This window comes from Jatropha curcas, chromosome 3, assembly GCF_041381405.1.
Source record: "Jatropha curcas cultivar XTBG-Jc1 chromosome 3, XTBG_Jcur_1.0, whole genome shotgun sequence".
In the NCBI taxonomy this organism is placed as follows: domain Eukaryota; kingdom Viridiplantae; phylum Streptophyta; class Magnoliopsida; order Malpighiales; family Euphorbiaceae; genus Jatropha; species Jatropha curcas.
This window is the reverse complement of record NC_143153.1, coordinates 32715715-32852474: the sequence shown is the minus strand read 5'-3', so window position 1 is coordinate 32852474 and position 136760 is coordinate 32715715. Positions and strand designations below refer to the sequence as shown.

The 136760-nt window shown below is 37.2% G+C and overlaps 22 protein-coding genes across 32 annotated transcripts; 9 read left to right on the top strand and 13 right to left on the bottom strand.

Annotated features, from left to right (window-relative positions):
* Positions 1 to 22749: 22749 nt before the first annotated feature.
* On the bottom strand, positions 22750 to 34140 carry LOC105647034 (CCR4-NOT transcription complex subunit). The gene is made up of 13 exons (XM_089719598.1): positions 33984 to 34140; positions 33734 to 33896; positions 32275 to 32385; positions 30959 to 31045; positions 29959 to 30012; positions 29684 to 29829; positions 29396 to 29546; positions 29177 to 29314; positions 25672 to 25743; positions 25526 to 25599; positions 25287 to 25428; positions 23978 to 24056; positions 22750 to 23142 (listed from the first exon to the last, which is right to left on the bottom strand). Coding segments are annotated over exons 1-13 (1317 nt in total). The 5' UTR covers positions 33986 to 34140; the 3' UTR covers positions 22750 to 23044.
* Positions 34141 to 34550: 410 nt separating this feature from the next.
* On the top strand, positions 34551 to 35809 carry LOC105647057 (putative carboxylesterase 18; the record flags this gene model as incomplete). The annotated part of the gene is given in 3 exon segments (XM_012233037.4): positions 34551 to 35206; positions 35208 to 35470; positions 35473 to 35809. Coding segments are annotated over 3 exon segments (1074 nt in total), but the record flags the coding sequence as incomplete, so codon positions are not given.
* Positions 35810 to 38549: 2740 nt separating this feature from the next.
* LOC105647033 (DNA (cytosine-5)-methyltransferase 1) lies at positions 38550 to 46999 on the bottom strand. Its single transcript, XM_012233014.4, has 12 exons — positions 46588 to 46999; positions 44002 to 45511; positions 41961 to 43470; positions 41642 to 41806; positions 41250 to 41445; positions 41037 to 41148; positions 40810 to 40957; positions 40520 to 40717; positions 40140 to 40418; positions 39887 to 40048; positions 39558 to 39776; positions 38550 to 38885 (listed from the first exon to the last, which is right to left on the bottom strand). Exons 1-12 carry the CDS (start codon positions 46658 to 46660, stop codon positions 38751 to 38753), a joined length of 4707 nt encoding a protein of 1568 aa, XP_012088404.1. The 5' UTR covers positions 46661 to 46999; the 3' UTR covers positions 38550 to 38750.
* A 2133-nt stretch (positions 47000 to 49132) lies between these two features.
* On the bottom strand, positions 49133 to 52326 carry LOC105647032 (uncharacterized). Of its 4 annotated transcripts, none has more exons than XM_012233010.4 (5): positions 52167 to 52326; positions 51328 to 51654; positions 50340 to 50824; positions 50024 to 50255; positions 49133 to 49833 (listed from the first exon to the last, which is right to left on the bottom strand). In XM_012233010.4, exons 2-5 carry the CDS (start codon positions 51605 to 51607, stop codon positions 49361 to 49363), a joined length of 1470 nt encoding a protein of 489 aa, XP_012088400.1. In that variant the 5' UTR covers positions 51608 to 51654; positions 52167 to 52326; the 3' UTR covers positions 49133 to 49360. The 4 variants fall into 4 exon arrangements, with proteins under 4 accessions (XP_012088400.1, XP_012088403.1, XP_012088401.1 ...); XM_012233013.4 differs by having other exon boundaries at positions 50340 to 50815; XM_012233011.4 differs by having other exon boundaries at positions 51328 to 51650.
* Positions 52327 to 53737: 1411 nt separating this feature from the next.
* Positions 53738 to 63761, bottom strand: LOC105647031 (zinc finger CCCH domain protein). The gene is made up of 12 exons (XM_012233007.3): positions 63555 to 63761; positions 61525 to 63000; positions 60827 to 60834; positions 59835 to 60010; positions 59310 to 59370; positions 59106 to 59204; positions 57666 to 57760; positions 57267 to 57380; positions 56311 to 56378; positions 55236 to 55346; positions 54553 to 54781; positions 53738 to 53938 (listed from the first exon to the last, which is right to left on the bottom strand). The coding sequence occupies exons 2-12, from the start codon at positions 62877 to 62879 to the stop codon at positions 53828 to 53830; spliced, it is 2427 nt and encodes an 808-aa protein (XP_012088397.1). The 5' UTR covers positions 62880 to 63000; positions 63555 to 63761; the 3' UTR covers positions 53738 to 53827.
* A 151-nt stretch (positions 63762 to 63912) lies between these two features.
* Positions 63913 to 67598, top strand: LOC105647029 (SET domain-containing protein). Of its 3 annotated transcripts, none has more exons than XM_012233006.4 (6): positions 63913 to 64057; positions 64141 to 64516; positions 64663 to 64853; positions 65032 to 65239; positions 65971 to 66643; positions 67102 to 67598. In XM_012233006.4, exons 1-5 carry the CDS (start codon positions 63996 to 63998, stop codon positions 66640 to 66642), a joined length of 1509 nt encoding a protein of 502 aa, XP_012088396.1. In that variant the 5' UTR covers positions 63913 to 63995; the 3' UTR covers position 66643; positions 67102 to 67598. The 3 variants fall into 3 exon arrangements, with proteins under 3 accessions (XP_012088396.1, XP_012088394.1, XP_012088395.1); XM_012233004.4 differs by having other exon boundaries at positions 67062 to 67598; XM_012233005.4 differs by having other exon boundaries at positions 67050 to 67598.
* Positions 67599 to 68059: 461 nt separating this feature from the next.
* Positions 68060 to 69819, top strand: LIGB (catalytic LigB subunit of aromatic ring-opening dioxygenase family). Its single transcript, XM_012233003.3, has 3 exons — positions 68060 to 68459; positions 68665 to 69035; positions 69367 to 69819. Exons 1-3 carry the CDS (start codon positions 68226 to 68228, stop codon positions 69557 to 69559), a joined length of 798 nt encoding a protein of 265 aa, XP_012088393.1. The 5' UTR covers positions 68060 to 68225; the 3' UTR covers positions 69560 to 69819.
* An 830-nt stretch (positions 69820 to 70649) lies between these two features.
* Positions 70650 to 72135, bottom strand: LOC105647027 (UDP-glycosyltransferase 73C5). Its single transcript, XM_012233002.4, has one exon. It carries the CDS (start codon positions 72133 to 72135, stop codon positions 70774 to 70776), a length of 1362 nt encoding a protein of 453 aa, XP_012088392.1. The 3' UTR covers positions 70650 to 70773.
* Positions 72136 to 72416: 281 nt separating this feature from the next.
* Positions 72417 to 74157, top strand: LOC105647056 (zinc-finger homeodomain protein 4). Its single transcript, XM_012233036.4, has one exon. The coding sequence runs from the start codon at positions 73147 to 73149 to the stop codon at positions 73945 to 73947; it is 801 nt and encodes a 266-aa protein (XP_012088426.1). The 5' UTR covers positions 72417 to 73146; the 3' UTR covers positions 73948 to 74157.
* A 1895-nt stretch (positions 74158 to 76052) lies between these two features.
* LOC105647024 (Got1/Sft2-like vescicle transport protein family) lies at positions 76053 to 78849 on the bottom strand. Its single transcript, XM_012232999.4, has 6 exons — positions 78640 to 78849; positions 78356 to 78409; positions 77603 to 77676; positions 77286 to 77403; positions 77123 to 77181; positions 76053 to 76349 (listed from the first exon to the last, which is right to left on the bottom strand). The coding sequence occupies exons 1-6, from the start codon at positions 78784 to 78786 to the stop codon at positions 76271 to 76273; spliced, it is 531 nt and encodes a 176-aa protein (XP_012088389.1). The 5' UTR covers positions 78787 to 78849; the 3' UTR covers positions 76053 to 76270.
* Positions 78850 to 79404: 555 nt separating this feature from the next.
* Positions 79405 to 81102, bottom strand: LOC105647025 (Peroxidase superfamily protein). Its single transcript, XM_012233000.4, has 3 exons — positions 80459 to 81102; positions 80021 to 80372; positions 79405 to 79918 (listed from the first exon to the last, which is right to left on the bottom strand). The coding sequence occupies exons 1-3, from the start codon at positions 80711 to 80713 to the stop codon at positions 79539 to 79541; spliced, it is 987 nt and encodes a 328-aa protein (XP_012088390.1). The 5' UTR covers positions 80714 to 81102; the 3' UTR covers positions 79405 to 79538.
* Positions 81103 to 82000: 898 nt separating this feature from the next.
* On the bottom strand, positions 82001 to 87698 carry LOC105647026 (PHD finger protein At1g33420). The gene is made up of 5 exons (XM_012233001.4): positions 87077 to 87698; positions 85826 to 85952; positions 85083 to 85298; positions 83458 to 84072; positions 82001 to 83005 (listed from the first exon to the last, which is right to left on the bottom strand). The coding sequence occupies exons 1-5, from the start codon at positions 87393 to 87395 to the stop codon at positions 82249 to 82251; spliced, it is 2034 nt and encodes a 677-aa protein (XP_012088391.1). The 5' UTR covers positions 87396 to 87698; the 3' UTR covers positions 82001 to 82248.
* Positions 87699 to 89224: 1526 nt separating this feature from the next.
* LOC105647023 (GDSL-like Lipase/Acylhydrolase superfamily protein) lies at positions 89225 to 90999 on the top strand. Of its 2 annotated transcripts, none has more exons than XM_020684409.3 (5): positions 89225 to 89749; positions 89874 to 89962; positions 90043 to 90285; positions 90368 to 90635; positions 90709 to 90999. In XM_020684409.3, the coding sequence occupies exons 1-5, from the start codon at positions 89524 to 89526 to the stop codon at positions 90927 to 90929; spliced, it is 1047 nt and encodes a 348-aa protein (XP_020540068.1). In that variant the 5' UTR covers positions 89225 to 89523; the 3' UTR covers positions 90930 to 90999. The 2 variants fall into 2 exon arrangements, with proteins under 2 accessions (XP_020540068.1, XP_012088388.1); XM_012232998.4 differs by having other exon boundaries at positions 89227 to 89749; positions 89835 to 89962.
* Positions 91000 to 91951: 952 nt separating this feature from the next.
* LOC105647021 (uncharacterized) lies at positions 91952 to 95086 on the top strand. The gene is made up of 6 exons (XM_012232997.4): positions 91952 to 92393; positions 92610 to 92742; positions 93195 to 93333; positions 93665 to 93692; positions 93774 to 93981; positions 94060 to 95086. The coding sequence occupies exons 1-6, from the start codon at positions 92208 to 92210 to the stop codon at positions 94128 to 94130; spliced, it is 765 nt and encodes a 254-aa protein (XP_012088387.1). The 5' UTR covers positions 91952 to 92207; the 3' UTR covers positions 94131 to 95086.
* A 735-nt stretch (positions 95087 to 95821) lies between these two features.
* Positions 95822 to 98617, bottom strand: LOC105647020 (YCF20-like protein (DUF565); the record flags this gene model as incomplete). The annotated part of the gene is made up of 4 exons (XM_089719316.1): positions 95822 to 96295; positions 96854 to 96979; positions 97750 to 97808; positions 98537 to 98617. Coding segments are annotated over 4 exons (738 nt in total), but the record flags the coding sequence as incomplete, so codon positions are not given.
* Positions 98618 to 99869: 1252 nt separating this feature from the next.
* SGS3 (XS domain-containing protein / XS zinc finger domain-containing protein-like protein) lies at positions 99870 to 104752 on the top strand. Of its 2 annotated transcripts, XM_012232989.4 has the most exons (6): positions 99871 to 100028; positions 101367 to 102404; positions 102556 to 102850; positions 103094 to 103338; positions 103920 to 104077; positions 104210 to 104752. In XM_012232989.4, the coding sequence occupies exons 2-6, from the start codon at positions 101370 to 101372 to the stop codon at positions 104424 to 104426; spliced, it is 1950 nt and encodes a 649-aa protein (XP_012088379.1). In that variant the 5' UTR covers positions 99871 to 100028; positions 101367 to 101369; the 3' UTR covers positions 104427 to 104752. The 2 variants fall into 2 exon arrangements, with proteins under 2 accessions (XP_089575703.1, XP_012088379.1); XM_089719577.1 differs by lacking the exons at positions 103920 to 104077; positions 104210 to 104752 and having other exon boundaries at positions 99870 to 100028; positions 103094 to 103344.
* Positions 104753 to 105250: 498 nt separating this feature from the next.
* Positions 105251 to 112155, bottom strand: LOC105647017 (Transmembrane CLPTM1 family protein). Its single transcript, XM_089719578.1, has 12 exons — positions 111754 to 112155; positions 111269 to 111415; positions 110986 to 111100; positions 110574 to 110668; positions 109912 to 110015; positions 108754 to 108791; positions 108094 to 108329; positions 107590 to 107683; positions 107299 to 107489; positions 106726 to 106945; positions 106015 to 106182; positions 105251 to 105649 (listed from the first exon to the last, which is right to left on the bottom strand). Exons 1-12 carry the CDS (start codon positions 111964 to 111966, stop codon positions 105498 to 105500), a joined length of 1773 nt encoding a protein of 590 aa, XP_089575704.1. The 5' UTR covers positions 111967 to 112155; the 3' UTR covers positions 105251 to 105497.
* Positions 112156 to 112243: 88 nt separating this feature from the next.
* Positions 112244 to 116108, top strand: SLG1 (Tetratricopeptide repeat (TPR)-like superfamily protein). 2 transcript variants are annotated; one of them, XM_089719576.1, is made up of 2 exons: positions 112244 to 115405; positions 116024 to 116108. In XM_089719576.1, the coding sequence occupies exon 1, from the start codon at positions 112686 to 112688 to the stop codon at positions 115326 to 115328; it is 2643 nt and encodes an 880-aa protein (XP_089575702.1). In that variant the 5' UTR covers positions 112244 to 112685; the 3' UTR covers positions 115329 to 115405; positions 116024 to 116108. The 2 variants fall into 2 exon arrangements, with proteins under 2 accessions (XP_089575702.1, XP_089575701.1); XM_089719575.1 differs by having other exon boundaries at positions 112244 to 115451.
* On the bottom strand, positions 115869 to 118228 carry LOC149497967 (VQ motif-containing protein). Its single transcript, XM_089719579.1, has 2 exons — positions 117857 to 118228; positions 115869 to 116609 (listed from the first exon to the last, which is right to left on the bottom strand). The coding sequence occupies exon 2, from the start codon at positions 116567 to 116569 to the stop codon at positions 116066 to 116068; it is 504 nt and encodes a 167-aa protein (XP_089575705.1). The 5' UTR covers positions 116570 to 116609; positions 117857 to 118228; the 3' UTR covers positions 115869 to 116065.
* Positions 118229 to 120633: 2405 nt separating this feature from the next.
* LOC105647014 (Thioesterase superfamily protein) lies at positions 120634 to 123259 on the top strand. The gene is made up of 3 exons (XM_012232984.4): positions 120634 to 120894; positions 121006 to 121149; positions 122954 to 123259. Exons 1-3 carry the CDS (start codon positions 120718 to 120720, stop codon positions 123095 to 123097), a joined length of 465 nt encoding a protein of 154 aa, XP_012088374.1. The 5' UTR covers positions 120634 to 120717; the 3' UTR covers positions 123098 to 123259.
* Positions 123260 to 123505: 246 nt separating this feature from the next.
* On the bottom strand, positions 123506 to 127965 carry CDPK9 (calmodulin-like domain protein kinase 9). The gene is made up of 7 exons (XM_012232985.4): positions 127237 to 127965; positions 126476 to 126619; positions 126228 to 126380; positions 126035 to 126150; positions 124250 to 124417; positions 123921 to 124145; positions 123506 to 123753 (listed from the first exon to the last, which is right to left on the bottom strand). The coding sequence occupies exons 1-7, from the start codon at positions 127844 to 127846 to the stop codon at positions 123613 to 123615; spliced, it is 1557 nt and encodes a 518-aa protein (XP_012088375.1). The 5' UTR covers positions 127847 to 127965; the 3' UTR covers positions 123506 to 123612.
* A 1279-nt stretch (positions 127966 to 129244) lies between these two features.
* LOC105647013 (DYAD protein) lies at positions 129245 to 133237 on the bottom strand. 3 transcript variants are annotated; one of them, XM_089719574.1, is made up of 11 exons: positions 133032 to 133237; positions 132889 to 132943; positions 132541 to 132710; positions 132243 to 132318; positions 131383 to 131779; positions 130914 to 131297; positions 130785 to 130842; positions 130610 to 130693; positions 130152 to 130498; positions 129900 to 130017; positions 129245 to 129756 (listed from the first exon to the last, which is right to left on the bottom strand). In XM_089719574.1, the coding sequence occupies exons 4-11, from the start codon at positions 132259 to 132261 to the stop codon at positions 129649 to 129651; spliced, it is 1515 nt and encodes a 504-aa protein (XP_089575700.1). In that variant the 5' UTR covers positions 132262 to 132318; positions 132541 to 132710; positions 132889 to 132943; positions 133032 to 133237; the 3' UTR covers positions 129245 to 129648. The 3 variants fall into 3 exon arrangements, with proteins under 3 accessions (XP_089575700.1, XP_012088373.1, XP_020540114.1); XM_012232983.4 differs by having other exon boundaries at positions 132541 to 132601; XM_020684455.3 differs by lacking the exon at positions 132541 to 132710 and having other exon boundaries at positions 132889 to 132945; positions 133033 to 133237.
* Positions 133238 to 136760: the final 3523 nt, after the last annotated feature.

Genomic DNA, 136760 nt, shown 5'->3' with positions numbered 1-136760 from the left:
ATAATATTTCGTCTAAGACATGTAGGAAGCATTGTAATCATTTTCGGGTAATTCTGAGCCAGTGCTTCCGGGCTCCAAAATCATAGGTATACCCCTTTGGTCTTAGGAGCCCTGTGTGAAGCCCTGTTCCGGAGCCGATATCTTCTGTACGCCTGACGGGGAGCTCTTGTAGGCTCATCTAGGTGATAGTTTAGGGTTTTATGGTGCAATCAGTATGCCTATCTCGGCTGTTGATTGCTTCATTAAGGATTGCAAACTCAATATAAATTAATACGCAAAATCGGTGCCACTCCGGAAGCATTTGGCAATTTTAGCCCAATATCTCTCTGTCTGTCACTTATCACGCCATGTTGAAGACATAGTATTTCGTCTAAGACATGTAGGAAGCATTGTAATCATTTTCGGGCAATTCAGAGCCGGTGCTTCCGAGCCCCAAAATCGTATGTATACCGCTTTGGTCTTAGGAGCCCTGTGTGAAGCCCTGTTCCGGAGCCGATATCTTCTGTACGCCTGATGGGGAGCGCCGGTAGGCTCATCTAGGTGATAGCTTAGGGTCTTTTTGTCCAATCGGTATGCCTATCTGGGCTGTTAGATGCTTCATTAAGGATTGCAAGCTCAATATAAATTAATGCGCAAAATCGGTGCCACTCCAGAAGCATTTGGTAGTTTTAGCCCAATATCTCTCTGTCTGTCGCTTATCATGCCATTTCGAGGCCATAATATTTCGTCTAAGACATGTAGGAAGCATTGTAATCATTTTTGGGCAATTACGAGCCGGTGCTTCCGGGCCCCAAAATCGTAGGTATACCCCTTTGGTCTTAGGAGCCCTGTGTGAAGCCCTGTTCCGGAGCCGATATCTTCTGTACGCCTGATGGGGCGCTCCTATAGGCTCATCTAGGTGATAGTTTAGGGTCTTATGGTCCAATCGGTATGCCTATCTCGGCTGTTCATTGCTTCATTAAGGATTGCAAACTCAATATAAATTAATGCGCAAAATCGGTGCCACTCCGGAAACATTTGGCTGTTTTAGCCCAATATCTCTCTGTCTGTCGCTTATCTTGCCATTTTGAGGCCATAATATTTCCTCTAAGACATGTAGGAAGCGTTATAATCATTTTCGGGCCATTCCGAGCTGGTGCATCCGGGCCCCAAAATCGTAGGTATACCCCTTTGGTCTTAGGAGCCCTGTGTAAAGGCCTATTTCGGAGCAGATATCTTCTTTACGCCGGACGGGCAGCACGTATAGGCTATTCTAGGTGATATTTGAAGGTCTTATGGTCCAATCGATATGCCTATCTCGGCTACCCAAGGTGTCATTAAGGATTGCATACGCAATATAAGTTAATGCGCAAAATCGGTGCCATTTCGAAAGCATTTGGCAGTTTAGCCTAATATCTCTCCGTCTGTCGCTTACCAAGCCATTTTGAGGCCTTAATATTTCCTCTAAGACATTTAGGAAGCATTGTAATCATTTTCGGGCCATTTCAAGCCGGTGCTTCCGGGCCCCAAAATCGTAGGTATACCCCTTTGGTCTTAGGAGCCCTGTGTGAAGCCCTGTTCCGGAGCCGATATCTTCTGTACGCCTGACGGGCAGCTCTTATAGGCTCAACGAGGTAATATTTTAGGGTCTTATGGTCCAATCGGTATGCCTATCTCGGCAGTTAGATGCTTCATTGAGGATTGCAAACTCAATATAAATTAATGCGCAAAATCGGTGCCACTCCGGAAGCATTTTGCAGTTTTAGCCCAATATCTCTCTGTCTGTCGCTTATCACGCCATGTTGAAGACATAATATTTCGTCTAAGACATTTAGGAAGCATTATAATCATTTTCGGGCAATTCTGAGCCGGTGCTTCCGGGCCCCAAAATCGTAGGTATACCCCTTTGGTCTTAGGAGCCCTGTGTGAAGCCCTGTTCCGGAGCCGATATCTTCTGTACGCCTGATGGGGAGCGCCTGTAGGCTCATCTAGGTGATAGCTTAGGGTCTTTTTGTCCAATCGGTATGCCTATCTGGGCTGTTAGATGCTTCATTAAGGATTGCAAGCTCAATATAAATTAATGCGCAAAATCGGTGCCACTCCGGAAGCATTTGGCAGTTTTAGCCCAATATCTCTCTGTCTGTCGCTTATCACGCCATTTTGAGGCCATAATATTTCATCTAAGACATGTAGGAAGCATTGTAATCATTTTTGGGCAATTCTGAGCCTGTGCTTCCGGGACCCAAAATCGTAGGTATACCCCTTTGGTCTTAGGAGTCCTGTGTGAAGCCCTATTCCGGAGCCGATATCTTCTGTACGCCTGACGGGGAGCTCCTGTAGGCTCATCTAGGTGATAGTTTAGGGTTTTATGGTGCAATCAGTATGCCTATCTCGGCTGTTGATTGCTTCATTAAGGATTGCAAACTCAATATAAATTAATGCGCAAAATCGATGCCACTACGGAAGTATTTGGCAATTTTAGCCCAATATCTCTCTGTCTGTCGCTTATCACACCATGTTGAAGACATAATATTTCGTCTAAGACATGTAGGAAGCATTATAATCATTTTCGGGCAATTCTGAGCCGGTGCTTCCGGGCCCCAAAATCGTAGGTATACCCCTTTGGTCTTAGGAGCCCTGTGTGAAGCCCTGTTCCGGAGCCGATATCTTCTGTACGCCTGATGGGGAGCGCCTGTAGGCTCATCTAGGTGATAGCTTAGGGTCTTTTTGTCCAATCGGTATGCCTATCTGGGCTGTTAGATGCTTCATTAAGGATTGCAAGCTCAATATAAATTAATGCGCAAAATCGGTGCCACTCCGGAAGCATTTGGCAGTTTTAGCCCAATATCTCTCTGTCTGTCGCTTATCACGCCATTTCGAGGCCATAATATTTCGTCTAAGACATGTAGGAAGCATTGTAATCATTTTTGGGCAATTCTGAGCCTGTGCTTCCGGGACCCAAAATCGTAGGTATACCCCTTTGGTCTTAGGAGTCCTGTGTGAAGCCCTATTCCGGAGCCGATATCTTCTGTACGCCTGACGGGGAGCTCCTGTAGGCTCATCTAGGTGATAGTTTAGGGTTTTATGGTGCAATCAGTATGCCTATCTCGGCTGTTGATTGCTTCATTAAGGATTGCAAACTCAATATAAATTAATGCGCAAAATCGATGCCACTACGGAAGTATTTGGCAATTTTAGCCCAATATCTCTCTGTCTGTCGCTTATCACACCATGTTGAAGACATAATATTTCGTCTAAGACATGTAGGAAGCATTATAATCATTTTCGGGCAATTCTGAGCCGGTGCTTCCGGGCCCCAAAATCGTAGGTATACCCCTTTGGTCTTAGGAGCCCTGTGTGAAGCCCTGTTCCGGAGCCGATATCTTCTGTACGCCTGATGGGGAGCGCCTGTAGGCTCATCTAGGTGATAGCTTAGGGTCTTTTTGTCCAATCGGTATGCCTATCTGGGCTGTTAGATGCTTCATTAAGGATTGCAAGCTCAATATAAATTAATGCGCAAAATCGGTGCCACTCCGGAAGCATTTGGCAGTTTTAGCCCAATATCTCTCTGTCTGTCGCTTATCACGCCATTTCGAGGCCATAATATTTCGTCTAAGACATGTAGGAAGCATTGTAATCATTTTTGGGCAATTCTGAGCCTGTGCTTCCGGGACCCAAAATCGTAGGTATACCCCTTTGGTCTTAGGAGTCCTGTGTGAAGCCCTATTCCGGAGCCGATATCTTCTGTACGCCTGACGGGGAGCTCCTGTAGGCTCATCTAGGTGATAGTTTAGGGTTTTATGGTGCAATCAGTATGCCTATCTCGGCTGTTGATTGCTTCATTAAGGATTGCAAACTCAATATAAATTAATGCGCAAAATCGATGCCACTCCGGAAGTATTTGGCAATTTTAGCCCAATATCTCTCTGTCTGTCGCTTATCACGCCATGTTTAAGACATAATATTTCGTCTAAGACATGTAGGAAGCATTATAATCATTTTCGGGCAATTCTGAGCCGGTGCTTTCGGGCCCCAAAATCGTAGGTATACCCCTTTGGTCTTAGGAGCCCTGTGTGAAGCCCTGTTCCGGAGCCGATATCTTTTGTACGCCTGATGGGGAGCGCCTGTAGGCTCATCTAGGTGATAGCTTAGGGTCTTTTTGTCCAATCGGTATGCCTATCTGGGCTGTTAGATGCTTCATTAAGGATTGCAAGCTCAATATAAATTAATGCGCAAAATCGGTGCCACTCCGGAAGCATTTGGCAGTTTTAGCCCAATATCTCTCTGTCTGTCACTTATCACGCCATTTCGAGGCCATAATATTTCGTCTAAGACATGTAGGAAGCATTGTAATCATTTTTGGGCAATTCTGAGCCTGTGCTTCCGGGACCCAAAATCGTAGGTATACCCCTTTGGTCTTAGGAGTCCTGTGTGAAGCCCTATTCCGGAGCCGATATCTTCTGTACGCCTGACGGGGAGCTCCTGTAGGCTCATCTAGGTGATAGTTTAGGGTTTTATGGTGCAATCAGTATGCCTATCTCGGCTGTTGATTGCTTCATTAAGGATTGCAAACTCAATATAAATTAATGCGCAAAATTGATGCCACTCCGGAAGTATTTGGCAATTTTAGCCCAATATCTCTCTGTCTGTCGCTTATCACGCCATGTTGAAGACATAATATTTCGTCTAAGACATGTAGGAAGCATTATAATCATTTTCGGGCAATTCTGAGCCGGTGCTTCCGGGCCCCAAAATCGTAGGTATACCCCTTTGGTCTTAGGAGCCCTCTGTGAAGCCCTGTTCCGGAGCCGATATCTTCTGTACGCCTGACGGGCAGCTCTTATAGGCTCAACGAGGTAATATTTTAGGGTCTTATGGTCCAATCGGTATGCCTATCTCGGCAGTTAGATGCTTCATTGAGGATTGCAAACTCAATATAAATTAATGCGCAAAATCAGTGCCACTCCGGAAGCATTTGGCAGTTTTAGCCCAATATCTCTCTGTCTGTCGCTTATCATGCCATTTGGAGGCCATAATATTTCCTCTAAGACATGTAGGAAGCATTGTAATTATTTTCGGGCCATTCCTAGCCAGTGCTTCCAGGCCACAAAATCGTAGGTATACCCCTTTAGTCTTAGGAGCCCTGTGTGAAGCCCTGTTCCGGAGTCGATATCTTCTGTACACCTGATGGGCAGCTCCTATAGGCTCAACGAGGTAATATTTTAGGGTCTTATGGTCCAATCGGTATGCCTATCTCGGCTGTTAGATGCTTCATTAAGGATTGCAAACTCAATATAAATTAATGCGCAAAATCGGTGCCACTCGGAAGCATTTGGCAGTTTTAGCCCAATATCTCTCTGTCTGTCGCTTATCACGCCATTTCGAGGCCATAATATTTCGTCTAAGACATGTAGGAAGCATTGTAATCATTTTTGGGCAATTCTGAGCCTGTGCTTCCGGGACCCAAAATCGTAGGTATACCCCTTTGGTCTTAGGAGTCCTGTGTGAAGCCCTATTCCGGAGCCGATATCTTCTGTACGCCTGACGGGGAGCTCCTGTAGGCTCATCTAGGTGATAGTTTAGGGTTTTATGGTGCAATCAGTATGCCTATCTCGGCTGTTGATTGCTTCATTAAGGATTGCAAACTCAATATAAATTAATGCGCAAAATTGATGCCACTCCGGAAGTATTTGGCAATTTTAGCCCAATATCTCTCTGTCTGTCGCTTATCACGCCATGTTGAAGACATAATATTTCGTCTAAGACATGTAGGAAGCATTATAATCATTTTCGGGCAATTCTGAGCCGGTGCTTCCGGGCCCCAAAATCGTAGGTATACCCCTTTGGTCTTAGGAGCCCTGTGTGAAGCCCTGTTCCGGAGCCGATATCTTCTGTACGCCTGACGGGCAGCTCTTATAGGCTCAACGAGGTAATATTTTAGGGTCTTATGGTCCAATCGGTATGCCTATCTCGGCAGTTAGATGCTTCATTGAGGATTGCAAACTCAATATAAATTAATGCGCAAAATCAGTGCCACTCCGGAAGCATTTGGCAGTTTTAGCCCAATATCTCTCTGTCTGTCGCTTATCATGCCATTTGGAGGCCATAATATTTCCTCTAAGACATGTAGGAAGCATTGTAATTATTTTCGGGCCATTCCTAGCCAGTGCTTCCAGGCCACAAAATCGTAGGTATACCCCTTTAGTCTTAGGAGCCCTGTGTGAAGCCCTGTTCCGGAGTCGATATCTTCTGTACACCTGATGGGCAGCTCCTATAGGCTCAACGAGGTAATATTTTAGGGTCTTATGGTCCAATCGGTATGCCTATCTCGGCTGTTAGATGCTTCATTAAGGATTGCAAACTCAATATAAATTAATGCGCAAAATCGGTGCCACTCGGAAGCATTTGGCTGTTTTAGCCCAATATCTCTCTGTCTGTCGCTTATCTTTCCATTTTGAGGCCATAATATTTCCTCTAAGACATTTAGGAAGCATTGTAATCATTTTCGGGCCATTTCGAGCCGGTGCTTCCGAGCCCCAAAATCGTAGGTATACCCCTTTGGTCTTAGGAGCCCTGTGTAAAGGCCTATTTCGGAGCAGATATCTTCTTTACGCCGGACGGGCAGCTCTTATAGGCTCAACGAGGTAATATTTTAGGGTCTTATGGTCCAATCGGTATGCCTATCTCGGCTGTTAGATGCTTCATTGAGGATTGCAAACTCAATATAAATTAATGCGCAAAATCGGTGCCACTCCGGAAGCATTTTGCAGTTTTAGCCCAATATCTCTCTGTCTGTCGCTTATCATGCCATTTCGAGGCCATAATATTTCCTCTAAGACATGTAGGAAGCATTGTAATCATTTTCGGGCCATTCCGAGCCAGTGCTTCCTGACCCTAAAATCGTAGGTATAACCCTTTAGTCTTAGGAGCCCTATGTGAAGCCCTGTTCCGGAGCAGATATCTTCTGTACGCCTGATCAGCAGCTCCTATAGGCTCAACGACGTAATATTTTAGGGTCTTATGGTCCAATCGGTATGCCTATCTCGGCTGTTAGATGCTTCATTAAGGATTGCAAACTCAATATAAATTAATGCGCAAAATCGGTGCCACTCCGGAAGCATTTGGCTGTTTTAGCCCAATATCTCTCTGTCTGTCGCTTATCACGCCATTTCGAGGCCATAATATTTCCTCTAAGACATGTAGGAAGCATTGTAATCATTTTCGGGCAATTCCGAGCCGGTGCTTCCGGGCCCCAAAATCGTAGTTATACCCCTTTGGTCTTAGGAGCCCTGTGTGAAGCCCTGTTCCGGAGCCGATATCTTCTGTACGCCTGATGGGGAGCTCCTATAGGCTCATCTAGGTGATAGTTTAGGGTCTTATGGTCCAATCGGTATGCCTATCTCGGCTACCCAGGGTGTCATTAAGGATTGCATACGCAATATAAGTTAATGCGCAAAATCGGTGCCATTCCCAAAGCATTTGGCAGTTTTAGCCCAATATCTCTCCGTCTGTCGCTTACCAAGCCATTTTGAGGCCATAATATTTCCTCTAAGACATTTAGGAAGCATTGTAATCATTTTCGGGCCATTTCAAGCCGGTGCTTCCGGGCCCCAAAATTGTAGGTATACCCCTTTGGTATTTGGAGCCCTGTGTGAAGGCCTGTTCCGGAGCCGATATCTTCTCTACGCCAGACGGGTAACTCCTATAGGCTCCTCTTGGTAATATTTGAAGGTCTTACGGTCCAATCGGTATGCCTATCTCGGCTACCCAGGGTGTCATTAAGGACTGCATACGCAATATAAATTAATGCGCAAAATTGGTGCCATTCCGAAAGCATTTGGCAGTTTTAGCCCAATATCTCTCCGTTTGTCGCTTACCAAGCCATTTCGAGGCCATAATATTTCCTCTAAGACATTTAGGAAGCATTGTAATCATTTTCGGGCCATTTCAAGCCGGTGCTTCCGGGCCTTTGGTCTTAGGAGCCCTGTGTAAAAGCCTATTACGGAGCCGATATCTTCTTTACGCCTGACGAGCAGCTCGTATAGGCTATTCTAGGTGATATTTGAAGGTCTTATGGTCCAAACGGTATGCCTATCTCGGTTGCCCATGGTGTCATTAAGAATTGCATATGCCATATAAATTAATGCGCAAAATCGGTGTCACTACGGTAGCATTTGGCAGTTTTAGCCCAATATCTCTCTGTCTGTGGCTTACCATGCCATTTTGAGGCCATAATATTTCCTCTAAGACATGTACGAAGCATTGTAATCATTTTCGGGCCATTCCGAGCCGGTGCTTCCGGGCCCCAAAATCGTAGGTATACCCCTTTGGTCTAAGGAGCCCTGTGTGAAGGCCTGTTCCCAAGTCAATATCTTCTTTACGCCAGACGGGCAGCTCCTATAAGCTCTTCTAGGCGATATTTGAAGGTCTTATAGTCCAATCGGTATGCTTATCTCAGCTGCCTAGGGTGTCATTAAGAATTGCATATGCCATATAAATTAATACGCAAAATTGATGCCACTCCGGAAGCATTTTTGCAGTTTTGGCCCAATATCTCTCTGTTTGTCGCTTACCACGCCATTTCGAGGCCATAATATTTCCTCTAAGACATGTAAGAAGCATTGTAATCATTTTCGGGCCATTCTGAGCCGGTGGTTCCGGCCCCCAAAATCGTTGGTATACACCTTTGGTCTTAGGAGCCTTGTGTGAAGGCCTGTTCCGGAGCCGATATCTTCTCTACGCCAGACGGGCAGCTCCTATAGGCTCCTCTTGGCAATATTTGAAGGTCTTACGGTCCAATCGGTATGCCTATCTCGGCTGCCTAGGGTGTCATTAAGAATTGCATACGCCATATAAATTAATGCACAAAATCGGTGCCACTCCGGAAGCATTTAGCAGTTTTAGCCCAATATCTCTCTGTTTGTCTCTTCCCACGCCATTTCGAGGCCATAATATTTCCTCTAAGGCATGTAGGAAGCATTGCAATCATTTTCGGGCCATTCCGAGCCGGTGCTTCTGGGCCCTAAAATCGTAGGTATGCCCCTTTGGTCTAGGAGCCCTGTGTGAAGGCCTATTCCGGAGCCGATATCTTCTTTACGCCAGACGGGCAGCTCGTATAGGTTATTCTAGGTAATATTTGAAGGTCTTATGGTCCAATCGGTATGCGTATCTCGGCTGCCCAGGATGTCATTAAGAATTGCATGCGCCATATAAATTAATGCGCAAAATCGGTGCCACTCCGGAAGCATTTGGCAGTTTTAGCCCAATATATCTCTGTCTGTCAGTTACCACGCCATTTCGAGGCCATAATATTTCCTCTAAGACATGTAGGAAGCATTGTAATCATTTTCGGGCCATTCCAAGCCGGTGCTTCCAGGCCCCAAAATCTTAGGTATACCCCTTTGGTCTTAGGAGCCCTGTTTGAAGGCCTATTTCGGAGCCGATATCTTCTTTACGCCTGACGGGCAGCTCGTATAGGCCCTTCTAGACGATATTTGAAGGTCTTATGGTCCAATCGGCATGCCTATCTCGGCTGCCCAGGGTGTCATGAAGAATTTCATATGCCATATAAATTAATGCGTAAAATCGGTGCCACTCCGGAAGCATTTGGCAGTTTTAGCCCAATATCTCTCTGTATGTCGCTTACCACGCCATTTCAAGGCCATAATTTTCCTCTAAGACATGTAGGAAGTATTGTAATCATTTTCGGGCCATTCCGAGCCAGTGCTTCCGGGCCCCAAAATCGTAGGTATGCCCCTTTGGTCTAGGAGCCCTGTGTGAAGGCCTATTCCAGAGCCGATATCTTCTTTACGCCAGACGGGCAGCTCGTATATGCTCTTCTAGGCGATATTTGAAGGTCTGATGGTCCAATCTGTATGCCTATCTCGACTACCTAAGGTGTCATTAAGAATTGCATCCGCCATATAAATTAATGCGCAAAATCGGTGCCACTCCGGAAGCATATGGCAGTTTTTGCCCAATATCTCTCTGTCTGTCATTTACCATGCAATTTCAAGGCCATAATATTTCCTAGAAGACATGTAGGAAGCATTGTAATCATTTTTGGGCCATTCCGAGCCGTTGCTTTCGGGCCCCAAAATTGTAGGTATACCCTTTTGGTCTTAGGAGCTCTGTGTGAAGGCCTATTACAGAGCCGATATCTTCTTTACGCCTGACGGGCAGCTCATATAGGCTATTCTAGGCGATATTTGAAGGTCTTACGGTCCAATCGGTATGCCCCTTTGGTTTAGGAGACCTATGTGAAAGCCGGTTTCGGAGCCGATATCTTCTTTACGCCAGACGAGCAGCTCCTATAGGCTCCTCTAGGCGATATTTGAAGGTCTTAAGGTCCAATCGATATGCCTATCTCGGCTGCCTAGGGTGTCATTAAGAATTGCATACGCCATATAAATTAAGGCGCAAAATCGGTGCTAGTCCGGAAGCATTTGGCAGTTTTAGCCCAATATCTCTATATCTGTCTCTTCCCACGCCATTTCGAGGCCATAATACTTCCTCTAAGGCATGTAGGAAGCATTCTAATCATTTTTGGGCCATTTCGAGCCGTGCTTCCGGGCCCCAAAATCGTAGGTATGCCCCTTTGGTCTAGAAGCCCTGTGTGAAGGCCTATTCCGGAGCCGATATCATCTTTACGCCAGACGGGCAGCTCGTATAAGCTCTTCGAGGTGATATTTGAAGGTCTTATGGTCCAATCGGTATGCCTATCTCGACTGCCCAGGGAGTCATTAAAAATTGCATACGCCATATAAATTAATATGCAAAATCAGTTCCACTTCGGAAGCATTTGGCAGTTTTAGCCCAATATCTCTCTGTCTGTCGCTTACCATGCCATTTCGAGGCCATAATATTTCCTCAAGACATGTAGAAAGCATTGTAATCATTTTCGGGTCATTTCGAGCTGGTGCTCCCGGGCCCCAAAATCGTAGGTATACCCCTTTGGTATCAGGACCCCTGTGTGAAGGCTTGTTCCAGAGCCGATATCTTCTTTACGCCTAACGGGCAGCTCGTATAGGCTCTTCTAGGCGATATTTGAAGGTCTTATGGTCCAATCGATATGCGTATCTCGGCTGCCCAGGATGTCATTAAGAATTGCATGCGCCATATAAATTAATGCGCAAAATCGGTGCCACTCCGGAAGCATTTGGCAGTTTTAGCCCAATATATCTCTGTCTGTCAGTTACCACGCCATTTCGAGGCCATAATATTTCCTCAAGACATGTGGAAAGCATTGTAATCATTTTCGGGTCATTTCGAGCTGGTGCTCCCGAGCCCCAAAATCGTAGGTATACCCCTTTGGTATCAGGACCCCTGTGTGAAGGCTTGTTCCAGAGCCGATATCTTCTTTACGCCTAACGGGCAGCTCGTATAGGCTCTTCTAGGCGATATTTGAAGGTCTTATGGTCCAATCGATATGCGTATCTCGGCTGCCCAGGATGTCATTAAGAATTGCATGCGCCATATAAATTAATGCGCAAAATCGGTGCCACTCCGGAAGCATTTGGCAGTTTTAGCCCAATATATCTCTGTCTGTCAGTTACCACGCCATTTCGAGGCCATAATATTTCCTCAAGACATGTGGAAAGCATTGTAATCATTTTCGGGTCATTTCGAGCTGGTGCTCCCGAGCCCCAAAATCGTAGGTATACCCCTTTGGTATCAGGACCCCTGTGTGAAGGCTTGTTCCAGAGCCGATATCTTCTTTACGCCTAACGGGCAGCTCGTATAGGCTCTTCTAGGCGATATTTGAAGGTCTTATGGTCCAATCGATATGCGTATCTCGGCTGCCCAGGATGTCATTAAGAATTGCATGCGCCATATAAATTAATGCGCAAAATCGGTGCCACTCCGGAAGCATTTGGCAGTTTTAGCCCAATATATCTCTGTCTGTCAGTTACCACGCCATTTCGAGGCCATAATATTTCCTCTAAGACATGTAGGAAGCATTGTAATCATTTTCGGGCCATTCCAAGCCGGTGCTTCCAGGCCCCAAAATCTTAGGTATACCCCTTTGGTCTTAGGAGCCCTGTTTGAAGGCCTATTTCGGAGCCGATATCTTCTTTACGCCTGACGGGCAGCTCGTATAGGCCCTTCTAGACGATATTTGAAGGTCTTATGGTCCAATCGGCATGCCTATCTCGGCTGCCCAGGGTGTCATGAAGAATTTCATATGCCATATAAATTAATGCGTAAAATCGGTGCCACTCCGGAAGCATTTGGCAGTTTTAGCCCAATATCTCTCTGTCTGTCGCTTATCACGCCATTTCGAGGCCATAATGTCTCCTCTAAGACATGTGGGAAGCATTGTAATCATTTTTGGGTCATTCCGAGCCGGTGCTTCCGGGCCCCAAAATCGTAGGTATACCCCTTTGGTCTTAGGAGCCCTTTGTGAAGCCCTATTCCGGAGTCGATATCTTCTGTACGCCTGATGGGCAGCTCTTATAGGCTCAACGAGGTAATATTTTAGGGTCTTATGGTCCAATCGGTATGCCTATCTCGGCTGTTAGATGCTTCATTAAGGATTGCAAACTCAATATAAATTAATGCGCAAAATCGGTGCCACTCCGGAAACATTTGGCTGTTTTAGCCCAATATCTCTCTGTCTGTCGCTTATCTTGCCATTTTGAGGCCATAATATTTCCTCTAAGACATGTAGGAAGCGTTATAATCATTTTCGGGCCATTCCGAGCTGGTGCATCCGGGCCCCAAAATCGTAGGTATACCCCTTTGGTCTTAGGAGCCCTGTGTAAAGGCCTATTTCGGAGCAGATATCTTCTTTACGCCGGACGGGCAGCACGTATAGGCTATTCTAGGTGATATTTGAAGGTCTTATGGTCCAATCGATATGCCTATCTCAGCTACCCAAGGTGTCATTAAGGATTGCATACGCAATATAAGTTAATGCGCAAAATCGGTGCCATTTCGAAAGCATTTGGCAGTTTAGCCTAATATCTCTCCGTCTGTCGCTTACCAAGCCATTTTGAGGCCTTAATATTTCCTCTAAGACATTTAGGAAGCATTGTAATCATTTTCGGGCCATTTCAAGCCGGTGCTTCCGGGCCCCAAAATCGTAGGTATACCCCTTTGGTCTTAGGAGCCCTGTGTGAAGCCCTGTTCCGGAGCCGATATCTTCTGTACGCCTGACGGGCAGCTCTTATAGGCTCAACGAGGTAATATTTTAGGGTCTTATGGTCCAATCGGTATGCCTATCTCGGCAGTTAGATGCTTCATTGAGGATTGCAAACTCAATATAAATTAATGCGCAAAATCGGTGCCACTCCGGAAGCATTTTGCAGTTTTAGCCCAATATCTCTCTGTCTGTCGCTTATCACGCCATGTTGAAGACATAATATTTCGTCTAAGACATGTAGGAAGCATTATAATCATTTTCGGGCAATTCTGAGCCGGTGCTTCCGGGCCCCAAAATCGTAGGTATACCCCTTTGGTCTTAGGAGCCCTGTGTGAAGCCCTGTTCCGGAGCCGATATCTTCTGTACGCCTGATGGGGAGCGCCTGTAGGCTCATCTAGGTGATAGCTTAGGGTCTTTTTGTCCAATCGGTATGCCTATCTGGGCTGTTAGATGCTTCATTAAGGATTGCAAGCTCAATATAAATTAATGCGCAAAATCGGTGCCACTCCGGAAGCATTTGGCAGTTTTAGCCCAATATCTCTCTATCTGTCGCTTATCACGCCATTTTGAGGCCATAATATTTCGTCTAAGACATGTAGGAAGCATTGTAATCATTTTTGGGCAATTCTGAGCCTGTGCTTCCGGGACCCAAAATCGTAGGTATACCCCTTTGGTCTTAGGAGTCCTCTGTGAAGCCCTATTCCGGAGCCGATATCTTCTGTACGCCTGACGGGGAGCTCCTGTAGGCTCATCTAGGTGATAGTTTAGGGTTTTATGGTGCAATCAGTATGCCTATCTCGGCTGTTGATTGCTTCATTAAGGATTGCAAACTCAATATAAATTAATGCGCAAAATCGATGCCACTACGGAAGTATTTGGCAATTTTAGCCCAATATCTCTCTGTCTGTCGCTTATCACACCATGTTGAAGACATAATATTTCGTCTAAGACATGTAGGAAGCATTATAATCATTTTCGGGCAATTCTGAGCCGGTGCTTCCGGGCCCCAAAATCGTAGGTATACCCCTTTGGTCTTAGGAGCCCTGTGTGAAGCCCTGTTCCGGAGCCGATATCTTCTGTACGCCTGATGGGGAGCGCCTGTAGGCTCATCTAGGTGATAGCTTAGGGTCTTTTTGTCCAATCGGTATGCCTATCTGGGCTGTTAGATGCTTCATTAAGGATTGCAAGCTCAATATAAATTAATGCGCAAAATCGGTGCCACTCCGGAAGCATTTGGCAGTTTTAGCCCAATATCTCTCTGTCTGTCGCTTATCACGCCATTTCGAGGCCATAATATTTCGTCTAAGACATGTAGGAAGCATTGTAATCATTTTTGGGCAATTCTGAGCCTGTGCTTCCAGGACCCAAAATCGTAGGTATACCCCTTTGGTCTTAGGAGTCCTGTGTGAAGCCCTATTCCGGAGCCGATATCTTCTGTACGCCTGACGGGGAGCTCCTGTAGGCTCATCTAGGTGATAGTTTAGGGTTTTATGGTGCAATCAGTATGCCTATCTCGGCTGTTGATTGCTTCATTAAGGATTGCAAACTCAATATAAATTAATGCGCAAAATCGATGCCACTCCGGAAGTATTTGGCAATTTTAGCCCAATATCTCTCTGTCTGTCGCTTATCACGCCATGTTGAAGACATAATATTTCGTCTAAGACATGTAGGAAGCATTATAATCATTTTCGGGCAATTCTGAGCCGGTGCTTTCGGGCCCCAAAATCGTAGGTATACCCCTTTGGTCTTAGGAGCCCTGTGTGAAGCCCTGTTCCGGAGCCGATATCTTTTGTACGCCTGATGGGGAGCGCCTGTAGGCTCATCTAGGTGATAGCTTAGGGTCTTTTTGTCCAATCGGTATGCCTATCTGGGCTGTTAGATGCTTCATTAAGGATTGCAAGCTCAATATAAATTAATGCGCAAAATCGGTGCCACTCCGGAAGCATTTGGCAGTTTTAGCCCAATATCTCTCTGTCTGTCGCTTATCACGCCATTTCGAGGCCATAATATTTCGTCTAAGACATGTAGGAAGCATTGTAATCATTTTTGGGCAATTCTGAGCCTGTGCTTCCGGGACCCAAAATCGTAGGTATACCCCTTTGGTCTTAGGAGTCCTGTGTGAAGCCCTATTCCGGAGCCGATATCTTCTGTACGCCTGACGGGGAGCTCCTGTAGGCTCATCTAGGTGATAGTTTAGGGTTTTATGGTGCAATCAGTATGCCTATCTCGGCTGTTGATTGCTTCATTAAGGATTGCAAACTCAATATAAATTAATGCGCAAAATTGATGCCACTCCGGAAGTATTTGGCAATTTTAGCCCAATATCTCTCTGTCTGTCGCTTATCACGCCATGTTGAAGACATAATATTTCGTCTAAGACATGTAGGAAGCATTATAATCATTTTCGGGCAATTCTGAGCCGGTGCTTCCGGGCCCCAAAATCGTAGGTATACCCCTTTGGTCTTAGGAGCCCTGTGTGAAGCCCTGTTCCGGAGCCGATATCTTCTGTACGCCTGACGGGCAGCTCTTATAGGCTCAACGAGGTAATATTTTAGGGTCTTATGGTCCAATCGGTATGCCTATCTCGGCAGTTAGATGCTTCATTGAGGATTGCAAACTCAATATAAATTAATGCGCAAAATCAGTGCCACTCCGGAAGCATTTGGCAGTTTTAGCCCAATATCTCTCTGTCTGTCGCTTATCATGCCATTTGGAGGCCATAATATTTCCTCTAAGACATGTAGGAAGCATTGTAATTATTTTCGGGCCATTCCTAGCCAGTGCTTCCAGGCCACAAAATCGTAGGTATACCCCTTTAGTCTTAGGAGCCCTGTGTGAAGCCCTGTTCCGGAGTCGATATCTTCTGTACACCTGATGGGCAGCTCCTATAGGCTCAACGAGGTAATATTTTAGGGTCTTATGGTCCAATCGGTATGCCTATCTCGGCTGTTAGATGCTTCATTAAGGATTGCAAACTCAATATAAATTAATGCGCAAAATCGGTGCCACTCGGAAGCATTTGGCTGTTTTAGCCCAATATCTCTCTGTCTGTCGCTTATCTTTCCATTTTGAGGCCATAATATTTCCTCTAAGACATTTAGGAAGCATTGTAATCATTTTCGGGCCATTTCGAGCCGGTGCTTCCGAGCCCCAAAATCGTAGGTATACCCCTTTGGTCTTAGGAGCCCTGTGTAAAGGCCTATTTCGGAGCAGATATCTTCTTTACGCCGGACGGGCAGCTCTTATAGGCTCAACGAGGTAATATTTTAGGGTCTTATGGTCCAATCGGTATGCCTATCTCGGCTGTTAGATGCTTCATTGAGGATTGCAAACTCAATATAAATTAATGCGCAAAATTGGTGCCATTCCGAAAGCATTTGGCAGTTTTAGCCCAATATCTCTCCGTTTGTCGCTTACCAAGCCATTTCGAGGCCATAATATTTCCTCTAAGACATTTAGGAAGCATTGTAATCATTTTCGGGCCATTTCAAGCCGGTGCTTCCGGGCCTTTGGTCTTAGGAGCCCTGTGTAAAAGCCTATTACGGAGCCGATATCTTCTTTACGCCTGACGAGCAGCTCGTATAGGCTATTCTAGGTGATATTTGAAGGTCTTATGGTCCAAACGGTATGCCTATCTCGGTTGCCCATGGTGTCATTAAGAATTGCATATGCCATATAAATTAATGCGCAAAATCGGTGTCACTACGGTAGCATTTGGCAGTTTTAGCCCAATATCTCTCTGTCTGTGGCTTACCATGCCATTTTGAGGCCATAATATTTCCTCTAAGACATGTACGAAGCATTGTAATCATTTTCGGGCCATTCCGAGCCGGTGCTTCCGGGCCCCAAAATCGTAGGTATACCCCTTTGGTCTAAGGAGCCCTGTGTGAAGGCCTGTTCCCAAGTCAATATCTTCTTTACGCCAGACGGGCAGCTCCTATAAGCTCTTCTAGGCGATATTTGAAGGTCTTATAGTCCAATCGGTATGCTTATCTCAGCTGCCTAGGGTGTCATTAAGAATTGCATATGCCATATAAATTAATACGCAAAATTGATGCCACTCCGGAAGCATTTTTGCAGTTTTGGCCCAATATCTCTCTGTTTGTCGCTTACCACGCCATTTCGAGGCCATAATATTTCCTCTAAGACATGTAAGAAGCATTGTAATCATTTTCGGGCCATTCTGAGCCGGTGGTTCCGGCCCCCAAAATCGTTGGTATACACCTTTGGTCTTAGGAGCCTTGTGTGAAGGCCTGTTCCGGAGCCGATATCTTCTCTACGCCAGACGGGCAGCTCCTATAGGCTCCTCTTGGCAATATTTGAAGGTCTTACGGTCCAATCGGTATGCCTATCTCGGCTGCCTAGGGTGTCATTAAGAATTGCATACGCCATATAAATTAATGCACAAAATCGGTGCCACTCCGGAAGCATTTAGCAGTTTTAGCCCAATATCTCTCTGTTTGTCTCTTCCCACGCCATTTCGAGGCCATAATATTTCCTCTAAGGCATGTAGGAAGCATTGCAATCATTTTCGGGCCATTCCGAGCCGGTGCTTCTGGGCCCTAAAATCGTAGGTATGCCCCTTTGGTCTAGGAGCCCTGTGTGAAGGCCTATTCCGGAGCCGATATCTTCTTTACGCCAGACGGGCAGCTCGTATAGGTTATTCTAGGTAATATTTGAAGGTCTTATGGTCCAATCGGTATGCGTATCTCGGCTGCCCAGGATGTCATTAAGAATTGCATGCGCCATATAAATTAATGCGCAAAATCGGTGCCACTCCGGAAGCATTTGGCAGTTTTAGCCCAATATATCTCTGTCTGTCAGTTACCACGCCATTTCGAGGCCATAATATTTCCTCTAAGACATGTAGGAAGCATTGTAATCATTTTCGGGCCATTCCAAGCCGGTGCTTCCAGGCCCCAAAATCTTAGGTATACCCCTTTGGTCTTAGGAGCCCTGTTTGAAGGCCTATTTCGGAGCCGATATCTTCTTTACGCCTGACGGGCAGCTCGTATAGGCCCTTCTAGACGATATTTGAAGGTCTTATGGTCCAATCGGCATGCCTATCTCGGCTGCCCAGGGTGTCATGAAGAATTTCATATGCCATATAAATTAATGCGTAAAATCGGTGCCACTCCGGAAGCATTTGGCAGTTTTAGCCCAATATCTCTCTGTATGTCGCTTACCACGCCATTTCAAGGCCATAATTTTCCTCTAAGACATGTAGGAAGTATTGTAATCATTTTCGGGCCATTCCGAGCCAGTGCTTCCGGGCCCCAAAATCGTAGGTATGCCCCTTTGGTCTAGGAGCCCTGTGTGAAGGCCTATTCCAGAGCCGATATCTTCTTTACGCCAGACGGGCAGCTCGTATATGCTCTTCTAGGCGATATTTGAAGGTCTGATGGTCCAATCTGTATGCCTATCTCGACTACCTAAGGTGTCATTAAGAATTGCATCCGCCATATAAATTAATGCGCAAAATCGGTGCCACTCCGGAAGCATATGGCAGTTTTTGCCCAATATCTCTCTGTCTGTCATTTACCATGCAATTTCAAGGCCATAATATTTCCTAGAAGACATGTAGGAAGCATTGTAATCATTTTTGGGCCATTCCGAGCCGTTGCTTTCGGGCCCCAAAATTGTAGGTATACCCTTTTGGTCTTAGGAGCTCTGTGTGAAGGCCTATTACAGAGCCGATATCTTCTTTACGCCTGACGGGCAGCTCATATAGGCTATTCTAGGCGATATTTGAAGGTCTTACGGTCCAATCGGTATGCCCCTTTGGTTTAGGAGACCTATGTGAAAGCCGGTTTCGGAGCCGATATCTTCTTTACGCCAGACGAGCAGCTCCTATAGGCTCCTCTAGGCGATATTTGAAGGTCTTAAGGTCCAATCGATATGCCTATCTCGGCTGCCTAGGGTGTCATTAAGAATTGCATACGCCATATAAATTAAGGCGCAAAATCGGTGCTAGTCCGGAAGCATTTGGCAGTTTTAGCCCAATATCTCTATATCTGTCTCTTCCCACGCCATTTCGAGGCCATAATACTTCCTCTAAGGCATGTAGGAAGCATTCTAATCATTTTTGGGCCATTTCGAGCCGTGCTTCCGGGCCCCAAAATCGTAGGTATGCCCCTTTGGTCTAGAAGCCCTGTGTGAAGGCCTATTCCGGAGCCGATATCATCTTTACGCCAGACGGGCAGCTCGTATAAGCTCTTCGAGGTGATATTTGAAGGTCTTATGGTCCAATCGGTATGCCTATCTCGACTGCCCAGGGAGTCATTAAAAATTGCATACGCCATATAAATTAATATGCAAAATCAGTTCCACTTCGGAAGCATTTGGCAGTTTTAGCCCAATATCTCTCTGTCTGTCGCTTACCATGCCATTTCGAGGCCATAATATTTCCTCAAGACATGTAGAAAGCATTGTAATCATTTTCGGGTCATTTCGAGCTGGTGCTCCCGGGCCCCAAAATCGTAGGTATACCCCTTTGGTATCAGGACCCCTGTGTGAAGGCTTGTTCCAGAGCCGATATCTTCTTTACGCCTAACGGGCAGCTCGTATAGGCTCTTCTAGGCGATATTTGAAGGTCTTATGGTCCAATCGATATGCGTATCTCGGCTGCCCAGGATGTCATTAAGAATTGCATGCGCCATATAAATTAATGCGCAAAATCGGTGCCACTCCGGAAGCATTTGGCAGTTTTAGCCCAATATATCTCTGTCTGTCAGTTACCACGCCATTTCGAGGCCATAATATTTCCTCAAGACATGTGGAAAGCATTGTAATCATTTTCGGGTCATTTCGAGCTGGTGCTCCCGAGCCCCAAAATCGTAGGTATACCCCTTTGGTATCAGGACCCCTGTGTGAAGGCTTGTTCCAGAGCCGATATCTTCTTTACGCCTAACGGGCAGCTCGTATAGGCTCTTCTAGGCGATATTTGAAGGTCTTATGGTCCAATCGATATGCGTATCTCGGCTGCCCAGGATGTCATTAAGAATTGCATGCGCCATATAAATTAATGCGCAAAATCGGTGCCACTCCGGAAGCATTTGGCAGTTTTAGCCCAATATATCTCTGTCTGTCAGTTACCACGCCATTTCGAGGCCATAATATTTCCTCAAGACATGTGGAAAGCATTGTAATCATTTTCGGGTCATTTCGAGCTGGTGCTCCCGAGCCCCAAAATCGTAGGTATACCCCTTTGGTATCAGGACCCCTGTGTGAAGGCTTGTTCCAGAGCCGATATCTTCTTTACGCCTAACGGGCAGCTCGTATAGGCTCTTCTAGGCGATATTTGAAGGTCTTATGGTCCAATCGATATGCGTATCTCGGCTGCCCAGGATGTCATTAAGAATTGCATGCGCCATATAAATTAATGCGCAAAATCGGTGCCACTCCGGAAGCATTTGGCAGTTTTAGCCCAATATATCTCTGTCTGTCAGTTACCACGCCATTTCGAGGCCATAATATTTCCTCTAAGACATGTAGGAAGCATTGTAATCATTTTCGGGCCATTCCAAGCCGGTGCTTCCAGGCCCCAAAATCTTAGGTATACCCCTTTGGTCTTAGGAGCCCTGTTTGAAGGCCTATTTCGGAGCCGATATCTTCTTTACGCCTGACGGGCAGCTCGTATAGGCCCTTCTAGACGATATTTGAAGGTCTTATGGTCCAATCGGCATGCCTATCTCGGCTGCCCAGGGTGTCATGAAGAATTTCATATGCCATATAAATTAATGCGTAAAATCGGTGCCACTCCGGAAGCATTTGGCAGTTTTAGCCCAATATCTCTCTGTATGTCGCTTACCACGCCATTTCAAGGCCATAATTTTCCTCTAAGACATGTAGGAAGTATTGTAATCATTTTCGGGCCATTCCGAGCCAGTGCTTCCGGGCCCCAAAATCGTAGGTATACCCCTTTGGTCTTAGGAGCCCTGTGTGAAGGCTTATTCCGGAGCCGATAGCTTCTTTACGCCTGACGGGCAGCTCGTATAGGCTCTTCTAGGCGATATTTGAAGGTCTTATGGTCCAATCGGCATGCCTATCTCGGCTTCCCAGGGTGTCATTAAGAATTGCATATGCCATATAAATTAATGCGCAAAATCGGTGCCACTCCGAAAGCATTTGGCAGTTTTAGCCCAATATCTCTCTGTCTGTCGCTTAGCATGCCATTTCAAGGCCATAATATTTCCTCTAAGATATGTGGAAAGCATTGTAATCATTTTTGGGGCATTCCGAACCGGTGCTTCCGGGCCCCAAAATCGTAGGTATGCCCCTTTGGTCTTAGAAGCCCTGTGTGAAGGCCTGTTCCGGAGCTGATACCTTCTTTATGCCAGACCGGCAGCTCGTATAGGCTCTTCTAGGCGATATTTGAAGGTCTTATGGTCTAATCGGTATGCCTATCTCGGCTGCCCAGGGTGACATTAAGAATTACATACGCCATATAAATTAATGCGCAAAATCGATGCCACTCCGGAAGCATTTGGCAGTTTTAGCCCAATATCTTTCTGTCTGTCGCTTACCACGCCATTTCGAGACCATAATATTTCCTCTAAGACATGTAGGAAGCATTGTAATCATTTTCGGGCTCTTCCGAGACGGTGCTTCCGGGCCCCAAAATCGTAGGTATACCCCTTTGCTTTTAGGATCCCTGTGTGAAGGCCCGTTCCGGAGCCGATATCTTCTTTACGCCTGACGGGCCGCTCGTATAGGCTCTTCCAGGCGATATTTGAAGGTCTTATGGTCCAATCGGTATGCCTATCTCGGCTGCCCAGGGTGTCATTAAGAATTGCATACGCCATATAAACTAATGCGCAAAATCGGTGCCACTCTGGAAGCATTTGGCAGTTTTAGCCCGATTCCGACCGGTTTTTGGAACCGTCGATTTACGGTTCCCAAAATATTGGAACCAGAACCGAACAGTATACCTCCGATTTCGGTTCGAACCAATTTCGATTTCAGTTCAAACCAATTCCGAACCACCGGTTCCAATTCTGAGAACCGTAATATGGCCATGTCTAGTCTTATCAGACTTAACTAACTCACCTAGTGAGTGTATATTACATCCCAAATCAAACTTAACTAGCTCACCTAGTGAATGTACATCACATCCCAATTTCTCTCGTAACTGGACATGCATAAATTACGAAAAAACAAATCTAGAGAGCCAAAAGGTTGTTTTGAAAATTGAGATTGCCAAAAGATTTTTTTGTACAAATACAAGAGGCAATTGATATATTCAACCTTTTAGATTTGACGAGATTAACTCATGGATCTCACCATTTTATTCCGTCTTTTATTATACCCCAAATTTTAAATCGGGGCACAATTATAACTTCAATTTTAAATTGGGTTATTAAAGGGGGTTAAATTGAAAATAGTACGAAAATTCTTATTATTTTAAATGAATTATTATCCTGTTTTGGAATGCTAATATATTCCAAATTTGAAAATGAAAGTGAGCAAGGAAAAAAAGTTCTTTTGCTAGTTAAGCCTTTAACATCAGTGTCGCGCATATGAGAAGCAAAATTACCTATAAATAGTCGTTATTGCAATTAGATTTCACGAAAAATTGAAAAAGAGGACAAGGAAAAAAAAAAAAATCTGAGACCACATTCACATGTTAAAAAATAGTTAATTATAAGCAAGCATAATACACAAACCGTACAGCAAAATGCACCACAAGGGTTACGTGCTTGGAATTGAGGAACAATTCCAACAAAGAAATATTACATCTCAAAGTTACAGGTTTGCATTTATATGTTTTTCTCTTTCCATTTTCTTTCCAAATAGAAACCAGAAAATGACAGCCCGAGTAGACTCCAAACGACTCGTTATCTACAAAGTAAAAGTAAATCAAGTAATTGGAAATAAAAAGTAGGAAACACAATTGCCTGGTGCAAGAGAATGGAACATTCACTCCAAGGTTTTAAGAAGCCTAAACAAACCAGCTGCTTCCCTAATTCGCGAAAACTCAATGCAAAAGGCTTGAACTTCAATGAAAAGATCCTTGACTGCAAAAGCAATAATCATTGACCAAAATGAACAAACGAAGCTGCCACTGACATAGCATACAAAGATAATTGATAAACCAAATGCAAGCATAGGAAAAATTCAAATCAAGTTCTCAGAGTACATCTTTAAACACTAGAAAAACAAAAAAAAAAAAAAAAAAAAAGGATGTCATTAGACCACTAGCCTATTAATGAACTCAAATCTTCACTTGGTGCCCACCATTATTTGAGCCAAAACAGAGGAAGAGAGAGTTGAATAAAATTAAAAGATTAGTTGTCAATGAACAGAACTTATTGCCATATTACAGTGTGCTAAATATGCATATTTATCATATACTCAGGTGAATAATTGAATACTCAAGAAACATTCGATGTATAACAAAAGGCAATTCTTTGATCGCCAATTACTGAGTACTGACACTCTAAAAAGCACTTCAGTTTCCTAATTGAAAATTTATCATATCCAAAAAACGATATTTTAATATTTAGTGCACCTCTACTGTGATTGCTCCAAATCTGAGCAAAAGAAAACATATATATAAATCATTCAAAAGTCAGTAAGCATAATATCCATTCTAGCGACAATGAATGGTCTCTCCTTTTCTGTTTTTATTTTACCCAAAAAAAGAAAAGAAAAAAAAAAAAAAAAAAAAAAAAAAAAAAAAAAAGAAGTTGCTTTTCTGATTTCCTCATGACAATGAATCTTATGCACCACTAGTTATACTTATAGGTCAAGCAAAAGACAAAACATCTGCAAAAATTGATGCATATGGGCTTATATATGTCAAGTGACTTGTGCATAGGTTATAAAACACGAGTGTAAAGGCATACTGACCATCAATAATTCTATTCCGAATCAGACTCTGTAGAAAAACACAAACAAGTCTGACAAGCCGGTTCTGCATGTACTTATCCTGTAAAACAAGGTAGAGAAGGTGCATATGAATTGTTTATATCCTCCAGCTAATAAAATTATACAATATTCGGAACTATTAACAAATACTGATTATCCAATGATGTGTTCATATAACCAAGGTATCTTGTTTCACGAAATACTGGAGCATCTTCGGATGAGAATTTATCACCATTGACATATTGTGAAATAAATTGATTTTTCATCAATACTGTAAAGTTGCATTCAAATTACTAAATAAATCTAAAATATTTTTACGACAACTAGAAACAAATTTGACAGGCAAGTCCTTTTATTATAACAGGATAGCCAAATCTAGCTAGAAGGAATCCCTTTATTTGATGAGAATTAAGTCAATGAACAGTTGAACACTCTTGGTAACCATTCATATTGAAAAGAAAGTTCTCATAAGGGGGATATCTTAAATGACAAACAACTAGGTGGTTAACATGTAGGTTCCAAGGATTTGTAGAAGTGGTGTGGTAGCTTGAAGACAGAGAACTGGCTTTTCCAAAGAATTACTTTAGCTTTGCTGCTCCCTTTTTTTGTCATATACAAAAAAGTTTCTTCCATTCTCCTACCAAATCTCTTGTCATTGTATAAATCAGTGATCAAAGAGATTGTGGCAAATTAGCAAATCATGTTCAAAAAGAAATGACCTAGAAATGGATCTTGGTCTTCCTTGGAATGTTCCTTCTAACAACAATCAATTTCTAAACAAATTGAAGAACCTAGTAGATCGAATTTGAACTCTAGGACTAGATCACCTGGTAGAATTTCAACCCCTTCCCTATGTGGACATTTGTTGACATTATGTGAAAGATGTACAATCATAAACCAACAAGAGAAGATCCATCATAGACCAATGAGAGAATAGTGCGAAGCCATTGGCAACAGGAAGAACCATTGTTTCTAACCCCATAATGTAAATCCGGCACACCTTAGAAAAGAGTGAGCGGATTCCTGCAAGTCTCACCCTGAATTTGCTACCACCTTCCTCTTCCCTTCTTTCTAGTTATACTGCTATCCACAACAGTTTCCTCTCTCCCGTGACTGTTTCCCATCTCCTATCTAATCCTCTTCCTATTAACTCTCATCATACACCTATAAGATGAACAGTACTGCACCCTGAATTAACCTGTGCAGATTTTCATGGACTTGCTATCCTCAAGTGCTTCAATCATCAAAACTGAATGGACAAAATGAAGTATCAAAGTGTGCAGTGCCATACCTTGATATTTTCACAGGATGAAATACAATTTGTTATATACATGCGGACAAAATCCTTTGGAAGTTCAACTGCTGTTGTAAGCCTGTTAACAACTTCCATTGAGTGGAGACTCATGTCCATATTGACAAGTACCATAAAATAGCTGAATACACATTGGAAAAACAAGAAAAGTTAAAGATAGTATCACTTTCATCAGATATGAATGACAGAGAGAGATTATCTGTGCACAGAACTCATACTCAGCAATTTCAGGAGAATTTATCAACTTAGTAAGAACTTCAACAGCAATTAGGGGATTGTTCTCCACCAATTCCTGATAGCAACAGAAAAATCCTTTCAATTTTAAGCCAAGACAAACTCATTACCATCAATGAAATTCACGTACAGGTAACTTCCTTGGTGTCAGTCCACAGTGATATACAAGCTTTGGGTCATTTGTCAACTCCACCAGGACTTGCTAGACAATGGGATAAGATCAAAGTCATTTCTTTAATACGATTCTAGTATAATGCAGAATACATAGAGACATGCACAAATAAGCAAGCATGGATATTTTGTCTTGAATGAGACTTTCGAACTCCAACAAGCTATCATGAGAATCTATTCATTGTAGGCAATTGCTCAGTCGAATCAAAATATTATGCTCAAAGGTCCTAAACACATTTATGTAAGCTTAATCCATCTAGAGTTAATTATATATTTTGAAGCTTACTGATATGACAAGAACAATTTGTATTCTTAATTCTCGTAATCAATTTTTTTCCCTAGATTGCAAAAAGTGGTCAGGAGAGTAATAAATGCTTCTTATACAAAGGAATAGTAGAAGTAAGAAGAACATTAACTAGAGGTTAAAGCAAGAGAGGTAAAGTGGAGAAATGCAACAGAGTCCCATTGACGTGGACTAAAAGATAAAAAAAAAATAATCGAGTTCAATGACTTGAATTTTAGAATTATATTCCAGATTTTATCTAGGATTTATTTCGGATTAGTATGTTTCTAGTTCTTGTAGAGTTATATTTATGTGCATTTTAATAAATAAGTTGCTGTTGAAGAACTTTGTCCAAGAGGAAATTTTATAATTTAGCTTTGCCGGAGATTTGTCCCTATTTCTTTAGGAGTATTTACATTTACTTTAAGTCTTAGAACCATTGTTGATTTAGGATAATAGTATTCCTTTTATATTATTTTTGAGGTCCAAATCCTTAAGAGAATAACGACAAGTTTTTAAGTCCTATTAAGTAATGGCCATTTAGAAGAAATAGAATAGAAATGTAGAATTTATTTACAAACGAATTCCAAATAGAATTCATTTATAAATGAATTTTCATGTTTGGGATGGCATAACTTGAAACATAGAATTCAATTAAACTCCATATTTTTATGTTTAGAACAAATCTAGAATTGAATTTTTCTTTTCGTTATTTCCTAAACTATTATCCTTAACTTGTCGGAAAAAAAAAACTACTAAAAGAATCAAGTATATATATCGTGTTTATACTCAATATTCAATTTCCAAAATATATTAAAAATAAATTAGTAAAGAGAAGAAAGCTTAAGGGAAAGCTCTATTGATCTGCAATTCAACTAGTAGGAAAGGAGAGAAATAACCAAGATGACATGAGAAGAAGTGATTAAGAAACATCTAGACATGGCAGGTCCTTTTAAAGGACTAATGCAAAATTAGATTTATGTAGCTGACTCTATAACTAACTTCAACTTAAAGCTTAGTTGTTGTTGTAGTTGCGAGAGGAAAGACAAAAACATTGTTAAGAATCCCACATTAAATAAATACCACATCCATGAAAGGCATATAAGGGTGGAAAGCAAGCTTGCTCATTGGTTAGTACTAACCTTTTAGCATTGATTAACCCAAGCCCATGTAAGGCGTTATCAACTTTCACTTCATGAGTTCTAACCTCTTACCAATTCACCTCTACCCTTTCATTTGTAATATGGTATCAGAGCAAGTGCGGCCTGGTCCAATTATTCCTTAGTACACTAGTTTCGCCATTGCGTTTCAATTCAGACTCTCATCTGGATTCCCAATCCCCACAAGGCCCATCCAAATTCAAGGGGAAAAGCCAATTCAATTTCAGGGAGAGTATTTCAAGTTTCAAGTGTCAACTGAATATCCAGTCCCGACTGCACTTGAGGGAGAGTGTTAAGAATGCCACAAATAAATAGCACATCTATAAAGAGCAGATAAAGGTGGAAAGTTTACTAACTAATTGGTTAGTACTAACCTTTTTAGCATTGGTCTATCCAAGCCCAAGTAAACTCATATTATCAACTTTCACTTCATGAGTTCTAACCTCTTACTAATTCACCTTTACCCATTCATTTGAAATAAACAATAAAAGATAGAACAAAGAGAGAGAAAGAGAAAGGAAGAGAGAAAGGGGGAGGAAAAGAAGAGAAAAGAGAAGAGGACACAGAGGAGGGATAGAAAAAATTGAGATGATATTGGCATTTTTGTCTATAAATTTTCTTTAGTTAGTTTCGTGAAATTTATTTGAAAATTCTACCCATTTTTAAGTAAATTTTGATTTAATTATATTCAATTTCATAAAATTGAATTCATAAAATTAAAATATTCCAAATATGAAAATAAGGAATTCACAATGAATTCCACAAAACTTTGTGAAATTCATTTGTTCTGAACAAGGGATAAGGGCTTATCTTGTAATGCTTTATTATCATATTCCCCTTGTGCTCTTATTTCGAGTTGTATGATACAATTCTAATCCTCAAACTATGAGACTTTGTTGATAGGAGTAAGCCCTAGATGCTATTAGAGTGATGCTAGTAGTCCTAGATCTGGCAATCCTAGATTATTTTGAATGTGAAGTCCTAAATCGAGTAGATTATAGGAAAATGATATATATAACAAACCTCAACTATTTTGAGATGAAAGCTTGGTTGATTTGTTTACCTTGTATGGTAGTATAATAAGTATACTCAATACATGCTCCCTAAAACAAGCAATTTTATGTGAATGAGCGACAAGCATTGGTCATGCAAAGCATAATACCAATATATTTTTTAAAATATGATGTATGAACGAAAAAAAGACTTCCATTTTGCTTCCTTCTCCCCCACGCCCAAAACAGTGGAAGTCGGAGAAGAGGATTGAATCACTCCACAAATAGAGAAAATAGGAAATAAACACAACAAGAAAAGTGGACACAAAATCCAACACCGAAAGCAACCACTTCTCTACTATCTCATCCCAATCCTTAACACATAAACGACTAACTAGTAAATGTACAAGCCTCTGACCAGAATATCCTGAATTATAGCACAAAACACACAGGGCAGCATTTAGCCCGCAATTTGAATGCATTATGTTAATTTAGAAAGGTAGAGGGAAAAAAAAAAGAAAAAGTTAATTAGATATAGCTAGCTCACTTGCAAAAGAGGAGGAGCAATAAGTAAGATAGCCATATCTATATCTATAATATTATATAAATTTTCAGAATATGGGGAAACAAAATGATCAAAGAACCATTCTTTCCTTGCTAAGAGTTAAAAACAAAAATACTATGGGGGTCCTGTTGCTTTATTTCATCAATGATTTAGTAATTTCAAAGCTATTTTTTATTTTTATTTTTTAAGTATAACCTTTTTTGTACTCTTAAATTAAATAGTGTTAAGAGCCCAAAGTATGAAAACAAAAGGGAAGGGAGGATAAGATAGAGGAGAAACTTGAGTGACAACAATGACACGCAATTATTTAATTAAAATATTTATTAACGAGTTCCGATTTTCCCAAGGTTTAAAAACTCTCTTTGGACTCTTTGAGCAATATCTAGTCAGAAAATAATTAGAGGTTATCAAATCAATATCTTGTCCATATAAACTCAGTACATACAAAAAAATAGTTGTAGGACCTCTTGTTGTGCAGGAGCCAATGGGCCCTTCAAGGCTTTTGTGATTAAGTCCCTAACAGCTGCTCCTTTGCTAGTATCCGCACACATACCATGGTCCCACAAGAGCTCATGATTGTTGTCAGGGTTAAGCCACACTAGCTGGATGAAACTAGAGACATGTAAGTAAAGAGAAATAAACTCAACTAGTCAATCAAATATTCATCCACATAATGCCCTTACCTCACCATCTTGTATTGGTAACACAGGTGGATGAGGCCTGATCCACTGTGGACCTATTCCCTCCAGTGACAAGTGCACCAACAACCCAGTGAGATTCTCCTCTCTATCTCCAGATCCAAGTTTAGGTTTAGCTCCAGGTTGCAAATCAAACCTACAATGCAACCATTAATGAAATATCTATGAGAAGCATAAAAATGAAGTAATTTAAGCTCAACAGAAAGCCCAAAAACAAGTAGTGCAGAAATAAGATGTCTCTTGAAACAGTTCCCAGATTCTTAAGGAACATACTCTTGTGAATTTGCATCACAATTGCGGGGTACATCAGGGTCTGGCACTATATTTTTCACTGTAGCATTTTTAAATAAGCTATTATATGGTTCAAAATGGACTTTATCACAATATTGTTGCTGCAACTCTTCACGTTGTGGGAAAGCCTGACAATGAAGAGATAAATTTATCAACACAAAAAACAACAACTAAGCCTTGATCCCAAGCCTTAATCAACACAAAATGAAAAATATAGCTGTATGCGTAAAAGTGACAGTATTTGTCTATAAACTTACATGAGCTGAAGAATCAAAGATCTTGATGTAATTTGCAGCAGAATGCTTAAGAAACTGGAAAAAGAAAAGCAAAAAATGGAAGGCTCTTATTCAGAACAAATATGACAAAGAGTAGTCCAGTTGAAAGTCAAGACTAGATTGGCAACTCTTGCAAAGAATATCAGATATGTAATGACACAAACTCCAAAACATTTTGATCTATATTCTGTCACCTGCTATAAGCAATTTCTATACAGCTGAACTCGTAATAATGGGATTTCAAGCTATAATATAAAATCTTGAATCTTCTATTCTACTCTGCAACGATAACTTCAAAATGAATAATCCATCACACACTAGCTAGCTAATGGAGTGAGCATTTCAAGACTTTAGCCAATTGCCCATGTATTGCCATATTCATAAATTTACTAAAAATATCTAAGACAAACTAAAGTACATGGAACCTGGTTTTAAAACTTCACACACATCAACGGCTTCGTAAAATATGCCCAAGTGTAAGCAATGATTAAAAAGCATTACTTAAAAGAGACAAGCAATTATAATTATCAATTGTTAATTTGAATTTTAACAAAAACAAAAAGGGAAATGCTAATCAACAATTAATGTTTAATATTTTTTATTCTTATAAATAAAAATTTTCTGATGCAAGAGAACCTAGACCATGTGGAATGCTAACTAGATAAAAAGTGGGTCCCATTTTTGCCTAAATAAGCATTCCAGCAACCACATCAGCATTATGCACTCAATTGTACATTTTAATTAGTTTAGACACTTAATTATAAAACTTTCTGTTCAGACGCCAAAATAGAAAATTCCAAAAAAGTTCAAACACCAAATATATAATTATCCCTGTAATAAATTGTTAATCTGATATATTCATCAACCCCAACAAAGCATCAAAAGATTTTTCCAACCTTTGTAACATCATAGCCCAAACCAATTTGGAATTCAACAAAGCTACAAGATCATCTAATATAAAAAGGTATAAAGAAAGCTATACCTCCTTCCCACCAGTAGAGCTTCCAGAGCCTAACAATTGGAGAAGAAACGCCCTCTCACATTTTTCAGCCTCATCATCACATGCTGCCTGGACATTGCAAAGTTAAACAGCAAAATAACAAATAATATGGTCATTGCATCACCTTTATTAAAAAAGAAAAAGAATTGAAAGAGACAAATTTCATTGTGATACACAGAAAATAGAAACTACAAAAAAAAAATTAAAAAAAAAAAATGAAGAAAAGAAAATTCCAGAAAGAAGACTAGATGATATCCTTTCACATTCATGAAGTATAAAATTGAATCAAGAGGTAAATGATTTAAGACAGCAAGCTCATAATAATATAATACGCATGCATTTGCTCTTGGATGTAATCAAACGCTCATTTGATTTCTAACATACTTGGCCAGCTAAATGAAATTCATAGTCTTGGGGGTTAACCAAGAGGTCAAAGTGTCAAATACTTTCTGCACAAACAACAAGAACCCTGTATAGAGAAATTAACAATAGGGGAACTTTTAACAATAGGACAACAATACATAGAGAAGTTAACGATAGGGGAACTTTTAACAATAGGACAACAATACATAGAGAAGTTAACGATAGGGGAATTTTTAACAAATAGGACACAATACAAGGTCATTGCATGCAGATACCTGATATATCTCATGCCTGCACAAAGATCCCTATCTAGAATGCATGATCACCATAGAGGAAAGGTATTATAACAACTAATTAAGATAGAAATGTTGCTATACATGATAACATTGCATGTTAAAAAAATTAAACAAATACAAAACATAAATGAAACCAGAATTGAGAACATCCTTATGTAATATGTACACAAGAGAGAGAGACAATACATGGAAACATGCATAGTACAGTGATACACAGAAACATGTAAGGTTAATTATTAAACAAGAAACCCAAGATGTACTGCTAATGTTATTCCAGATTCTAAATATTGTAACAGAAGCTATTTTATTTCAACATGACAAAGTATTGTACAATATTGACGATATGCCCTAAATTTGATGTATAAGCCTCAATTGTCGGCCAAAAAAGAAAATGTCAATTCTTCAATATTGTGTCCTGAAAAACCATCGATTCTTGACAAAAGCATACATAGAAGTTAAATCTCTGCAAATAAACAGAACCAGTCATATGTGATACATATACAAAAACAGAAGGATAGTCTAACATGAACCTCCATATTAAAAATAATGATGGCAGACTCCTGATGCTTTTATGGCCTCCATATTAAAAATAATAATGGACACTCTTGATGCTTTGTTCATAACTATCATGGTGCTTACATTTACAATATAAGATATGAATGGGTTCATGGATGTTGGTTGAGAGGAATAAGCCTGGTGAAGAATAGCAAATGCAATTAAACGTTCAGTAGACTTGAGCATCTTGTTATCCTGCAGTCATGTAACATATGACTTATCATCAGCTATTCATACACTTACTATCAAATAAAGCTTGAATTGCAGACATATGGTTGAATTAATATAAGTAGAGTAATGACATAAAGAATAATGCCTATAACACTTACAAGGAACATAAGGCATGCAAACCAAGTAAATAGTCATACGAAATCCCAATACAATATTAAAATAAAGTACATGATGATACAGAACCAAGCTAAGGGAAAAGAAAAGCATAAAAGAAATTCCTATTGTTTACAAATCTACTTGAACCCTATGATAAAACCTTTGGAATGATTGTAATTTTTCCTCAACCTTAGGCACTTGTGCATGTTTGTTTGGTTAATGAATGAAATTTTGGAGTCTTCGATATTTGATTTGAAGGGAGTATTTTGGAGTACGTTTTAATGCCTTGTATTTGTGTTGGTTGTAAACATAATATGGAATTAGTGTGGTTGTATGGTTGTATATTAAGTTTAATGTTGCTTTGGTTTGTATATGATAGGTTTTTATCATCTTCTGGTTAACCTCAGACTTGTGCTTCAATATTAGGAAGTGGATGCAACTAAACATAATCTCTTGGTGAGTTTGCCTCGAAAACAGACTGTATTTACCTTGCGTAGATGAAAGGACGGATTGGAGATTGAAGGAAGATTGAAGGAACGTGCGTAAGATGAAAAATTATAATGAGAAGCAGACTCAGGCCTGGCTAGGCCGTGCTAAAGCACTAAACTCTTTTCTGCCTTGGCAGACCAAAAATTTTCAGCTTTGGTTCAGTAACTTTAAAAGGCTCCACAGAAATCATTTGTTAACCAAATTTGGCCTTGCATATATAGTTGAAAAGCTCTAGATCTCTACTTTCTAACCTTTTGTTTTCACATGAAAATTCTATCTGTAGCTCCTGATATTGTAAAAATAGTGGAGCAGGGTCAGGACAAGAACAATGGAAGGAGCTCTTATGAGTTTAACTTAACTATAAATGGTTTGATTACTTAGGTAGTAAATCATGGGTGTTGAGTTAACACCTAGTATTAATATATCAGTGCTACAAGTGTTATGTCTTGTATTTAGGTTATGTGATGTTACAAATGTTCTACTGGGGACTACGAATTATTAATTTTCAAGTTAGAATTAAGTGCTTTGTCTTTTTGCATATTTAATATATGATTGGATTTTGTGAAATACGTTGAAATCAAATGATAACTAAACCCCAAATCAAGAATATATTAGCATCAAACGCCAAATCCCTAACCCTAATCCATTCGGATACTTTCACTGTTAGAACAGAAGAAAACAACATCATAGTATACGGTATACACGCATACAGATGGGTTTTACTTGCCTCTAAGAGCAGTAAGAGAGAGTTGCAGACAGAGAAAAAGCGAGCGCGGCCAAATTTCGAGGTGAATTCCGACACAATTTCGTCCATTGGTCGTTGCTCCGATGTTAGCAACGAATGCACCACATTCGATTCTTCAAAGCTCAAAGCCATGGTCTTTTTTTTCCTTCAATTATTTACATGTATCTTAATTTCAATACTCATACCAGTAACAAAAAGACAAGCTTAGATAGACAAGCACTGGTGTACTTACATTGAGAGAACTATAGACGAAGGAGCAATTTGTTACTCGCGAATCCAGGAGGAAAACGATAGAAGGGGAAATGGGGATGATATCCTCTCCGCTGAGTCAGCTGAGAACTTCCGCTAGAACTGAATGTCAGGCCCAATATAACTATGCAATCCATGATCCAAATCTTTTGACTATTGCAATTAGTATAAATGGGCCCATCCAGCTTTTGGCAACCCTCCAATGGGCCCCTCCGGCTTTTGGCAACCCTCCAAAGTCCAAATCCTATCATAATAAAGTCAATAAGTTAAGCCTAACGACCGATCAACCCGAACATTAAAGAACCCAAATCATCGCTCTCTCTCTCTCTCTCTCTCTCTCAAAAAAATTAGCTTATCTATATTTCTATCTGCCCGGAGAGACAAATGGTGTTGCGTGGCCGTCTATAAACAGGCGTTACCCACGTGGGTCGTTGTGATTTCAGTTTTTTTCAACCACCACGTCACCACCCGTTGAGTACAGTTTAACATGGAAAGATATGCTTATAGTAGTTATGAACCTACAGTAACGGAAGCTCCCCTTCTTTTATAACCTTGGCCTTGGGTCCTTCGCATTTTACAAGTGATAACCAAAGAAAAAAAGAAAAAGGAAAAAACCAAAGCTGCAACGAGCAGCAGCAAAATTGCAAATCCTGAAGCAGAAGTGCCACCAGCAAAATCTGCTCTTCCATGGAGGACGCGTCTTGTCGTCTCACTAATCTCAACCTTATCCGACACATCTCGCCGTTCTGACGGAACCATAAACCGCCGCCTCCTCAGCTTCCTCGATCTCAAATCAGCTCCTTCCCCTACCAAACCTATCCGTTCTGTTATCTCCTCCGATATCCCTGTCGACGACGCACGCGACTTATTGTTCCGCCTCTACACTCTCATCGGAAGTAATACAGAGATTATATGCGGTTGTTGTGCGAGTGGGCTCCATCACGACTCTATACCTATCAATAATATTCTCCCCGTAATGGTTTTCTTTCACGGAGGAGGTTTTTCCTTTCTTAGCGCTTTAACCAGATCATACGACATTGTTTGCCGTAGATTCGCACTCAAACTGCCCGCCGTCGTGGTCTCAGTCAACTACTGTCTCACTCCTGAACACCGGTTCCCTTCTCAATACGATGATGGATTTGACGTCCTCAAATTCCTCGACGAGAACCAAGACACAATGCGAATTTATCCAAATGTTTCCTTGCAAAGATAGTGCTGGCGCAAACTTGGCGCATCAAGTTGCGGTTAGGGCCAGCAGGACCCAATTTCGTGTTGCTAAGGTTGTTGGTTTAATATCTATGCAGCCGTTCTTTGGAGGCGGGGATAGAAGTGAGCCTGAGATCCGACTAACTAGTTCCATGTTAGTGCCGGTTCCCCGAACCGATTGGTGTTGGAAGGTGTTTCTACCGGAAGGTTCGAATCGGGATCATTACGCTGTGAACGTTAGCGGACCTAACGCGGAGGATATTTCACGTACTATGAAGGGCTAAAGAGGTCCGGCAAAGAGGCTATCCTGCTCGAGTATCCAAACATGTTTCATGCCTTTTACATCTTCCCAGAATTGCCGGTGTCATCTCAGTTAATGTCGCAAGTCAAAGATTTTGTTGTGAATCTTTTGTCTAAATAAATAATAACAATAATAAAAAATAATAGCAGTAATTATAGATTTTTTTTTTTTTCCCAAAACGATATCAGATATATTAGAAATAAAAGAAGTCAGTAGTAGATACAACATTTAGAATTCTTGAACCAACCGAATTGGTAGCAAGGATTTAAAGAAAATTCATGATTAACCCCCATTCTAGCTAATCTGTGAGCATCTCCGTTACATTGTCTTCCGACAAAATGGAAAGATGCACGAGAAAGCTGCACAACCAAATTTAAAATATCTTTGATAATACCATCAATGGTAATGGCAGGGGATTGATTCTTGTTTACTGCATCAACAACAATTTTTGAATCCCCTTCGAATATTACTGGCAAATTTATGGTTAATAGCCGTCTGGACAGCCTGTCTCAATGCTAAAGCTTCAAGAATGAGCGGGTTTGTCTGGTAAGAAAAATGCTTAACATACCAGGCCAGCACCTTATGCTCATGATTGCAAGCTATAATTCCAATACTCCCACTTAGATTTTTCACACTTGTAGCTGCATCAAAATTTATCTTGATGATATATGTAGGCGGCGGAGTCCATAATAAAGCTATAGGATCCAAAGGGGCAGATGTTTGGTTAGGAAGAGAGTGATCTTTTCAATAGGCTTCATTAAACTCTTGAAAATTAAATTTGGCTCTTGCTAAGATCTCTTTCCAGTCCATTGGTTTATCTTGAAACACAAGATGATTCCTAACTTTTCATAGTTGCCATAAAATGAAGCTAGCTAGAACTATCAAGTCTGCATTATTCACAGATGATAGGCCATTCCAAATGCTCTGCCAACATTCCTTAAAATAGGTACCATGAAGAATGGAGGATCTAAGTTGGGGAGGGGAGTGAATCCACACAACTGCAGCTTGATGGCACTGAAAAAATAAGTGTTTTTCTAACTCCAGTTCACCACATAACTTGCAGATATTTGTCATTTGGAAAACGTTTGGCTAAAACTTCACCAACTGGAAGGCTGTTTTTTAAAGCTCGCCACAAGAAGATACAGACCTTTTGGAATCTGCATAGACCACAACTTTTTCCAAACCTACTTATCTCCACCATCAATATTTGAGGCAACTTCCAGAGAATTAAGAGAAGATCTTTTGGTTATAAGCTACCACATACCCGGACTTTCCAGAATACTTTCCATCTCTTGTAAAATGTCAGATCAATTTATCTCGGCAGGGGTTTCTGTTATTATGATTAAGAAGACGAGGTTTAAAAGGGAACTTAGTTGGCAACCATGGATCATTGCAAGCAACTGATTTTCCGTTTCGAACCTCCCATCGAAGACCTTGTAGAAGAATTTCCCTACCTTGTAAAATGCTTCGCCAATCCCAGGATGGGTTACAACCAAGCTGAGCCTCCATAAAGTTTGAATGAGGAAAATATTTTCCTTTTAGAACTCTGGATAAAAGAGATTGAGGATGAGAAACAAGTGGCCAACGTTGTTTGCCAAGGAGAGCAAGATTAAAACATTCAAGGTCTTTGAAGCCTAGGCCACCAATTACGTGGGGTCTATTTGCTCTGAATATGAAGGCACTGTTCGTAGGAATCTTTTGAACTAGTATTTAGTATTTTGATAGAGCTGAAATACTATCTTAATTAATTGTAGTATTCGGTAGTACAATATCTATCATAGTATTTAGAGTTTGAAAGTATTTTATAATACATATACACATCACTTTTTTTTAACTGATTCCTCACTTTGATACTATTTTTTGTCATTTTACATTAAACAGCTAATCAAGCAGTTATTTATATCGAACACTTTTATTCTAAACTGCCATATAATCGTTAACCATTAATAGCTAATATTTAATAACTAACCACTAATAAAATAGCTAACAACTATTAAAACAGCTACCAGCTACTAAAACAGCTAAATTAACTAACCGACCCAAAGATGCATACATTATAAATTGGGCGTAAAAATATTAAAATGTGAAGGTTAAAAGTGTAATTGCAACTCAACGAGTTGTGCAAGAAAATTCCAAACTCAGATGTCCTTTCTCTATCAGTCACCATTACTACCGTCATAATTCTCCTTCCTTCTCTGTAAAAATAAAAAAAAAATAAAAAAAATAAAAAAAAAATCCTGATCACCACATCGATCGCCATTTCTATCCCTCCTCGCAAAATAAATTTAGCCATGCCTTAATATCGGATCAATTCAAATAAAATTAATACTGTGAAATTATAAAAATGATAACAAAATTTATTTTTTAGGTCAGAATGCAAATCAACATAGATTTATATAGTAAATTCCAAAGTTTAAAGCCAAATCAAACGCTTGAATGGGTAAAATTCACGTGAAAAATCAAAAAATGAAAGTGATGAGAGGATGTAGTATCGGTGGCAGTGGAGAGGGTATATATGCAGTGTGATTTATAAAATTTATCTACTTAATTAACTTTTTGTTTTCATTTTCTTTTCTTTGTTGTTAAAGGACATGGGAATGAGTCTTAGCTCAGAATGAGAGTGGCAGCAGGTAGGTCAATGCATAAGAACAAGTAATATGCTTATGCTAGATTTATCCTTTCATTTAAATAACTAATTACAAATATATCCCTCTTTCAATACCTATGGTTGTATAGACAATTTTCTAAGATGGCCCACCTCAAGTTTTGAAATATTGCCCGTGCATTGTTAGGAAACCGACCATCTATCACTGCCCAATAAATAAATGGGTTCTTTTTCAAGGGAAATAAATAAATAGATATCAACCAGTTGCTGCTTGTAAATGACCGAATCCATAATTTTAGACGAAGCGAAAAATGAGTATGTGCAGGCTTTTTTGTTTTTTTTTTTGGGTTACGAGTTTGTGAATATTGAAATGTGGTCAGTGCTGCCGAATTTTTAAGATAAAAGAAATTTTTAGAGAAAAAAAAAAGGGGGAGAAATGTCAAAGCTCTTAGTGCAAAGCTTCATATATAACCTAGTCCTATTCTACCCCATTAATGAATTCAGAAATGCAGTCTCTTTTCATTTGTTTTACCAGGCAATAAACGGGACGGAGTCTATCCTGCTTAAGATAGATCATTCTACAAACTGGTAACTGGGTAAATGATATTGCGTCTCACTGAAGAAAAATTATATTGTATCTATTTATGCCTCTTTTCCATGGCCTCCTTGAGTTTTATCCCCAGTGCATACGCCAACGGGGGAGGAACAGCATTTCCAATTTGCCGGTGCTTGTGTTGAATGTTACCAGCAAACTTGTAGCTATCTGGAAATCCCTGGTAAAAAAAAAGGCATGAAAAAGAAAATTACTAAGAATAAGGAACTTAACTATAAATAGTAATGGGAAAAAAAATGTCCAATTTTTTAGCAAAGAGACAAAGGCCGCTTGCACTGTGTTTCGATTTGGGAGAGGGAAAAAAAGGAGGGAGGTCCGTTAAAGTAAAACAAAGGGAGAGAAAGGAAATGAAAAATTAGAACTTAGGGAGAGGAAAATTCATTCCTGTAAAGGATTAGAAATACAAAAAAAAAAAAAAAGCTTAAAAAAGAACAAGATATATAAGGAACAAAGTGTTATAACGGATTAGCAGGATGGAATTTAACCCGAAACTGATCTGACCCTGATATTGTGCAGGGGGGCAGGGGCGATGAACTTCACCCCGCCCCATATCCTCATATTCCGCCTCAATCAATGACATGTTAATATTTTTTGTTCATATTAATTACTTAAATATTATAATTTTAACAAAAAAAAAATAACAACCCCAGCCCCGCCCCATTGCCCGTAAAATATGAAATTTCAGAAGGGTAAAAGCTGTTGATTGAATAATGCAAGCAGTTGCAAGATTTGCTACTTGTTGCATATTTCAATGCTAATAAGATTAAGGAACTTAAACATCTAAAGTAGCTTACTCTGAAAATGAACAAACTAACGAGAAAATACAACTTACTTGAGATCGGGCGCATTCACGAACTGTAAGAATTCTGTCCTGCTCAGGATGAAAGCACATCCCCACCTTACCCATTGGTTGAGGATCTGTTATTGAAGTTGGGAAGTTCCCTTCCCAGTCTAATCTTCCAAAAAGCCCCTTCCACTGATTGTGTCGCTTAGCCGTATTTGGTAGACACCATGGAATTAAATCAACCACTTGCCCAGTGGACAATTTAACCTGTGTATACAGCACATTTAAAATCAGATGTGTAGAGAACTCAATGATCCCAACAATGAAATATTAATAGATGTATTATATCTTATATGAGAACTCAATTATATTACTACCTTTTCATCTGGAAGGTCACGCCAGTCAGCACCTGGGCGTTTTGGAATCTTCTGACACCTAATGAAGTTCAGCTCATTCATTTCTTTTGATATATGGTCTGTCAAGACAATTGTGTCCCCTCGAATTCTCTTTTGAAACCATGAGACAGGATCATTTTTATACTGCACAAATAAATAAATAAATAATCAAAATAACATGATCACTGCATATTACTTTACAAATTTCTGGAACATATATTTTTATCCTATATACCTCCAAATTTGTCTTAGAGGCACCATTTCCTACATCTGGGAGATCACCAATGGTATCTCTGACAGTTATTGCACGGAGAGGGGCTCCACTAGCAGTACTTCGAACAGCAGCATATTGTAAATTTTCTGACAAAGTAATTTTTAACTCTGGGGCAGCAAAGACATGCATGGGTTCTGGCCACTCTGGAAGTATATCTTCAGGCGAGGCTGCCCATATGAATGCTCGTTTTCGTGATTGAGAAACTCCATATGTTCCAGCTTCCAGGATACCAAACCTCACCTAATCCAAACCAGTTGCGCATGTGTAAAAGAATAAATAATGGTAATGCATTAATGCTATAACAAATGAAAGAACACACATTTACTTGCAACAAACTCTACCTGATAGCCCATCTCAAGAAGTGAAGCCAATGTTAAGCGGAATGTCTGCCCTTTATTGAAAGAAATAAAGTTCCTCACATTCTCTAAGAGGAAATATCTTGGTCGGAAGTAGTCAACAAAGGATAAAAATGCTAAGATCATCTCACATTGAACTTTACTCCAAGTGCTTTGACTAAACCGATTCATTCCAGAGAAACCCTGCAAAGAAAGGTCATGCACCTTTTGTAATACACAAATACCAGAAGTTTGCATTAATAAAAAAAAAAAGGGGGCCAGAAATTTGTACATACTTGACATGGTGGCCCTCCGTTGATGAAATCCACCTGTCCTGGCAGAGGCAAATCATTTATTACTTTCTCATCAAGTGAAGCAGCCAATTCTATTGCCTCAGGAGTTGAGATACAGTCATCAGAATCCAAACACTTTTCCATTATAGCCCTGCAGTACAAGCCAAAAGCTTTCAAACAAAATTTAGCAAGCACAGGAATAGAGTTTAAACCACAATATACTCACTTACCTAAGGATCACATTGCAATTATTAATGAACACCAGTGACTCTGGATGATTAAGCTTGAATGCTTCTCCAGCAGGTTCTTCATATTCAATAGCCCACTTGGTTTTTGAGGCACCTGCAATGCCCAAAGCAGCAGATAGTTAATCATTAGTTCTCCAATGATAGATAAGCAAGCAAGTTACTTGGTTTGTCATATATAAGGAGACAGAGTGTCACCAGCTTGATGCAATCCCTCTGACAAGCCACCACAACCAGCAAAAATATCTAATGTAGCTAAACTTCTCACTTCAGATGCTTCTCTTTCTTTTTCAACTTCATCTTCTCCCTCTTTCCACTTACCCTTCCTCTTCCTGGACACAGCAACACTTTCCCCAGTCCCAGTTGAGTACCTCAATTTGATATTAGCCGGTAACTGCTCAGAAAAGAGTTTGGAAGATCACTATAATTCATCAGAGCAAAGTCTTGTTATTGAACCAAAACTGGTCAAAAGAAGCAATTTGCAGATGTTAAGTGCCTTAAATAATTTAATTAAATTGATGCTTCTCCCCTGAACTGATAAAAAATGTGTAGCATATTTTGTAATATGTGATAGAGAAAATGATAAATACCTGCTTGAGTGACCCTTTAGAAGGATCATAAAGATGCTCACAAAAGAAAATATGATCAAAGATTGCAGCAGGACTGCATGTAGGGATATCATTTTTCTTTCGAACTTCACATTTCCCTTCAATATTCTCAACAGATATAACATGCATTTCTTCACTGTAATAGATCTGAAAAATTTTAAACCGCACAACTTCTCAAAGATCTGAACTTGCAAGATAATGATATTTATAAATGTAAACGACAAGATAAAGGATGGTTACAAAGGCTAAGAACCTGACATGCTTAATTAAATGTAACACAAGATTTTTAAATCAGTTTTACCTCCCGAATATCTGAAAAATATGCCTTCTCAGGTGAGATATCTTCTGGTCTGAAAAACCTCCGAACCTTAACCTGTGTGGATCTTGCTTCTGCTTGCTTTGGTTCTTTTGGGACAATGATCTCCAGTAACTGGCACACAACATATGGCTTCAACCCTACATTCCTTCCACCCTTGAAAGTTTCTGTCTCCCTTTTATTGGTGAAGTGATAAGGGCTTACATAGGCAAAATCATGAACAGAATACTCTGTTCCCAAGTGCACAAATCCAGTCCTAGAAGAATTAATTTTAAAGATCTCCTTTTCCATTTCAGCTTCTTTTATTTTGCAAGAGTGGCAAACGCCAGAACCAAGACCAATTGTATCAAAGGGAACGCTAAAAAATGCACCCCTCTCTGGACAATACAAACTTTTACAGAAATATTCTAGTGGCAATCCTTTATTTTTCCTCTCTTCTGCTCTTGCTCTATCAATTTTATCAGCATTGGCATTATCTTTCCTGTGACAATGTCCCCAGGGCATTTTCCGAATTTCAAGGACAATTGCCTGTTTAACATCCTGCAAGTCACAGTTCGTGCACTCATTTCTCAAGAAAACCTCTCTCTCATTGGCAGCATTGCCAAGAACTGTCTGAGATCCCCTCTGCAACATTCTCCCATGAAACATTTTGCTTCCATCTGATGTTTCAAACATGTATTCTATAAAACAGATGGCAGGAACTTCTTTTGATTCATCAACCTCCACTAAGACAGCACCCCCCACTGCAATCACCTCCCCACGGACAATTGCACATTTATAAATAGCTTCACCACTCTGTGTTCTGCATACAGGATTCCCATCCCATCGTACTTCATCCGTTGAAGAATATGATTTAGTTCGCAATGGCACTGAGTAAGATTTTTGTGTTTTCTCTGAAACTATCAGTTCATCCTCATCTACATCATCTTCATTTTCCTCTTGCTCCTCAACTTCCTCCTCTTTTGCTTCAGCAATAGTTCCCTCTTTCAGATCCTCTGGCGAGTAATTGGAGTAAAATTCCCCCCAAATTCTGTTAATCAGCCTTGTTGTTGTTGCTTGCATAACCTTCCTTTTGGACACTAGAGGGGCTATAGGGCCCAATGCTGCTCGGGGATTTAAATTGGGTTGACTCCTCTGCATAATTTGCTTTTTATTTACCACCCATTTGGTATGGTGTCTTTCCTCCATCTTCTTTGTGAGACCAATCACAAACGCACATTTTTTTATTTTCTCATCAGGAAATTCAGCAAAAACCTGTAGGATTATCTGTCCATGCACAACCACATATCTCTCAACAGCTGCTGGATCATGAGAAATGAAACCGTGATCATCCTTCTTGAACTCGGACACTTTCTTGATTATATCTGAAAAAGAAAGCCGTGAAACTCGACTTTGTTCTTTCAACAATGTAATGATGCTTCTTGCAAGTTCGGCCGTTTTCAAAACTGGCTTATACCATGGAGAATATTGCCTTGATGGCTTTCCAAGTCTATACCTGAAAATATCCAAGCAAGATCAAATACTCAAATTAGTGCCAACAGAGAATGTTTATGACTAATTCGCAGAAGTTTTAATTAAATAAATCCAAATTATTTCTCAAGACTAATACTCGCCATTGTTTCAACTAATAAGTACTAAGTATCCTGCTACAAGATTACTAATACTCTATTCTTAAGCTATTTTAATGCTTTTCTTAATCAAATGGTGTTTTTCTTAATCAAAGAGATTTTAAAGGTTGACCCAGTTGATGAAGCACCCAACATGTATGGGCTCTAGGGAGGGTTGATGCACATAACCTTCCCCGTACATTTTTGTAGAAGTTTTTTCTGTGGCTTAAATCCATCACATCCAAGTAACAAGTGGAGTAACTTTACCGTTATACCAAAGCCACCATCTTTAATCAAAGAGATTCTGATTAGCAAAAAATTTCAGACTTTGTCACTTGAAAGAATTAACTGAAACCCTAAATGACAAAAGTAAATCTATCATGTCCCTCTGATTATAAATAAGAGGTTATGCACAATACCACGCCATGTCTGTCCGGATAGATATGAAAACCATTGAAGATCCAAATTCAATCATCCACTCCTTTATTGCACTCAAAAAAATTGGCAAACCGAGGTCATCTTGAATCCCTGCATCCCCTGATGAAGAGTGATCATGATCATTGTCTAGATAAAATCCAGTTCCAACATCTTCAGTCATCCTTCCCGAGCCAAAGATGGTGACATCTATATCTTCACATGGTTTCATTGGAAGAAGCTCCAAGGAAATCAACCTTGAATCAGAGTTATATAGTGACCAGTTGTGGAGCATTCTTTTAGGAAGGTCATCAGGGTCAACAAAGATGTGATCATCACTATCAATAGCTATATATTCATCAGTTTCTTCATTAGAATGTTTGTAAAATGCAGGCAAAGGGTAGTCATTTGCAATCTCATCTTCATTGATTTTTATGTAGATTGCATGTGCTGACGGAGCTGAACCAAGAATTTTCTTTTGCTTCTTTGTAGATTGCCAATACTCTTCCTCTTGCAAGAGTCTTGCCAACTTTGCATCTTCATCTTCCTCAGCTACATTGGAGGAAGAATTAGACTGTAACATGTTTGACTCCCCACCTCCATATTTAGGACAAATTGTCAGATTCCCACCACAAGTTACTGCTTTTGCCAGAACATAATTTCCATGCTTGTGACTCTTCTCTTTCAATAAAAGAAGAACAGGCAATGCAGCAAATTTCTGGTCATTCTTCTTTGATGTTTCATCTAATCCAATTAATTGGTTATAGATGAATTCACCCTGGGAAATTACAAAATCTTTTATGGATGCTGCACCTGAAAAACACTTGCTTCCAGTCACTGAACGAACAATTCCCGCAAGCAACTCATCAAGAGCAAGATCAGGATTCCCTCCAGAAGTTTTTGACAGTTTCTTGTACACCTCAATGCAAATACGAGCCTTTTCATAGAAGTGATCGTAGAACTTTTTGTAGCTACTTGCAGGTTTAACACATTCATAATCTGCAATATCTGTTGTAAGCCATATTACTGGAGAGCCATCTTCATAGCCAGAGATGTCCCATCCTTCTATCCTTCCAAAGCCTTCACATCTAACACGCTTCTCCTTTTCCTTGTCAGGACTATCCTCAAGAGGCAGGATAAGACCAGATATAAACATATCGTCAAATTCAATCATCTCAATAGGCTTTGGGGTACCGTTTGCATCATGCACAACAAAATCTGTTAGTCTCCTGTTAGCTCGACCATCTTCTTGCCCATTTGTCAGGTGAATGGCTACAATCTCTTCCTCCACAGATTGATCTTTCTTTGGTTCAAGGATAGAAGACATTTCAGATAAACATACAGATTTCTCCTTGAAATCTGTGCACGCTGCAGCTCGCTTTGGTCTTTTCCAGGAACTAGCAGGATCTTCATTCTGACGGGAGGAACTTCGCTTCTTGCCTTTTGTATTATTTGTTAGTTCCTTGCTTGCATTAGAAACAGAAGATTTTGTTTTACCTTTTTTCTTCTTTGTTCCTGTTTCAAAATGCAAATCCAATTATGTAATAATATTAGGAATTTGTATTTGAAAAGAATACTGAGATGAGACCAATGTACTGAAATCAGAGACCAAAAAGAACATGGTATATAGTAAGAGCAATTGAGGGAGCATGATGAGTTCACATCTGAAGTCTAAATAATGCTTGGACAAAAGTGGGAGAAACAAAAGTAGAAAGGATTATGACAACTTGGAAAAGGGACAAACAAGCAGGATATCCTGCATCAAACATATGAAGTTGAGTTTCAACCATCCTCAAAAATTCTTACATTGGATTCCAGTATAGCAAGAAATCACCAAACTGGATGAGGGTCGTCTTGTTAATTATAAGATGCTAAGATTAAGAAATGCAGCATAAGCAAATATACACACATGCATAGTGAATTCATCTCACCCATAGGAGCTTGCCATTAAAGAATTAACTACAACCCACTGCAAATTGACATGATTGAACAACAAATATATATGCATAGTGAACTCGCCCATAGGAGCTCATCATTGAGGAATTAATTACATCGCGCTGCAAATTGACATGATCCAACAACAACAAAAAGTGGCAAACTGCTATAAGAAGAAAGGGAAACTATCTAGCATTCGATTTACTTGATACTCATCCAATTCATAGTGAGCCAAGTGTACCTCTAGTTAGCAAGATTTATAGTAAAAATAAGTAGCAGGATAGGTCCCTGCACATAGAACCATGCCCAAGAGTGAGCGAAACATGTTGATGAGGGTGTTCATAAAGTGAACAAATACAACGAGCGTAGCCCACTATTAGTCTAGTTTCTGGGAAAAAAAAAACAGACCCAAAATCATATTTTATAAGTGCATTATCATAGTATTATTTTTTCAGGTTTTAATTGATAATGAGTGTTTCAAATTGAACCACTAGATTATCCATGGACACATCATAACAAGAACAAGAAAGCATTATTTTGTCTTAGTATTAAAAAGATCAACAACATAATCAAACTGAAAGAGTTGGATTCAATAAATAGATAAACAATAAAAATAGTAAAAATGTAGTGAAGAGAAAAATAGGCTTCTCGGGCACCTGAATCAGAATCAGAACTTTTACCAACCGCGGAGTTGGGAAATGATGATTCCAGTAGCGTTGCCGATCCCATTCTTGAGTTAAACACAATCCTCTCTTCCCTACTCGTTGCCGTGTGTTTTACTTTCAATGTTTCGATATAAGAGCCCTGATCCTATTGGGAAAGACAAGTTGAAGCAAAACCACGACTGGCCTAGAGCTGCGAAATGGGGCTGTTTTTAACTATCGAAAATTAGAAGTCTTTCATTAAAGATAAAGTATTAATTTTGTTTCAAATGTAATTCACAGAGTGATAAGAAAGAGGGAATGAGCGGGAAAATAAAACATTGGGGAAAAAATGGCGCCTGTTGTCATTTTTCGCAAAATCCAAAAGGGCCTTTCCTCTGTGGAAAAACCCTTATGTTTTTGAATTCTCTGACTTTTCGTTTTCTGGGTATCCCGCGGCCTCTGATGCATGTACACACACATAAGGATACGAATACGAATACGAAATACTAATTCATGAAAAAGTGTATACATATATATATCGGGGTGGTGTGCAAAAGTGTATATATATACATACACCAGTTTTTACTCATAGATTGTCATCATTTTTCTAATTATATTATATAATGCCTAATTAATAAAACAGTAGCAAAAAATAATTGAAGACTTAGATGTATTTTACTCTATTTTAGTGATTAAATTTAGAGAGACCATGACTCTATTTTACTTTTTCTTTCACTTCACCTTTTCTCTACTTTTAATTTTTTATTTAATTTAATAAATTCATATATTTTTCTTATAATAAATCTTTTTTTTTTTTTTTTGCATATTTGAAGTTTTTTGTGAGAGTGGTGATTTCTTTATAAAAGAATCAATAGATCTGAAAAAACAATTAAGGTGTAAAAGATATTAACGAAATAATTGTTGCTGCCAATATCAACCTCAAGCATAAATATTTAATATTGTATTTTTTAAATTTTATTTTTATTATTTAAAGTATTATTAATTATTTTATTTAATTAAAAAATTAATGAACTCTATTAGCTATAGATATACTTTTTAAAATTAGGATATACTTCTTAAATTTGAAGTACACTGAAAATTATATAGAAGCCCAATACATAAATTCATCCTTATATTTTACGTAAAAAACTTTCATGGTAGTCTTAACTTTTACTTTGATATATTAAACACTTCAATTTATAAAATTTCTTTAAGAATTATGTGGAAATTCAAGAAATGAAAATCATGTTTGCTCTTTAACCACCAATCACTGATAATCAAAAGTAGAACTTTTCCAATCAAAATCCTAAGCTGATTTTTAAATTTCAGATCAAAATTATTATTTCCTAAATTAAACTCACCAAACACAGAAGAAACATAGAACTGTAGATTCATTACATATACAAAACCAACCTCTGATAAATTCCAAAATCCTGCAAAAAAAAATTCTCATGAAACGATATGACTACTCCTCACACTAATCAAGATTCAAAACTACAGTTAAAATTTTAGAGAGAAAAAAGAAGAAGAAAAAAATAAAGAAAAGAAATATTTGTATCAAGACCGAAAGACCTGAGAAAGCAACGCAAGCTGTTCAACTCCAAAATATCTAGCAGCAGCATCAATATCTAGAGCAAGTTCAATGACTGCGGTACAATGCCTCCAACAACCTCTTTCACTATGGTTAGGCCTTGGCTCATGCTTTTGAAGGACAACAGAGGCTTGTCCACTATACAAAAACTGTAACAGCGACAAAAACACCTCGTATCCCACAAATGGCGTAAACTCCAATTTTTCCTCTTCATGAAACGCATTTCTAAACCTTCAAAAACCCTCGGCATGAGCTTTGTCTTTGATAAAATCGATGCTCAAGTATATTGAATTTGATGGAGAGATTGGTACATATAATATAGAGAAATAGAAAGGTTTTAAACTCAAGATCAAAATATCAAAAATTCTATTTTAGAGAAACACAAATAAGAAGAAGAAAAACATATCAAGAGAGAACTGTTAAACATCGAGAGGAATAGAGAGAGGACGAGAAAGATAGAAACGCTGAAAATGAGGACATATGTGTAAATATATCCGTGTACGTAAATATATCCGTGTACTTTATAGAAATGTATAAATATATTTATGTATTTTGCGAAAAAATTTTGTGAAATTTTAAATTTTGCGAGTGACCTATTATGCCTAAACTTATGAATTTTGTTGTTGGATCTCTCTATACTACTAATAACATTTTGTTATTCATGTGCAAAATATTCATTTATGATTAGTATAATATTTAGAACAATAATTTTTCATATTTTGCAACTATCTATTAAGTGTTTAATTAATCTAATTTTATAAATTTAAATATTCAACAGAATAATTTTTGTAAGTTAAAGTATTTAATTTATATAATTTTATAAATTGAAGCGTCAAAGTAAAAGTTGAGGGCACCATAAACTTTTTTTTACGCAAAATAGAAAAATAAATTTATGCATTAAATTAAAAAATCTTAAAAATTGTTATTTTCATTGTTAGGTACAATAATAAACAAACTAGCAAGATGTGCGCCTTAGTAAACTAGTTCGATATATGGGTCGACTTCACAAAGCAATGATTCCTTGCACGTGTCAAACAGATGCTATTGCTTCAAAATGTCAATTCTACTCGATCCCACAAAATGTCACATTCAATCAATTCTCCCCCTAAAAGCCATAACCCTTAAGCATAAAATTAATCAGCATAACATGACCTATACAGTATGTTTACCCAGATTGGAGATTAGTGCCATCATTCACCACTGATCCCATTTGTTTATGAAGTCATTCCACATTGCTGCAGCAATTGATTCTCGTAATGAGAAAGCAATTTGCTCTTGAATGGACGAAGCCAACTGCATTTCAGGTTGATCATCAAAATCAGGAAGTTCTTCCAATGCCACACCGCCAATACTATCAAAAAGCCAATCATTTCTGTCCTCACGTCGGATGTAATTGTGCAAAACACATGCAGCAATTACTATATCCCTTTGGATATGAAAACCATATTGAGGTGCAAGTTTGAGGATGGGAAATCGAGTTTTCAGCACATTGAAAGACCTCTGGATGAAATTTCTTAGAGACGAATGTCGGTGGTTGAACAGTTCTCTGGCATTTCTGGGTAACTGATTTGCACCTCTAAATTCATGGAGATGATAGCGAACTCCTAGATATGGTGCAATAAATCCTTCCATATTTGAGTATCCTGTGTCGACTAGATAAAATTTTCCTGTTACAGAACAATTAGTGATGATGAGAGGGACACTAAATTCATTCAAACAACTAGAAATGATATGGAAGCAGCCTTCCATACCATGGAAATGGCCTCACATGCAGACGAGCTGTGTGTGTACGTGCAAATGTCCATAAATAAAAAGTGATGTATCAAAACTACATCAGATGAACATAAAGAGGAGAACCTTCAGGTATGCGAGGAAAATTCTGATCTGGATCATCAAGGACTGCTCTTAGCACACGTGAATCTGCAGCTGAACCTTCCCAACCAGGATAAATAAATATAAACTGCAAGTCAAATGTGCATGCTGCCAAAACATTTTGTGACAGAACACCTTTTCTATCACGAAATCGAGATTGGTCTTTGGCTGGTACATGTGCAGGGATATGCATACCATCTATGGCTCCAATACAGTCCTGCTTGAAGAAAAATTCAAGTAAGCAGTGTAACAATTATACATTTAAAAAAAAAAAAAAGTACAAACAGATCTGTAAACAAACCTTGAAATATGGGTAAAACCTATTACTACTGAGAATTTCTGGAGGAGTGTTGAGAGGTGGTGGTTGAAGGAATTCCCGTGAAAGTGACTTAATTGCCTTCAATACATTATTAAAATGCCGACTTATAGTTTCACCTGAATGTTGAAATCGTTCTTGAATTACTCTGTTACGCTCATTATGACCAATGACATTTAAGAAAATTGCGAGCTGTTCCTCTATCATGACTCCAGCAGTATCACGTAACATGGCTCTTTGTCGTAGTGTGGTACATAACTTGTGAAACACATGTTTATCCATCCGAAACATTTCTCTGCATAAATCATCAGGGCCATCCAGCACTTCAGTCATAAAGGCACTTCCGCTAGGTGATGAACTGCAACGAGGCTGCCTGTTTATACTGTTATAATAGTAGTAGCCTGCAGCAGCAGCAACTAATTCCATCTCGTCCAATTCTAAGTCAAAGTCGTCCATGCAAGCTGAAGTATCTGTAGAAATCGAATTAAAATGCAGAATATGTAGCACAAATGCAAGTAGTTAAATTTGCAGATATAGACAAATCAATTGAATGCATTTCTATCACAAACAGAAGGTAGCATATGTCTCTGGAGACAGAGGTGCTGGTGCAAATAAACCAAAAGAGGGAAAGCAACAGCAGTCTCTAACATTTGAGCCTTAAACTGATGAAACTGCCACTGATCATAAAGTAAAACTAGTTACAAAATGTATGAGTTCCTCCAGAGTACTATACAAAATGCATGAGTTCCTCTAGAGTACTATGGCCATACAGACCATACCCAGAATATGGAACTTCAAAAATGCACACAACTAATAAGCTCTTTTAAGTTTTAAACTATTCAACTAGAGGCAGCATTGCACTTCCCCTGCAACCATGGTAACCGTTTCTCACTCTTGAGAGATATAAATGTCTCCCTGGCATTGGGATTCTCAAATAAATCCAAGGCAAAAAAGTAAATCCTTTGATCAACACCTTGCATCTCATCCAAGACTTTGATGCATTTGCTTATAGAAAAGCGATCCTCATTCTTCATGATTGCAGCGGCCCTCATTTTGGAAGCAGCTGCAATTTCAAGCATAGCATCAACAATAGCATCACCAGTAGCCTTACGACTCCTCTTACGACGACCAGCACTTGAGGGTGTCACCGACTGACGCTTGTTGTGTCCATCCAACATGTTTCCCTCATCCCCAGAACCCGAAGAAGCATCGTCATCCACGTAAGTCATGGGTGCAGTAGGATCAACAGACATGATGACTGTTTTTTAGTTCTCAGTGGCAACCTTTTGTCTCCAACTGTCTTCTCCAAAATAAAACAAAAAGCCCAACATCATTCCAATTCTCTATAAAAACAAATTTAAAAGCCAGTAAGATTATAATGAAAATCATCAACGTTCCCTGAAAATAGTGTAGTAGCTATTTATTAAACGTCAATTTCTGGGTAATCAAATTTAATTAACCCAAGTTTAGATTTTGAATTTTGAACGATAAATCATAATTGTGTCCTTGGTATTTTCTAATTGTGAAAATATGACCTTAAACCGATTATCAAAAACAAACAAATTTGCTCATCCTCAAATAAACAAAATGCAGAATCAAAATATTCTACGATACAAAATTCGAAGGGATCATCACATATCTCTGTGTCCCTCCATTTTCATTTTCTACAAAGCTACTTAGCAGCAAAACAATGGTTCGAAAGAAGGGAAAAAACAAAACTAAAAAATCACAGTAATACCACATTGTAATTGAAGAAACACGAGTTAAAAAAATTAAAAAAAAAAAAAACCTGCAAAGAGAATGAAAAATCACCTTTTGGCGTATTCTTGGGCAGCTATGTTTCCTGGTTTTTGCTCAATGAGCGGTAACTATTTGGATTCTAGGGTTTTGGGTTGCCGTTAGAGGCTTACAGCAAAGAAATCCCTTTCATTTATTAGCATCCGGAGACAATATAGAAGGGAATTGTGATCAGACCCGTACAAGTTAATTATATTAAGAACTTTACTCTTTTACTCGTTAAAATTAAATAATTCGATCGTCGCATTTTTTTTTACTTTCAAATTCATATATTACTATTTTCTATAGGCCAATTATATAAATATATCCATATATTTTATAGAAAAAATCTCATAGCATCCTAAATTTTTAATTTTTGTGAGTGATTTATTATGCTTTTGAATTTACAAATTTTGATAATATTATATCCTTTCTATACTACTCATAACATTTTTTGGTAGGCAATTCCATTTTTGTACTTTATGTAAGAAATCTTACTGCATCCTCAATTTTTACTTTGACCTGTTGAATAGTTCAATTTATAAAATTATATAAATTAAATACTTCAACTTGCAAAAATTATTCCATTAAATATTCAAACTTCTAAAATAAGATCAATTAAACACTTAATATTTCCTTCGTCCCATTTTGTTGCTTATTATTTCTTTTTTGGATGTCTTAAAAAGTGTGCAAGGTTTCTAAACTTATATATGTAAACAATTTATGATCATTCATTGAATGAAATACTTTTTATTAATATCTCAATGAGTTAAGGATAAAAAATAGTAAAATAACTTTTTTTTTTGACTAAGTTCTTAATATGCGTGTTTTGTCAAATCATGCAAACAAAATTGAACGGAAGAAGTAGATATTGAAAAATATGAGAAAATTATTATTCCAAAGATTATACTAACCACACATTAAGTGAATATATTGCACATAAATACTAAAAATACCAAAAAAGGCCAAATGTATAAATATATCCATGTACTTTATGGAAAAAATTATGGCAACCTAAATTTTACAAGTGACCTATTATGCCTTTGAAGTTATAAATTTTGCTAATATTGTATCCCTTTTTATACTACTACTAACATTTTTTGATATTTTTAATATTTATGTGTAAGATATTCACTCAATACATGGTTAGTATTATCCTTAAAACAATAATTTTTATATTTTTCAACTATTTATTAAGTGTTTAATTAATCTAATTTTAAAATTTTAAATATTCAATAAAATAATTTTTACAAATGAAACATTTGATTAATATAATTTTATAAATAAAAGTATTCAATAGAACAAAACTTATCAATACCACAATTTTTTTAAGGTAAATTACGAGGATGAATTTTGCATTGGGCCGTGAAAGTGATGTTGGAATAGAGTGAACACGGACGTGTTTTTACCATGCTGAACAAATATCAACTGCTCATATGATCCTCTCGTGTTTGAGTTCATTCACCACACTTACAGCGTGGCAAGATGCATGATACTTTTTAAAAAAATAATAATAAAAATAAGGTCCATCATGTGTTTTTTCACAAAATTGAAAGTCGGTTAAAGTAAGAAAGGAAAACAGAATAAATTAACAGTGAACTAGCAACTTAAAAATGAAATTCTTTGAAACCAATATTATTCATACTACACAACCGGTAATCCGTTTGTACATACATATGAAACACATTAAGTTACAACTAATTTGGAGAAAGAAAATGCACCCTTGCAAGCGTATATTCCTTTCTAGCTATCCAAACACCAGTTTGTGACCATTGCACATCCTCCCAGTCAAGATTCTCCTCCAACACCTGTTTTTGGTATGAAAATGCGGCATTGGGAAAACATCAGCTAATTTACTGCTAATAGCGCGAATAGCTCTAGTATCATCTCAATAATAATGCTACCTCACAGAGCCTCATCAAATCAACATTACATGCAAGCAAATTAAATCAGCCCTAAAAAAAAAAATCTATATGATATCTTTGTACCAAAACTTGGAGCAAATATAAATGAGAATTGCCATTACAATGATCATGAATCCGTTATTGGACTCAGTAACACATGTTTCTCCAATTTTCAATATTGTAGACAGGGTAGCATTAATAAATAGCATTTCTCAAGTATTTGACACTCTAATGAACCATGCTCCTCCTGAACAAAATGTTAAAAAGGGCAAACGCCAAGAATCAATGCAAACACTGCACCTTAGATAGAACATCATTTGAAAAGTCTAATAGGGAAACCAGCTTCAAATGTATGCCAGATATATGGTAGATATGCAAAATAGAAATCCATATTCGATTCACCCAGAGACACTATTATGAATACTAACACCTTCTGGAGTGACAGCTAACTGTTATAAACAAAAATAGCTATCGAGTTGAACTCCTACACAAGCAAGAAGAATTCATAATGTCAGTACCTCTACATATTCAAGGGGAAGTGGAATTCCAACAGACCGCATGATCTTCTGTGGGAGGGGTTTCTTGCACCGAGACCACCGAAATACATCAATTAGAATGTTATCAGAGTCATTTTTTTCACCATTCGAGGAATGAGGATGGTGATTATGAGGCTTCTCTGCCTCTTCATGTCCATGAATCAATTGAGTAGACTTCACCATTTTCTCTCCAGTAAAACAAAGTTCATACCTACAGATAATTGCTCAAAATTTTGAAACCAGAACATTGCGAAGAAGAGCCACATGGAGCCATATGATATCAGTAAGAAAAACTTACAACATAGAATGATGAATAATCTAAAAATAAAAATTGATAAGCTGTTTAAAAGAAAGTGCAGGTAAAAATAAAATAAGCAACAATTTCTGACTTTGAGACACCATATGACAACTTCTAGCCGGTGATAGAAACAAATCAGTGCAGTGAGAGAAAGGAAAACCCAATTATGCAAAATACAGAGAAATGAGAGAAAAAGTTATCTTTCATTCCTTTCCTTTTCTGGCACGTAGAATAGCTAAGAGCGAAGACACGCAAAAAACAATACAAAAACTAATAAGATTCACGAGAAAAGAACAAGAAAATTTAGTCTGAAGTCCCAGATGGAGCCTCATCATGCTAGGTATAGCACTAAGAATAAACTGGATACCTGCATGAATGTGTCTCTAAATACAAAACTTCTCCCTTCTTCAAACGTGCAGAAGTATACAGGGGCTTTTTCAGACCCTTGTCAGCAACAATACTGATGCTGTACTTTATCCTGGAAACATTTGCAAGTACGGAAACTCATGAGCAAGAGAGACACGAAAACTAATCAGCACACACAGAAATACCATTTAGAAGCAATTTAAACTAATACCCATTCTCCATGAAAATGATTAAATAGTGAAGATTTGGTTGAACTTCAATGTACAGTGTTCTAAGGTTTGGATAAAACAAGAATACACACATGCAACTATGGAAAAAAAACTAAACAAAAAAATAATATATATATATATATATATATATATATATAACCCCTCTCACCAATGAAGAAAACAAAACCACAGGTGATATGGAAGACTAGGTGGTTACCAACATCTATATTACTTTATCAAGTGTAAAATTAAACAGACATGGATATGGAAGGAAAAAAAGAAATCCAAAAAGAGGGGATTAAGACTCAAATAAAATCACTAGAAAACTGCAAATGATGTCTTAGAGGTGGGAAGGAGGGTTATCAACCTCACTAGTCATTAACTTTAATAAGCACCAGAAATCTAAGAAATTCAACAGCATCTACAATTAATAAGTTAAAAGCTTTAATAACAATATAAAGGCTACACATTAGAATTCAGTTCAAATTGACAAAAATAAATTCACAGTATACAGAGTTCAGAGTTGTTATAAAAGGATGCATTGCAAAGTAACTTCTCTTTTCTTTTACATTTTTTTTATAGTTGATAGGGGGAATAGAGTTGTAAACTTCACATTAATCACCTTCTGTGAAACAGAGAAGTAGGTGCATTGAAAGGAAGATCTATCGATTTGTAACACCAAGTGGTACAACCACCTGATTAATTCAGTTGATTAATGTCAATCAGAAAGAAGACATGGACAACAAAGAGTCTACTTTGCTCAAAACATTGCTGCACAACTATATTAATCTACTTCTAAGAATCTACAAAGATATCCAAACCCCATACAGAACTTTAGAAAACTATACGGAACAGAATCATGTATACCATGGCTCATTGCAAAGATTATACTGTATTGTAACTTCACGCACAAACCTCTGCTGCCGCAGTGCATTCTGAAAAAGGAAAGCCAGCATATGAGCTGATCAAATTTTCAGCATTTCAAAGTAGATATTGTACTTTCTCTCGAACCATAATAATGTTGTGAAATCATTGAATTATTTATTTCTCTTGAAATCTCTTCAATATTTATTTTATTTATTTTTACACGCGACTTTTTTTAGGGGGCCTGCAACGATTATGTGGCATAGGATTTATATCCCTGATGGAAAAAAAGGACAAAAAGGTACTTGCTGGTATTTTAGTAGTACAGAATTATTATATCAATCATTCATCACAAAATTAACAGGCATTGCAATATAAATTACAAAAAAAAAGATGTCTGCTTTATGTCTAGCTTTTATTACTTAGAATATAGGAAGCAAAAGTAGCTGTCTAGTTTTCTAAACAAAATAGTGCAATCACCATTATTTCCAATAAAAATGTTTGAGAGATGGGAAAAAGATTAAATAATGAATGGTTTCCAATAAGCACATCAGTGAATACAATTACTGATTTTCCTGTCATTTATTCTTGAGCTAAGTTCTGTAATTTTTTTCAAGAAGCATAAAGCATTTTGACTTTGCAATTTCCTATGCTTGCCAAGGATTGAGAGAACAAAGGAAGCAGCTTCTTTCAAATAACTACGTTGTCTATAAGAGACGACATGTTAAATAGAATTTGAAAGTTGCATTCTGCTAGATGGTGGTAGGCTGCAGAGCCACCTAACTTGAGTACTCTATACTTGCCATTATGCTTACAGATAGGGCAAATTGAAACATTACTTTTATAGTTTTACAACTATTTTATTTTTTTCGCAAAAAAAAAGGATAAAGATGATACACAGTGAAGTCACAGAAGAAATACTAAAGGTTTTTCAGTAAAAACATAAATCCAAGTATTACCGAAGCTGCAGCCCTTGTAGTCATTGTCCGCTCAACAGCCACAGGAGCAAGGGTAGGCTCCACTGCTGATGTGTGTGTGAGACAAGGCTCAAGATCAATGGTTCCACCTCCTTTCTGGAAAAAAAATAAAAAATAAAAAATAAAAAATAAAAAAAATCATATAAGGCATGACTTGATGTACAAGCCTAACTGTTATCGTAATTCCTCGAATTGTAAACAGCAGTTGTTATGGACTGCAGGTTTTGCAGTAAGCATATGATGATAACAACAAAGTTGATGATAAAAACAAAATTATTATGTGCAATTGTCTCCATAAAAAGACAAATAGTACTTGTCAAGACCTTTCAGAAAACATTTCAGAAAAAATGTGTTGGAAAATAACAAGGACTATTTTGCTACCTTTACAATGCAGCAGCGCTCAACACGGTAACTACAGCCAATTCCAGCTCCCCAGGCACGGGAACGAACATTATTTCTTAGCATCGAAGTATAGCCTGAAACATGTTCCCGAGCTATGATTTTAAAAAACATAAAAACAGAGCACAATTCATACTTAAAGATTAACAAAACTGCAAAACAAGAAGTCAATAATATACTTCATGTCTGTGATGAGACCATCTTTGCTATTTCTTTAACCGTGAACATTATTAGAGAGTACATCTGTGCTCTTTATTAACACGAACTTACAACTTATGCCCATGGCAATGATGTGTGTTAATAGTGATTCTCTTAGGACTGCACTTGAGAAGATTATAGAGTAATTCCATCTTGGTTAAGCACAAAGAATAATGTGGACCTTAGTGATACTAGCTTAAATTTAACTAGATGCTATAGTTATTGGACTAAAAACTATGATCAAACATCGGCAAGCTGGCCTGTTCTACTCTGAACTTGATCAGAGATATAAATGAAAAACACAACTGTAAAGCTTAACTATCATCAAGTCTGCGAGAAAGGCAACAGATGTCAGAAATTTTATTACAGCACTTCCAACTACAACCCTGTGGCCTAGAAAGTGCACATTTACTCGAATTGGTTCACTTGGCTTAAAACCTTAATTTCTTTTTAACAGTATACCTAAACTAAAAAAAAAAAAAAAAAAATACCCAAAAACATATGAAACTTCGATCTTTCTTAGTGATCTCCATCATGGGAAGAAAATAGGTAAGAGAGGCATGGGGTTGGCAGATCAATCGCTTTATTATGCTTAATCCTCTTTCCTTCCACGTATAACAAATAACTAAGATTGCGTGTTAACAAGTGAAAAATGAAACATTATTGAGATTGAGTGTTAACAAGTGAAAAATGCATACCAATGTAAAAGGAAAATGATGACCAAGAAACCAATAAAGTAAACCACAGGGAGGTAAATGAATTTCAAAATCATTAGGGGAACCACATGCATGCAAGTTCCTCTTTTGCCAGAAACAATGCAACCTTGTTATCAATTTCATACAAAGTTTTCTTATTCTTAAGATGAAACCAAGTAGCCAACGGGGGAAAAAAAATCGTTACAGATTGATGCCAGAAAGATTCTGATCATTAGACAGTTCATTAATAAGACATGATCCTTGACGGAATATAACCTTCCATAGTGTATTCCTGATTTCAAAAATCAATTAAATAACCAATATTCTGTACACTTGGCATTGAAATTTCATTGTTTAAATTATTAAAACAATGAACATATAAATAGATGTGGCAAATTTATCCAACAGAAATCCATGACTCACACCAGTAATCATGTCCACGGATTACCATGTTATAAATGGATGTTCTGATCCAATTTGAAATCCCAAAATTCCAAATAGGCAGAAAAGCCAGATTAAAGGAGCTTACTATCTTGTGGAGGCAATACTCGGATAGTAGCACGCAACTCTTGAATGGCAGATGGAGGAGGAGAAGCAGTGGGACGGCAGTAACCTGTGTGCATGAGAACTGCAACAAGTTGCAACAAGTGATTGTTTCTGTATCCCAGTAATATCAACAATCAACAGACTAGAGAAAAATTAATTGTACAAATTGCATCGTATCACCACATACCAGCAACAAGATCAGAGTCATCTGTGTATACATCTGTACCCCATAGCTGGCCACCCCTTACCTGCAATTGATGAGCTCAAATAACTTAAACGGATGCATAAACATGGTTATAAGAAGTAAAGAGCAAGCAGGAGGAGACAGATTGAGCAACTTCAATTGATGGCCAAACCAGTGCAACCCTATAAACAAAAATGCTACTATTGAAGATTAGAGCAAAAGAACCACAAACATAAGGACAAGGAATAGGAACATGCAACAAACAGTTTACGTCAGTCTTTACTTGGTGAACAATAGTTCATTGGTTGAATTAGAAAAGAGCCATTATGTAAGGGAATTTAAAGGATCCTTAGATTAAATGCCATTCCAAAGGAAGACTCCTGAATATGCAAGAGTAACAACCATAGCTGCTGTTACATAAAAATACCAGCACTTCTCCCCTCTTATGAAAAGGTTAAAAAAGCATGCTTATAGAATAAGCATGAGAAAAGCATCAGCAACATGACACATAAAACAGCAGGCTCTTACTTGGCGATTTGTAGCAGTAACATGCTCTGCTGGTATCCTAATTTCAAGTGTGGGACTGTTAAGAGTACTTTCACCATTTTTTTCAACCTGAGATGATTCATATTCCTCCCACAACTTTATCAAATCTTGCATGCATTCTCCAACTTTATAAACAACGGAGGACACCTCGGATTTGCCTGAAGCACCAACAACTATTGAATTTAACAGTTATAACAAAGGAACTATGTAACTCATAAAACTCTAATGCTTGCAAATTTTCTTTTTCCCCTACCCATCATCAAGTGCAAATTGATCAATATTTACTATGATAAGCATAGTTCAGAACAGTACGCACCACGTATCGTGACCAAAAAATCCAAGCACTAGTAGACACTAGATGAGGACTTTTTTTGAACAAGAAAAAAAATATATAGGTGCAAATTATCCTTCCAAGGAGTTCTGGTGATGTTATGCTACTTCTCTGAAAAGCTAATTAAGCAACTTATTAACAAGCTCAAGGAAATCACATAAGGTAATGTCTATTTAGAGAAGAAAAAAAAAACATTATGGAAAAAGGTAACAACTAAATTTTCAGCATATTTAAGAAATTTGGCTTGTGATGATATAGTTTTCATAATTGCTTAGTACCTTCATATCAACAATGATAATGACTATATAAATTAGCATGCTGACTTCCAACGGGAAAAGAAAATATGAGTGAGATCATCTGCAGTGCCAATTATCAAATAGTCGCCTCCAAATTGCAACATGCTTGAAACCTTCCCCGGGCAAAGTTACTTTTATCTTAGCTTACATCCAAACTAATTTTAGTACCAAAACTAGAAATATATGTCAAAAATTTAATTTGAAAGACATGAAATTGGAGGCTTGGAGTTGTACAGACAAAAGTAATTTATGATAAAACTAATATCAGGACAACGATTCACAAACTCCTATTAACCACTTCATGCAAATAAAGTTCTGGCCCAATCAAATGATATATAACAGCTCACCTTGGGACCTGCAAAATAAAGTGGTAAAGGATAAGAATAGAGTTAATCAAACATTTAAAATGAGAAGAAAGAGAGATAATCTATACCAAGTCATTAATCTCTAAAGTATACAAATTCAAGAATGCGAACATGAACTTCTGAAATTCAATGCACATGGTAACTACACATTTGAAAAACAGCAATCTTTCTCTTCAAAATTATTCACAGTTAATTATAACGTAAACTTATATATACCATTCTAGCTATAATACAAACATGGTGAAGAAGTAACTCTTAGAACAAGTGTTATGATAACAAGAAAAATGAACCAATGCAATTACTTTGTAAGTTAGTTCCATATGGAATTTGTTTAGAAATAAAATGATATGATTGCTTTCAAACCATGAGTCATAACAAATACTCCAAAGGAAATAAAATACGTTTTCATTCCTTATGACAAAATTCTCAAAGGTTATTCTCACATCCCACTATATTTTAAAACCTAAAAGTTCCAATACTTGTGGCTTATTCCTGTGACTTCTGGGGGAGGAAGCATTAAGTGAACCAATAAGGATTCCAAACCTAGCTTTGATTATAACAGGCAATGTGTGCAAATTGAGTATATTAAAGTACATATCTACATGATACACAAATAGCAAATTCAATCATCTGGCAAAAATGCTTCAAAACAAATCCACGTATGAGAAACTAAGACAAACCCTTCATTGTCCTGAGTACGAGACCTAAAACGGGGCTCACGATTTGGCACTTGAGGACTGCCTCTGGGCCGAAGCATCCTCTTCCGTTGCTGAACTCCATAGTTAAAAACTTCCCTTTCCCTTTCTGCAGGCCCATCACCACCATCTGCAAATCCATCATCTGATTCTTTGTCATACAACCTGCTGTGCTTCTCAGGCCTATCTGCTTCCATGTCAGCATCTCTTTCTTTCCGCCTATCTCTAGCTTCTCTATCAACATTTTTCCAGCTCTCAAGATCTTTTTGTTTCTTCTGCTCCGAAGTTGGATTTTCCTGCTCTGTCACTCTGCCAGATCCATCCCCCGATTCTTTCTGATTGTCCAGAACCTCTTTCTCTACTCCATTCCATGATTCTCTCTTGGTATGATCCTTTTCTCTCTCTTTTTGCCTTTCCCTGTCCTTTGAGAGATCCTTCCTATCCCTCTCCCATCTCTCTGCTTCCCTCTCTTCCCTAGCTGATTCTTTTCCCTCCCCACTATTATTAACTACTTGAAGATTGCTCCTACGATCGCTTCTTTCCTTGTCTCTATCTCCCCATTCTCGATGTTTTACATCTTTCCTTTTCCTATCTTTATCTTTAAATCTATCCTCACCTTTGAAATCAACTTTGTTCTCACCAACAGCCTCATGTGTTTCTGCATAATCCCTCTCTTCAATTGTTGAGCCTTCCTTCACAATCTCAACTGGGCCTAGGGAGTTACCGCGTGACATATGCCACGGATCCACATGTCCACCAGGGAATTCAGTATATCTCTTTCCTCTATGATATTCTTTTGATTCTTTCCAATTTAACTGACTAGTTGTCACACTAAAGCCATCCTTTTCCATCTTTACGTCATTCTTTGGATCATTATAAGCATCCTTCTCATATTTTATTTCCTTGTTATCATCTGCTCTACTCTCAAATCTTGAATCCTTGTCAACTTTGGAACTTTGGGAATCCCTCTTTGCCTCACTGTGCATCTCTCTTGCTTCAGTCCTCAGATCTCGGCTTTCAACTCTGTGGTCCCTGCTGTCCTTGGAATCTCTTGATTCCAGCCTGGTTTCAGAAGCAACAGAATGAGCATCCATATGCAAATCATTTGAGGATGAAGACACTCGATATATTGAATGCAAAGGTGATCTCCTATCAGCATCGCGAGATTCAGTACGGGGAATTTTTGCAATCCGAGCATCTGAAGCTATCTCATAGGAAGGATGGTATTCGGTTGAAATCCCAGATGTCAGCTTAGGATATGAGCCTGATTCTTCGTGCGGGTACTTTGATGAAGATGAGTGAACACCCTCATCGTGAGATCTTTTTGGAGCATTACTCATTGCAGACAATAAAATATATAACTATACGACTAAATTAAACTAGTAGGAAGTGAAATGCTAAGCGCAGAAAAGACTATCCGGTCTTTTAACCTCTGATAAATAGAGCATTTGCCAATTGCCACTGCAAAACAAGAAATAAACTTTATGAGGCAACGGAATACACATGGAAAATAAAAGAAGTATAAATTATAAAGCTTTAAAATTAAAAAAGAATGAAAATATGTGAGAGGTCCAGAAAGCTTAATCGGAAAAAAATAAAAGTAAGACACAGATTCTTTACCCAGAAGAGAACAGGAGGAATGAAATAATTGAAGTGCAGATAACAACACACACAAAAATAAAACTCGATAATTATAAAAAGATGAGAAATTAAAGGTCAATATATTTATAGTTTTACACAATCTGAACTAATGATTATAGTTTTACACAACCTAAGAAAGGAACCAACTTTCGCAAGGTACGTTCAAATAACCTAAACAATTAACAGTAGGAAGATGAAATAAATCACCGAGAAAAGAGAAAAAAACGATGCCAATGACAAATTCAGACACTCTGAATCAAGCAGCACTTAACCAATTCCTAGATCTTTCTTTAAAAAAAAAAACATTTACACAATTCAAATTTGAGAAATTAACACAATTAAACAAAAATAAAAAGTGCGAGAAGCTTCATTACCTTCTCCGATACTCTCTCCACCAAATAGTACGCCCTCGTTGCACCTCTCTCTCACTTGGTGTGTCTTTTTACGGTTTGTGTCCGTGCGCAGTTCCCTTTCTCGTTTAAACTGCCAATAAAATTGCGAAGTGCTTGCGAGTTCGCCAATTTCTTGTTAGGGCTGCTAAGCTTTCAGCCCATGGACTGTTTTGTTGATTGGAGAGGCATCGAGCCCGTCTTCTCTTTTATTAACCAAACCGACTTCGCTAAACTATAAAATAACTTTAAATGATGTTAGTTTATGTTATTATTACTATTAAACATTGTTTATTGTTTTTCCTAAAGAAAAAATAAATAAATAGAGATAAAGATACGTGGTTTCCATCTCTCTTTTCTTTTTTTCTTTTTTTTTTTTTTTTTTTTTTAAAATCAAAATCCGACTCAGTAAAACACAACAACCCTATGAAAGAGAGCTTCAGCACTCGCCGGACTGTGCCTCAAGTTGACAGACTCATGGCTACCAGGTAAGAATGCTTTCCAACTCGAATTCTTTTCTATCCGTTCATCTCCCTGATCAACAATCTTGCTAAAATAAATGAACAAGCAGGCAGTTGAGGGTTTTCAAGCGGTGGATGATCTCCCAAGGCATCCGATGGAGCAGCGACGCTCTCGAGTTCATCCACACTCCCGAACAAGGCATTTCCGTGAAAGCATTGAGAGATTTGAGGGAAGGAGAGGTGGTTGCCACAATTCCAAAGTCCGCCTGTCTGACCATCAAAAACAGTGGAGCGTGCGACATTATCGAAGCCGCCGGTTTGGGCGGTTGTTTGGGACTCTCTGTGGCGCTTATGTATGAAAAGAGCTTGGGGAACGACTCGCCCTGGGCTGCCTACTTTCAGCTCTTGCCGGACAGAGAGAGCTTGCCCTTGGTTTGGACTCTTGATGAAGTCGATCAACTTCTTTTCGGCACTGAGCTCCACAAGGTAATACACTCTAAATTTGCAACTTTTCTTCTATATGCCCTCTCTAGTATTACTAGCGCTATTTTTTTGGTTTATTTAGGCTAGCAAATATTTGCATCATTTCGCAATGCCACTGCCTTTGTAATTTCTTCTACTCTTGTAGGCAGGTTGTGAAAGAAGACAAAGCCCTTATATATGACGATTGGAAAGAGAATATACTGCCTCTCGTGGATACGGGACATTTTGTTCCACATTTCTTTGGTCCTGAGAACTATTTTGCTGCAAGGAGTCTTATTGCTTCTCGTTCTTTTGAGATAGATGACTATTATGGGTCTGGGATGGTTCCTTTGGCAGACCTGTAAGTGTGCCTACTTCTGAAGGCGCTTAATTCTCGTATTATCATTCTAGTGCTGTCGTGGATGATTTGTCAAGTGTCTTAGGATATGGATAGGTTCTTACCACTGGTAGTTTATTGCCATGATCGATATATAGAGTTATTCTTCCTTTAATCTTTGTTCTGCCTCCAACATATACAGATTTAATCACAAGACTGGAGCAGAGGATGTGCACTTCACCTCGGGGTCTTCTGATTCTAAATCTGATGATGATGACAAAAGCAACACCAATGGTTGTTATACTGAAAATACTGTTGATAAGGAACCATCAAGTGCACTGGGATGCGAATTAGACGATCCCAGATTGTTGGAAATGATAATGGTGAAAGATGTCAAGGCCGGAGCTGAGGTCACTATTCTCTTCTTTCTGTCTTTATGTGTTTATTTTTCTTCCCCAGAATGCACCTATGTTTCTGATTTACAAATATAATATATTCCTGGCATTTCTATAATATCAAGTGTTATTCCTATTTTAGCATTTCTAATATCTGGAATTTAAGGTTTCAGTTTCATAAACTCATTTCTTTGAATAATTGGGGGAATCTGTTTTCTTGATTAATAACATGATTCAGGAAATATGGGTCTTGGATGATTTGAGTGTTGACATTTACACTTGAAAATTAGAACACAGATCTCTCATTTGAAACTAACATATGGAACTTTTGAACTACATGTACTTGGCATTGTAATGTAACGGAGCAATTCCAGAGTAACCTGAAGTTTATATTTGATTTGTTGGTTTAGTGTCAATGATAAATTGGTTGGTCGTTGATTGAATAACTAAGAATTCAGTTTTCCCAGTTACTTCTACTCTGAGACATACCTGAATCAATATCAATTTGCCTCTAATAGGAATGCTTACTAGACAGGGGCCTTGATGGTGTTTAATTTTCTTAACTGCAAGAACAGAAACTGTTCATTTCTGCTTGTCATGAAGGGTATTGTGCTCTACTTTGACTGCCTTATGAAATGATTTTTTCATTTTAAGTAATTCTACGATTACTGTAGGGCCAATGTCTTGATGTAGGAAAAAGCTCTTCCATATCTGTTCTTTTTAATACTCTTTTGATCTCATCTCAGGTCTTTAATACATATGGGTTAGTAGGTAATGCTGCATTGCTTCATAGATATGGTTTCACAGAGCCAGATAATCCATATGACATTGTCAATATTGATTTGGAGTTGGTACTTAAATGGAGTTCATCACTGTTCTCTGGCCGTTATAGCAGAGCAAGGCTGTCCCTTTGGAGAAAATCAGGTTATTCTGGATGTGTTAGTCAGAATGCTGAATACTTTGAGATCTCATGTAATGGAGAACCACAAATTGAGTTGTTGATTTTATTGTATATAATGTTGTTACAAGAGGACGAATATTGCAAATTGGATCTAGCTGTTTCAACTGCAAATAACTATAAGGAATCCATCAGCATGATTTTGTCAGAAAAATGCAATATCACATGGCTTAAAAGGTCAGAAGCTAATAAAGGTTTCTTGCTGACAAAAAGTGTTTGTAGTGCTCTTCTGTGGCTTGCTGACAGAAGGGAGAGTTTTTACGGTTTAAGTTCAATGAAGGATGATATTGAAGCTGCAAAAACTTGTAGCAAGGAAGAAAGAAAGTTGTACCATTCTCTGATGTTACGTTTGAGTGAGAGGAGGATTCTTGGGAAACTTAGAGCTTATGCTGCTGTTGCTACTGAATCATTGAAAAATCCAAAGAAAGCATCCAAGAGAAAGAGATTGAAGAGGACTTGAGGTAAAATAATCTCTATTTTGTTTGTTTTTTTTTTTTTTTTTGTCTTATGCAAAATAAAGTGTTTTGAGGGAAAGCCTCTGTGCCTGCTTTTTTGTGGCTGGATGATTGCCTCTAAAATGAGTTGTGCAGCCCTAATGAATGACTGGAAATTGTGTGGATCATTCTAGCATGATAATTGGTGCTAGGTGGTATTTGCGCCTGACATCACCTGAAAGAAGTGAATTCTTTTGTTAATATTGATACTATTTTCATACATCACATGACTTTTATTTACCATTTTTGTACACATTTGCAACTCCCAGCTTGATTTCATATAGGAAATTTGTTTGATGACATACATAACAAGCATGTAATGTAATAGGAAATTTGTTTCTGTAAAATTCATGGCAAACTCATTTGCTGTTAGGTTGATTGCCAGGCTCTGTGTGATATCCTCAATTATGGGTGCTATTTTACAGTCTGTGTGGAAATGGGAGGCATTCTGATATGACACTGGAGAATATGGTAGAATGCCGGAATCTAATTTAAAGAGTGCTTCTACTTCTTCTACGCCTGTTCTACATTTTCACCTTGTAGAGATCGTGATTCCTGTTTTGAAAGGGAAATGAGAACTTCCAAGTTAGGAGAGGGTCTTTCTAGAAGAGATATCTGCGGGAGCTAGCTTTCGGGTTGCATTATTTTCAAAGATGGATTGTTAAATAATCAGGGATTACATCTTTTTCTGGCTCTCCTATTTTGGTTGCTTGCGGCACCTTAGACTCCAGAGTCCAGACTGCGAGTGTCTTGCTCTTGCATGTTTTAGCCACACTTACAATAACGAGTGCATACGGTCTCACTTGTATGCATGATATTCTTGATTCTTGAATGTTAGAAATTCGATGAATGGCCTCCTTCAAGATTAAATGCATAACACTTAAATTTTATAAGAAAAATCTAGAGGTGCACTCAATTTTTATATTGATTTACTAAACTTTTAAACTTATAAAATAAAATATAATTGAATGCTTTAACTTGCAAAAAAAATGTGCTTATTGATCATTGCTTAAATGGTTAAAAAATTGAATGTTTCAAAAAAATTTTATTGGATGTATTATCATGGAATGGCGGTATCTGGGCATGTGCATACTGGCGTGTTTGGTAGTGTGTTGATCAGTATTATTGTAATCCACCTAGAATTTTATTTATAGATTTTTTTTTTTTTTTTTTTTTTTTTAGAAAAGGTTTAATTCGACAGAAATCAATACCTAAAATCCGCTGATCTGACGTGGATGTTCCCTTATTTGACGCGACTAACTAACATCCTCTTTTAGTCTACGTTATCGATTTGACTTCATTAATTTTAATTAAAATCATTTTAAATAATTTGTATTACATTTTTTTGTTTTTATACTTTATTAAATATTAACAATTAAGATTAATAATGGTGAGTTGGTAACGACGGTCAGCTCTGGTTTTTTATGTTAGAAACTATAAATTCGATTGATTTCTAAACAAAATTTTGAAAAAGAACCCAGCAATTTCATTCTCTCTGGTTTCTCTTCTTCTTGTGAATTGATTTTGGTCGGAAAAGAAAGATTGGAAAATGGCTGTGAAGCAAACGTTTTACTTATCTCACGGGTCGCCGATGATGTCAATAGACGAGAGCATACAGGCAAGACATTTTTTCCAATCGTGGCGACACGAAACATATAAAGACAGGCCAAAGGCCATTCTTATGGTCTCCGGCCACTGGGATACCCGTGAACCAGCCGTTAACGTCGTTGACCGCAACAACACCATCTACGATTTCTATAACTTCCCCGACGCCATGTACAAGGTACTCGTTTTCTATTTCTTCAACTGCATTTATCTTTGTGCTTGAATTTTGATCGAGACGTGTAATGATTTAGATTGATTGATAATTGATGGTTATGGCTCAAACGCAAAGGTTGTTCCCGTTTAAAGATTCCAATTTCTAACAAAAGCCTGATTGAGCTCAACAAAATGTTTCTAATTCTAATGTTTCAAACAAATTTTGGCAGCTCAAGTACCCAGCGCCAGGAGCTCCGGAGTTGGGGAAGCGGGTGAAGGAACTGCTATTGGCATCCGGCTTTAAGCATGTTCATGAGGATAAAAAAAGGGGACTTGATCATGGTGCCTGGGTTCCATTGATGTTCATGTATCCGGGGGCTGACATCCCAATTTGTCAGCTTTCTATTCAATCAGGTCAAGATGGTACTTACCATTATAACATGGGCAGGGCATTGGCCCCTCTCAAGGAGGAAGGCATCCTCATAATTGGATCAGGAGCTACTACTCACAACTTGAGGGACATTTACCCTAATGGCGCTCCTACTCCTCCTTGGGCTTTGCAGTTTGATGCCTGGCTTAAAGATGCTCTTCTTCAAGGAAGGTACATCATTTTTGTCTCAAATAATGTTTGTATCATTTTAATTTTGGCTTAAAGATACTGCTACTACCTCATTTGAAATTTCAACTTGTCTTCCTTTCTAACTTTCTAATAGTCTATAATCATGCCCTTTTTGAATACGCGTTTGATAGTCAATACTTCAAACTCTGTTTCTGAGTAAGAGTTTTGCACACGAGGATGCCAAGTCAATTTAGATCAATTTCTTCTTTCAGATTTTCAGCAGCTCTCTACTTCTCGAGGGCATCAAGTTTTAGACTATTGGACCTATTCGCTTCCATATATAGTTTCAACTTTGCTAGTTACTTTTGTGCAGATACGAAGATGTGAATCACTTTTATGCGAGGGCACCTCAGGCAAAAAAGGCTCATCCTCATCCAGACCACTTTTACCCATTGCATGTGGCAATGGGTGCTGCAGGTGAAAATGCCAAGGCCAAACTTGTGCATCACAGCTGGAGCAATGGTTCCCTTTCTTATGCTTCTTATCAGTTCACTGCTGCCGAATGAATGTGCTACACTGCTTTGTTAATTCTCCATTCGCAGAGCAATAAAAGCCATAATGCTGAAGTATAAACTCCTGTAACTACTTCTAAGATGTTGTTCATATACAAATTTGTGCTTATATTATGATTTGTGCTTTGTTATTATTTTTATGTCACATTGCTATGATCCTCAATGCATTCATTCTGAAATGAGAGTTGTATTATATGCTGCACTATACATAGTGTGGTTGTTTCAAATGAAGTAGCAATTGGACTCTTGTAAGATGGATACTGAGCCTTGGCATCTCCACTTTCTTTGCGGCTTGATTTATTTTGCATCCGTCTTTGTCCTTTGGAACCGTTCCTTCCTGAATGAAAATCTTTCCTAAATTTTCTGGACTTCTCCTACTTGCTACTTGTGATGAGCCTGTATACCAATAAGCTTTTAGGTTCCATACCTGAAGAAGCCGGACTGATGGGAAATCTTACTGAAGCTATGTTATGTAACAAACATGGTATGTGACCAGCTTAATCTCTTGGTTCTTCCTAACTGCATTGGCAATACTACAAATTTGAGCACTGTGTGATTTGGCTGATCAATTATTTCTGATTTAGCAATTCTGAAATAGCTGTACTCATATGTCAAGCATTTAAGTAGAAATAAATGACTCCACTGCTGGATATAACAAGGAAGTTTCAAAAGCAAAGCTCTAGTGACAATTTCCAAGCGGTTGAGCTTGGCAAAAGATAACGCTTTTTGATAAAGTAAGCAATTTTAGTGTGTGAAAATTAAAATTGATGAGACACCATTACATTAGCGGGATAATGGAAAAGGACAGAGAGGCTACCATTACCTCAAAAACTTTATCTACTTGTTTTGCAAGAAACGTCTAAACCGTACAGAGGTTAGATGTTTAGATGTCTATTCTATATGAAGTAGGTTGTTCTATGAAGCTTCTAAAAGGAAATCAAAACTAGAAATCAAATCGGACCAGTCCTTGATTATATAAAGAAATCAGTTGTATTTGATTTAGGTGTTAAAAAATTTCAGTTTTATTGACTTTGATCGGTTTGGTCTGTCAAGGCCGAACTAACTATTTACAATAGTCCCATACTTAACTTCAAATATAAGAACAGTCTGGAGCCTACGCAGATTGAATATAAAGAATATAAGCAACAGGTAGAGCACAATCCATTGTTAATTTTACATAAAGAAAGGACAGTACTTTTGGAAAGTAATTAATTGCTTGTTGGATTGATGATGAATTCCCTGAAAGCATCCAATGCAGCTTCAGAACTTGGTGGAAAACCATCATCTTTCAATTTTGCCTTGATAAGCAAAACCCTCTCATGCATCTCTTTATCTTCCATTATCTTTTCAATTCCTTTCACTATGTCATCTTTGTTGACCATTTCTGCTAAATCATCAGCGACCCTATACCCTACCTTCAGATAACTGACTATCAACTTAGCATTATAGTATTGGTCTCCTCTAATGGGCCAAGCCAAGATGGGCACTCCGACCCCAATTGCCTCCATAGTGGAATTCCACCCGCAATGTGATAGAAATCCGCCCGCTGACCTGTGGCCCAGTATAAGCAGTTGTGGTGCCCATCCATATATTATCAAACCTCGATCTCCCGCCCGCGTCTCCAAGTCTAACCCACAGCTATCATAGCCTTTTCCCGTTTGTATGACCCATATAAATGGGCGGGTCGACTCTTCTAATCCGCTGGCCAATTGTTGATATTCCTCCATAGTAGGACCCACCTCGCTGCCAAAAGCGACGTACAGTACTGATCCACGTGGCTTCGACTCTAACCATCGGAACACCTCATCCTCCGTAAAATTGGATTCCCGTTTATGATCCCCAATTACACCGTCGCGAATAGAATCCGACGATGTTGAACCCCAATATATTTCCGGCAAGAGTGGGCCTACACCCCAAGCCGGAAGGCCCGTCTGATCCTCCATGTATTTGATAAACAGACCGTCAATGTCATCGCACGTGTTAAAAATCAAGCCGATTGAGCCTTCAATTTCAGGGACCCATGGAGGCCGGTCGCCGGGCCTAGGTGCACCCCGTCTACCCTTGCCTGCAGGCATAAACACTTTTCTTTTAAGATCGGAATCAGTAATCGCCATCTCTTGAGGTAATCCAGGGACTAAACGGGCTTCACTGGGCAGAAGGTCTCCAGCTTGGACCTTCCAAGCTCCCCACTCCATGGCGGCAGCACACGCGCCAAAAGTAAACAGGCTTATCACAGGAATACCAAATTTCCAAAATGCTACTTTTGTCCATCCCATTTGGAAGTCAACAACAGCGCAGAGAGGCCGAGGCGAATCTGAAATATGGCACCTGTTAGCGAGGTGTGCGTGGAGGTCGTGGGCAGACTGCGGGCTGAGAGGGCCAGAGGGAGCAATAGGAAGAACGCAGGCAAGGGGGTTTCGGATGAAAGAGGAAGGAATGGCTGAGGAGAGAGAGGAAGAGATAACCAGAGTGGTATGGAAATTCCGTTTAGCGAGACGGTAGCAGAGCTGGATGCAGGGATGGAGATGGCCATGGCCATGACCTGTCACGACAAAGATCTCACCTTCCATGTTTGCAGTTAAGTTCCTGAGTTTTGTTAGCTCTGGGAATTCAAAAAGCTCAAATCATGCACCAAGCCACCAATTCAGAACTAATAAACCAAACCAAAAAGCTTTAATTTTAAAAAAGTAAAGCAATATACTGTACTTTATCTATCTATTAACATTTAAACTTTAAACTAGTTTTACTACAATAGGTGGACACAATGCAGGCAGCAAGTTATGGAACTTATAACATGTATAATTGCACTCACAATACTGACCAAAATGATACATCGCATCGCAGTTGCTTAATTAGAATTGTTTGTCTTTTCCTCTGCATGGCACTTGCAAGTAACAAGTAACAAGTAACAAGTAATAACAGCAACCTAAATGATACATCAGAATAAATGGCACACTTTTACTGCCCAGCCTTAAAAGGTAGCTGATGGTTGCAAGTGCAAGCGAAGCAAAGCAAGTCTTCTCAATTTTTAATTCTATCCCTAAAACTCTGTCTTCACATTTATCCCCCTGCAACTCTCTCTCTCAAAATAAATTAGTTAGAACCAATATCCACCATTAATCACTTTAATCACTTCAACCCTCCGCCACTCATTCAATCAGCAATATTTTACATAAGCTCTAGCTCGTTGCTTCTCTTGCAAAATAACCCTCTACAACCTATTTCTTCAATTTTCTATCGCATTAGCTCCTTCTCTCTCCATAAAAGCAGACTGAATGTGTATCCTGCCAACAGAAACATTTAAGCTGGACATCTTCCACTGAGTATTCAATGCTCGCTTAATTTCTTGAATTTTTATAGGTCCGCTTTCATTGATCATTTTCATCTTAGCCTTGTTCTGTTACATTTCACTTCTACAGATACCGCCTCAGTCCTTTTGTTTCTTTTGTACCAATTTACAGAGAGCAAAAACAGAAAAGTTTGCATCTTTTAAAGATTATAGGCCTTCGCATCAACTTTGAAAGAGGGAGAGCGAGGATGAATTGATAACGTCCAGAAAAAGTACACATTGATTTATTATTATGGAGAGAGAAAAAGAGATGAATAACTCAAGCCCACAAAAGGACATTCCATTCTCAAGAAATGGCGGTTATGCAAGAGCAGAAAATGGCCGCATTATAGCTACTTCATCAGTATCCCAACCAACCTCCGGTGGAAATACCCCTTCAATCCTGCTGGAGGACCAAAGCCCCTTCAAGAAAGTGGTGAGTTACAAGGAATGCCTCAAGAACCATGCAGCAGCTATAGGTGGGAATGCAACAGATGGGTGCGGTGAATTCATGCCAAGTGGTGAACAAGGCACCCTCGAGGCCCTCAGGTGCTCAGCCTGCAACTGCCACAGAAACTTTCACAGGAAAGAGATAGATGGTGAGCATTCGTATCACTCTCCTATGATCTCTGGCTACAATCCTGGAAATACACTCGTCTTAGGCCATCGCAGCCGACCACCACAAGGATATCTTATTAATCCCTTGCTTTCCTCAAGGAGATCGCCAACTCCGCAGATGATAGTATCCTACAGAAGCGGTTCAGTCCCTTCAGAATATGATGAGAAGGGTAATGGTGATGATGATGGAGATGGAGCAGTTGCAACTAGTCCAGTTGAGAAGAAGCCGAAAAAGAGATTCAGGACCAAGTTCACAGAAGAACAGAAGCAAGAGATGCTCAACTTTGCAGAGAAGGCTGGATGGAAAATGCAAAATCTGGAAGAATCTGCTGTGCAGCGACTTTGCCAAGGGATTGGGATTAAGAGGAGAGTTTTCAAAGTATGGATGCACAACAACAAGCACCAGTTTGCCAAGAAAAACTCCTCACCTAATTAGAATCAGAGCACTTTCTTTTTCACTTTACGATTTATGCTTCCACATGCTCTTCATATTGTGTTTTACGCTTTCCTCTTAATTGTGTTTTCGTTCTTTAAGACTATGTGCTTTGGTGGCATGTGTAATAGTCTAGATTTCCGGCTTGAATGTGCCAGAATTTTGAGTAATGGCACATATCCACGATTACGCAGTCAAGAAAGTTTATTTCTACTTCATGACATAACTGGTTGAATCCAGGAAAAGCTCTAGCTACACTAGTCCTCTATGTACGTTTTCATGTTGTTTCTTTTTAATGTTTGGGCGGAACAAATAAAGATGCCATTGCGGTTTTACACGTACACGTTGAACATGTTTGTTAGCTTCTGTGGTGCATGCATGGAATAGTCATGATCATGATCTTATAACCCATAAGATTTTGCAATTCAAAACCTCGGGTCTCATTTGATTTTACAGATCACTAATTCGCACTGTTGGTATGCATGAATAAATGCTTCGATTGCAGGACGTTGTAATCGTTAGTAAGTACCTACCAAATTAAATTTTTGCATATAAGAATCGTCTAAACAACCCCAAAACATATTTATTATAATAGTTGAAAAAGATGCAAAAGCATTTGCTGGTCAAATTAACGCTCAACTACTTGGATTACTTACCGACTATATTTCTGATCATTGGAATTTTAAGGTTGGCAGGCAATGCCATGTCCAATCCAAAATGAAGGAGAATATAATGAATGCCAAGGGAACTACTATAGCTTAAGGTAATCACAATCAAATAAATGTCTCATCCAACAGCTTAATTTGGTACTTATAGCAAGCATTCTCTCTCTTTTTTTAACTGAATAAAAGAAAAGGAAACATTGAAAAGAAGAAGGGACCTTATTTTCTGCTACAAAGTTGGATTATATGCATTAGCATCCCATAAAGGGTAAAATTAAGTTACTTGATCGGTGTATAGATAGAAATGAATGAATAATTAAGTCATTAAGCATAAGTAGGATGCATGTGCAGAAAGAAACTTTTTACTAATCCTAATTATTTTTGGACTTGACACATATCTAACTTCAACTTAATTAAACTTAGGATACCTGGGTCAAATTAAAGAAAGTATTGATAATATATATGGCTAAGTAGAATTAGGGGTTATAATTATGATAAACATAGGCACTAATTGATGCTTCCATGATCCTAATTTTAATACATTAATGCACTCAATTCCAATTTTTCTTTACCATATAATATTGGACGGTGGATTTGCTTGACTGCTAAATAATCTTAATTTCTTTTCTTTGTTCTATGTCTTAATGATATGGTTCATGCTAACACCGTTTAAAGTATTCATAATACATGCTTTACGCTTGGATAATGATGTGAGCCTATTAGTAATTGATTAATTGTGGTCTCATCTAAGGGAAAGTGACAATAATAAAAAATTAAGATAACCGAACATTTTTCTTTTTTGAGCGAGATCGAGAGTTAGATCTTTATATGTAAAGTAAATATTCAGTAGGAGAACTTTACTTCTTAGTGGATCAATCCGGTCTAAAAACCAAGTTGGCTGGAGATACCTACATTTAAAACAAATAAAAAATAAAAAAAAAATAAAATCAGAATACGATCACAAGTTTACTGTTCTGCTGCACTTAGGAATAAAGAAACAAGACACCTTGTTAGTGAATTGCTGCATTTAGGAATAATTAATAAAGAAAGAAGACACCTTATTGGTGAATTATGGAGGGAGAGCGGCTAAGCCTAAAGGTATGTTTAGCATTTTATTGAAGGAAAATGTTTATTACAGATTATTAAAATTTATTTTGAGATGAATTTCCTATATATTAATTATAAAACTTACTACAAAATATATAGCCAAACAGAACTGTGAAAACTACTTTTCTGAGCAGCAACTGAAATAATAATTTTTGAAAAAAAATTTTCAATCATAATGCCAAATAAGATCTAAGCGGTCATATATTTTGGCACTGTTGAATTCATATCGTCCTTAGCTGATCATATACATGTAAAACTTATGACGATCTAGACAATTTTCAGTTTCCGGTATATGAAGCCCATGCGACGCATAATTAACACTAATATTAGTATTGATGGTGAAGAAAGGGCAAATATTGAAGACATTGACGGTAATGTCACAACCATGTAACTTTCTGACCATTCGTATATTTCTATCATGTACCCATGTCAAATTTTTACATACAACTACGATGGACTAGCCTAGAATACACCTGCAGAAAATTTGATTACATATATGTCGAATTATGCTCAACAATTAATACATCCGTTGTTCTCTACTGAGAGTGTATAGCAACCTAAAATTCAGTGTCAAAGCAAGCTAACACGACCTTCGAAACCATGGACCTTGCAAAGGGAATGTAGCTCAAGCTATACCTGTAAATCATGAAAGGGAAAACTCACATCATTCACAGCCATATGAAGACATAAATACGGATTGATTAAACTAGCCATTTCACTTCCATACCAGTGAGATGAAATCAAGTATAAAAATAAAATTCATCAATGGCATTGGCCAACAACATTACATATGGCTGAAAATATTAAATTTAACTTGCCATATATATATAAATAAAACTTCTTTCCTTGGAATACTAAACCAATGAAGTTGACTATTTTTCGACTATTTTTCCTAAGAGATTTTCAAAATCAGTTCTTCATCAGAACACACAATGATTCAGCAGATATAGTTGATGTACACCATAAGACTTCAGACTCAATAGAACAATAATGCACTTTGATTTGTCAGACTGTTAGCCATTAGAATGTTACTGTCAACGCTCTAATGCACAAAACAGAAGCCAAAGAGAATTCATGCTTTACAAGACCCCTTGTACCTTTACCCGAGAAAAAACAGAATGCAAATCATTGTAACCCAATTGGTAGGCTTTGTATAGAATTTGAGGTCATTACAAGTTCACCTGAACACATCCATGAGAAGTCCATTGAAACAACAAACAGCAGATAATTTGTCCAACATTTTACTCATATCTTGGTTTTGTTAGGGGCATGCATTTGACATTAGTTAGCTATACTTAAAGCATCGAAAAAGGTTATAAGCATATAACAAATATGAAATATAATCAATTTGATTCTATGGAACTGAAATAAAATGTCCACAGTGAAACACATGAATACTAGTAACGTACCAAACTAGCGCACTGAATTCTAGAATAATTGCCACAAGCGTCAAAAGTTTGTTATGGACCTGCTCATCAAATGCCAAGACAGATTATGCAATGTCACTTATTTCCCTGTCTGATGCAAAACAATAGTTACAATCAGGAACTAAGGGGGGAAAAAGTAACTTACATATAGTGCACAGAACAAGGCAATGATTATACTCGCAAGATATAGGGCAGTTGCATATATACGAACAGGATCAAGCATCATAGTCACTTGACGCTTTGGCCCTATGAGAAATGCTGTGCTGCCACAGAAAATACTCCAACTTAGTATCTGAAATCACAGTAATGGACATGGAAAATACACATGAAAACATAGAATTAATAGATTATTGATTGATGAGAGTCTCAAAATAAATAGTGACATATTTATATATATATATATATATATATATATATATATATATATATAACAAATTACGATCCATTTAGCAGAATACAAACCTTCCAAGTGAAAGCAAATTGCCAAATGTGAATGCAATGCCAAACTTAATTGGATTGAAAAAAACCAGCATTGACTGTGAGACATGGAAGAGAAAACAAATTAATTAATTTAAAAGCCACCAAATTTGTCTAACTCAGATATTATCAATATGACCTAATGTAAAGAAAAACGAATAATAATGCTTCATGCCTCATATTTACATCACCAATAAAAAAATCTAGCGTTAAATATGCAATTTTTCTAGTTCACAGATTTTGGACATAATCCAGAGCTCTTTACAGCGTTTGACGCAAAAATTTAAATTTCAAGAGGAAAGGAAAAATAAACGGCAATTGCAACAGACTGATCAAATTTTAGCAGATGCAAGTAAATTTTACTCAAATGACCTTTTATGGACAAAGGTAACAAATTTGTCTTTGAGAAATAACACGTGTAGGTCCCATTCAAAACCTCTGAGCAGTTGCAATGCAAGCATACATATTTAAACAAATTCAAAACTAAAAAGTTAAATAGCGGGAAAAGGATAAGTCAAGAGTTTCAAATTGAAAGAGTCGCTCCTTCTCCTACCACCGTGAACTTATGGCTAATTTACTAATTCGACCATAGAGTCCAGCTGTAAACAGAAAAGGCGAATAGCAGAGAGAAGAGCAATATTCAGAAAAAAAAAAAAAAGAAGGAATAGTTCTTCAGTTACAAGTTACAAGAGCGATGACAAGGGAAAGAATGATGGATTTGATGATGGTTGAACTTACCAAAAGTGTACAAGCTAAGCCAGAAACAAAGCAGATGACGAAACCGTAAAGCCTCTGTTCATATGAGAAGGAGAAAAAACAGAATATGCATTAAAATGCGTAAAAATGAAATACAATATTAATTTCGAAATGTAAATCAAGCAATTGACGTTCCTTCAATCCTAGGTCAATTTAGTTAACACAGGGTACAAGCAGTGTTGAGTTGATTAAAACAGTGAGTTGCAGCTGATTTAAAGAGAGAAAGAGAGCTTAATCTAAAAATAAAGAGAAGAAATTGGAGAAACCTGTTTAGTGGAGAGAGTGCAGTTGCGATTGAAGTCGTCCAATAAAGAGAAGGAACTGCTGTCCTCTGCAGCGGCTAGGTCCTCGTCGTCCACTTCCATTCCAACAAGCATCTTCATCTTCTCAAATGCCTGGTTCATCTTCTCCATTTTCCTCTCTCTCTTTCTCCCTCGAATTCGATTTGGATCTGAGAAATTAGAATTAATTGCTTAAATCGTAAGAGAAGATGATTTCGATTTCTAACCAGCAGTCAGCAGATGGGCCCAATAGTGTCCCTCTAAAATGGATCCGGCCCAAAAAGTCACTCTACCAATTTTCATTTTTTAATGACTTTATCCATGCAACTCTTAAAACAGATTTTACTTCAACGAAAAAGCAATCGAAATTATCTTTCTATATTTTTTTTTTTTTTAAATAGATTATAATACCTTTATATTTTAGGTTCGTTATACCTAAGTACCTCTTATGTCTATGTTTTTGCAGTTTCAAATATTAATTAGTACCTCTTATGTCCATATTTTTACAGTTTCAAATATTAATTAAAAAGCTAATTAGATGTTTAATTAGTCTTTTTACTATAATTTATCAGCTTTTAGAGCGAGGCTGATCATATTTCATCAAGCTCTGTCAACTTTTACATGTTAACAATCTTTTTACCAATTAATTTTATGAATTTGTTTTCCCACAAAATACCATCGTCTTGTGAAAAAATATTCTAAAGATGAAATGCTTGCATTTGTAAAGCTAGTATATATGTAGTGGTTGAGTGACTCACGAAATTGTGATTATATTATCTAAATGATATTTGTAACGTTTAATTATATTATTACTACATCCAAATCCAATAATGATACAATAATAATAATAATAATATATAAAATAATAGTGGGTACGTAGTTGTTTAGTTAATTTGGCGGCAAGTAAGTCGCACTTCGCCTTTGGATCCTTCTTTCACATCAAGCGTCCCCATTTTCACTATTGCCTGCTGGAAATCAAGAAAGAACATGGCTTCGTTAAAAGCATAGCCATTGACAATTGGTCGAGTCTGTGGACTGGTGAACAGAGCTTGATCGGAGAAAAGAAGTCCAGATTTCCTTTGAAGCGTATTGAAGTAAAGATTGTCGAAACTGTTTCTTGTAGGGTCAAAGGGCTGCTCTGCGTCGTCTCCACCGCTACATGTGTTCGACAATGTCTTTGCGAACTCTGAGTCGACGCTGATATCACCACCACTGAGCCTATTTTTGAAGGATGCGCACCTTGCTACGCCAAGAGTATGTGCTCCTATATATATCCAATTAAACGCACATGTTTAACTTCTTGTTATTTTGATTTCTAGTTATATTTCAATTGTATATACATATCATATGTATAATATATGCTTACCGGACAAAGCAACCATTTCTTGAGCAGTGAAACCACGCTGACCAAATTGTCTAATTAGCTCAGTGGCATTGGAAGTGGGAAAAGGCAAGTTAATTGTATCTTCTATTCTAGACCTCCTTCCATCCTTTCTTCCTTTTGGTATCTCATAAAAGGGGCCTCCTACCCAGAAGACTGCATCTCTAGCAGCCATTGCAAGTATATCAGCGCATGAGACGACGCCAGGGCATTGATCTTCAAGTTGCTCCTTTGCGTTATCGATCACTTCATAGCCTCGCAAGCTCAGATTTGCTGGAGAGTCCTTCTCTGCTGTGTTATCTTTTGTTGAATCAATCAGGATAGACCCATCACATCCCTAAAAATGTTGTTCATTAATTATATGAAGAGGATGTATGTATTCTTGCAAATTAAGGAGGAGAAATAATACGATTTTCGACTTACTTGTATGAAGCAGTCATGGAAGTGCATTCTAACAAGGCCAGCAGCAAGGGTAGGATCATCTTGCAAAGCACTTGTAACAGTGTTCTTCACGATAAGGTCAGCAAATGGGCAACTCAACATGTAATAGTTCATGCTCAATCCATCAGCTCCAAATCTGTATCCACTCGCTATTACTTCCATGAATAATAACACACCAATAATTTTAGCCACACCCACATCCATTTTTCCAAGATTTACAATAGATTTCTGCACCATCAAATAATTCACCCAAAAATTATACTATACGATAAGACTTAATTAGTGATGAGTTTGACGTTTGGTGGATTAATGAAGAGTGAAGAGAATTGGCACGTTGAGTGAGTCTGTATATGTACATATACATATGACGAGAAAGGTTGTCCAAAAAACTTGATTAATGAATTGGAAAGTTGAAGTAGTGGTCTATCATTTTCTCCACCAAAACTGGGTTAATGCGATATACATTCTTTTAATTCTTTAACTAACGAGAGACTGCATGTATGGTTATGACACGTAACAAGTAAACTCGTAAGTAATATTACTGAATGAGCCAAAATCAAGAATTGAACCACGAGCCAGGATTTTTCTAGACTCGTTTACTGCACATTGATTACAACTCCTAAGTAATTTTAAATTTAATGACCAATCAAACGGAAGTGTAAATTTACCCTTCCAGATTATTCATTAATTTAATGGAATCTCGAGGAAATTAAGACGAGGGGAGGAGGGCGGCAAATGTTAGTGGATGAGGGCGACAAGTGCATGCAGCTGGGTTCCATTAATTAAAAAGACAAGTGCATGCAGCTGGGTTCCATTTAATTAAAAACCAACTCTCCATTTGAAGTGGCTGAAACTTTTTGTTATTATTGTTAAGTGAAGAAGTGGAGGATGCTTGATTGGCAAACAGAGTCAATGGCTTGCGCGTGACATTCCATTCCCACATTTGTGCCTTTTTCTGCCTGTTTGTTTGTTTGTCCTTTGAGTGCTGTGGACGCGTCCAGGCATTATGTGGCTGAACGCAATTTGACCCATTACACTTCATCTATTCTATATGATATACTATCGAATAATAATTTCAACGCTTGAAAGTGATAGTTCATATATAATATATAATAACAAATCAATACCTACATATTACAGCTCAGATTATAGCTCAGTTTGCAATAAATTACGCATATGAGAAAAGCTATTGAATTTTTAATAATAAATCCTTGATAATAGAGTTTAAATACAAAACAAATTAATAATAATCTTATAATTCTTTTAATAATCTCAAGTTCTTAATAGATAGTCTTAATAATAAAATCCAAATACCAATGATTTATATAAAAAAACAAAATCGATAATCATCTCATGGTTCCTTCGATAATCCTGGAGTTGTTCGTGTCCATGGCCATTTAATCAGAGAAGTTATTCGTCTCAGAGCGACCTTTTAACAGTCAAACAACAAGTAACAAAGCATACCAAACTAAGATCTAATATAAAGATCCTTTTCACGTTCGCACTTCATTAACTTTCTGTATCTGACCAAGAAAATCTTAACTCGATAACATTATTATTATTGGAAAGCATGACAATTGGAAAGAGAGAACAGCTGCATTGATGCACTTTTTAGGCACGTCTCTTATGTACAAATTCATTTTGCGCCCAAGGATAACTCAAAAAAAGGCATTTACAACATTAAAAAAAAAAATCACTGAACATCAAATGTAGTTGCCGCTCTCTTTCCCAAGTTAGTGCATCGGTATCAACACAAGCCTCCTGTTCTTCCACTACCCAGTAGATTTAGTCACTTCACCAGCCACTCTACATCGGCGACAGACAAACTTAGCGGGCACTGACTCAACGTCAGGAATATGAGAACACCTGGTGTGCTGCCACACTCCACAAACATCACAAGCTAACATTCTTTCTCCATCATCATCTTTAGCACCGCAAATGCAATCAACAGTCCACCTTTCTATTCCTCTCTCCATTCTAAACTTGCTAAGAGCATTTTTCCCATGGCATCTTCCCCGTACCTTAACAAATTCAGTAGACCCTAACAGCAGTTTGACCTGGGTGGAATCATCAACACCTCTATAGCCAAGAAGCTCTTCAGCTTGGAATCTTTTGAACATCAAATACACTTCTTGAAATGCCTTTGACGCTTCAAGCTTAAGGTCGTAAACTGTTGCATTTTGGGGCAAGACAATCAGTTCTGGGGGGTGGCTTGTAGCATTTTCTTCTGTCAAATCCATTATTTCCACATCACACAAGAGGCACATAACAGGTGGATTTGTAATTGATGACATTTTCTCAGCTGCATACTCTTTAACAAATTGCTTGCAGTCAAGGAGTCTTTCAGCTGAACCAATAGCAAGAGCCCTTGTTGCTTCTGTTCCGTAACTCACCATGTCCCTAGGGTGTAGCAAGCATTCATAAAGAAATTTCAGGTCTTGCATGAGTTTTTCTTCAGATGGACAGGTAATGCCAGAAGAGCCAATGCCAATAGTAAGACCACTTGAAGGTGGATTTCCAGGCTCCAGCCTGCAAAAATGCAAGAATTTAACACACTGGAAACTTACAAAAAATCTGAAAGAGAAAGGGAAAAACACAACCTCACAGCCCTTGCAATACAAGTCTACTTGCAGTCTTAATTCAACTTCTACCTAGTTCATTCTGTCCCCTCCGAATGAAGTAATATTCTCAAAAATTAGATCATTGAGAATTCATGGCCTGTAAATACTAGCCTACTTATTGCAATCTTGATTCAACTTATATTTAGTTCCACGTCCATTTCATTGTTTTCTCGGAAATTTTTTTCATTGTTTTCTCGGAAATTTTTTCCCCAGGTAATATCCTTAAAAAGTAAATCATCGAGAATACATCGCTTTCAGAAAAACACATAGAAAACTGTGGACCCGAAATATTTTCCAAATAATGTGATTTCATTCTCGGTATGCTAATAATGATAACATTGCTAGAGGGTAGTTGCTAACCTATACTCAAAAGCGCCTGAATCAGGATTGCATCGGTTACCAACAATCATTCCATCAGCAGCCGCTTTCCCTCCAAGTTCCTTAAGGCAATGATCAAGGAGCTCTGAAGGAGCTACTTTACAAACAGCACCTCTCAAAGTACGCCAACTTACCCAGGTGGACCCAGAAACTGCTCGCAGTACTCTAAGCATGGCTTCTTCAACGTGCTCAATATCAAACTTGCTCCACGAGGGAGAAGTCCCAGTGCACATATGACGCTTCTTGCAGGTAGAATCCTCAATCCTTGAGGAAGACTTGTGAGCATTACGGATCAAACTGATTAAATAACAAAAGAGATCCCTTGTATTTACAAGCTCATGGTCTGCCAAAGATTGGTAAAACGAGATTATGTCCTGCAAACGAGTGCGAGGTTTACGCCCTTGAGAAAGAAAAATGGATAAGGGTATGCTGGAGAGGGTTTCAACAGCTGATTTATAGGCATCCACAGTCAATGCAAAACTACCAGCACCAAATTTATAACCCCAGTCACCATACCATGGATGCCCTTTTGTGATAGCATGAAGAAGTCTGTATTCCAACCCATACTTCTTTGACACATCCATAACACTGACCTTTCTGTTCATGTGTTAAAAAAAAAAAAAAAAAAAAAAAAAAAAAAAAAAAAAAAAAAAAAAAAAAAGAGTCAACAATCGAATAAAAACATATGATCCTAATGCAATTTATGCTAACAAGTCGATTACCAAGAGCTAGAAAGGTACAAGAAATGGCAACTATGTTATATCATTTGAAATGCAGAACAAATATATTATTTCTAGTCTTTGACATCAAAAGAAACACCAAAGCCACCCTCTTAGTGATCAAAGAAAATATCCAATGAATTACAAGACTAATCAAAACTTTCTCAAAATTATCACCAAGATTATTGGGAAAAGATATGTAACCACCATAAAATTTATATTGCATCCCAAAAATGGTTGAAACATCCACAATTCTGTGTGGTCCTTCACCATTCACATACTGTCATCAGATTCTCTATTTCCACAGATTTGAACTCCTCATCTAGACCATGAAATGTCTTTTGATCATAATGTCTTTTAAGATAATTAGCCGACAGTACGAAAAGGTTTAAGCTAGCAAAAACAAATTGAACAAGGCATACTCAAATAAAAATGAATTGAAATTGAACATTTTTTTTTTGCAACCACTAAGAAACTCCAGACAGATTTCTAGTTTTTAGTCAGGACCAAAATGAATCAAATCCAGTCGATAGAAAAAAACATGAATTTTTTAAAAGCCTTTTGCAGACATCCAGATTAACCATTTCCAATAATTTAATAACATGCAAGATAGATATTAAGTGTCAAGAAAGCATATGATAGAGCGCCAACCAAAGCCCTTTGATGGGTGCTTGATACAGAGAAGTTCCCATAATTGTAGGACTATATGAGGGATTTGCCTAGAATCCATACTTTATATAGAAAATAACTTAACACCAACTAAAGACACCAGTACAAAGCAAGTCAACACAAAAGATGCAGTTTAAAACCTAGACTAAAATTGCAATCAAGAATCCATGTCGCTAGGCAACAAGTAAGAAAAACACCACAGTAACCGAGAATGCTAACCTGACTCCTAGTGTCTTACACAGCCGATCCCAAAAGTCCATTATATGGCACCCAGAAAGTATCCGAGATCCCCCTTCTCTACCATTTACCCTAAGAAGGTGACCATGACCATTTGCATGGATAACACCATGTAAAAGATGAGTTGTATCTTCTAGCTGATGATACACCCAATCTTCAACGTCATCTGCAGTTGTCACATGATTGCATGCCTTACATCTGATATATATGCATCAAACATGACATTTCATTAGATACCATGCAGATAACAAAGACAACAACTTAAGATCAATCCAAGGTAGAAAACAAGTAAACATATAGTATTTGCACAAACAAGCCAAATAAAAGTTACGTTTTCTTTAGATCAATAATCATAATTAGAATTAGAATTTATTCATAGCCGTTCATGAATTGAGTAAATATCTAAAAATGGATAAGTATAGCTAATATGAATTTGAAAAAAAAAAAAGGATTTTTTTTTCTAAGATTATGAAATATTGGAATTTGCGAACTTCCACAAACAAGCCCTCCAAGGAAAACACGCATTACTATCCATTAAAAGACTTAAAGACAAACAAATTGTTCATAGCACACAGTTGAATTATAGTCCATGCACATTGCACTGATACAATTAGTCTAAAATTGCAGTGGAGATACACTATCTAGTTCATACATTTCAACGAGGGGAAAAAGAAGAGAAAAGGCAAACATTAAGAAGCTCTAAAAGGTTATCAAAAGGCTCCGACCTCAATTCCGAGATATGCAGCAAATCTCCACAGCAAGTGCATGGTTTATGATATCCACCAATGGAATTACCATCGGCCTTAATGATAAAATGATAACGTTTGCAACAGACAGGATGCCCGCTCCAACCTATCAATTGAGGTAAAATTTTACATCATAAAAAAAAAAAAAAAAAAAAAAAAAAAGAAACCGGAGAAATGAAAACATCCACATAATTACAACAGTTTATTCTAAGGTCTAAAATGCAATTCATGGTCAACTGATTGAGATAACAGAAATGAGAACACTCTAACTTGAACATTAAACAACTGATTGTTATCCAAAGAAAGGTGTTCCATTTTTTACTGAAATAACGAGTAGCCGCACCCAAAATACGAACCTCCTCGCTAAAAGACCCTCACTAACAGTCAGCAAGCCCAAAGAAAACGTTGAACCACCACACGTAATAAAATAACGCAGTATTCTCATTTAAAAAAGAATAAATGGAATTGTGCAATTAGCCTACCTAAATTACCTAACCGAAGATCATCCACTAATCTATCCCAATCCCAATTAAAATAGAGCTAAGAAGAGCATAGGTGAGCTGGCAAAAGGGGATTGGACCCATACATGAGAAAGTCAAAAATACAACACTAAAAGCAACTCAGGACAGCAAAGCAAACCGAACATCATGAATGTCATTTTTACCCATAGGACAAAGAGGACTCATATCAACACAATTTACAAATATGCCACCACAAAAGGACAAAGTTATAGCGACCAGTCCAATTTAGGTTCCAATCAAATTATTAAATAGATAGATCAAGCCAGCTCGAATGCCACGTGTAGCCTACCACCAAAAAGATATCATAGTCAGCTGGGCACCACATTACCCATACCAACAAGTTACAGCTTAACTGAAATGTGTCTCGTATCTTATCGACCGCATTTTCTCACGACAAAATATACTGCACTATTTCTCACACTAGTTACCGTCCCTTTTGTTTACTTTAGCTGTCTTGTTATCCTTCCTAGAATCGTTGTTTTTCAATTCCAATTCCAAGTATTTCATTTATTACGATTGCTCCATATCGTGAGATAATGAATCATTTATGCCTATGAGCCGTATTTTGATTTTCTATTTCAGAAAAGGTAATAAAAATAGAAAAAAGAAGCGTCGGATTTCCCGCCCCAGCTACTGTCAATCGGAGGAAATCGGAAAGAAAAATTTGCAATGACTCGGGGGTCAATTGACTCGGGGTGAGTGAACTCACCAACGACTCGGCACTGATCGCAGTACACGGATCTGGATTTAGCAACATCCTCCTCGACGATATCCAAACTGACCACCGCGGGAGCCGAGTCGAGGCCATCTGTGAGATCACCGACTCTGAATGAGATCTGCCACGTCATTAGATGAGGGAAAAGCGAAGATGGCGGCGGGAAAAGTGCATGCTCCGTTAAAAACGCCTTAACGTTAGTCCTGAATGGCCCTTGGGGAGCTTCAAAACCGGAAGGAAAGGTAAGGAAGTCGCAGAGATCGGCGGTGACTCTCCTTTTCATTCTCTTCAAAGGCCTTCCGTTCACAACCATATCAGCGGCGCGTGGCGTCAGATTGGAGGCGCGTGGTGTGGATCTGGCGCAATATTCTCTAGCTTCCCTATGACGGAGGCAGCAAGCTTCCAGATCTGGCGGATCTGACGATGGAGAGTGAAGTCTGAAAGAGGTTTGGTTGATTTTGGAATTTGGAAGAAAAGAGAGCGGGTAAAAGAGGGAGGAGGGAAAAGGGAACGTTCGGTATTAGGGTTTTGTATTTGTGTTTGGAAGCTGTGATTTCATAAACATCATCATCACCATCAATAATTTAACTGGATACTCCGTCTGTTTTAAAATAAGAAATAGTTAAAAGTTATCATCACCCTCAAATATTAATAACCGGTTTATTCCTTTCCATTTTTAAAATAATAATAGTAAAAATTTTCTCAAAATAGTCAAAAAATTATGCTTTTATTTCTAAACTTATAAATTAAAAAATATTCTTATATGAAATTAAACAAAAATTAATTATTATAACAATTTGTAAAATAAAAATTAAATAAATTAACAAATAATTGAAAAATGAAAAATCATAGTAATTGGATTATTCTTGTTACTTTGAACCTTGAAATGTGTTTTTTATTTTAAATTAAATAAATTAATAGTCAGATTTATTACTTGTACTTGTTGGGAATCGTGAAAAAAGTAAGTCGGTTTGGGTACGGATAGCGGAGTATGCGTTTATGACTTGTTGCTAGTATATCGAAATCTTAGCCGCTAAGCCTGTTTTTTTCAAGGCCTTGAATTACAAATTTACCCTTCCAATTGAGACCTAAAATTTCTTTTCTTTTCTTTTTTTTTTTTTTTGGGAAGTGAGACCGAAAAGTTAAAAAAAGCAAAAACTTGATAAGGTTGTTATTACTTTTTCTGTTTTATAATAATAATAATAATAATTTAATTTCGGTAGGAAAATTAACGGAAAATTTAAAAATTTGTTATGAATAAAAGTAAATTAAGGGGTGAGTACGTGGTTCGATTTTTTCTGTTAAATTGATTTTTTCAATTATTTTGATTAATGTTATTCAATTTTTCAATATATGATCGGTTCAATTCGATTGATAATTAAAATCCATTCAATTTTAATCGGTCAGTTTAAACAATCTAATAAATTTAACCAAAAAAAATACAATATTTTGATAATTAAGGCCATTAAAAAATTTATGATAACATCACTAATCTATAATAAATAACTAAAATTATTTGATAGAAATTTGTTTCACTTCACATACCTGATGAATAACTATTTTGTGTATGTGAGTTAGTAATATCACATTTTCAAAATTCAAACAATAAATACAAATTAGATAAAAACAAATGCTAAATATATAAATTTTCTCTTTAAACTTTATAATTTTTATTTTTATACCACTCTCATGTTTTATTTTGGCTCATCCAACAATTTAACTTATAAAATTATATCGATTAAATAATTCAACTTGAATAAAACATATGCTTGAATACTTCAACTTATGAAGTTATAACAATTAAACACCTGTTACGTGATTTAAAATTATTAAAATGATTTGTTCTAAATACTGTGCTAACTATATATAAAATCGATATTATATTACATACAAAAATAATAGACTTTTTGTTGTTAATATGGAAAGGTGAAATTAATAATTTTAAGGACACAATAAATATCTTTTAAAGTTAAAAATGTGACAAGGTTAAAAGTAATTGAGAAATTTGAGGATTAAATTACGTATTTTGCGTAAAAATTTGAAAAATAATTATTTTCAAAAAGCTATTGTACATTATTTTTGGTTTAAAGAAAAAGGGAAAAGGGGGATGTTAGGAAAAATGGCAAAGAAAGTGAAGCTTCCATAGTTATTCCCCGTTCATGTTTTGTATGATGTTGTTGTTATCATATTGTTATGAATATACAGAACGTGAACTTGGCCCGTTAACGGGGAAAAGCCTCAAGGCCCTCAACCAACTGTATAGGACTAGCTCGGAAGCTGGGACTGTTATTAATTAGATGATGCAAATCCGTTTCCAGCTTTTGTATTTTTGCTTTCTTTTTCTTTCTCTAGCGCTTTTATCTTTTGAATCTTTTTATATACAGCACGCAAATTGCAGTGCATGAGCAGCATTTCTTGTAGTATTGAATAATAAATTTAGGATGGTGAAGGAGGCTGTTTTGGCCTTGCTTTGCATTATTATTATTCCTTCTGTTTATTGTTCAGAATTTCCTGCAGTGTTTGTGTTCGGAGACTCCTTAGTAGATGATGGTAACAATAACTACCTCAATTCTTTAGCAAAATCCAACTATTTCCCATATGGAATCGATTTTCATGGCGGTCCGACCGGCAGATTTTGCAATGGGAAAACCATCATTGATTTTCTAGGTCATTGTTATTATTAGTTTACCGATAATGTATAATTAATTGCTTTTTCTTCTTATCTTATCTCTTCTGTCCATTTTTTTGGTAGGAGAATTGATAGGCCTGCCTCCCATCCCACCCTTTGCAGCTACTTTCTCAACAGGAACTGACATTCTTAGTGGAGTCAATTATGCTTCAGCCGCTGCAGGGATTCTTGATGACTCTGGCAAAAATCTTGTAATTTCAATACCATAATTTTCTAAACCATCTTCGTTAATCTCTTCATCGAACAAAACTAACCATTGTATTATGTATAGGGAGATCGGTATACTCTGGGCCAACAAGTGCTAAATTTTGGAAGCACCCTAAGCCAATTAAAGACCCAAATGGATGACAAGAAACTGAGGCAGTATTTGGCTAAGTCTTTGGTTGTATTGAACATAGGAAGCAATGACTACATCAACAATTATCTAATGCCTTCTCTCTACTCTACCAGTTTCACTTACAACCCTAAAGACTTTGCTCATCTTCTCATCAACACCTATACAGAGCAAATATTGGTATTATAACATTCATTAATGAGAAAAGAATCTCGGTTTCTATGGTTATATAATTTGTCTAGTTTGTAAATTGTTTGTGCAGATGCTTCAAAGTTTAGGACTGAGGAAGTTCTTGTTGGCAGCAGTTGGTCCTCTTGGGTGCATACCAAACCAGCTAGCCACTGGGCTTGCCCCTCCTGGACAGTGTCTCTCCTTCGTTAACAATATGGTTCAACTCTTCAATACGCAGCTCAGGTCTGCGGTTGATGAGCTAAATAAGAACAGCACAAGCTTACGCACAGATTCTGTTTTTGTTTTTGGCGATACTTATGGAGCTTTTGAGGATATACTTGACAACCATACTTCTTATGGTACGTAATTAAATAGTAAATACTACTTCTACTTGTTCATTAATAACAAAAGTAGTATGTGCATCTCTTGCAGGATTTGCAGTAACCGATAGAGGATGCTGCGGAATTGGAAGGAATCAAGGTCTAATAACATGTCTGCCATTGGCTTTCCCATGCTTTAACAGAGACCAATACATATTTTGGGATGCTTATCATCCCACCCAAGCATTTAACCGTATCATTGCTCAAAGGGCTTATTCAGGTCCCCCATCTGATTGCTATCCTATTAATGTAAAACAACTTGCTCAACTGTAGGGTGTATTATATGTATATATATATGTAAAGATCAATACCAATTTATAAGTATTATTATTATTATTACTTACTTTTTAGTCTTAAATGTGCAAGAAACCTGTAATTAAAGTGGCTAATAATGCATCATCCATTCGACAAATTATATAGCTTTCTTTGGTTTGGGGATGGCCTATTCACATGCCCATTTCCCCACATCTTCTTTGTTATTAGGCCATACCGCCATTTGTGGAGCTCGCGAACACAATCACACAAACAAAGCTACTTTTTAATTATTATTATTATTTAAAGAAAAAAAATTAGAAACGCGATGCAAAAAGGTGAAGGTTGGTATTATGCATTATCAAAGGTACATCAATTTTAAGAAATTAATCAAGTTTGTTCCCTATCCCTAGGGTTAGAAGAATCTTGATGGATCTGTTCATAACATGAATGTGACCCTAAATTTGCCGCCAACTGGTTTTGACTTTTAAACATGTTAATTACTTCTAAACATGCTTCTTGTTATAGCTTTAAGTAATTACTAATTATAACATATATTTTCCTACTCTTCATTCTTCAATACCATTGATATCAATAAAGAACCGATCATAAAGGATTTTTTTTTTTAAAAAAATTATAACTATTTTATTTTTTTCCCCCAAGAAGTATATGGTGATGAATATCATCTTTTGAATAAAAATATTATTTATTGTTAATTTGATATATACGTGTACTCATACACTGGGTGTAACTAGTTATTCCCTAGACCAAATGTATATGAGTGTTATTGATACATGGAAGACGTATATAATCTATCCATTTGTAATATTCAAAATACTAATTAAGTAGGGCCTACCCTCTGCAAGTTGGTATCAGTTGCCTTTAATTAATCAAGAAAAGAAAAAAGAAAGGTATTAGAACAGTTAAATTGGGTGATTTATTAATTTCGAATGTAGCATGAATGATGTATACAAGGGCGAAGTGGGGGCAGTAATAATGAAGTGGTGGGGAATAGTTTATAAATATAAAAACATCCCTATAACATTCAGCCCTCATCTCTCTCGCTTTATCACCTTTTGTCTACTCTTGTTTTCTTCTCTCTCTCTCTCTCTCTCTCAGAGTTTGCTGTGCTGGGCGATGCTTGACCTAGCTAGCTAGCTAATATTTATATATTAATTCATTGCATCAACTTAAGCGTTCTGCCTCTCCACCATATCCATCCCTATACCGCCTCTGAATTACAGAAGATCATCCATCAGTAGCATATATATTATTAATCAAGATAGTGGTTCTGGAGAGATGGGCTCAAGTAATAACATGGGAAGTCAATTTGGAGACACCACTTACACCAAGATTTTTGTTGGGGGCTTAGCATGGGAAACCCAAAAGGATACCATGAAGAAATACTTTGAACAGTTTGGAGATATCTTGGAAGCTGTTGTTATCATTGACAAGAATACTGGAAGATCCAAAGGTTATGGATTTGTAAGTGCTTATATATATATATATAATGTTATATGTGTTTGTGTGTCTGCATATTTCAATCGAGTTAATTACTTGTTATATATATATTTACATGAGATTAATATAGTATGTTGAATCGACTCATAGATCTGACTATTAATATTTGATTATGTATATGTTTATTTTCTTTTGTTCAAATTATAATTAATAGGCATATATGTATGTGTTGCTCTCTAGGTAACATTTAAAGAAGCAGAAGCAGCGAGAAGAGCTTGTGTGGATCCTGCGCCTGTGATAGATGGAAGAAGAACTAACTGTAATCTTGCTTCTTTGGGTGTCCAAAGATCTAAACCTTCCACCCCACAACATGGTATTCACTCCATCACTTTTTCTTTTAATTATTCTCTTTTCTTTCTTTCTTTTTCTTTTCCTTTTTTTTTTGTGAACTTCTTTTTAGAAATTTTCGTATTCTTTCTTTTTTTTTTCCCACTATTTGTTTTCCTTAATTTTAACAACTTTTGTTTGGCAGATTGTTATTGTCAAGTAAAGGAAATTTTGTAAATATGTACTAACTAATACTTCTTAGCATTAATTCTGTTCTAAAGAGAAAAGAATTCATCATCTTGAAGAACTAATTAATGCTTGTCATAGAACAAAAATTTTACGACTTATGTGAACTTTCTATATAGATATATAACAAATGAGAGGGTTGTAATTAAATTTGATTGAAATATATATATATGTGTGTGTGTGTGTGGAGATGGATTATGAGAGTATATAGTATATGAATAAAAAAGTAACAATGAAATTGTACGTGTATAGGGGGAAGCAGGAACTTTAGGGTGATGAAATCTTTTCACAGTAGTACAGGCTTTCAAGGCGGGGTTGGAACACCTTTTCCTTCTACGCCAACTCTTCCGCATTATGCCATCCAACAAGGAATCCCCTATGCTCTCTATGGGTAAGCTTTTCTTTTCCTTTCCTTCCCTTTTCTTTCCTTTTCGTTTCTTTTTTAACTTGTAATTATCAATCATGTGCATTTGCCAGTTCACTTGTTCGATCATTTGCTCAAATGAAAATTTTCAACTACCAAATATAGATGATTATATACGTACATTCATGTGATGATCCTGCCACCATGCTTCTTGCATGATTACTTGATTAGTTTGACCATTATCACGTGAAAGGATCACATGCTTATGAGTCATGATACGACTAACTGCTTCCATTGACTGTTAATTAATAAATTAGTCCTTAATTTTTTGCTAATCCATAATTATTTTAATCCACAGGTACTCTCCAAACTACACATGTCCCACGGTAATTGTTCCCATTCCTACTGGATTAGTTAATTTCTATATTTTTGTTTAAAGTAGAACCTAAAGTGAAATGATATTGCAGAGCTACTATGGAGCAACAAACAGCCATTATGTTGTATACGGGAGTTCAAATTCTAGTTTCTACCCATACCTTCAATATGGGGTAGGGTTAGATTTGGTGTATCCTCAACATCATTTCCAGTATCCAATTATTGCTTCATCTGGCGTTGCACAGCACTATACCCCTCCTGTCTCCTTCAATGCAATCCCACACTCACAACCTCCTGCAGGTTTGTGAACGTAATCATTTTATCAATTTTTAATTAATCACGCTACAATCAAATTCTAATTGAATAATTTGATTGCAGGTGCAAGCATGAGCACAAGTTACCCTTCTCCTCATCAGACAAACGCCCTTCGCCCCATCAGCAGCATTTGATTACTTTTATTACGTCATTATGCAATATTGCATGCCTTCATTTCCGATAGCAAGAAAATCATCATCCGCATTTTCTCCCATTTTTGGCTAATCATCAACCAAAAGAATTCCAATTTTAGATTAGGTTTATCAGCACTGCGTTATATATACATGTTATAGCAAACAACTGACATGTCGAATTGAGAAACAGTAGAACACTGCAACTCACATTCCTGATCAATATCACCCAAATGAATAACCCAGATGCTGGGTTAGGGTGTAACAACATTCACTGGGCATAAAGGGAATACCCAGAGGCTGTTTTTGCTAACCTCAAGTCTACTCATCTTCCCTTTTGGAAGGGGAAGATAATAATTCTTTCATAACTTGCATTTTTGTTTAGTTGTAAAGTATTATTATTCACTGTGGCTAAACCATTGGAGGGTTAGCCCAATTTTGACGGATAGGCAAGAGCTATTGTTTTTTTCAAACCTAGAGCTCCTGCATGCCTTTGTGAAAATCCCACTTACTAGTAGCTTAGGTTAGTTAACTTGTGTGTTTCTTTTCTTCCCTAATTAAAACTCATGATGACCTGAGGAGATATTTTGGTCCTTGGGTTTGTCCATCTAACTCAAAAGCCATGGTTACGGCTCCATCTCATCAGCAACTCTTTCACTCTGTCATTGATATGTCTTCAATGAGAGAAACATGCATATTTCATTCATTGTTATTCCAAGTTCGGTTTGTAGTATCTCTCTCTCTCTCTCTCTCTCTCTCTCTCTCTCTCTCTCTACTAGGCTGTGTTCTTAGAAACAAGAACTATATTTATAACTTTTCGTTTGTGATTTTGAAGTTTGGCTTGTAATAAGTGGCCATTCGCCGCGTAGTACTCTCTATTTATTTTCCTGTGACTTTTCTTGAAAGAGCACGCATTATAATCATTAAAAATGACTCATCCAACTATGTTTTTCTGTTAATTGTTTAGCTCCATATTATTAAGTAAACAAGAATACTACTATAATCAATTAATTACTGTATACTGTATGAGCAAGAAGCAGGCATGTTCATTTTATGTAAGACACGTTAGATCACCAGTAAGATATTCTTATTCACGTGACTGGATGAAATTCTAATGCCCAACCCAGCCACCAAGTAAAAGTCACGGTCTAACCATCCCCATATATGTATGAGGTATAAAATTAAAGACTTATCGTTGGTCTCATAGAATGGCTTGACCTGTTGTTGAACTTTTAGGTAGAAGATTCAAAATCATCATAGGAGTTTGGGTCAAACCACCAACTGTTGGAGAAAATAACAGCTTGCAACTGGATGAGAACTTGTCGTTTTATGTGTTGAATCACATTCCCGGCTGGGAAAGGTGATGTACAGCTTGGCGTTCACATTTCAGCGGCAAAGCCCAATGCCACAGGTTAATCCCATCATTTCAAGGACATCCATCTATACAACTGGGATCGCCTGGGCAAAACAATAGTTTGGGAAACAAAATAATTCCACTTGAAAGTAAATCTTCCAACAAGAAGATTATGTAGAAAGTATAGTTCAAATATCTCCAAACAAGTGCACTTAAAATAAATGCACCAACAACTATCTTGCCTCGTAAAACCTTCCAAAGGTGCTTCTTGGAGCCTGATCACCTCTTTGAAACCTTTAGATACAAAGTACATGAGCCAGTAATATTAAAAACGGGTGAGTTTCAAAAGAAGAAAGGGAATATATCCATTTCAAAATAAAAGGGGTTACTGTAGTTCATAATGTCGTTAAATTCATATTTAAATGAATCCAAAAATAGACCAAGAGAAAGCCCAGCCTTCCAATAATTAAACATGGTGATAAGGCTCCTAACATTGTTGAACAAGGGAAAAGAAGCTCTATACATGAGTGCTCCAATCCCCTCCACCACAACCACAGCCAAGGCAGCAGATAGAATATCCCAATCACCTGTCTGACCAATAACAGTGGCAAAGGCAGTTGCACAATAAAATCCAACCAAGAAAAAGAGCAATTTCATTGGAAGATTTTTCCTGATCTCCTGAATTCTTCCCACTATCTTTGTCTGCAAGGCTTGGATGGCCCTAACTAATCGGGTTCCACCACTATTGCTGCTTGAGGAAGAAGGATCCAATCCACTGCTATCTGTACTACTCTTAATCTGCCATGCTGCTCTCCTGCATGATTCAAACAAAAACTAAATAACACTAAGAGTATGTTAAAACTACAGCCTTGATCAACTTTTTAGTCTATTCAATAGAAAGAAACAATCATAAAACAAAATAATTAAAAACAATCACACTCAAAAGTCAAAAACAGTTTGCTGAAAAAAATTAAATACAAAACAAAGTAAGTTTTAAGTACACTTCATCCTTAAGTTTGCAAGAAACAATGAGTTTATAACAAAATAACATAGATGATAGAATTTCAGAAAACTTTATACGTATCTCAGAGTGTAAAAGCACTCACATGAGGGGCAATCAACTGGTTAACAGAAGAGATGTAAAATAAATTTCTCACAAGAACAAAGCAATCAAGTTCAGATTTTTCATTTAATAATAATTTCTCATTTATCTTCCTTATAGCATGTCCCAATTCCATCCATTATAGCATCTCAAATGCTTAGTCTCTATAAACACGCAAAAACTGCATATCAGGGTCTCATTATTGTCCCCTTATCCTAGTTGCAAGCAATCATAAGCAACTAAATTTTAGAAAATAGCTATGGCACTTACCTAAAATTGTTGTCCCAATATGGTTCGGCCAAATAAACATAAGAACATTGAGAACAGAGTTTCTGGCCAAAAGCAGAAGCAACCGTATGAAAGCATCCTTCAAACTTTACAACTACAGCTCCAGATCTGAGACATTCTCCAGATGAAAGATTAATATTTCTTGGATAGCTAGGAGATGTCATTAGAGTTGCCATTAGCAGCAGATGTGGAAAGTTGGTATACCTGCAACTTAGAATTAAGTTCTATGCAACACCCCAAGTTCTATGCAAAATAATATGTGACATGTTGCTTCCAAACACCCCAAGTTTTTGCAGTATTCTCTAATTTCTCATCTTTATCATCATAAAAATAATAGCAAATTTAAGAATGAAATGTTTGTCACACAGCATACATATACCACAGTTTGGCTTGCTGCCTTAGAGTGGCTTGAAATTTGTATTTCACCATGAAAAGCAGTATCCTTGGGAAGCATCAAATATATCCATATATGGAAATTGGCTTCTTTTCACTAAAAGTAAAGACAAAGATCATAAAAGGAGAAAAAATCAATAAGAACCTGTTGTTAATCACTGTATTTAATACAATGAAATCTAATTTTACCTCCAAGTAACCAGAAAAATAAGGACTTGGAGCTAGTTTACAAAGAAAATTTAAACATGCTCATCAAATATCAGCATTGGTTGAATGTCGTGGCTGAAGTAACAAAGAAACATAAGTACAAGATTTAGCTCTTTAGTTTTTTCCCTTTACATTTGGTGAGCTGATGCTCTTGAAAACTGAATATATTATCAGAAACACCTGGCCCACGTCCCAAATGTTTTCCTTAACCTCAGTTTTCTTTAAACTCGCAAAATCATTTTGTCAATAGCAATCAAAGCTAAACGTCACCCACTCACCTTGGTAAAGGAACTCTCAGCACCAACCACCTCAGTAATGGGAACTCACAGCCAGCTTGCTGTATGAACCGTGAAGTGAATATCCAAACTCTATCATACTACTTATATTATGAGCTTGCAATACAAATATGAATAGAACATGCAAACGCCATTAGATACAAAAGACCAACACTTCTGGTTCATTGCTATTGCTGCTTTAAGCATGTGATATTCTGATTTTGAATAACTATCTTTACATCAATAGCACGATATTTAAGAAAACCATATCTAGGCAGAGAAGATGCGCCTAAGCACATCTAGTATAGAATGCCATAACATGTTTAACAGGAAACAGTAATTCCCACAACATCGTGGAACTCGTTATGATTTATGAAGGTTTATTTTCATATGAACAAATTCTTCAAGGCCTATTTTCGCAAACTAAAACTGTTTAAAAGTACCTATCACCAAGAACAATTCACATTTTCGTATGATAGAAATTTGCGACTACTATTCACACTACAAAAAACAGAGGGATGCTTTTGATGTGGGTGAGCAGCAATCCAAAAGAGCATGACAAAGAAAATACCAGGAGGCTATACAATCAATTCAGCTCAAAATACTGCTCCATGGGTAAATACGCTATGAATTATGACAAGGAGAATATTAGATTTCGCCTAAAACCGAGCAGCTAATTATTAATTCGAGAAAAGAAGATGTTGAACAGCTCAGATTTCGTAAAGCATGTTCAAATATTTTTCAGATGGAAGCCAATATAGACAACGAGAAAGAGAGTGACTTACTTCACCTGAGCAGACTGTTCTAAATGGCAAAGCGGCAACGGCAAGCGCAGCGACCGCTCATCAGACTCCGCAATTGGAAGCAATTTTTATCGCCTTCGCCTCTTGTATTGGTTTTCTTTTCAAAGGATACTTTTTCATTTGCTCGGCCTTCCATCCAATAATAATAGTGGCAATATACTACTAATGAATGATGATAATTACATTGGAAAAATGCTCAATTTGCAACTTAAGGGCAATTTATAATTTGTTCAAAAGATTGTTTCTTATTCAATTCCCATTAAATTTTACAACAAATAATCAAAAAGTTCAATTTTTAATAAAAGTAAATTATTTTAGATATTAATTGTAATAAACTAAAATTTATTAGTTAAAATATTAAATATTTTCTAAATGTCTTTTTAGATATTTTGTTTTTAAATTAAAATAGATTTTTAATTAAAAATGACAAAAAAATATGTTTTATTGATTATGATTCTTATAATTTGATGCAAAATTGAGATGATAATTATTTTAAAAATTGATTTTTTTCCATGAATTATATATCGATTTCAAATTTAAAAAGCAAATTAAGAATTTAATTAGATTATGATAATTATTATATTGTTTAGAAGAAGTTAAAGATAATATAAGTTAATTGCGAGTGATGTTATAAATATCATTTCATTTATGTATAAAATTATCATCATGCATATTTATAATTATCATGGCATTTTAATAGCGCATTCTATGAATATGTATATATTGCATAAATTATACGAGATTATGAATTATTATAAATATGAAATTTGATTGATCACTGTGAAGTGCTATTGTTCTTTTTGTTATTTAAAAAAAAAATTTACGATAATAAAATTTTAATTTTAAGTTTAACTGCTAGATATTTACTCGTCATATGTTTAGTTGACAAGTATTCATTTTAAATAATTTATATAAATTTTATTATTTTGAAATTGATTGGCATGCCAATTATTCATTGCATTTCTCTTATTCATGATTTTTGCCTAATCACTCCATTTGAATGCCCATATATATGGTTGGATAAAATATTATCTTCGTTACAACCACATCAATTTTAGAAAAATAGATATATTAAATTAATTTTAATTAATTATTTAAAGTTAAAAGATAAAATTTAATGCAATATCTAAACAACAATAAAATTACAATAAAATAATTAATCAATATTAATTTTTTAAAAATATCATGTAAGTGAAAAAAAAAAAAAAAAGATGTCAAGATTAACTCGCTATTTGCACAACTCTTAAAAATAATCCTATAAACTTTCAATTATAACCTGATTTAATAAAATTTTGGAGTCCGGACTTCTTTTGATATATAAGGGGTAAAAGTTCCGTATCTCTCGCTTTCTTTCTACGCATTTTCCATTTCTGTTTAGCTCTCAGAGGCATTTCTCGCTCTTTCAGTCTAACCCTTGGTGATAGCGGCGCGTGTTCTGCCATCTCCGGCTGGTTTTACCGTCAACTCTGTCGTTTTCAGGTATAAACTGCCTCATTTTCGCTGGCGATCGTTGCGAGGCTCATTTCTCACAGTTCCTTTCTCTTTCCTGCTAGTGCTAAGATCACAGTCCTTAGACTCTCTCTGCTTGTAGAGATATTTGAGTATGTTACTCTATAGGAGTACGTCTTCTGTTTTTAATGTGCCAAACATTTGGTGTTTGTTTGTGATCATTTGTATGTTGATACATTTTACTCTCAGGCTTGTATTTTTTTTTTAGGTTTTTTTTTTTTTCTATTTCTTTTTGTGCGTGTTTTTGCATCTGCTTCAACACTAGATCTGCCTATTTTATTGTGCATGAGTGATAGGATGATATTTTTGGTATTTACGTGTGGCCATTGTTTGTATTATTTGCTATTTGCGGCTTATGCTCCTTGTTTTGTTTTTTCAATATCTTTTTAAATATAAGAACTACATTGTTTTGCATGGCTCTTTGGCTGTTGAGAACTGAAGGAGAAGTCAAAATTGGAGATGATACCATAGAAGTTGTACCAAGCATTTTTATGCCTTTGGATGTTTGGTTATGAGTAGATTTTTCCCTTTTTATAAAATTATGATTAGCTTATCTAGTCTGTTCGTTCCCCTAAGTTTAGCGCCCCTGGTGAAGCTAATTTCAGTGCTTGCTATAAGGTTAGAGAAAGCAGTTGGTGCTAAAATATCTGATTTGTAGCCGTTCTTTTAATCCTTAAATGATAGTTTTGGTCGAACTTCATCACATTTTCTGTATTTTGCAATGTATTGTAGTTCGTAACCATTTGTTGATGTTGTTGACTTTTATTTTCTAAAAGAATCCTTCTTTTTAGTTGATTTTGTTTCACTCTCAACATTTGTTTTTCCGCACGCTAGTTTTGCATGATGCGGCTAGTTTTATGTGGGAATGCTTGGGAAATGCGTGAGAGGTGTACAAAAATGTATGGTCATAGTCGTCAATTCGAGAATCGAAATTTTAGAATTGAGAATCAGATCGAATTGAACAATTCAGTATAACTTTTCAAAATTAATTAAAAATAAATCGTTTACATTCACGGATATATTTCCATCAATTTTATCAAAATATACTAAAAACTATGTTCATTTACAGTGAAGAATGAATGGTTCTTTGTCCTGGTTTGCTATGTAACTCATCAATTAGCTGGCCTGTGATATTTTGTGTTACAGGGGATCATGACCTTCTTTTGTTCATGATGAACCACATTTAGCACTTAAATTGACTAGTTTTGACGTGCCTTCTTATTTTTATCTTTTATTTTGTAATCAATCATTAATTCTGGAAATCTTATTGGTCTTTTATTTAAAACAATAATTCCACTGTTCGGTTAGGATATGAGTTCAAGAGGAGGGGGTGGAAAGCCTTTGCTTTCTGGTGGTGGTAATAATTCATCATCCAAGGGAAAAAAGGCATCTGAAGTCTCTGTCCCTAAGGTTGGGGAGTTGAGTCAAGGTGTTGCAGACATCAGTTTGGATGCAGCTCAGGACAATGGGGAATGGGAGGTTATATCACGTAAGTCTAAGAACAGAGCTGGAAGCAGTGCTGCAAAACCTTGGGGTACACAGAATTCTAATCCTAAAGCATGGGGACATCCAGATGCAGTACCGAAACTAGGTGCACAGAGTAATGGTGGATCAGGAAAGCTATCTGGCAATGCCTGGACAACTCAGGCTTTTGATTCTAAGAGATCTATTGGCAGAGGAAATACCAGGCCTCAGTCATCCAACAAGAATAGCTATGTGGCTACTCAACCTGTAACACAACCTGTAATTCTCCCACCTCTGCAGCATGGATGGAATTGGCAATCTAGAGCTGGTGCTAGTGCTCCAAAGGGTTCAGAAGATGGCCAGAAGAAAGATGATGATATTTATGTTAACAAGGAAAATGATGATGATGAAGAAGATGATGAAGATGATGATGGCATGGATGATACAGATGATGAGCTTCTTAGTGATGACTTTGATTCCGATGCTAGTCAACAGAGTCATGAGACTCGCAAGAAAAGCAGATGGTTCAAAAAATTCTTTGAGAGTTTAGACAGTTTGACTGTTGAGGAGATCAATGAGCCAGCGAGACAGTGGCATTGTCCAGCTTGCCAAGGTGGTCCTGGTGCCATTGACTGGTACAGAGGCCTGCAGCCCCTGATGACACATGCCAAAACAAAGGGATCAAAAAGGGTGAGGCTCCACCGTGAGCTTGCAGAACTCCTGGATGAGGAATTACATAGAAGGGGGACTTCGGTTATTCCAGCTGGTGAAGTATTTGGTAAGTGGAAAGGTTTAAAAGATGAGGAAAAAGATCATGAAATAGTTTGGCCTCCGATGGTTATCATTATGAATACAAGACTTGAACTAGATGAAAATGAGAAGGTATTATTTCTTTCTTGTTTCTGTACAAGTAAATTTTGTGGGATTCAACATTCAAGAAGTGTTTTATATTGCATGAAATAAGTTTTTTCTGATTTGCTAAGTTTCTTGATCTGCTAATATTAGCTAACTCTTTTGAACGTTAAATTGTTAGTGGATTGGAATGGGCAATCAAGAGCTTCTTGACTTCTTCGGTGGGTATGCTGCTGTGAAGGCTAGACACTCTTATGGTCCACAGGGGCACCGTGGGATGAGTGTTCTGATATTTGAGAGCTCTGCTAGGGGTTATTTGGAAGCTGAGCGTCTGGATAAGCATTTTGCAGAACAGGGAACTGATAGAATTGCTTGGGATCGTCGTCGGGTCTTATTCCATCCTGGTGGGAAGCGCCAACTCTATGGTTACATGGCAACAAAGGAAGACTTGGATTTCTTCAATCAGCATTCACAAGGTTATTTCCCTGTGTTTATATATCATCTATATATAGCTGCACACAAGTGCACACACAGTGTTGAGGATTTTGGCTTGTAACTTCTCATATGCAGATTGGCTTTTGTTGATAACTCACCACCTACCACCTCCTCCCTACCCCCTTGCTCTCTTCACTCTTGTTCCACAACCAAAAGGATCACAACAATGTGATATGTTCCTATATGATCGATAGCCAGATTTAACATGCTGTTATGTTGATTAGGGCGATCGAAGCTGAAATATGATTTGAGGTCATACCGTGAAATGGTTGTCCGCCAAATAAATCAAATGAGTGAGGATAACCAGCAACTGATTTGGCTGAAGAGCAAGGTTGTAAAAGAGCAAATGCGCACCAAGACTCTTGAGGAATCTCTGGAAATAGTCTCTGATAAACTGCGCAAAACTACTGAAGAGAACCGTATTGTGAGGCAGAGAACTCAGATGCACCATGAACAGAGCCAGGAAGAGGTATAACTACAGGCTGAATATACCTTCTCTCTTAAACTGTTACCAAGCTTCTGTAGACAATATTTGTTGTGTGCATGTCATTGACTGTTGGGATAGACTTTGATCTGAATGTTCCTGAAAAGGACAACAACAATGTTGGTGGGGAGAACCCTTTAAAACAAACTCTAGTCCCTTTCTCATAGAAATATCATACAAACTGACCTTTATGATATTTAAGGGTTCTTATTTTTTGCCTAAACTTAACTATTACAATAGCTGGAATAACTTATTTTATTAGTGTATTGTTATCCATGACTATTGAAGTGAGTTCAACTCTGATGTTGGGGTTGCCGTAAGTTGTCATGTTGTGTCTAAGGCCTTTATGCATCCTTGGGGCTTAGGCTTAATCAGTAATAAATCAGGAGCAGGGCATGCATGTAAAGACAGACATTAGGGAATGTGCTGCCAATTGGCTGAAGATTTCCCCTTTCTGGTTTTTAAGTAGTCAGCTGAAAATGAAAATTATGCTGCCAGCACTCTCTTTCTCTCTAAATATCTTTTGACTGACATTATTATTATTATTATTATTTTGTTTTTTGAAGTTGGATTATCAAGAGCAATTTTTCAAGGATCAACTCAATTATATCCATCAAGCAAGGGATGCAAAGGAAGAGGATTTTGAGAAACTGCAACAGGAGGAACGTGAGAAAGCAAAGCAATTGAGTGCAAATCCTTCAAATGCAGAGGAATATAGACGCAGGTATGTGATATCTTAGCCACACTCTAGGAATGCATGCTTCTTTAATGCATCTTGGTTACTGGTGTTCCATAGAAATTAATTTTGGATGTTATACCATTTATTTTCCCTATATATTTGCTACTTTGACTGCAGGGTAGAAGAAATGGAGAAATTTATACAATTCCAAGACAAGGAGATGGAAGACTATGTAGCTGAGAGAGATGGGCTGATCAAAGCACACGAGGAGAAGTTTGCCGCGATGAAGAGGAGGCACTGGGAGGAAGAGATGGAATTGGAAAAACAGTTTGATGCTGAACTAACATCCCTGATGGGGAAGTACAGCCCACATCCCAATGAAGGCTCCGCTTAGTATTTGATGTTCCGGGGTAAGAATATAGAGAAAAATAGCAGAGCAACCTTTGAATGGAAGAGCTGACACAAATTATTATCTAAAACTTCCTCAAAGAATGGAAGACATTTTGACCGTCTTTGGAGTACAACTTGCAAAGAATAGGAAATATGTGAAATTCAAAAAAAAAAAAAAAAAAAAAAACCCAGTTCATATCAGTCACAAAAAACTGTCTGGACGGAGCCCTGCTTCATGTATGGATATGATGGTAGGAAATCTCTAGATTATCCATGTGACAGGAAATTTTATGTCGTTAGATGGTTGCCTGCTCTCTGTTCATTATTTTATCCTTTGCTCTCCCTAATTATAATGATGCGTTGTCTATATGCATGCATGCGCTTAGGGCGAGTTATATTAGTATGTTACTGATTCCATTCCCATGTCATGGTGGGTAACGAATTCAGCTGGTAATACCTGGAGAGTTTGTGGTTCCAGATTGTTGCAGTTGAATTGAATGTTTTTGGCAATGTGACTGGCTTATTAGTCTAATGTTTACTGTTTTGGGAATTGAACGGGAAATATCAATTTACGTTGAATCTAAACTCTCCAATTCAACTCTGCTCGTTGCTTAATGAGTAGGGCAACTGTCGATTGGGCGATACGTATGTATCTATTATTTTGACATGCTACAAAAATCCGATGATTAATTCCCCAATATAAGCAGGTTTATTTACTTGACCATATTAATCAAGTTTAGAACCAGTAAAGGTTATGCTTGACTGGTAAACATGAAGATAAATGAAAAGATATAATGGCTTTATAAATAAAAGAAAAGAGACTAAACATTGAAAAAACTCTAAAAACCACAAAACTTGATCATATATTTCCTTGTACCTAAAAGTGACGTGCTGATGCTGGTCAGCTCAATATTATCACGCATGCTAAAATCAACGTTTATGGCCTATTATAACCAATCATTTCTGCAGTAACACTATTGTATGGAAAACCAAAAAAAAAGCCGCCAACATTTCCCAACTGCATTTGAAAGTTACAACTCTAATTTAGTTTCAGAAGCTAGACCTAAAAAACAGCTCAGTTGGTTTTCTTCTCTTCAGCTTTTGCAGCAACTACATCTGCACTGTCAACTTGCTGCTCATCCTCACCACCGAAACCAAATTCATTTATACGTGTCTTGTCCACTGGATAAACCCATCTCTGGTATAGATATATCAAAAATATGACATCTGCAAAATGGAAATAAGTTTGTGAAGACCATGAGATGGACCAGGCTAAAGTGTATTCATTATTCAATAAAACATTCAGGTGTTATCAGATTCAGACAACCAGATAAATAAAATGATCATGGATCAGAGATTAGATTGTGGTTGGACCAGGATTCAATCATGTAATTGCAAGTGAAACCAGTCAAACTCAAAGCAGGTTGACTGGTTCTTGATTTCTTCCCAATTATGGACTGTTTCAGCGCAGCAAACCAACTGATATAGTCCAAGTTTCAAAGGAAAAAATACTGTTCAAATAACGTCAACAATTAAGGAGTCGTAATTGTCACCAAGTCGAGACAGCATTGAAATGCTAATTGTAATCTTACCATCACGGAAGACAGAAAGCCGATGTAGTGTAGGCATTTTTATGACAAATGCAAAGAGATCATCAATTATGGTATTCAGGAACTTGTATGTCATCTGCCTCCAGGGTAGATGAGCCACAGACTTCAACTTATAATTTATGAACAGCTGAGGGCACATCATGATGAAACCTGCAATTACATAGGAATTACAATACAGGCGATGCAAACCAGTCAAACTTTTGCCACAAAACAAAGGACTGAAAAGACCTTTTAAGGAACTCTCAAAGAGGTTACATTTAAGCAATTAAAGAGAGGTAAAGAAACTTCGTAAATGTAAAAAATGTAGTGATGATAATTATTATCCGCTTTTACAAATCGAGAAACCAATACTTTCCTAGTGTGAAGAAAGTAGCCTCTTGACAAGCAGATTTCTCATCATGCAAGAAAATATATTAGACGGGAATCCACATCCACAAGCATCTTATATACTACAACAACAACAATAACTAAGCCCAATTCCAAACTAGTTGAATAGGTCAAACAAAATTGGAACTTGGAAATGATTCCTTGAGCACTTTTTAGAATAGACAAGACTTCTAAAATGATAAAATTTTGAAATCAAAGACCAATGGTACACAATCCTATATGCTTGCTGGTACATAATCCTATATAGAAAAGATAAATTTGATGGTTTCCAGCATCATGACAGTAAAGAAGGTACTGATGGCTTACCAAACATGTACACACAGCTTGTGAGAGAAGAGAGAATCCAAGAATACCAGCTCTTGTGGCGTTCATACATGAGCGAGTAAACAGAAGAGCATGCAACAAGGAAGAAGAGCACATAAGACAAATACTTCATTGCAAGGTCATCGTATTCCTTTGTCTTATTCCCGGCATATGACTCACGATCTCGGAACCTCAACATAGGTATCTTTCCACTTCTATCAATCTAGAGACATAAAAAGCAGAACTAAATTCAGTAAATGCATGGTAAACTAACAAATGGAAGTATTTAGGTGAGTGAGTCCAACAGAGATATTGTGCAATAAGATACATCCATGCAGGCGTGTACACAAAGACATTGTTGTTGGAAAGAAAAAATCTAATTCACAATTACCTGATCAAGTATGATCCCCCCCAACATGGCTATGTATATGTTCGGTATCATAAACTTTAATAGCTTATATATGACATGAATATCATATAAAAAAATTGCCCAAATAGCTGAATCAAGGCAAACCTACATGCAGTGGTAGAACGCGGAATTTTTTTTTTGGGGTGCAAATATTTATAAAAGAATACCTCTATGTGCATGGCTTTCCCTATTTTCCAGAACTCAATACAGCAACCAATTCCAGAACTTGCAAGTATCATCCATGAAGTGTCGTTGTCAAGCAGATAAAGAAAGACAATGAGCTGACATATAAAGCTCACAACAACAGACTTTGCAGACAGCCCCTCCATAGACTTATTTTTGTTCCAAAATTGGATATCTGCAGAGAAAAAAAAGTTCTTAGTAAACAACATATTAAAAGACATCAAAGTCAACAACTCTTTAAGCAGAAGTTAACAGATAGAAGAATTATGATTCACCATTTTTGAATGCCAAGAAGTCAAAAACTGAATGAAGTAATGAAACAACCATTGTAATCCCCAAGAGGTAAGGATTTCCTTCCAAGAAGACCCTCTGCAAAAAATTATTGGAAAATCAAACACTTGCTTAATAATACCTAGCATCTACAATTGGTTCCACAAGTAGGAAGTTGGTTAAACTGACAATAGAAAATAAATGTAATCTCAAATTCTCCATCTTCAGTAAGGTCTATTGAGACAGTGCAGCGATTTACCAAATTTGTCCCAAAAATCCAAACACAAGATTAACTTCACCACTATAGAATCATAGATTAATTAGAGAGCAATAAATTCCCATGAAGTTTTCAAAAGCATTGTATCACATGCATCTTAAATCCTACAAAGTGACACGAAATATAATTGTGCAGAATACATATTCCTTTTTTATTGTCCAACTGAAGCATGCATCAAAATTAAATATAGTCTCTGGTCCAACCAACTAATATTATGAGAAATTGACAATACCTTCAGTTCATCGGCCTCGCCTTCAAGCATGCTTCCATAATTACGATGAATCTGGAATGACTGATCAATCTGCAGGAATAGTTGCCATTTTGTCATGCTTATAGGTCCCACCTCCAGATTAAGTGGCAACTCAGTCGCTGTCTCGTTCACTGGGATCAACTTATCTCTAAGCAACCAAAACTCGTTGAAGAATATGGTGGGATAGTAATTCCCTGTACTAGGCTCAATATTCAAGACTGCAAATCTAAGTCAAGAAACTCAAAGCTAAAAGCATGAACCATAGTATTCAATTACTTAAATGCTGTGGCAAGCTTAATATACATCATTCAGATGCTACACAAAAATTTAGCAACGTCACCCTCCTTGTTAATTGTGTGAGCACAAGGACTAAGCAGTTTTAATTTCTAGGAGGTTATTTTCTCCCTAGCTGATAGCAATATTCTTACTTCCAACATTGTCAAAACCAAAGATGAACTAAAGAAATGACTCTGCCAGTCATTCCAACTCTTATCCATCCACTTGGCAATTATTAAAGATTCTAGTCCTGAATTGGATATACACCATATGATGTTACCAGGAAAAATAAATCTTCCCATGTCTAGACATGGAAAAACAAAGACATGAAAAGCCATGTTAGTGAAACATCTAATTAAAGGATACAAGGAGCAATATTTGGCGGTACAGCATTATGTGGGTATCTGCACAAGAAATGAGAGAAAAGGGAGAAAAAAAATATTCAAAGAATTAACAATATCCTAAAATAGAAGTTGAAAATAATTGTTAAGGTCAAACATATGAATAAGTATTAACGCAGTTATTCACACTAACAAGTAACAGCCACAATATATGATGATGAACATGCTTTAAACTTGTCAGCTTTTTCAATAAATGCAGTAATGACCACGTTCTCTTGTTCTTCCTATTTGATTTCAAAATCCATGCCCACAAATCCCTTGAACTCCATACAAAGTTGTCGAGCGAAATTGTCCCTAAGGAGCTTTCAAATTCTTTTACAAAAATAGTTTTGCAGCTACCATGTCATTGTAAAGAACAAATAAATTAATCCTGATGTATTTAAGAAATTTGCTAGAGCATTTAATGGAAAAACGCCAAATTAAAGCAGGCCAACAATCCTCCCCTTTAAGTGAAAAGAACAGGCAGAAACCAGAAAAATAAATATTCTGACTCCAAAATTGAGGTACGCATGGGAGTTTATTTTAGGAGGTTAAGGAATAGAAAGTAAATGGAGGTTAACCTCTCATCCTCATTGGCGAGGTATGTTTTTTATAATGCAGATGGGAGACAAATGGCGGTTAACTATCATCCATTAACCTCCAAATGCAAATATTTCTTAACCCCCAAATGAGGTTAGAGGGTGGAATGTGAAGATTTTATATGATTTTACATCTATTAATTTCCGTTACATCCTCTTAGAACCTCCATGCAATCATGAAATGCAATACCTTTCCAATGAAAGCTTGTGTGGATTGATTACCGTGATGACTGCTCAAGTGCTAGATGTTGAGGATTATTCCTAGTCTTCATCTTCACTACGAGACTTGTCACTCACCAGTCTCTAGAATTTTATCCCAAATAAACTCTTTTCTTCAACCGAATGATGTGATTAAGCCAGAAATTTTTAGAACATATACTAGACAGGTTTGATTTATGCTCCTGTCACTAGTTAATTTTATAAAAAGGTATAGTACCAATATATTTAAATGATGTCTGCAAGATATTTCAACAATTGAATGAGCAGCAATTTTTACTTCGAGATTAATATTCATCAATCTCACCAAGTATTGAGAGCCCATATACCTTGTGAAGTCATCAACCAGATTAATAGTAACATTTGGTTTCCAATACGAAACCCATTCCGCAGGGCCATCATCTTTAGGATCAACTTCACTATCATCCACCACCTGAAGCAACCAACAAAAATCTGCAGTTGTAAAAAAAAAAATAAAGGGAAAAGAAAAAGAATAACATAGGATACAAATGTAACTATCTGATACAGATGTACCGTGAGGAATGTTGAAAATTATTCAAGATTTATCCCCTGCTTATGAAGGTTGGACATAGAAATGCACAATTTATGTAGCTAAGCAATATCTAAGAGATACAGATAGATGTTGAAATGTTGAAATTTCCAATCTGTACTTTGCCTTAGGGAAAAATATAGAGATAGATTGAGAGATAAAAGTAACTATGCTTTCAACAATATGCATTGTTTTCCACAAACAACGTTGTGAAACAAAAGGTACAAAAATGTCTAAGACTAAGAGTCAGAAGACTAGATTGAAACACATCCAGAACCCATGCAACAGATCAAAACAGTAAGGTAACAAACAAGGGAATGCACATAATAGTTACGTAAAGGGCCAATACCAAAGATAGAGAAAATATTTTTCATGTGGAAAAAGCTCAAGAAATGAAGTTATACTAAAGTAATTTGCAAAGTGTTAAAGCCAAGTAGAGACCTGAGAGATAGTTTCCTCTCCATCAAAACCTTTCGGGTTCCCCAGCAGACTCTTCCTTTTGTCTGCTCTTGACTTGGGCAAGTAAATCACCACAGCTGAAATCAATGAAAGGAAAGTGACAACTTTAAAATTCAGGACACAAAATAGAAATTGAAGAAACAAAACCCTATCATTGACATGAAAAATAATCCACAATTTTGCAACAAAAATCTAAGTAAATGCTAGATAATCCGCTTCTTACAACAATGCATATATGACTTTCAATTAACAGCTTCATTTAAACTCTGAACCAAGAAAGATAAATAAAGGAAATCTTATTCAGCACTGGATAAATCTATCAACATGTTTTTTGAATAACAAACAAATAACAAAAATAAGGATTATTTTGATAAAGTCAATGACACGATCTTACGGTGCGTCTTCCCAAAGGCAAAAAGAGGTTGGTATTCAGGATCGTTTGGATCGGGAGGATAGCCAGATTTTGCAAAGAAAACATGAGCATAAATAGTGCCATTTTGCTTCACTGCCTGAAAGATAAATAATGTAATCATACTTGCTGCAAGTATTTAAGAAAAAAAAGGAAAAATTGAAGAAACAAATCTCCATCATTGAATTCTAGAAGACCACTCAGATCGCTATGATGGAGGTGTAATAAGATGCATAGAGTGAAGTCAACAAATTGCAACAAATATTACCTCAGATGGATAGTACTTCAAAGAAAGAGACCTGGTACTCTCTGGTCCCCAAACAGCATAAGGTATGCTAGTTTCATGCCAAATAAGTGCAGCTTCATTGCTGAAGTCATTGAACTTTTCCTGTTCAGATAGATAAAACCACATATCCTGAAAGCAAATGCAGCGTTAATTAGAAAATTCTTGAGATGAATATAAACCCGCATATCATGCAAGCGAACGACAAATTCCAAGTTCAAAGTATTGAGCACACAAAAAGAATGCTACCTTTATCGGATAAACTAAATCAAATATTATCAGCAACAAAAATAAACACTTAAGTGACAACAATAGCAGGCGATAAATAATAGACACTTTGTTTCTGAAAACGAATAAAAAATAGAAACGGAAAAGAAGTTGAACAAGAAAACAGCAATCAGCAATTAGTGAGCAAGAGAGTATCCGGATCATGCATACATTCAAACGACATTAAAAATCAATTACAATACCAGAGAATCTCCCTTCTGGAAAAGATTGGAGATGAGAACAGAGGGGTCGGAAGGTTTCTTAGGAGCGAAGAATTTCGAAGCGAAATACCAAAATACAGCAATCCTAATAATTCCGGTAATTGTCTGTCCTATTCCACCTTGCTGCTGCTGTCTCTGCTGGCCAGCTCCTCCTCCTCCTCCTCCTCCACCTCCTTCTGCTGCCGGCGGCGCCATAGCCTCTCCCTCTCGGACGGATGGTGGGTGGCTGCTGGCTCTGAGAGAGAAGGAACAGGGAGGTTTACTTATGTATGTTTGCGTAGGCGCTGCTGCTGCTGTGATCGAGGTGCGAAAGGAAAGATATTTTCTCTTTTTATGTGGGCTAGTGTTGGAAACCAAACCAAGATGGAGTTTTGGGAATCTTAAACTATTCTCTATATAGGACCGACCGAACGCTAGACTCTTGATTTTCTCTCTCTTTCCTCACTTTATTAGTATTACACAAGCCATCCTTTGTTAATCTATGAATTACATAATTACCCCCTGTAAACTACTTGTCGTTTACGCCATCAACGCCAAGCATTTTGAGCTTGTGACCAACCATTAGTAACAAACGGTTGTTCCCTTTATAAGATACCGGTCGTCTTCTCCATTCCAGAAGGAAGAACGCGCAACAGAAGCCAGAGAGAAAAAGAACTTCAGAGCAAGCTGTAAAGTGTGGAATTTCTAATTATTAGAATGTGAATCGAGATAATGTACAAGTATAGCATTGAAGAATTTTATTCTCTCTTTCTATGATTATTATTTGAAGTATTCTGGTTCAAAAATTTCTGCTTTATGGTCACCAATTGTAAAATTCTGGAGGAGGAGAGAGTGCAATTGGAAGTATTCGGAAGGTTTTTCGCTTTTACTTCTTATTCAACATGAAATGACAGGATTTCCCTTGAACATAGATTATGGCAGGCAACCTGTTCGAAAATATGCTCGAACCGGATTCCACCAAGAGGAACACCATAAGCAATAGCTGGTTCTATGGAGATTTTTGGCATACACATCATTACCACGTTCTTGCATCCATTCTCAAATCCTGTGCTGCCCACTCAGCCATAAAATTGGGCAAGGCTCTACACAGCACCGTTCTGAAACTAGGCCATCTTTCCTGCCATCAGGTGTCAAAATCACTGCTTAACATGTATGCCAAATGTGGAGCTCTTAGGGATTGCAAGAAACTATTTGGTGAAGTGGTTAACTGTGATCATGATCCTGTCTTTTGGAATATTCTCTTATCTGGGTTTTCTGGGTCTCGCAATAATGATGCTGAGACCTTAAGTTTATTTAATAGAATGCATTTTGCCAGTAAAGTGAAGCCTAGTTCTGTTACTGCTGCTATCATTCTTCCTGTTTGTGCTCGCATGGGAGATATATATGCGGGTAAGAGTGTTCACTGCTATATGATTAAATCTGGGATGGAGATGCATACACTTGTTGGAAATGCTCTGGTCTCAATGTATGCTAAATGTGGGCTCGTTCAAAATGATGCATATGCTGCTTTTGATAGCATTAATGAGAAAGATGTAGTTTCATGGAATGCCATGATTGCAGGGTTTTCTGAGAATAAGTTAATGGATAAAGCGTTCAGATTATTTATTTTGATGCTGAAAAGTCGAATACAACCAAATCATGCAACTATTGCTAATATTCTGCCTGTCTGTGCATCTTTGGATAGGAATGCTGCCTACCTCTTTGGGAAAGAGATCCACAGTTATACCCTGCGGCACAATGAGTTGTTAGCAGATGTTTCTGTCTGTAATGCTTTGATGAGCTTCTACTTGGTAGTTGGACGGGTAAAGGAAGCAGAATTATTGTTTCGACGGATGGAATTGAGAGATTTGATTTCATGGAATGCAATAATTTCAGGATATGCATCGAATGGTGAGTGGTCAAAAGCTTTGGAATTATTTCAGGAGTTACTTTCTTTAGACATGAGTGAACCAGATTCTGTCACCCTTGTCAGTATTCTTCCTGCCTGTGCACAACTTAAAAACTTGAAGATTGGTAGGGAGATCCATAGTTATATTCTTCGACATCCTTACTTATGGCAGGATACATCTGTTGGAAATGCTTTGCTTAGTTTTTATGCAAAATGTGACAAAAAAGAAGCAGCATATAATACATTTTTTATGATTTCTAATAAAGATTTGATATCATGGAATTCTATGCTTGATGCCTTTGCGGAGGGTGGACACATTACTCAGTTTCTGAAATTGCTACAGTGGATGCTTAGGGAAGGAATTAGACCTGACTCCATTACCATATTAACCATACTTCATTTTTGTGCATTTTTGTTAAAATTGGACAAGGTTAAAGAGACTCATTGCTACGCGCTTAGGCATGGTCTCTTACTATCTGATATTGAACCCATAACTAGAAATGCAATACTTGACACTTATGCCAAATGTGGTAATATTGAGTATTCATTTAAGATTTTCCATGGTTTATCAGAAGTGGGGAATTTGGTTACTTTCAATTCAATGATCTCTGGTTATGTGAATTGTGGATTATATGATGATGCACGTATGATTTTCAACAGGATGCCTGCCACTGATCTCACTACTTGGAATCTAATGATTCGAGGGTACGCTGAAAATGATTGTCCTGATCAGTCAATTGATCTGTTCTGTCAGCTACAAGCTAGAGGACTGAAGCCTGATGCAGTTACCATTATGAGTCTTCTTCCAGCTTGTTCTCAAATTGCTTCTGTACATTTTATGAAACAGTGTCATGGGTATGTCACTAGAGCTTGTTTTAGTGATGCCCACTTGGAAGGAGCTCTTTTAGATGTATATGCAAAATGTGGCAATATAGATTATGCTATTAAGCTTTTCCGATCAAACAGAGGGAGAGATATAGTTACATTCACTGCTATGGTTGGTGGTTGCGCCATGCATGGTATGGCAGAGGAAGCACTCAGGATTTTCTCTCACATGCTTGAGTTGGGAGTAAAGCCAGATCACATTATCATTACTTCTGTTTTATCTGCTTGCCGTCATGCTGGTCTGGTGGATGAAGGGTTGAAGATATTCTATTCAATAGAGAAGGTTCATGGAATGAGACCAACAATGGAACAATACTCTTGTGTGGTGGATCTCCTTGCTCGGGCAGGTCGAATTGATGATGCATATTCTTTAGTGACTGGGATGCCCATTGAAGCTAATGCAAATGTATGGGGCACATTGCTGGGTGCCTGCAGGGTCTATCATGAGGTAGAAATAGGACATGCTGTGGCTGAGCATCTATTTAAAATTGAAGCAAACAATATTGGAAACTATGTAGTTTTGTCAAATCTCTTTGCAGCAGATGCTAGATGGGATGTGGTAATGGAAATAAGGAAATTAATGAGAATGAGAGGCTTAAAAAAGCCAGCTGGATGTAGTTGGATTGAATTGGAGAGGAGAAAGAATGTATTTGTTGCCGGAGACTCGTCTCACCCTCAAAGGACCAATATTTACAGCGTATTAAGCATTTTGGATTTACAAAGTAAAGAGCCATTTGTATTAAAGCAACAAGTTGGTTCACATCTTCTGGAGTGTTGCACGTGAAGGAAAGGGGAGTTGCTTATAAAACTTGAAAAGGAGAATTCAACTGCTTTGATACGCACACAGACCAATTAACTTGGGTATGTCTGTAGCTGTTGAGATTGCAATAAAATCTTACTTTTACAGGTACATAATTATGGTTTCAATGCATATTTTGCCAACGTCTAGATTAAATGTTCACCGTGACTATTGGTATATTTCTGACATCAAATGAGTAATTTGAAGATCTGACATCATGTTTTCCAAGGATGCTAGAGTGAAACCACCCAAAGCATTGGCAGAGCCATGTCTCTTCCCCAACCCACCCACCCCCCACCCCAGAAAAGACAAGAAAAATAATGCCATTTGAGAACTCAAAAACTGACCCTAAAATTCTGGGTAAAATTTTTTTGGAAGTATGATTATCACAATTCTATAATTTTTTGTATTATGAGCGTGATTTCTGCTATTTTTTTGTAACTATCTATTGTTTAAAGTTTTTTATTTTTCTCTACAAGTTATGATGTATTCTCAGTTTCATTAATTCAGTGATGTTGCGAAGCGTAGGCAAAATAACAATAGATATTGTAATTAGTTCTAGAAAAATAGATCCTATTATTACATTGTATTATTTCATGTTTTTTCACCGAAATCTACTTTTTCATGTTTTTTCACCGAAATCTACTTACAGTGACATCATCTGATATGCTTTCTAACAGGGAAAAGATGAAGCTCAAATTAGCAGAGGTGCAATGTCTAAATCAAGGTTTCTCAATTGTGGTGGGGGATCTCAAAGGAAACAATGTAAGCAGCACAGGTTCTGCATATCCTGGTCTAGATCTAGGTGATGGATGCAAGTAAAAACGCCTCTCTTTGATGGCTTTCTCTTCTTCCTCACTATTTAATTCAGAAATTTTGTCCTCCAGTTCCTGTATCGACAATTTTGAGAAAATTGTGGAAGGGGTGCCAACAGGACTTGGTAGAAGAGAAGGATTCCGTGATGTAGTTGGTGATGTCAAAGGTTTGAAGTTAACCGGGGGTTTAATTATTTCAAGCTTGGGTCTTAGATGCTGCCTTCTTTCATGGAGTTTAGATGTTGGTCTCCTTATGCCTGCAACCTTTGTAGCTGCTGTTCCCTGCACTGCATCACTCTCTGATGGGCCAGTTAACCGCTGCACAATCTCTCGAAAAGCATTTGTATCTGTTTGCACAAAAGTAGTTACAGGTTTACAACCAGCTGGAGCTTGGCTTGCTGGCTTCTCCATGGACGTGTATCTCTTGAACAATCTAATTTGTGTAAATGATCTGCAACAAGTTCCAGTGTATGAAATGGTAAGTGATGTCTTTTATAGGACAAGTACTTGGTTACTACTTGGTTAATGCAGAATTTAAGCATCTAGTTTTTCAATAAACATGTGTACAAATATATTTATCACTAAACATGATTGATTGATGTGTTTGCTCGGATTTTGACCTACCTAAGTTAAAATCCAGTCTGGAGTAGGCATCTCTAAACTTGACGAGCTCATAAATCATAATCACGTATAGCCTTCCCAATAAACTAAAAGCAGTAGGATGTAATTATAGGGAAGTGGGTTTAGGTAACCTATGGTTGAGTTCTTTATTGAATCTAAATATTAGTAGTTTGTCACAGTTTGTACTCTGCAATACATACACTAGAAATAATGCATTTTAAATTATAAGTGGAGATATTTCTGGAATTTCCCTGTGTTTCTTTGTTGCCTATGTAATACCTAAAATTAAATTTGAGAGATAACTACCATAAATTGACTTTTGCTAGTATTGTGTAATGTTAAGTTAGCTGAAATTTGTGGTGTTTTAGGTTTTCCTATGTGTTCTATATCTCCCTTATCTTCCTGCCTGCAAATTCCCGAAATTACATTGATATCTTGAGAAATATATTAGGACGGTGTCGAGTTTTATAGGAGGTGAAAATGTCATTCTTTGTCATTTAACCAAAAGACTTCATGGACCTTACACATCAAGGGAAGAAAACATTTATCTTTTTAATTCTACTGGGACTGTGGATTGTGAATTTATGTTGGTAGGCATCTTTTGAAACTGGCAAGCAACCAATTGACCATACTAGATCCCATAATACAGTGTCTTTGAGTGATGATCTTTTTCTGACTCTTAAAAAGCCCTTTTCTTTTCTTCTTCTTTTTTATAAATAAAAGAAAAAAAAAAAAAAAAAAAAAAAACTGATCTCTTCCCCATTTTCATTTTGCAATAACAGGGACTGTTGTCTATCATGATTCATGAATTTGCCTCATCGGACATTGATCTAGATGGGTCCCTACAGAGCTCTGTGCGGGTTTCACTGGATTAAACGGTTGAAATGGTGCAGGTTGAACAGGAACAATTGCACCAAGCAATTCTCTTCTCTCAGGAACTCTAAAAATTTCAGTAAGACATCTGCCAATGCAACTTCAAATGCAATGCCATGAAATTTAACAATCAGCAACATGAAATTAAAATGACTTCAGAAGGTGAACAAGAAGAAGAGAAAATTCTACAAGAGAAGTTCATACCTGATTCTGCACCTCCAAGAGAAATGAAGATATTGGAAATTTCAGCAGGGAAATTGAAAGAGAATAAAATGGGAGAAGAAAAGAAGTGCCACAAAGGAGCTAAACACAAAAGACAAGGATATGTATTTAGCTCCTTTTGTATATCTCAAAAAAAAAGGGTTTTTTGTAGATGTATATATGCAATTGAAAGCATACGAATTATGATAAGAAAGTTGCTAAAAATAGGCGTTTTTGTCAGTAACATTTCAATATCTAAATATACCAAATGATTGTTAAGAAGAGGAACAATACAATTGAACAAGTATTTCCTGCTTTGGCAGATGGATAAATATAACTGCAGTGACTGACAACTTATTAGTTATGTAATGTCCACTCTTGTTTTCTTTTTCCCTTTTTGTTTTTTTTTCTGGTTTGACTTTTGACTTTTGACTTCTCAGTGACAATTGGTCGTGAGTGAGTTATGACCAGCTTCTTTGCCAAAAATATCTATGTGGAAATACAGTTGAAGGGGTTTCTCCATTTAACTGTGTTTATCAGCTGTGAATAGTTTTGCCGTTTTGCAATGGACGATCCACATTAAAAACACTTGATATATATGGCCTTTTTCAATCTTCTCTTTTTCTTTTGAAATTAAAGGAGGCGTTGTGTTCATCTATTTATTTGGAACAGAAAGAAAATTTATTTACCAAAAATAATTGTTGTTTCTTGATATAGGTTGATTAGTTTTTTTCTTTCAAGTAATTAGTAATGATTTCCCTTGGCTTTGTTATTTGCCAAAAATCCATTTTTATGGTCAAATTAATAATAGAAATATCAAATTATTGAAATTATAATTTGGATTGAGGGTTTATTACATGCATGTATAAGAGCATAAAAAGAAAAACTATCTTCTTGTATTTTATTTTTAGGAAGAGCAAGAATTACCATTATACAAATTGCAGAAGTCTCAGAGGGTCAGTGGGGATGCATTTAGCACATCATGGGCCATATTCCATTTCTCTCTTCTCAAAACAAAAGAAAAAAAAGATATCTGTATGAACTAGTCAACAAAGGGAGACTGAGACTAATAGTCGTTAGCACTCATCATAAATGCATTCCCCTCTTTGAAATTTGAATCATCCATTTCTACTGTTCAAATTCTTTCAAACATATATACTTATTTAGATAAATTTTATTTACAGAAAATCTATAATAGTGAAATTTTCAAAAATATATCCTCTGCTTGCTGCAGCCTTAATTTATACTAGTAGTAGTGGGGAGTTATCTATACCTTTCAACCATCAAAACCTCTCTCACAGCTGTGTACGTAATATTTTTCTGCCCCGGGCAATCCGGCGATTGCTGAGATGAGATGAGATGACTCATCTTTCCCTTTCCACACTAATTAATTACTATCTTTTTGAAAATTCTTGGCAGTTGTCAACTCCTTAAGTAGTCTCATTCTCTTCTATCTAGACTTAATTTGTCATTCATATTTATATATTCACATTCCTGCATTGCTAACTAAGAAATTAACCTATCTTATAAGCTACAAAGTACACAGGAAAGCAATGGTATCAGAAGATTTCAGCTTCCCAAAGATCAGCAATTTCCCCCTCAACCCTCATTTCTCTTTTTCATCTCCTTCTTTATGGCGAATATCTTCCCTGGTTTATCCTGATTTTTGCGACCAATTATTAGATGATGGAGTTGATAACAGAAACAGAAGCAGCAGTGAGGCAGCAGACGCAGACTTGATGATAAATAGTAGGAGGAAGAGCTTCTTGTTATCTTCTTGCTACGAAGAAAAGGATGAGCTCTCAGTTTCCAACTCTAAAGGGGATCAGGAGAAGATGGACATGTTATGGGAAGACTTCAACGAGGAGCTTCAAAGGGTTTCTTCCTTTGGCAACAACAACAACAACAAGAAACAGATGCAGCCTTTCAACTCCTCCAAGAAGCCAAACTTCTTTTTGCTTGTTAAGCTTTTCAAGAAGATCCTCTTGCTTCAAAGATCACCTCGTATCAAGAAAAACCACTAAATAACTAATATATATATATATATCTATATATATATATATATATGTGATTATTCAATGTTTTTGGCAAATCACAACTCGCAAGGATATATATTTGGTCCAATATTATACGCAGATTAATATTGTGGAAGGGCTTTTTGTCATTAGGGCAATAATGGAGTGCAGAATGCTATTGTTTTAATGCCAAGTATTTCCTGCCTCATTGCGTGCTATATACTTTAATGACCAAATTGTGATTTGTGCCTGCAATTGTACTTCTTTCATTGCTTAACTAATTGACTTGTGCTAAAATCAATTAATCATCCTTATGATAAATAATTCCAGAAATCATGGAAGTATAATAGCCTATTCAACTTTATTTTGTCTGTAAATTGAAGTTATTCCTATCCTAGCATCCTAATCCTTGATCTAATTGACTAATTGCAATATGGAGTTATGTAAATGAGACATAATTTGGTCTAATAATAAAGGTTAAGTCCTAATTAAGCAAGTAATAATAAAGGATTATACTATAATTTTTAGGCAATATCTATATCTCTTAAAAAGCAAAATTAGCTGGAAATGATTACCTCATATATATAAATAAATAAAAATAATTCGAACTTAAAAAATTTTAGTATAGTATGAAATTAACGGTCCTAAATATGACATGATTAATTATCAACATTTTTTTAACCCAAAGTTGAGTGCTTTTTTATTTTATTTATCAACAATTAATTTTCGTAGAAATAAAAAAAAATACGTTTTATGATTTGTTTCTGATTTGTACGCAAAAAGTCGGTCAATTTATGTATTTTTGGTTTCTGAACTAAAATACGGGAATCGTAAGAGGAGAAAAAGAAAATGGATTTGGAGAAGGTGAAGAGATTCTTGGAGAAAGAAGACGATGGCAAGAACCGGTCCGCCATTGAAGAAATGCCTCTTAGATTCTTCGAACGTTTCGTAATGCAAGGTATTCGCGTTGACCTGATAGAGCCTGGGCGTCTTGTTTGCTCCATGAAAGTCCCTCCTCGCCTACTGGTACTTACTTGCAGATTACCAAATTCAATTCCTCCTCCGCTATAATTTTTGTTACTCTTTTAATTGGATCGGACTTTGTTCCATGGGCTTATCTTATCTTTTTATTTCAAGAATGCTGGCAATTTCCTGCACGGCGGAGCCACAGCTACGCTAGTTGACTTGGTGGGTTCAGCTGTAATATACACTGTTGGAGCTCCATTTACTGGAGTTTCTGTGGAAATCAACGTTTCATACTTGGATGCTGCTTATGCCGATGTGGGTATCATTTCTTCCCCTTCTACTTTTTCCTAATTTTGTTTCATTTGTTTCCGAGTTTGAATATTTGTTAAGAGTGGGGGACGAAAAGAGGAAAACCGTATTCTGCTATTCTTTAGCTTTGACTCGCATTTGGTTTTTTGCAATTAACGATTAACTGCTTGTTTAGGCTATGGTATGAATACCAATGGAATAGATAGAAGTCTTTATACACACTACCTGAAATTCTTAACAAATGAACCCTATCAAGCTTTACACCTTTTAATTCATGTAATGATTTTCCGCGAGCAATATTTCACCTTTATGATATGAGCCCTTAGCTGATCTAGCTTCAGAATTTTTGAACTGGTTTTTTCCTAATCGCTTAAAATAGCATAAAAAGCACTCGACTCTGAGAAAATTGAAAAGAAATTACTTTTACGAGTGGTAGCATAAGTTATATAGGTGAAATGCTTGTTTGGCAAACCTCAATTCTAATACAGATGCAGTCAGCTTTTATGGATTCTTTACCTCCACTCAACTTGGATTGGGGCTACATCTACAGATCATAGAGTTGCTAAATCGTTTTCCACTACTTCATCCAATGTAATATTTGGTCTTGTATTGCAATATCAATATCTTTGACCTTTTGTACTTATGCATTTGTTGGTCTACAAATTACTCTTTCACTCATCTTTAATGGTGCCCTTTCACCTTATTACATATGCACCAATCGTAGGTCTAGCACTTCCATCTATTGGCAACTGCGCACATTTTGGTTTCTTCTTTAAATTGCTGATTAAGTTAGCCAAAAGACTTTATGTTTCAATGCATGACTGACTATAAAACCGCTTGGTTATTGGGCTAATATTACTTCTCAAGACACATAAAGATTTAACAGTTTTACATTTGTATCCATCATATTTTATCAATACTGCATAGTAATTGCATTGAGATAAATTCGTATGTCGTGCATACTTTTGGTGGGGTTTGGTTCTATTTCTTAGATCATATGAAATCCTCAAATTTCCCAATCAATTTATGAGGGTTGTTGTGCTAGTTTAGAAAACTATGGTAGTTTGCTGTCATGTTCTGGTCTTTATCCATTTCTCTAATGTGTCACCAGCTTTCTCATGACTTTCTATGGTAGTTTGGTGGGTAGTTTGCATATATAGAACTTAATGTACTGCATTTTTCAGAAGTTAATAGAGCAAAATTCATAGTCTGTTGAGGTATTATCATAGGCAACTTCAAATTCTGTCCGAGATTAGTGTTGTATTTCCTTTGATGTGAACGTCTAACTTGTTTTTCTCCCACCTTGTGGGAGAATATTGGTCATCTTTTATTGCACGGTACAAGTCTTATATTTAGGCTCTGTCTGGATGGACTCTTTGTCTCTGTATCGTCATCCCTGTTTTTGGAACTTCTAGAGGAAGTTTGCTACTGCAGATTGATCATGAAACCAATTCTTTTGTTCACTTTGGATCATAAAGTGAATGGATTTTCACACATCCTTCTAGAGTTTTGGGAGTCATTCTTCCTGAGTTTTTATCAAAGTGACTTGCATTTACTTCTTATCTTGTCCCAAGGGCATTGTAGATGGTTTCTGTGAGATGCTCTCAGAGTAAAAGCATGAAATAGAAAAGTTGAATGGGATTACCATATTTATGCAACACATACATAAATGGGTACGATGGATTGTTAGGTCCACAGAACGATGTATATGTCTTGCTGTAGTTGATGTGCATATGATGTGAAATGTTTCGTCATAAATAATATAAATGCTACTGTGGCGGCGTAAAGTTTCTTGTTGCTTGTTTTCCAGGAAGAAATTGAGATTGATGCAAGGGTTCTGCGTGTTGGTAAGGCTGTTGGAGTTGTCAGTGTTGAGTTCAGGAAGAAAGAAACTGGGAAAATAATTGCTCAGGGGCGACACACAAAGTACCTTGCTGTTTCTAGTAAAATGTAAATGGATTGAAGCTTCCTTATAATAGAGTTGTAACAGACAACATAATTGCTTCATTGAAACAAATAATGTATTTGCCAAATATGTTGTGTTTTACTGAATAATGTGGATTAACAGCTATGATTGATTTGATGGGCAAATGGGTTTTGCTGGCCCCTTCTACTTCGTCATTGTTCCGTTGCTTAGGCAAATTGATTTTTGTGGTATATTCTCTCACCAACCACGCACAATCAGCCCTTATCTCCACCTACCAACTCTATTCCTTCCTTTCCAGTGCTCTCATATTACAAACTAGTAATCGTACAGAGTTTACCGGTCGGCAAGTTCCACAGTTCCTTGTCATTTCAGAGCACGTACATCCCTCCACGTGAAAAAACTAAGCTACTTAATATAGAGAAAAGGAAGAAGAAATGCAAAATTTGGTTACGCCATTCATAAATTTTAAAAGTTCTGCCAATGTTTTCCAAAACATCATACAAGTTTGTGTAGTTAGAAGATTTGATGCGAGCAACTGAGCATCAATCAAATTGTTTAGAACCATTGGCTTTCAATCCTAAAGCATCTCCCAGGTTAATTGTGCTTCTCATGGTTCTCCTTCCAATTCCTCCGTTGCCCATCCTCATCATTGCTGCAAACTCCCCATAATCTATTTGTCCATCCTGCAATGCCAAAGTTTCAATTTCATAATCAGATTATCATTTTGAAACATGGAAACAGTTGAACTTTTGATCATAACGTCGAGAGAGAAAGAGGAATTTGGAGTTGTTTTCTGAGTTGGGGAGAAGAGCAAACAAATGAACCGTAAAGAGAAGGAAAATGGACTTGCGTTGTCTTGATCAATTTCTTTTATCATCTCATCAAGGTGGAGTTCACTTAAGCCAAACTCTTTGCAGGCTTGTTGAAGCTCATCTATGGTTATGTATCCACTACCATCTTTGTCAAAGAACGAGAAAGCCGACACCAAATTTTCCTCTCTTTCCAACTTATTCAAGTGTACTGTGGCAGCAAGGAATTCACCATAGTCAATTGTACCGCTGTTATCAATATCAGCCTGCCACAGACACAATATACTCGTTCCCTGTTAAGCTCAAACAAAATGAAGTAAAAATCGAATGTAAAAGCTGATTACTACAGGATGGAAATAATTTTTCTTACTGCATCCATCAAATCCTTTATTTCAGACTCCATAAGTTCAGAGCCTACTCGCTTTAAGCCTTCTTTCAATTCATCAAAAGTTATTGTTCCGCTGTTGTCTGTATCTATCATTTTGAACAACTCTTTTAAACCACCAATCTCTTCTTCAGAAAGCCTCTCTGCTATGACCTAAAATTGAGTAGAAAAATTAGCATATACAATCTCATGAGATCATCATCATAAAAAAGTTTGTGTTTCATATGTTTATACATATGATGCATGTTGTACAATTGAACTCAGACAAGAAACAAAAGAATTAGCAATGCATGGATAGTCCTGTATGTACCCGAATGTCATAAATGAAATGAAGAGAAATCCTGTTACAAAACCATTAAAAATTTTCATTGAACAAGTTAAACAACTGCTTAGCACTAAAGGTTACTGTCCAGACCTTAGGCTCAACATTATATTGTGTCTCCCTATATTATTCTCAATGTTTATTCAATATTGGCCACTGCATATAATTCCTTTTATGAGCACATATGACATTCAAAGGGGAGGACCTCCGGACACCAGAAACGGAGGATTTCCAGGATATTCAACTGCAATGCTTGTTAGCACATGGGAACAGATCAGGAGATCGAGACTAGAAGCACATTAGGGTTGGCTGTAAGACTTGAATGGCTGGCCCTTGTAAGCTCTAGCAGGTGCGCAGGTTACTTAAAATTAGCAGTAGTAAGACTTGAATCTATCATTTCCAAATGAACAGGCCAACCGTAATAGGCTAGCCAACAGAGTTTAGCCTTGCATGGCATAAACAGGCCAAATACCGGGTCTCCAGATGTTAATCCTTTGTCAGCAGTTGCTAGCCAGCCATGGGACTAATTATAGGTTAGGCTGGGGCCACGCTTGGCAGCAACTGGCCAGTCAAAAGGTTCACAGACATTAGACGTGGCCCTTGCCTGCTAGCAAATTGCCAGCCACAGAGCCAATACATAGCTGGGGCAGCACAAACTCCACCACAGGAATGTCACTAGTGCATAGTGGGCACACCAAGCATCACAGCATAAAAATTGGATTGTCTTTCCTCAATTGCCTCTTGATTGGTGTCTTTGGACTTAGTTTATGCTAGTGCATTCTCAGATGTGAGGCCTATACAAGGCATGTGCCTAGAAGGTATGCAGCACGGTACGTAACATAAGGATACCAAAAAATAAAAAATAAAAATCATTTCCTATGTTTATCCTTCTGCATCTTAAGAGAGGGATTTTTTCACCGTGACAAATTTGTGCATGGTTGCCACATGAATTCTGAAAACAGGTGATAACATAGGCAAGCACATATTGCAGCATTTAACAATTTGATAATGAAAGCAACGTGTACATCAAATGCTTACATTCTGAGAGACATAGACCACAATTATATATCATCTTATCTAACTCATTTTAAAAATTCCTACAAGAATGAAATCTAAAGAATCTTTACTTGAAATTCAAAATCCAGAAGTCATTTATGGTAAGGAACTTCTGAAATCTTAATGTTTTATCAATATCTTACCCTCAGCAAGACCTTAAAATATGATTAATCATTCAACTTTCTTATCTGTTAATGCATATGTTATAATGCTGCTTGCAGAGAAAAAGACTTGATATATCATTACAACTCAATGTTTCGACAGTAATAGAATCTGTTTACCAATTAATCAACCTAATTTATATAGATGCAATTATAGTTCAAAGTAGAGCTGATTATGCAATTTTGGAGAAGAGGAGGGGGGAAGTCTATTTATATATACAAAAGCCTTACTCGCAAAGCCATTTTCTTAAGTTTGTTCATTGCAGAGAACTGCTTCAGGCGGGATAAAACAGCTGAATCAAGAGGCTTATCTGGGGCAATTCTATCATCCACAATCCAAGGATGGCCTGAACAGGAGTTTAGTCACCATAATTAAGATCCACCAATGATCACTGTGCTAGGACTTGCTTAAGAAAAGACTTACATAGCACTTCATGAGCTGATAGTCTTTTTCTTGGATTCCGTTCCAGCATTTTTCTTATGAGATCCTTGGCACTCTCAGAAATGCTAGGCCATGGTTCAGACTCAAAATCAATTTTTGCTTGCAATATCTGCCGGAAGATTCCCATTTCAGTTTCTTGAGGGACCACAGGATGCAAAAGCCAAATCAATAATATGTTGTCGGCATTAAAATTTAATATTGCATCAATATATGAACTTGAAGATGATTACCTGCCCAAAAGGGTGGCACTCCAGACAGTAAGATGTACAAAATAATTCCTGCGCTCCATACATCTGCTTCAGGTCCATAATACTTGCGCAACACCTCTGGTGCAACATAGTATGGACTCCCAACAACATCAGAAAAAGTTTCACCTGGAAAGCGACAAAAGAAAACAGTGAGTTCCTATGAAGCAAAGATGAAACAGAAGAAAATAGATGGCATTAAGGCTTATCGTAGATGTATCAAAAATTTATGGGGTGAAGATAACATCATGGATCAATCGACTGTCTATCACATAAAGTATTGGATATACCCACCCCGGAAATAAAATAAGTTCATCTGGAAGGGAGAAAAGTTCAATGAAAGAGTAGAAATTTATCGCATAGTAAAGCATCATTCATTAAGTAAAAACAAATACGAGTTATTAATTTGATCACCTAATCGAAACCAATGTCAGAGGCGATACATCCACTGTGATCGTTACACTGAACTAGAGCAATATTAGTTCTAAACTTGATAAACTATGACTAATTTAATGAGGAATCTGATCATTAGTGAACAAACTCAGTAAGTGAACTAGCAACGAGATCCCAAGATTGAACATTTTAATTAAGATTCTAAGAAGCAGAAACGGGATAGACCCCAGTCAGAATTCATTCGCATAAGCGGAGAGGACCACTGAATCTGAAGAAAAACAAAACCGGTTGAAGAAAAATACACAAAAAAAAAAATTGGAGAGAAGTAATCAAAGAATAAAAAATAACGAAACCTGGCTTATAGAACACAGAAAGACCAAAATCAGTGGCCTTGAGAGCAGCATCCTCTTCAACACTATGAAACAAGAAATTTTCAGGCTTAAGATCTCTATGCATGACACCTAGAGAATGGCAAGTCTCCACAACTCCAACAATCGTCTTGATCAGCTTAGCCGCCTCTCTCTCACTGTATTGCCCTTTCTTGACAATCCTATCAAAGAGTTCACCTCCCTCGCATAGTTCCATCACCAAGTGGACACAATAAGCGTCTTCATAGGCTCCTCTGATCCTGACGACATGTGGGTGCTCTGACAGGTGATGCATTATTTGGATTTCTCTCCAAACATCTTCATAGTCTTCCTTGCAAAGGAGCTTCCTTTTGGGTATGGATTTGCAGGCGTAGTTATATCCACTAGACTTATGAGTGCAAAGATATGTAGTGCCAAACTGGCCTTGGCCAAGCTTTTTCCCTATGGTATATTGGTCTCTGAGGTTTTCGGTCCGGTGGGGAAGAACCCATTTGGGCTTTGATCTAGTTGCGTGAGTTGATGAAGTTGCAGCGGCTGTAGTTGCTGTTGCTGTTGTTGCTGATGCTGTTGCGGTTGTTGTGGTTGAATCTTCCATTGGTGGAGGAGTTTCACAAAATCAGAGAGATAAAATGAAGAAAGATTGACTTCCTTCTCTCTCTTCCGTCTCCGCCAGTGTTTAATGTTTAAAGGAAAACAGAGACTTTTATTTTGGAAATAAATTTCTTTGTTTTATAGATTCTCTTTATTACACAACACAAGGAGCTGAGTCACATTCTGGGTATAGACTAGGTGGGGCCTATTTATCTCAGTCTTTTATGTCCTAATCTAATCACCATTACTTATATTTTATTTATTGACTTCCTGCTTTTGATTCCTCACTAAAAATCTCATTCATCCTTCCCTTCCTTTCAAATTTTATGCAGTCCAGGCAATGCATTACCTAATGTTTTTTCAAGATAAGATATTCAGAATATTTAGATTCTTTATTTGGAGAAAAAAAATAGTGATTCACTATTCTATTCTATCCATCAATGCATTACCTAATCTATTTAAAATGCATAAAGTTGATTTACAATTATGAAAGTTTAATCCACAATTTTCATTGAGTTATTACTAATAGAAGATGGGTTAAACATTTCTTCATTTAATTCTTGTGTTCAAAAAATAATTCATATAAAAACAACATTCAAACATAATCAAGCATGCATCTTTATTCCACATTTTATAAATCAAGCATGTAAAATGTAGTGCATCATCTTGGAGCTGATGAGTGATTATGGCTGTTTTTTTTTTTTTTTTTGGTTAGTACAAGGAGAAAGGAAACCATAACCATTGAAGAAATAGGTCATAAGTCTGAATGGATGGTGGAGGTGCTAAATAAACTCATAGCTGCCCGTGCCTGGTGTATGGGCGCAAGCAGACAAGGAGATGCTGATGCAGTTTTGTTTTTTTTTTTCATTTTCGAGATATGCTTCAATGTCAGGACTCTACCATTCATTATTCACCATGGGAGATTTGATTTGGCCCATTCAATTTTATTTTATTTTTTATAGAATAGAATGGAATCAGTGGTACTTTTATATTTTATTGTTGGATATAAATATTATATCAAATATCTCTAAATAAACATGAGAATATAATGATTGGATATAAAGCATTATTAATAATATGTGTCCATCTGCCCTTCTAGTTTTATTTTTAATACTCATTCCATCATGTGATATGCAGCCATAATAAAGTGATACTGGCAGTGGAACACACTCCATGGCCAAGCAATAATCAGATCCCTCGGTACAAATCTCAAAATCACTTCACACTTGTAATAAAGCTCATAATATTCAAATCCCATCATTGTAGTCTTTTTTAGGCATCCCACTAAATAAATTGGCGAAATACACCACTTTGGTGTGATTTGTGATTCCTTCAAACAAGTCACAAAATAAAATTGAACTTTACGGGCTTCAAAGTATCCACAAAAATTAGACACAAGCCATAGAAACATAACTACTCCATATACTATAGCAAATAAATATGTTTATATTACAATATCAAAGGGTTAAAACCAATAAATAACCATATTCCAAGATATCATCCAGCAACGGTGAATAACAAACTCATTTAGGGGCTCTACCCAATAGAAGATTACATCTTCATATATAGCCCAAGATTAGATTAAGCAAATTAGATGTATGTTTAGGTTTGGTAAGTTTCATAGAATGGCCAAAAGGTCAGATGCGTTCCCAATGGTTCCACGATTCAAAACCAGTTGGAGCTCATATTAGCTGGTAAAACCCTGTACAAGATCTAATGCTACTGCTCTAGATGTAACTACTTTTCAACAAAACTAAACTAACTAAAATCCTATCCCGTCCCTTTTTCATCTTCTACTCGAGGGCTTCAGGTAGAATATTGTTTTGACGCCTGCAAATTACTAACAGAATTCGAAATCTCCAGCATCTGTTCCTCCATCTTAGCCTTCCATTTCACCAACTCCTTGAACATTTCCTATTGACGAATAAACAGTTCAGGGGATCTAATGAGCAAATACTATAAATAGAAAACAAATACCATATACAAATGTATGTATTATTTTAATAATACATACAAGCCAATCAAATTATTTTTAGTGGTACACTAGTAAATATCACCTGAAAAAGAAGAAATGGGTTGTCGAGATCAAACTTCAAATTGTTGGTAACAGATGAATCAGGAGTGGCACTAGCTTGAGCATCTTCTGTCCTCTTGGGTATTAGGTCCTGCACATCTCTGTTTATACAACAAAAAGGAATAAGATCAATTATATCAGTTTGTTTTTTCTATTTGGCAGGCAAAGCGGATCCATCGTAAAGCAATATGGCCCTCCTCAATATCTTTGTGTCATCAATTCCAAGTCCTATTACCTTTTCACTTTGGCCATTTCTTCCTTGAGCAGTTCCAGCTCTCTAGCACAAACGGGTTCCTGACAGGGACTATCACAAGGTTTCAACCAAGGCCGTGGAGCTGAACATTCCTGCACCAGTGCTTCTTGTCCCACATTAACCAGGTCAGTGCTCCCTAACCATGGTGCAAAGTCATCCCCCTGAACAGTGTCCAAGTTGTTGCTCTCTAACCAGTCCTCCCATCTTTCAGAAACTGGACTAAAGGTTGTGCATTGTTTTGAAGCTTGCATACTGCTCAATGAATTTGAAATTTCCGTAAGCTGCTGTTCAGTCTTGGACTTCCATATCATCAATTCCTGATACATGTCCTGTTCACAAAAAAAAAAAAAAAAAAAAAAATCAAAAGGGGACTTTTTTCGGTTAAACAAGCAACCAACGTGTCAATAGTTCATTCAAGGAATAAAGAGTTGCTTTGGTACCCGCATACTACTCAAAGAACTTGAAATCTCTACCAAGCGTTGATCAGTCTTACTTCTCCATCTCATCAATTCCTTGTGCATCTCCTGTGAATAGACACCGTCTCCAAACAAGATTCAACAAGATTCCAGGTTATCTATCAAATTATTCTATAGCAAACTATAATTCAACATTCACCTCTACTCGATTAGCTTGATTTTGCTCTCGATTCTTTGATAACAGCTCATCCATATCCCTACGAGGGAGGCACACAGAATAATTACAGAGTAGGGACCTCTAAACAATTCATGTAATATGGTTAGTTACCTCTTTAGTTTTGCTATTTCCTCTTTAAGCAGCATCGATTCTCCAGAAGAAACATACTCTCGAATGGCAACACCACTAGGCTTCCACCAAGATGGAGGAACCCAATTTGGATCTGCAGCCCCAGCCTCATGCTTAACTTTAACCAGATCGGCACTCTCTAGCCAGTACTCCATTGTCCCTTCAGTGTTATAACATCGACGAAACCGCTCAGTCCCACCTGGTGCCACTTTACCGTCAATGTGCTTCAGTAGATGGTCCAAGAGTCCGGTGTCTGGAATGTGTTTGCGAGCTGCCAGTCTCAGTACTGGCCTAGAAATGGGATTGTCAAACACAGCCCCTTCAGCCTTCATGACCTCCAACATTCGTTTCTCTGCCAGCTTGTACCTTCAAAATACAAACTCGTTTAATGATAAAGCACCACGTGACATTTCAACTTGACTGACAGCAAGTACAAGATATTAGATAATACCTCTCTGTAGACCATCTGTCTATGAAATTCTCCTTTTTGCTAGACATAGAACTCCCTTTCTTGCAGGGGATGGAATTCTCATGCTTAACTTTACGACTGTTAGTTTGCTTCAGACATTTTGCAGCTCTAGCTTCTCTAAGCTGGCAGAGGTTAAGGCGCTTCCTCTTCTGAATTCCAGAACACACATCAGCTGCCTCTATCCTAGCTTGTTTATCCTCCTTTTGCTCTTCTTTGACAATGGAGGATGAAATTTGAGGGTTGTTTCTCTCATGCTGGTCAACTGACGCAACTCGCCCACCCCACTGTACCATCCCGGTGCGTCTTAGCTCCAGAAAACACAATCCTTTCTTGGTAGCCTCATCTTGTCTCCCACAACTTAAATACAGTTCTGAACCACCTGCAAAGAAATACAACACTCTAAAACCTAAATGCTGCAACCAACTTCACAGGCTCAAAAACTTAGAAGTCTGATTAATCTAATAAGAAAGGAATGTCAGATTTATTCACTTATAGAATAATCGCCCAATATTATTTATTCACTGAAGGATAAAGGAGCATTGCACCTCCCAAATGGAGAGCACGATTCATGTCTTGTTTCCAATCTTGTTTCTAACTCCCAAACTTATTCATAAAAAATCCTCCTTGTCCTCAGAGTGTATACTTCATGTTGGTTATGTAAATTAAGAATTGAAAGAGACCGAACAATGAAGATGGCCAAATATGCAAGCAATGGTATCATGAACAACATTCATTAACTATATTTTTCTGAGTAGCAACAAACTAGATCCAAAATTTCCAGCAAGTTCATTTTTTAGGGCCATTCCTTTATTTCAATCAAGGATCTGAACTGGAGAGGTTACCTTTATACGAACTCGACATCAACAAGTAAATGTTCCCATAGTCCAAAAGCCACCGTTCCAATTTGTAAATGTGTTCCTTCAAATTAATCCAAACAAATAATAAAAATATCATCAATGCTTTTACCTTCTCACCTTTGATCATATATAAAATAACAGTAAATTAGTATCAACAGATAATGGAAAGGTTTAAAGCATCCAAACTAAGGTCATTTTTGACTCAGCGTAAGCCAAATTTCCTTAAATACTAAACAGTCACGAAACATAATTCAGGAAGAAATTACATAATTTAGTGACGTACCCACAAAAACCAGTGTTAGTTTTCAGAAAAGAGTTCACAAAATACAGTAATTCCTGTCAACCTGCATTGTGTATATATGAAGTAATTCACCAATTTCCCTACACTTTTCCTTCTTGCTCGCAAGAAAGACACAATAAACGAAAAGACGGTGCTCAGAAAACGATTCCACTCTGGTCATTTTAAGACAAGCTGACAATCTTAGTGTCATATATCATAAAACATAGAAGTAGGCAAAAAAAAAAAAAAACAGATAAATAGGCAAAGAAAGGAAGAAACCAAAAAAAAAAAAAAAAAAAAAAAAAAAAAAAAAAAAAAAAAAAGAGGAAAAAAAAGGGTTCCGGTACATACCTCCAAAAAGAGAACGAGATTTCTCAAAAACCACTACGCCATTGTGAAATCTTAACTGCACAAACATAAATATAAACTCGAATATCTGCCAGCAAAAACGAACAAATAAAAGAGCTGAACAGATCAGAGAAAACAAAAGGTACCTTTTTTTTTGTCCTTTGTTGGGGATTTTAAAGGGACGACTGTTCGTTGGTTCGGGATTTTGGAGAGAAGAAGACGTGGGCCGACACAGTAGCCAAAATTCGATATTCCCCTCCGTTTGCAGAGAGGGAATGAGCCACTAAAATAATACAACAAGTACGCTCTCGCTAAACCCTAACCGCCATTTCTCTAAAACCCTTCGCTAATTTAATATTTTCAAAATTTGGTAAATATAAATCTGATCTCAACGCTAAGCGTCACGTGAGGATATCCCACAGTTAATTTCGAGTGTAATTACTATCTACTCCCTAGGGTTCAGTCAAATTTTTCAGAATTACATTACTGGAACGTAATTTGACTTTATTATTTTTGTTTACACTGTTGTAAAGTCAATTTGTATTTCGAAGGGTAGTTATTATGTAATTTAATTTTTTTCGCTTAACCGAGAAATTAAAAGTCATACACCAATTCATACAATGTATCGATGATATATATATATATATATATTGGACCGCATATACATAGGGGTGGCCACGGTTCCGGAACCGACGATTTCGGTTCCATAAAATTTGGAATTGGAATCAAACTAAAAATTAACGATTTCAGTTATAGTTTGAAACTGAACGGTTCCAGTGCCTCAACGGTTACAAAATCGACGGTTCTGACTAATTCTCCAGTCGATTTTTCAACCGGTTTCAGACGGTTCCGGCTGATTTTGGACTATTCCGATCGGTTTCAAACGGTTCTGACCGGAATTAGAATCGTCGGTTTTGGTTCCAAAACTGGTGAAACCATAACCGAACCGGTTTTGGTTCCGGTTCCCATCGATTCGAAACCGACAGTTTTGGTTTTGAAAACCGAATTTTGGCAACCCCTGTATATACATGGCAATTCTCTTGTTCCCATCACAACCCCATCCACTTATAATTTCACTTATTTTCTTCAAACAATCTTTATAAAATCTACTTTCTCTTTGTTAAAATTAAAATCTTCACAAAATCAAAATAGAGATGGATGTCTAAAATGAAAGTCTTTTATATTCCTAAAATTTATTAAATGTATGAGTTTTTAATTATATTAAATAGTATATTATTGTTGTGCAATCAAATTAAATTAATAGATTTGAAATATGTTTTTATAAATAAAATAATTTATTCCATTTAAAAAAACAATTTATTATAATAGATTTTAATAACCCATGAAACAATATATTTTAATAAATGATAAATTTTGAATAATCCATAAACTTTGCCCTATTTTAATTGTGCCAAAGGATGGATTTGCACAACAAACATGAATTATTTAGAATATGGTATATCAAACGTACAATATATTTACCTCTATTATATATAAAAGTCGAAATGAGACGGGAATAATGAGATTGTCGATATTGTCATTATGAAATTTAAAATATCCTAAAATAACATCAGTGTTGGGCAAGTAAAAAATTTTAACCGAAAAATATATATAATGCTTCTATAATTTGATTGGATGTTTTTTTTTTTTTTGACTTTTTTTTAATAGATAAATATATAGATAACTAAGCATTTTAAATTTTTAAACTTTACTATTATTATCTTATTATCTCCAATTATATTTTATTTCATTATATTATTATTATTTATAATAATTTAATAATTTTTAATAAATTATTATTATTATTATTATTATTTATAATTTAGCTTCAACATTATTATTTTGAATAATATATGTAAATATGAGGCATTTGAAAATTTTTATATATTTTTAATTTATTTTGAATAAATATATCTAGATGATTCAAATTTTGATTTAAAAAGAATATGATTAAATTTCTTTAGTTACAAATTGCACTCTAATTTGGTTGGGTAAAAATTAAGAAAAAAATTATTATTTTTAAACATCTTGAATTTTATTAGTTATATTGATATCTTATATAATTCAAATCCTATTTCTATTAAATAATATTATGTTATTAATGATTTTTTAAATGCTTTCATGATTTTAATTGGATAAAAAAATAAAAAATAAAAAAATTATTATTTATAATTTTAATTTGATTTATTAGATTGGTTTTTTATTCTATTGTTAAATTATATTTATTTACCAAAAGAATTATAGTGAAGTTATTAACAAAACATGTAAATTAATTAAAAAAACTTATAATATAAGCTATATGTTGATTTTTATAAATCAATTTGGTTTTTCTTTAAAAAAGCAAATGGAAGTAACTAACGCATAATAAAGACTGTATGAATCTGAAACACCCTGAATTTTTATTTTCGAAACTTTTGAATGTTTATTAAATCAAAAAAAAAAATCGCAAATTTTGGCCGCGCGGGCTGCAATTGTAACACAGTCCCAATTCGAGCCCAAATTTTCGAATTGGGCCTAAGCCCAAAATAGTTCGTTCGGAAATTTTCGGTTTGAGAACAGTTAAAAATTTTCGAGTAATAAAATGAAAGTCCAGCAATTAATCTATTATGTATATATATATATATATATATATATATATATATATATATATATATATATATATATATATATAAATTAATTACCCAAAAACCAAATATTGTTACTATTAATATTTTTGTTATTAATATTGAGTAAATGGAGAAAATATAATGGAACCAAACTAAATAATTAAAATAAATCGAACCGAACCCGGAAATCGAATTAATTTTTGAAAACCACACGAATAACTTGAGAACCAGTGGAAAAATCCGAGAATCAAGCAAAAATCAAGCAAAATCATCAAATTAGACCAAACCGGTTTGAATCGAACCGGAATGGCCTAGAATTTGCTAGAAACCGACTTTCTTTCTTTTTTTTTTCTTTCCTTTCTTCTTCTTCCTCCAGCGTCGACCTCACCCTCGCCCTCTTCTTCTCTCGTTTTCCGACGACCAGAGAACCGCGCCGCGCCTCCTCACCGTCGATTCCTCGCCGCAGCAGCTCCGGCCTTCCCTTCCCTCTCTCCGTTCGTTTCTAGAGAAAGCAACAGTCGCAGGAAGAGCTGCGACCTTGCCTCGATCGGAACCACGTCGCAGTATCCTCCTCGGCTCTCCGGCGGCTCCAGGCGGTCTGAATGACGGCGCAGCTTCACACTCTTCCTTCCATTGCCGTTCACCTGCTGGCATAGCGAATGCAAGGAACTGCGGTTGCGTTCCGAGCGGGACAGTAGCCCAACCATTTCTTCGACCACTACCTCCTTCACTTCCGACCGAACTAGCAGCGGCACTTTCTACTGGGTAAGCCAAATTTTTACCTTCTTCAGTAGAATTTAGGAGTTCTTGCTGGATGATGAAGGATTTGATTCATGAATTAAATTGGTGTTAGAACTAAATCCCTAGCTACTACTGTTCATGCAATTTTATTAAGGAGAATGTGATTCTTCAAACTAATTTAAGTTATAGATCAATCTACTGAATATATTAGCATGAATAAGATGATTTATAGACTGGAATTCGGTATAGCACGAGAATGATATGTTTGGTTATTACAGTTTTTCATTAAGGTGTTAGAATAAATTTGATATGGCAGTAGCTAATCTAACCATTTGTTTAAGTTATTGCTTTGATATATGATTTAGGATATTATCAACTAAGTTCTTGTTGAGAAAGGAGTTCATTGGCCTGTAATGTACAGGCTATATTCAGAAATCTGATTTCTTTAGCTTGGCAGGGGCTAGTTGGTAAGATTTTATGAGTTTTGCTAAATGAGTTTATATTAATGCTATATATTTCTGATTCGTA

Coding starts and splice junctions, on each gene's coding strand:
- LOC105647034 (XM_089719598.1), bottom strand. Junction 31,046..32,274: donor TCATATCTTATATTGTAAAT/GTAAGCACCATG, acceptor TGCAATGTCCAG/GCAGCATGTGATGATGAGGC. Junction 30,013..30,958: donor GCTCTACTGGTGGGAAGGAG/GTATAGCTTTCT, acceptor TTCTTTTTCCAG/TTTCTTAAGCATTCTGCTGC.
- LOC105647033 (XM_012233014.4), bottom strand. CDS start 46,660: ATGGGATCGGCAACGCTACTGGAATCATCATTTCCCAACTCCGCGGTT. Junction 41,807..41,960: donor ATTTTTCAGATATTCGGGAG/GTAAAACTGATT, acceptor AAAATTTTTCAG/ATCTATTACAGTGAAGAAAT. Junction 41,446..41,641: donor CTAAAGGGTCACTCAAGCAG/GTATTTATCATT, acceptor TTTTCTGAGCAG/TTACCGGCTAATATCAAATT.
- LOC105647032 (XM_012233010.4), bottom strand. CDS start 51,607: ATGTCTGTTGATCCTACTGCACCCATGACTTACGTGGATGACGATGCT. Junction 50,825..51,327: donor AGTCTTGGATGAGATGCAAG/GTGTTGATCAAA, acceptor CGATTTCTACAG/ATACTTCAGCTTGCATGGAC. Junction 49,834..50,023: donor TTTTCCTCGCATACCTGAAG/GTTCTCCTCTTT, acceptor GTTCTGTAACAG/GAAAATTTTATCTAGTCGAC.
- LOC105647031 (XM_012233007.3), bottom strand. CDS start 62,879: ATGAGTAATGCTCCAAAAAGATCTCACGATGAGGGTGTTCACTCATCT. Junction 57,381..57,665: donor AGCGCTGCTGCATTGTAAAG/GTAGCAAAATAG, acceptor TTTTTTTTCCAG/AAAGGAGGTGGAACCATTGA. Junction 56,379..57,266: donor CTACAAGGGCTGCAGCTTCG/GTAATACTTGGA, acceptor TTCCTTTTTCAG/AATGCACTGCGGCAGCAGAG.
- LOC105647029 (XM_012233006.4), top strand. CDS start 63,996: ATGAAAGAGAGCTTCAGCACTCGCCGGACTGTGCCTCAAGTTGACAGA. Junction 64,854..65,031: donor ATGGTTCCTTTGGCAGACCT/GTAAGTGTGCCT, acceptor CAACATATACAG/ATTTAATCACAAGACTGGAG. Junction 65,240..65,970: donor ATGTCAAGGCCGGAGCTGAG/GTCACTATTCTC, acceptor ATCTCATCTCAG/GTCTTTAATACATATGGGTT.
- LIGB (XM_012233003.3), top strand. CDS start 68,226: ATGGCTGTGAAGCAAACGTTTTACTTATCTCACGGGTCGCCGATGATG. Junction 68,460..68,664: donor TCCCCGACGCCATGTACAAG/GTACTCGTTTTC, acceptor AAATTTTGGCAG/CTCAAGTACCCAGCGCCAGG. Junction 69,036..69,366: donor GATGCTCTTCTTCAAGGAAG/GTACATCATTTT, acceptor ACTTTTGTGCAG/ATACGAAGATGTGAATCACT.
- LOC105647027 (XM_012233002.4), bottom strand. CDS start 72,135: ATGGAAGGTGAGATCTTTGTCGTGACAGGTCATGGCCATGGCCATCTC.
- LOC105647056 (XM_012233036.4), top strand. CDS start 73,147: ATGGAGAGAGAAAAAGAGATGAATAACTCAAGCCCACAAAAGGACATT.
- LOC105647024 (XM_012232999.4), bottom strand. CDS start 78,786: ATGGAGAAGATGAACCAGGCATTTGAGAAGATGAAGATGCTTGTTGGA. Junction 77,404..77,602: donor AATTTGCTTTCACTTGGAAG/GTTTGTATTCTG, acceptor TTTCTGTGGCAG/CACAGCATTTCTCATAGGGC. Junction 76,350..77,122: donor GAATTCAGTGCGCTAGTTTG/GTACGTTACTAG, acceptor CATGATTTACAG/GTATAGCTTGAGCTACATTC.
- LOC105647025 (XM_012233000.4), bottom strand. CDS start 80,713: ATGGTGCAGAAATCTATTGTAAATCTTGGAAAAATGGATGTGGGTGTG. Junction 80,373..80,458: donor TCCATGACTGCTTCATACAA/GTAAGTCGAAAA, acceptor CAACATTTTTAG/GGATGTGATGGGTCTATCCT. Junction 79,919..80,020: donor AGAAATGGTTGCTTTGTCCG/GTAAGCATATAT, acceptor GGATATATATAG/GAGCACATACTCTTGGCGTA.
- LOC105647026 (XM_012233001.4), bottom strand. CDS start 87,395: ATGGTTGTGAACGGAAGGCCTTTGAAGAGAATGAAAAGGAGAGTCACC. Junction 85,953..87,076: donor CGATCAGTGCCGAGTCGTTG/GTGAGTTCACTC, acceptor CTCAATTGATAG/GTTGGAGCGGGCATCCTGTC. Junction 84,073..85,082: donor TGTAAGACACTAGGAGTCAG/GTTAGCATTCTC, acceptor ACACATGAACAG/AAAGGTCAGTGTTATGGATG.
- LOC105647023 (XM_012232998.4), top strand. CDS start 89,524: ATGGTGAAGGAGGCTGTTTTGGCCTTGCTTTGCATTATTATTATTCCT. Junction 89,963..90,042: donor ATGACTCTGGCAAAAATCTT/GTAATTTCAATA, acceptor TATTATGTATAG/GGAGATCGGTATACTCTGGG. Junction 90,636..90,708: donor TGACAACCATACTTCTTATG/GTACGTAATTAA, acceptor CATCTCTTGCAG/GATTTGCAGTAACCGATAGA.
- LOC105647021 (XM_012232997.4), top strand. CDS start 92,208: ATGGGCTCAAGTAATAACATGGGAAGTCAATTTGGAGACACCACTTAC. Junction 92,743..93,194: donor ACCTTCCACCCCACAACATG/GTATTCACTCCA, acceptor GTACGTGTATAG/GGGGAAGCAGGAACTTTAGG. Junction 93,982..94,059: donor ACACTCACAACCTCCTGCAG/GTTTGTGAACGT, acceptor ATTTGATTGCAG/GTGCAAGCATGAGCACAAGT.
- SGS3 (XM_012232989.4), top strand. CDS start 101,370: ATGAGTTCAAGAGGAGGGGGTGGAAAGCCTTTGCTTTCTGGTGGTGGT. Junction 103,339..103,919: donor ATGAACAGAGCCAGGAAGAG/GTATAACTACAG, acceptor TGTTTTTTGAAG/TTGGATTATCAAGAGCAATT. Junction 104,078..104,209: donor GCAGAGGAATATAGACGCAG/GTATGTGATATC, acceptor CTTTGACTGCAG/GGTAGAAGAAATGGAGAAAT.
- LOC105647017 (XM_089719578.1), bottom strand. CDS start 111,966: ATGGCGCCGCCGGCAGCAGAAGGAGGTGGAGGAGGAGGAGGAGGAGGA. Junction 108,792..109,911: donor CTGGTTGATGACTTCACAAG/GTATATGGGCTC, acceptor TTTCTTGTGCAG/ATACCCACATAATGCTGTAC. Junction 107,490..107,589: donor CTTCTTGGCATTCAAAAATG/GTGAATCATAAT, acceptor TTTTCTCTGCAG/ATATCCAATTTTGGAACAAA.
- SLG1 (XM_089719576.1), top strand. CDS start 112,686: ATGGCAGGCAACCTGTTCGAAAATATGCTCGAACCGGATTCCACCAAG.
- LOC149497967 (XM_089719579.1), bottom strand. CDS start 116,569: ATGGAGAAGCCAGCAAGCCAAGCTCCAGCTGGTTGTAAACCTGTAACT.
- LOC105647014 (XM_012232984.4), top strand. CDS start 120,718: ATGGATTTGGAGAAGGTGAAGAGATTCTTGGAGAAAGAAGACGATGGC. Junction 120,895..121,005: donor AAGTCCCTCCTCGCCTACTG/GTACTTACTTGC, acceptor TTTTATTTCAAG/AATGCTGGCAATTTCCTGCA. Junction 121,150..122,953: donor TGGATGCTGCTTATGCCGAT/GTGGGTATCATT, acceptor CTTGTTTTCCAG/GAAGAAATTGAGATTGATGC.
- CDPK9 (XM_012232985.4), bottom strand. CDS start 127,846: ATGGAAGATTCAACCACAACAACCGCAACAGCATCAGCAACAACAGCA. Junction 126,151..126,227: donor ATCAGCTCATGAAGTGCTAT/GTAAGTCTTTTC, acceptor ACTCCTGTTCAG/GCCATCCTTGGATTGTGGAT. Junction 123,754..123,920: donor AAGAAATTGATCAAGACAAC/GCAAGTCCATTT, acceptor TTGGCATTGCAG/GATGGACAAATAGATTATGG.
- LOC105647013 (XM_089719574.1), bottom strand. Junction 130,694..130,784: donor ATCAAGCTAATCGAGTAGAG/GTGAATGTTGAA, acceptor GTCTATTCACAG/GAGATGCACAAGGAATTGAT. Junction 130,018..130,151: donor GAAATGGCCAAAGTGAAAAG/GTAATAGGACTT, acceptor TTGTATAAACAG/AGATGTGCAGGACCTAATAC.